The sequence below is a fragment of the Peromyscus leucopus genome, chromosome 9 (genome assembly GCF_004664715.2).
Source record: "Peromyscus leucopus breed LL Stock chromosome 9, UCI_PerLeu_2.1, whole genome shotgun sequence".
NCBI lineage: Eukaryota > Metazoa > Chordata > Mammalia > Rodentia > Cricetidae > Peromyscus > Peromyscus leucopus.
The window spans coordinates 54,117,631-54,261,809 of NC_051070.1; the positions used below are offsets into that span (position 1 = coordinate 54,117,631).

The window sequence follows — 144,179 nt, forward strand, 5'->3', positions numbered from 1 at the left end:
TCTCCTCCCACCATGTGGGTCCTGAGAACAAACTCAGGTCACCAGGCTTGGCAGCAAGCACCTCTACCTGCTGAGCCACCTTGTTGCCCCCCCCCCCCATCTCTTCCTTTCCCATTCTCCATCTCCCATTCCTCTTTACAGGATCCCGAGTGGAAGGGCTTGCAAGATAGTCTTTGAAAATGGCAGAAACTGGTCAGATTTCCTCTCACTAAAACCTCACGTTAGCAGAATGAAAGACCCCAGTTCACCTGGCCCTTCAGCCTCCACTCTTGCCGGAATGTTAGAAGTTCCTCTGATATTAAGAGATCTCACACCAGGTGCTTTCAGGGAGAATGTTTCCTTTTAAAAGAAGATTTCTTCTCTTTCCAACTGTGCTAATCCAATCCTCTCATTTCCTTTGTTCCCATCTCTAGAATTCCTACGGTCTTTTTAACCTCTTGGATTGGTTGTATTGATTGTCTTAGCTTCTCACCTTGAGTTTATTTATTCTTCCTGTTTTATTGACATGAGACTTTAGCTTTCTATTCTAATTCTCTCAGTTTAAATAATTCTGCTGGTATATTTTTAAAATTTCAAGGCCTCTTTCTGACTCTTCTTGCTTAATCAATATTCCATTCTTATTGTAGAGATCTGAATCAAGCCCCAAGCATTATCGTATCTGTTATTTTAAACATGTATAGTTTTTCCCCCTGGTGATACTATCTCTTAGGTTATAGGATGTCCTCAAAGCTCAGGTATTACAAAGGCTGATCAGAGGCTGTGTGTGGCTGGCTGGACCTTAGTGTATGCAGAATGCTCAGGTAATCTGGATCATGTGTTAGGAGCCAAACATCAACATCTGTAGCTCTTTTATGTAATATTTCCTTGGGCATCTCTTAGTTCTTAGAAAGGAACTCTTTGGTTTTCAGCCTCAGGTGAAGAGTTAGCTAGCTGAGGTTGAGCACTCCGTCTTCCAGGCTGTTCCTTGCTCTTGCTTCTGCCCACTGGTCCTGTTTCCAGAGCATCTTTGTTAAATCTGTCTAGGGAATGACTCTGATGCTGTCTGCCAAGTTTGGAGAGGGCACCATTTCATCGGTGTTGGCTGAGGAATATCGTCTTTGGGCTTGTCTGCTTCTTGCACAGACCCTCACAAATTCTTCTCTACCCTACTTCTCCTTTTCCTTCAGAATTTCCTGCTGTTGTAGTCTGGTGAGGGTTTCTGAGCATCCTTCTCTCTGATGTCAGAGAACGTCCCTCCCGTGCAGCCCTCTTGTAATTGGAGGAGATGTGGTGGGAAGGGTCCCAAGAACTTGTCCTGTGACAGGGAAGACAAAGGCAGGGCCTTGTCCAATTCTACGCTGCTCCCTGGTTGTTCTTGCTGTTTGCTGAAGACCCACATGACTCGTCCTTCACAGTCATCACAGTTTATCCTTCCCATGATGTTTTCTGTCGGTCTATGATCCTAAGCCTTGAGTTTGCCTGGGACATCCCATGACACCTACTGGGGCTGTCATTTTAGGTGCTTACCTCGTTTCCCTCCACACATTTAGAGATAGTGGTGATGGCACTGCATTTGTTCAGACCTTCCTGCCCTATGCGAAATCATCATGTACACACACACACACACACACACACACACACACACACACACACCCCTCTTAAGCCAACATGTGTCTGAATGTGAATGAAATATTGCAGGTGAGGCTATTAATATCACATGTGTATCGTTCTCTACGCTTCAGAAAAAAAACTCCTTTGGATGTTGTAGGAGAATACTATGTTGAGCTTTTTAACACCTGTAAATACAGGGGCTCAGAGAAGCAGAGGGCTGGGCTTTCCAGATTCTTCTTCTCACAAACTTTATCTGTTGCCCTTATAGCAAGCAGGTGGCTGGCAGGGCAGAGGATGTCTGGGCTGAGTGGGTCATCTGAGCTCCAAGGGGACCAGGTTGGCAGGCCCCAGGTGTTGCATCTCCTAGCTCACTTAGCTCTTACTTCCTCTCAGAAGAAAGTGAGATTGTTCAGTCATAAAAATACAAACATAGTCATAAAACATGTCTTTGTGGTGGAATAATGTTCCCAGGCCTAGGAATGTGTGCATGTATATGTAAGACGGGCTGCGGCAGGTGTCTCTTTTCTCCCTCAACCCCCAGCCAGGCCTGCCAGCCAGGTGTGATCTCCTGCTACCTTACAATATGATGGGAGTAGTGAATGGCCAGTGGCATCCGATACTCTCCATATCAGGCCTAGAAGCATTTCCCAGAAGGCTTTGCATTCCCTGGGTCAAAAGCTCATTTCCTCCCCTCCCCTCCAAAACCATGTGCAATTCAGCAGAAATTTAATCCCTGGGGCTCCAACTCTTCCACATTTACATCATTTCAAATAGCACTTCTGGGGAGACATGTGGTCCCTCGGAGGCACCTGAAGATGGTACCCATTTGGTAGCCTTCTCCTTTCTCAACCTGAAACAAAAACAAAACAAAAAAACGACAATGATGAGAGAGAGAGAGAGAGAGAGAGAGAGAGAGAGAGAGAGAGAGAGAGAGAGAGAGAGGAGACACACAGGAAGTCATAGTTTGGTTTCCAATGATTTTGGCGGTCTTTCCTTCCAATCAGGCCCTGATGAAATCTCCTCTCACAGAGTCTTTTGCTGTGGTCCTATCACTTTGTATGAGAAGCAGCTGGCAGTCTTGGGCTATGGCTGTGATGCTGAGTTCACCAGGCCAGGCTCCTTCTCAGAGCAGAGGACTCTTTGGAAGGGCCCAGGAGGTTATCTTCCAATTTTCCACTGGCCTGCCTTAGCTGAGGACACTTATGGCCAGATATGAAGTGTCTCTCTTTACACATTACACGTGATAATTAATAGAGAACCCCTATCACACTTTCCAAGAATGGATATTGCCAGCCATTGTCCTGAATCTGCATCAGTAACTCACTGGTACTCTCATTTACTGGCGGGAGGAACAAGGCTTCCGAGGATGAGGCAACCTGTTATCGAATATCCTACGGTTTTGGGAGCAGGAGGACGATTTGAGTCCAGCTGTCTAGTGTCCTTTAGCATGGCCCTAACCAGGCATGCTATACTGCTTCTATGGGGCTTGTGTGAGGGGATCTGGGACAGGTTTCAGGGCTCCCAACACCTATTTCTTTTTGGCCTTTACATGGTTGTTAATAAGTGTGTGGGCCTACTGTCTACAGCACTGAGTGTATTTTTGCCTAATTTTGGTGCTTTGGGAACTAACACTGGGTGATGTTATTGATTTAGTTTTTAGTGCACTTTTCCCCGTCATTCACTAGGTTTTTGTTCTGCTGTAATCTCTCCTCATATTCTTTTATTATTTTTCAGGAACTGAACTTTTTTTTTTTACATCTTAAATGTAGTTTATTGTTATTAGTGTGTACGTGTGTGTATGCCATAGCTCCCTTGTGTTCAGAGGAGAACTTACAGAAGCGGTTCTCTCTTTCTACCATGTGAGTCCTGGGGATTGAACTCGGGTCCTCAGGCTTGGAGGCAAGCACCTTTACCTGCTGAGCCATCTCGCTGGCCCCGGCTTTATCTTCTTTTTTGAAGCAGTTTTGGAGAAAGCTGGCACGTTCTAACTCACTATGAACTTAAACCAACCCGGAGGACCTCTTGTTGGGGAAACTGTTTTACCTCTCACTGTGAGATGGAGAAAGATTAGTAAAGAAGGGAAAAGCAAGGAAGTGACACCAAGTGGTATCACTTAGCTCCAGGGGTGGCTGGATTCTATCACACAACATTGCTTAAAAGCCTTTTGATCATTCTCTGGCCACTTTTTATAGACACGGAATGTGAAGTTTGGAGAGGTTTAACAAATTGCACCATGTCGTCATGGGATGGCTTTTGTTTCCTGGACTTTTCCCATTGCCTCAAGCACTAGATGGGGAAGCTTTGGGGGTGATGAGGGTCAGGAATTGGGGGCTATTCTGCATCCTTGAACCAGTTGTGGGACACTGACCTCTGCTGGAACCTTTAACACGTGAACACTGAAAGGAAGGATCATCTTGGTCTCTTCTCACATTTTCATGAGAAATTAATCGAACGTGCTTGTCAAGGACCTGCTGCATATGAAATAGTGGACGAAATGAAGAAGAAAAGATAGAAGCCATTGCTTGGCCAGTGTAGGTCACAAGCATCTGTGGACCAGGGAGCCATTTGCAATGAACAAAAACACCTAGGGATGGGAGAACTCAGGTCTAGCCAAGGAGCAGCTTGTCCTTAGGTATATCACACCCACCCATGGTTTGTGTTTCATTTTTAATAATATCTCTATGTTCATTCTATATCATTACTTTTGTCTCATTTTGAATTGTCCAATTTTGAATTTGATGTTGATTCTTTGATCAGCCCCACTCACGGAAATAGCTTCCAGACCTAGAGAAGTAGGTTAGTGACTGTTTTATTTACTTATCAATCATCATTCCTTTTGGTGGCCTTGCCCCTGTCTCCGGTTACCTTTTTCACTTAACTGGCTGGGAATCAGATAAAGGCAGATTGCCTTTGGAAGCCAGACAAGAGGCCTTTCTTTTAGAGGTTTACAGGTTTACTATCTTCACAAAGGGTTTTGCAGCCACTGAGGTGGGTTTTTTTTTTTTTTCAACAAAACAGAGGGTCAAGTGAAGAGGTCAGTGTCCTTGCTAGTGTCAAGAGAAGATGGCTTATACCTTCCCTGCACTTGGGAAGGGGGAGTGTTTTCATGATTGGTTTACCTTTCAATTCTTTATTGGAATTATACAACGCACAGCTTGAATGGCTTCATAGTGCACTGGAAGGCTCATATGCAAAACCACTCCCTGTAGAAAAGAAGCAATTTTATACTATTTTATAGTCCTCTTATTCTGCTTTTCTTATTATCAAAGTGTTTGGTGCAGAAAATTTGAAAAGTATTGATAAGTGCAAATATATATATATAGAGAGAGAGACTACAGAAAAAAAAAACACATGAATCTGGTCATCCAAAGAAGGCCATGATCATTTTTTAGTTTAATCCCTAGGTTTTGAAATATTTCATTAGAAATATCATATTGTTGCAGTATTTCCACATTGATTTATTTTCCTTGGCAATATGTCACAATGTCTTCTTATTGTATCACATTCTCCTACAATATGGTTATACTGGATGTCATGGAGGCATATCTCAAATTATTTGGGCATTTCATGTTTAGAGATTCTTGATTGATACACAATATTTTGTTCTAAACATATCTCTCCTAATCGTCCTTGTTGTTACATTCTGGTTATGAAAATTATGGACACTCAAAACTTATTTTGTATAACCAAAGACTCTAAGAGTCCAAAAATTTTAAGATTTTTTGATACTGGTTGTAAAGCTAACTCCAAGAAACTTGTGTTAGTCTGCACGTCTGACCTGTGAATCATAACTGGGACAAGTGTGGGTGATAAATTACTTAGAATTTTGCCAACTTGATACTGCCGTGTACATATTTAAATATCCTTGATTGTTGCTGAAATTGAACAGATTTGGTATTTGTACAACAGTCTTCCTGACTTCCTAACCCATAAATAGTTCTTTATTCCAGTTTGCATATATTTGCATATCCATGTATCCAAAGCGAGGGCTCTGGAGACACACTGGCTGAGGTCCAGGACAAGCTCTGACATTTTTGTTCAGCCTAGAATAGCATCACTTGGAGACGATATGAATATCAACTCCTTTTTTTTTTTTTTTGGACATCTTTGGATCTCATTCCCTGCATTTTTACATTGTAGAAGCTACATCTATGCTTGCGCCTTTGTGGGGATGCACTCTTGAGCCTTCTGCAGGCTGTTCTGTGCCATAAGATGTTGCAGGCGAACTAGCGTGAACAGGCCAGCTTGCCTACAGGTTTTTGGCTGGATTCATCCAAGGGTGACAGAGCTGGGATGGGAGAACATACTGTGAGGCTGCAGAGCTACCTGGGATGGTCCAGGGAGTTGGATTCAATTCTGTAATTAGTGGGGAATGGTGAAGGGTTTTGGTGAAGGAGTTAGATGATCCCAGACCAAAGTTAATTAAGACAGTTAATTTGTCAGTACCGAGTAGGAGGGAGCAAGGCTGGACAGAAAGACCCACAAGGTTGGCATGCATTGGAACACTGAGTCTGAACTTGCACAGTTGACTTGGAGAGAGGAAGATAATAAGAGACTGAGTTATGAGTCGAGCTGTTTCCAAGGAAAAGACGGGCCTTAGGGATGGGTGTTTAGGTATGGGAAGGCTTAGTAATTCTGCCATTATGTAACGTTCCTGTCCTGATGTCCTGAGTGAGATCTCACATGGTCTGTTCAGGAGAACTCAACTGCTGCCCAATAAAAAGCAAAGCCTCCTGCATTATTATGTTGTGTTTGATCTCTGGATATCGAAATATTCTGTTTTCACAAATGTATGCTAGAAATAGCAATGAAAAATTTCAATGATGACCTCTTTCCCTCTTTTCACATTAAAAAAAAAAAAAAAAGATGCCCTGGTCTGTCTGGGTTCTGCTGTTATGATAAAACACCATGACAAAAAGCAACTTAGAGGATGTAAAGGTTCATTTCATTTTACACTTCTGGGTAATAGGCCATCATTGAGAGAAGCCAAGGCATGAAGTCAAACAGGAGCCAACAGCAGGAACCATGGAGGGTAGCTGCTTACTGACTTGCTCCTCATAGTCTATTGAGCTTGCTTTCTTCTAGAACCCAGGATCATCTGCCCAGGAGTGACATTACCCATAGTGGGCTGAGCGCCCCCCACTATGTCAATCATTAATAAAAAATGTAGGGGTCCCTGCAAATGCTATAGCGGGCAGAGGAAAGATCCATGTGAGGTAAGAAGGAAATATAGTTCAACATGACTTGTTTAGCTGGTATTGGTTCAAACTTCCAGAATCTGACCCTGAGCAGTTTATTTCTGACATATTTAAGTACAGTACAACTTTGGAGAAAAGTTTCCTCATTGCAATTATCACAACCAAGCTTAAGGAATGACTATATTGAAATGTTTCTGCAAATTACAGCTCTTTTGCAAAGTACCTGTGACCTCTTCCCTAAGAATGGGTTCTATTGACTGAGAAAGACTATGTGGGAAACTGTGGCATTTGAATAAAGCCTGGCCCTACAGATAGCAAAAGATCACCAGGTTATTAACTGCATCCAATCCCGGCTTTCTGGGAGGAAAACAGGTATGAATCCTTTCCACTGAAGAGGAAATCTTGTGAGTTTAGTGTTCTTAGTTTCTCTAGTGATATCTGTGAGCACAAGGACCTCATGCCCTCTACAAAACATGCTCACAGATTTGCCTACAGGACAATCTGAGGAAGGCAATCAATTGGTCCAATACAGTCTCCACTTCTCAGATGACTCTAGCTTGTGTCAAGTTGACAAAACAACAACAACAAAAACAAAAACAAAAAACCCAAAAACAAACAAACAAACATAGCAACAACAAACCCAAACAAAAAACTCCATCTAATTAGCACAAAATATTTATTTTATTCTTTTATTTTTGTGTATTTGTGTATGTATGGCACACGTATGCAGGTGCACATAGAAGTTCAAAGAAAGTGTCAGATCTCCTGGAGCTTATAGGTGTTTGTGAGTTATAGGTGGTTGTGAGCCTCCTGATAGGTGCTGGGAACGAATCAAACTGGGGTCCTCTGGAAACAAGCACTCTTGACTGCTGAGCTATCTCACAAGACCCCTTCCCTATGCTTTCCCCTATGCTTCCAAAGCACTTACATTTTTATCGTGTTTCATGTTTTCATGCAAATCTGACTTAAGCATCATCACACAGTCAATGAGTATCATGGAACAGTGAATGCAGCACAGTCCTGGGAACTGCTGAGCTGGTTCTTTTTTTTTTTTTTTTTTTTTTTTTGGTTTTTCGAGACAGGGTTTCTCTGTGTAGCTTTGCACCTTTTCCTGGAACTCACTTGTAGCCCAGGCTGGCCTCGAACTCACAGAGATCCACCTGCCTCTGCCTCCCGAGTGCTGGGATTAAAGGTGTGCGCCACCACCACCCGGCTGAGCTGGTTCTAAGTAGAGGCAGGAAGTCATGTTTAGTACAGCAAGCTCAGCAAGCTATGGGGAGCAAGGTAGTGCCAATACATCCTAAAACCTGTTTACCGGTTTCTGTTTGGTAACTTCTTATGTGTTGTTGGTTGTTTGTACTCTTTGGCTTTTGGGGGGCCTGCCAATCAGCTCCCAAATCACACAGGAGCTCATTCCTACTTATAAATGCCCAGCCTTAGCTTGGCTTGTTTCTAGACGGCTTTTCTTAAGTTACTCTATCTACTTTTTGCCTCTGGGCTTTTACCTTTTTATATACCTTTCTTTACTTCTTACTCTGTGGCTTGCTGTGGGGCTGGGTGGTAGGCCCCTGGAGTCCTCTCTCCTTCTTCTGTTCTTTCCCCTTGATCTTCTTTTCACAGATTTCTCCTTCTATTTATTCTCTCTGCCTGCCAGCCCCACCTATCATTTCCTGCCAAGCTATTTGCCAGTCAGCTCTTTATTAGACCAATTAGGTATTTTAGACAGGCAAAGTCACACAGCTTCACAGAGTTAAACAAATATAACATAAAAGAATGCAACACATCTTTGCATCATGGAAATAAATGTTCCATAGCATAAGCAAACACAACACATCTTAAAATAATATTTCACCACACTTACCCATTACTTTCTCTGAAAATATGACCTCACTTATGAAAAAACACAAGGCAACAGGGACGAGACAGTTCAACCACTGAGCAATGTATAGACTAGATTGGCTTTACCCATTGTGGCTACTTGCTCTCATAACATTTTCTAAGATGGTTTAAACTAACCATTTATGCTAGAGATGGCTTTACATTGTGTATTCCAGCCTCTCCTGTCCACAAGAAAGCTGAACTTCAGAATTCCCCCTTTCAGTCTCACTTGTTCTCTGCAGAATAGACATATGTGAATGAATCGATTCTTTTTGGAACACTTTGATGTAACTGGTAAAATGACATTATAATTCATGTTGGTGTTTCTCTATATTCAGGCTACACATACATTATAATCCTCCAGATAATCTGTGGAACTTTGTAGATCAAAGACCACATGTCCATTCATAACCACCGGCATGTCTTCATATTCTCCAGAATCAACACACTCAGACAAAAAGTAGATATGTATACATATACATAGTTTGAATGTAAACAGAAGGAAGAAACTATGTTACACACTGTAAAGTACTATATAGTACATGAAGGACTCAACAGACCACAGAGACCTGAAGGACTCAACAGACCACAGAGATACTTGCATAGCCATGTTCTGTGCAACACTGTTCACAATAGCCAGGATAGAGAATCAGCCTAAGTGTGGTTTTCCGTAATAGTCTTTATCCATTGCAAAGAGTAGCTTCTTTGATCAGGGGTGAGAGCTGCACTTGTCTGCAGGTATAATGATAAGTATTTAGAATGTAGTTAGGAATTATGCTGGTTTATGTGGTACTAGTAGGCTATCCCTAAGATCCATGACCACACTAGTCCTGGGTCATTGGCTAGGTTTCCAGTACCAGGCACAATTTCCTTGTGTTGAGGTGGCCCTAAGTCAAATGAGACAACTGTTGGTTACTGCCAAGATACACATGCCTCTATTGCATGATTACATCTTTAGGAATATCTTGCCATTCTGGTCATTGTTGTGGTTCATAGGCATCACAGCTGTGTAGAACTATTTGTTACTTCCCTCCCTTGGCAGCTTACACAGCACTTTTGGTACTGTGAAAGGTATTCTTCAGGGAAGAAGTTTTTTTTTTTCTTTAGATTTATTTATTTATTGTGTATACAGTGTTCTGTCTGCATATATGGCAGCAGGCCAGAAGAGAGCACAAGATCTCATTACAGATGGCTGTGAGCTACCATGTGATTGCTGAGAATTGAACTCAGGACCTCTGTGAGAGCAGTCAGTGCTCTTAACCTCTGAGCCATCTCTGCAGCCCAGAGAAGAAGCTTTTAGGTCAGATCCAACTCAAATCCTCTGAGTCCTGCGTCTGAAGTACATGCCATCTTCAGCAATAGGGACTTTAACCTCTGGGGGGCAATGAAGGGCAACAGCAATAGGCTGAAATTTTCAACTGGACTATGGGAGTATTGGCTAAACATCTTCACGAACTATTCCTCCATTTCTTCAGGATTTACTACAAGAGTTACAGAGGAGCAGGACTTCGGCCACTCATGCAATTGTCTTGCTCTCCACATTCTTTAAGAGAAACTTGCTTCCTGCTTGGCCTATAAGCTCCAGAAAGGTATGTTAGCTTTATTACCAATACTGTGACCAACTATCTAAGAGAAACAGTTTAAAGGAAGAACAGAATTTAGGCTCACAGATTTGGAGGTTTCAGCCCGTAGTCACATGACCCTGTTTCTCTGGACCAGAACATCATTTTCTGAGTCAGAACATCATTGTGACAGGAGTCTATGGTAGAGGCTGGTCACCTCATGGTAGCCAGAAGTAGTGAGAGGGAGAACAGGACCGAGACTGGGTATAACTTTTAAGATCCCACCCCAGTGAGCAACTTCTCCCAGTTAGACTTGTTTTCCCATGTTTTTAGAACCTCCAGAAAATAATGCCACCATGTGGAGACCAAGAATCCAACCTAATAGGCCATGTGGGTAGTTTTGTATTCAAACTGGAACAGGAGGCAGAAGCTTTCTCTGCCCATTCATCTTCAGTGTATACAGTAGTCATTACAGAAGCTGCTAAGCCAAGTTGGGCTCTGGATAGTACATGTTTTTTAGATATCCATCTGTGACTGCATAAAGTCATTACTGACCCTGTTTCAGTAGGGGAGAAAGAGGGTGGAGGATGACCATGTACTTCAAGTTGCACAACCTTGTGGTCTATGAGAGCTCATCTAAATCCAACTCTTTCTTGGGACTTGAGATGCCTTTGTGTTCATTGTATAGTAACTGTTTATTGAGCATTTCCATTCTTGTTTGGCATGCACCAGGTGGTTATATATAAAATATTTAATGATATATACATATATAAGTATAGATAAATAGATCAGAAAAAATAGTAGATGGGAAGAAGGAGATTGTGCTGAGATACTAGTTCTATCCTCAAGAGGGTTATCCTGGAGTAGGAAGAACAGTATGGGAACAATTTATTCCAGTGTAGACTCCAGTCTAAAGAAATGCTGGAAAATATGAGGCTAATTCAGTTATTCGATTGTTACTATGGATGTCAAGTTTAATCAAGTCAACCAAGTTGGAGAAAATTAGGGTTTTCTGTTGCTCTCTGCGGAGCATGTCTTCTTCCCTGATGCTGACAATCCCGATGGCCATTCCTTGCAGTATCATTCTTCCTTTCACTATAGGGCTATGACTGGTAGGTTTTCTAACTCTCTGGCTGTTCCAGAACAGGCTATGTACCTTCAGGCACAGTCCAGCAGATGGCGCAAAACCAATGAGACAGTGCCCCGGTGGGCAGTCCAGTTGATCAACCCCAAACTAGACAGCTGATGGGGGAAGCCCTTTTGGTCCAGGAATTTACTACTTCTGAGTTCAGCCAAAATGGTATGAAAATGAATACTAGAGGAATGAATAAAAAAGTTCAGGGTAGTGTTAGGAATTAAAAACCCACGTGAACACACCTGCATGTTTGTAAAAATATTGCATATGTAGGTAAAACAGAGGTCTGGGAGATCTGCTGCCCTCACCCCAATATTCTCCTTTCTCTTGGATCTAGGCTAAATTTCTATGTCACAAAATTGAAAGACTCATAGAGAGGTAATAAATATGTCTCCTATTTATTTAGAAACTTTCATGTACTCATATATTATTTCACTTTATATAACCTCATGAACTTTGTATAACCTCATGAAAATATTGCTATGTTCATACAGATGAGGAACCCGAGGGTCAGAGACAGAAAAGGACTTCCTCAAGGCTACATACTTGGTTAAAGCAGCTAGACCAAACGGTGATGGCCAAGGGTTGAACCTCTCTCTATTGTTACTACATTGGGCTGAGTTCTTTCTTTCAGTGGTTAGGATCCAGTTTTTCAAACAGCAGATCAGAATAGGTAGAGGAAGTAGAAGAGGGGAAGAGGTCTTTGCAGAAATGAGATCAGGCACATCTAGAAAGACCAGCGACCCCACGGGTAGGATACAGTGTACTTCTCCAGGTATTCTTGCCATGAATGTGCAGTTTTATGTGCCATGTGTGAGTACAAGCATGTGTGTGTAAGAAAGAGGAAAAATAATACACACACACACACACACACACACATACACAAACACACACATACATATGTAGTGTGAACACTTATGCTTTTACTCAAATTGGTTGGCTTTATTCAAGAACAATCAAATGCATGAGAAAACTGAGTTTAAAGCAAGAAACAACAGGAAAACAGTAAAGAAAGCTCTTCCCTTGTTAAATCAAGGTTACAGCCATAGCCCCCAGAAGGCATATTGCCATGCCTGGAGGACGCTGCCCCATGCCCTTTCTCATTGGGTATTCTGAGATGTCCAACCTCTTCTCCCCTGGTGTCCACAGTCTGTGGCCAGCCCACCATTGTAGTACCCTGCCCTTTAAGAATCTTCACCTCCACAGAACCTGAGTTGTCGCAGTCCTCTAAGCCTGACAAGTGGCCAATGTGTCCCTCAGAATAGTCTGAACTAAATGAGCCACTACATGGAAAGGGACCTTTGGAGTGACGCAGAAGCCAGGCTTGGGTCTTATTCAAAGTTTTGACGTTTGGAATGAAGCAACAAGGAGGTACCAGGCACAGAAGTTGATTGTGCCCTTCTTCCCATATATATGCACAGCTAGCAGTGGATGCAGCCTTGAAACTCTGCCTCTACAGTGGCTGAAGTCACCTATTTTTGTTCCATTCTTTGTCATTGTTCTGGTCTAATGAGATACCCCTAGGATACCACAATCGAGACTGTAGCAAGAAACAAACTAAACAAACAACCCCCCCCCAACTTTCTTGGCTATCTTGCCTCTAGCCGTCTGATTTCACGCAAGATGTGACTATAAAAATATTTGTTACAAATCCCAGACTGGATTATTTCACTTTTCTGCTTGGAAGATGAAAAACCAATCCAAATGAAAGATGTGCTTTTTATTTTTATTTATGTGTATTTGTATATGTCTGTATGTGTGTATGCCATGTGTGTGGGTACCTGTGGAGACTAGAAGAGGGTATCAGATCCCCTGGAACTGGAATTACAGGCTGTTGTAAAATTAAAGTTCAAAAATATGTGTGCTTTGGTATTAGAGAATCCTGGGAAGGGGCTCCAGGGGCCATTCTACAAGTTACCTCTGCTTCTGCACCCGTAGAGAGGAACTTTATCCAAAGGAACCCTCCTCATCACATGGATAGACACAGTTCCTGATCAGTCACTTGTCAACATTCAGAATTATTCAAATAAGTCAACCTTCCTTCCCAGGGAACCAGTGACATCCCATTTTCTTGATAATGTGAAGTCTGTTTCTTACATTCCAGGATTGAGTGCCACCCCTAATGGCCCTGCATGGTGGAGGGTCCTGTCTTTCAGTTCGTGCATATGTGTGACCAACAAATTGTCATTGCTTTCAGATCTGCAGTGTTTGAAATTCTCGAAACCAATGGCAGGACACTTCCCTTATGAATAAGGCAAAAACTGGGCCAACAAAATTCTCCTTATTAAGATCTTGTTTTAAATTTCAAATCACAGTGTAACCTTTTATAGATATTTTAAAGTGAAAGAGGACAGGCAGAACAAACAACAACAAAACTCAACTTTTTTAAACATTGTTTTATTAAGATTTAATTCACATTAACTTTACCATTTTGAATAACACAAGGCAAATTTTAAGATTGCTCTCTCTCTTTCTCTCTCTCTCTGTGTGTGTGTGTGTGTGTGTGTGTGTGTGTGTGTGTGTGCATGCAAGTGTGCCCATGCCATGGCTTGTGTATAGAGGTCAAAAGACAAGTTTTGGGGTTAGTTCTCATCTTACACCTCATTTGAGGCAGGATATGTCTTGTTTTGCTACTACTGCATGCTCCAGGCCAGCTGGCCCCAGGGCTTCCAGGAGACTGGTTGATACCTTGATTTTATATGTCTAGGTTATAGAAATGTGTGACAAATTTTTCTATTGCTTATTCCTACTAGTCATGTAGCATTTTATGTGGTATCTTGAGTGGAGCAATATAGCTACAATTAAAAAATTAAATTTATCATCCCCCCTCTCTCATTGTGTGTGTGTGTGTGTGTGTGTGTGTGTGTGTGTGTGTGTGTGACATGAGCATTAGTGTCATGATGGACATGTGGAGGTTAGAGGACTTCTGGGAGTCTGGTTTCTCCTTCCAATGTGGATCAGGGGATGGAACTTTTACCAACTGAGCTATCTCAACAGCCCTAATTTTAGAACATTGCCATCATCCCATCATCCTATCATTCCATCATCTTCTCATCTCATCATCCCATCACCCCATCATCCATTTTCCCATGGGTAACCACTACTTATGTTTTGTTGTATGGGTTATCTATTCTAGACATTTCATTGGAATGAAATTTGTGCATCAAGTTGTGTTATGTGACAAACTTCTTTCACCTAACATAGTGTTTCAAGTGCATCTTCAATGTAGTGTGTGCCTGTAACTTATTTCCTTTTCTTGTTGGATGAAGTTCTGTAGGCAGAGTTTTCCTGTCCCAAAGTTGTTCTCAAACAAACACAATGAGGTTTATATTAATTATAAATGCTCAGCAGATAGCTCAGACTTATTACTAACTAGCTCTTACAACTTAAATTAACCCACTTCTACTAATCTACATTCTGCCATGTGGCTTGTGACTTTATCTGTCCTCCAGCATGTCCTGTTTTCTCTGTTGCTCCTGGTGACTCCTCTGACTCTGCCTTCTTCTTCCCAGAGTCCTCCGTTTCTGGCTGTCCCACCTATACTTCCTGCCTGGCTACCAGCCTGTTAACATTTTATTAACCAATGAGAGTAATACATATTCATAGTTTACAGAAGGATTATTCTACAACATTTTCCTCTTTTTGTCTAATTAAAAAGAAAAGTTTTTTTTAACATAGTGAAACTATATATAACAGAACAGTTATTAAGTAAGAATTATAGTCTCAATATCCAGTCCCTTTGTATTTGACAAAATTAGAGATAATATTTTATTATTTATCTATCTTTGTGACTCTAAAGTTTTGTACCTAATTTACTTTTTTATAATAACTAAAGAAAACTATAGCTACTTAGTCTTCAACTCCATCAAAGATTCCAGAAGGATGAAATGTTACCTAATTACATCAGGCTGCCTGGACACCTGATCACCCCAAATTCCTCTGTAATATTGGGACACCCAATTCTGGCCTACAGGCCTAGCATATCTGACAGATTACCCTGTGAAGCAGGAAATTTTGAAGGACTGTCCTACCTTGTCTTGATAAAATTCGGCAGTCACCTTTCTGGTGTCCTGCTGATCAGTTTGGACAGTAACTGTCAGCAGTTGAGACAAGGGCATTTCTTGCCCAGTGGCTAATTTTTGTCATAAAGAAAACAAACTCCATATTGATCTCCCCATTGAATCTTCAATGCCCACCAACTTCTCTGAAGTAGATTGGTGCTTCCAGGAGCAGATGTGTCTTACTGTCATGAAAGCCTTAGGTTATTAAATACAGTAAATGCCATATACTATAGGTCTTTGGAGTGTTTGAGACCGTCTATCCTCTATCTGTCTAAATACATCTGTGTATGATATGACCTTGAAAGCATACCTAACATGACTATAAGTTTGACTAAACATAACTATAAGTTTGATTATTATAGATGACTATTAATCTGTATTTCTTAACTATATATTACACTTTTTTTTTTTTTTTGTTTTTTTCGAGACAGGATTTCTCTGTGTAGCTTTGCGCCTTTCCTGGAGCTCACTTGGTAGCCCAGGCTGGCCTCGAACTCACAGAGATCTGCCTGGCTCTGCCTCCTGAGTGCTGGGATTAAAGGCGTGCGCCACCAACGCCCGGCTTATATATTACACTTTTAAATGAGCTGCATAAACACAATACCTTAAACAAAAGTAGAAATAGATATACACTATAACAAAATTAACTTTAAATTTGTATGAATGAATCAAAATCTATACCAATGTAAAAATTTAAGATCAATAGTTGTTTTATTGGATTAAAATAGATTCAACAATCTACCCTTTTATTCTATCATTTCTATATCCCCTTTTTCTTTTTAGAATGAGATCTGTGAATCTAATCTCCTTTGTTCAGTTTTTATCCTGACCATTACCAATAACAATTTGTAGCCAACTCCTTTAAATTATGACAATATCCATAAATTCTTTTGAGAATGTGGGCATAGTTTTCTAGACTACTTTCTGTTGATTGGGGGCACTGATAATCTTTAGGGGAAATCTTGAGAAAATCAGGATGATTGTTAAGTCTTGGCTGGAGTATTTTGTGAGGCTGGATCATCCCAGTCAGAAGCCTTGAAGATGTTTTGGATGTATAACTCAGAGGAAACTGCAATAGGGGCATTTTGAGATGTTGGATCACCTGGGCTCTCTGTTTTCATTGGTGTCTTGTCTCATTTGAAAATACATAAACTTTTAAAGGTAACATATATTTCTGTATTAATACAAGTATAAACTGTACATTGTACACAAGTCAGGAAAATATGATTTTTTTTTGTTTTATGTTTGAGCAGGTAATATATATGTTGCATATTTTGTAGGTTTAATAGGTTTATTTCTTTATGTTTATAGCCAGAATTTTCAGGGAGCCATCCTTGATCAAACCTGATTTTCTTTAACTCAGAATAAATCTTCAGCCTCTCATTTCCTGTGGAAATAAAATATAACCTCTCCCCCCCAAATAACATATCTTTTGACTTAAATTTTGTAGCCAAGATGTTTGTAATATACATAGGTTGGCTGAATCTAGCAGTTTTTATAATCCAGTGTCTTGTAACAGCCAAAAAATTTAAAGACAACATAATAACATACAGTATCCAGACTCTATATATATTTCCCTTCTTTACATGGCTTATTTCTTTTATATTGCTTTACTCCTTTTTCAAAGACTTTATTTTATTAGTTTAAAACTATATTTTAAAAATCTAAGACTGTATATACTCTTTCTCTTCTCTCTCTCCCATGCCTATGCATATTTTCAAACACACTCTGACCTGCTTAGAGGCTCTTTTAGTCTGAATCTGTTCTTACTATGTATTTGTATCATTTTCTGTTTGTGTGAGCAAACACCCCTCCACCCTCCCACCCCCCCTATAACTTACATCATGGCATGATGGCGGCTGGCTCCTCTGCCTTGGTTCCCTGAGCCTATCTTATGCTGTCTTATGGTTGAGGCACGTTTACCACCAGCTCTGGGAATCATGTTTACTGCCCCAACTCTAGGAAGTTTCTGGGTCCATGCCACCACTAAGTAGCATGTCTACTACAGCTCCTAAACACCATATAAGTGTTTGGTAGTAGGGCCTCTTAAAAGAACTGTCCGTTTTTGTCACTAGCACTGATCCAGGAAGCCATTTCTTCTTTTTTTCTTTTTTATAATTTAATTTAATTTTACATATCAGCCACATTCCCTTGTTCTCCCCCTCCCACCCCACCCCTGCCTTCCCCCCAACTCACCCCCATTCCCATCTACTCCAGGGCAAAGAATCCCCTGAGGATTGAGTTTAACCTGGTAGATTCAGTCCAGGCAGGTCTAGTCCCCTCCTCCCAGGCTGAGCCAAGTGTCCCTGTTTAAGCCTGAGGTTTCAAACAGCCAACTCATGCACTGAATACAAGACCTGGTCCCACTGCCTGGATGCCTCCCAAACAGATCAAGCTAATCAACTGTTTTACTTATCCATAGGGCCTGATCCAGTTGGGGGCTCCTCAGCTATTGGTTCATAGTTCATGTGTTTCCATTCATTTGGCTATTTGTCTCTATGCTTTATCCAACGTTGGTCTCAACAATTCTCGCTCATACAAACCCTCCTCTTTCTCGTCAATTGGACTTCTGGAGCTCCATCTGGGGTCTGGCCATGGATCTCTGCATCGGGTTCCCCCAGTCAATGAATGGGGATTCTAGCACTACAATTAGGGTGTTTGGCCATCCTATCACCCAGAGTAGATCAGTTCGGGCTGTCTCTTGACCATTGCTAGTAGTCTATTGTGGGGGTATCTTTGTGGATTTCTGTGGGCCTCTCTAGCACTTTGCTTCTTCCTATTCTCATGTGGTCTTCATTTATCATGGTCTTTTATTCCTTGTTCTCCCTCTCTGTTCTTGATCCAGCTGGGATCTCCCGCTCCCCTAAGCTCTCTTTCCCTCAACCCTTGCCCTTCATACCCTCACTCATGTCCATGTTGTTCATGTAGATCTCATCCCTTTCTCTGTCATTGGGTGATCCCTGTGTCTTTCTTGGGGTCCTGTTTTCTAGGTAGCCTCCGTGGAGTTGTGAGTAGCAGTTTAGTCATCTTTGTTTTACATCTAGTATCCTCCTGTGAGTGAGTACATACCATGTTTGTCTTTCTGAGTCTGGGTTACCTCACTCAGGATGATTTTTTTCTAGATCCATCCATTTCCCTGCAAACCTCCTGATGTCATTGTTTTTCTCTGCTGAGTAGTATTCCATTGTGTATATATGCCACATTTTATTTATCCATTCTTCAGTTGAAGGGCATCTAGGTTGTTTCCAGGTTCTGGCTATTACAAACAATGCTGATATGAACATAGCTGAGCAAGTGCCCAGGTGGTATGATTGAACATTCCTTGGGTATATGCACAAGAGTGGTATAGCTGGATCTTGGGGGAGACTGATTTCCAATTTTCTAAGAAAGCACCATATTGATTTCCAAAGTGGTTGTATAAGCTTGCATTCCCACCAGCAGAGGAGGAGAGTTCCCCTAGCTCCATGTCCTCTCCAGCATAAGGTGTCTTCAGTGTTTTTTGTTCTTAGCCATTCTGATAGGCATAAGGTGGTATCTCAGAGTTGTTTTGATTTGCATTTCCCTGATAATTAGGGATGTTGAGCAATTCCTTAAATGTCTTTCAGCCATTTGAGTTTCTTCTGTTGAGAATTCTCTGTTTAGTTCTATAGCCCATTTCTTAATTGGACTGTTGGGCATTTTGATGTCTAATTTCTTGAGTTCTTTATATATTCTGGATATCAGTCCTCTGTCAGATGTGGGGCTGGCAGAGATCTTTTCCCATTCTGTAGGCTGTTGTTTTGTCTTATGTACCTCGTCCTTTGCCTTACAGAAGCTTCTTAGTTTCAAGAGGTCCCATTTATTAACTGTTGCTCTCAGTATCTGTGCTACTGCAGTTATATTTAGGAAGTGATCTCCTATGCCAGTGCATTCAAGACTACTTCCTACTTTCTCTTCTAGCAGGTTCAGAGTAGCTGGATTTATGTTGAAGTCTTTGATCCACTTGGACCTAAGTTTTGTGCACGATGACAGATATGGATCTGTTTGTAGTCTTCTACACATTGATATCCAGTTATGCCAGCACCATTTGTTGAAGATGCTTTCTTTTTTTCATTGTACAGTTTTGACTTCTTTGTCAAAAATTATATGTTCATAGGTGTGCGGATTAATGTCAGGTCTTCAATTTGATTCCATTGGTCCACATGTTGGTTTTTATGCCAGTATCAAGCTGTTTTTATTACTGTAGCTGCATAGTAGAGCTTGAAGTCAGGGATCATGATGCCTCCAGAGGTTATTTTTTTGTACAGCATTTTTTGGTTATCCTGGCTTTTTTGTTTTTCCATATGAAGTTGAATATTACTTTCCAGGTCTGTGAAGAATTGTGTTGGTATTTTGATGGGGATTGCATTGAATCTGTAGATTGCTTTTGTTAAGATTGCCATTTTTACTATGTTAATCCTGACTATCCAAGAGCATGGGAGATCTTTCCATTTTCTGACATCTTATTCAATTTCTTTTTTTCAGGGACTTAAAGTTCTTGTCATATAGGTCCTTTACTTGCTTGGTTAGTGTTACCCCAAGGTATTTTATATCATTTGTGGCTATTTTAAAGGGTGATGTATCTCTGATTTCCTTCTCAGCCTGTTTGTCAATTGTATATAGGAGGGCTACTGATTTTTTTGAGTTGATCTTGTATCCTGCTATGTTGCTGAAGGTGTTTATAAGCTGTATCAGTTCCTTGGTTGAATCTTTGGGTCACTCAAGTATACTATCATGTCATCTGCAAATAGGGAAAGCTTGACTTCTTCCTTTCCAATTTGTATCCCCTTAATCTCCTTATGTTGTCTTATTGCTCTGGCTAGAACTTCAAGTACTATATTGAATAAGTATGGGGAGAGTGGACAGCCTTTCCTCGTTCCTGATTTTAGTGGAATTGCTTTGAGTTTCTCTCCATTTAATTTGATGTTGGCTGTTGGTTTGCTATATATTGCCTTTATTCTGTTTAGGTATATTCCCTGTATTCCTGATCGCTCCAAGACCTTTATCATGAAGGGGTGTTGGATTTGTCAAATGACTTTTCTGCATCTAGTGAGATGATCATGTGGTTTTTTTCTTTGAGTTTGTTTATATGGTGTATTTCATTGACGGACTTTCGTATGTTGAACCACCCTTCCATCCCTGGGATGAAGCCTACTTGATCATGGTGGATAATTGTTTTGATGTGTTCTTGGAGTCTGTTTGCCAGTATTTTATTGAGTATTTTTGCATCAATGTTCATGAGGGAGATCGGTCTGTAGTTCTCTTTCTTTGTTGTATCCTTGTTTGGTTTAGGAATCAGGGTAATTGTAGCCTCATAGAAGGACTTTGTAATGTTCCTTCTTTTCTATTATGTGGAACAATTTAAAGAGTATTAGTATTAACTCTTCTTTGAATATGTAGTAGAATTCTGTGCTGAAACCATCTGGTCCTGGGCTTTTTTAGGTTGGGAGACTTTTAATGACTGTTTCTATTTCCTTAGGGGTTATTGGACTATTTAAATAGTTTATCTGGTCTTGATTTAACTTAGTTATGTGGTACCTTTCCATAAAATTATCCATTTCTTTTAGATTTTCCAGTTTTGTGGAGTAGAGTTTTTTGAAATATGACCTGATGATTCTCTGGATTTCCTCAATGTCTGTTGTTATGTTCCCCTTTTCATTTCTGATTTTGTTAATTTGGATGCTCTCTCTCAGTTTTTGGTTAGTTTGGATAAAGGCTTGTCTATCTTGTTGATTTCTCAAAGAACCAACTCTTTGTTCCATTAATTTTTTATATTGTTCTCTTTGTTTCTATTTTTATTGATTTCAGCTCTCACTTTGATAATTTCTTGGCGTCTATTCTTCCTGGGAGACTTTGCTTCTTCTTGTTCTAGAGCTTTCAGGTGTGCTGTTAAGTCACTAGTGTGAGATTTCTCCATCTTCTTTATGTGGGCATTTAGTGCTATGAATTTCCCTCTTAGCACTGCTTTCATAGTGTCCTATAAGTTTGGGTATGTGGGATCCTGCCTGATGGTCAGAACCTGGGGCCAAGTTGGGCAGGTCTTCCCTGGAATGACTGGTACCCAGCAATGGGATCTAGGCTGAGCCCAGGCATTCACCTCTTATCCAGATGGGAAGTCCTGGAAGCCATTTCTTAAAGGAGCTGCCTCTGCTCGCTGTCAGCAAACAGAGCCCAACCAAGAAAATGCAGCTACCAAGAAGCCATGTTTGATTTCATTTTTTTGTGTGTCTAGAATATTTTTTAAAGCTTTGTCAGGTTTTATGTGGAAATTTCAGCCACACATTGGTATGCCATATGTAGGCAGAGTTTTCCCATTCTGCAGTCACTGAGGCTTATATTAATTATAAATGCTCTGTTGGTAGCTCAGGCTTTCTCACCTAGCTTCCTGCCTGGCTACCAGCCTGTCAGATTTTTATTAACCAGTGAGAATAATACATATTCATAGTATATAGACTTTTTAGTGTATTTCACTGACTGTATGCTCTTCTGGCAACTGCTTTGGAATACAACACCCTAGGCAGAGACTGTTTTTTCTTTCTCGTCTCCCAATTCTGCCACCACAGTAGCAGTATAGTCCTCTTTGATTAGCAATGAGTTTGCTTTATGGCCCCAGCTCCTGCTTTCCAAGCGCACACAGTTTTTTCCTCTAGTTGCATAGAATGGCTTCTGTGACCATGAGCATTCTAGACTCCCAGGGACTGACACAGTAGTAGATGTGAGAGACTTTCCCAGTAAATGTTACCTGCTGGAAGTACACATGCAAGCTTGGCACACATTTGCCAAATAAATTTGGCTGGTTCAGCAATTTCAGGGCAAATGCCCACACTGCTGTGTGGATGACTCAGCCTTGCTTCTCTGAAATTCTAGGGTTTGGGATTTGGGAGGTTGTAGACTTTTTTCTTGTTATTGTTCAACAGTGATGCTCATTGGCTTATATGTGATCTCCAGTACACTCCAGAATCATTATAGAAAAGGAGAAAGGACAAGAGGCATCTCTTGTGAGAATTTTAAATGTGATGATTACTCTCCCCTCCTCTCTCTCTACACACACTCTCTCTCTTCCTCCCTTCCCTCTCTCCCTCTCGTGTGTGTGTGTGTGTGTGTGTGTGTGTGTGTGTGTGAGTGATTCAGTTGAGGTTCCCTCTTCCTAAATGATTCTAGCTTGTGTCAAGTTGACATAAAACTAGCCAGCACAAACTGAATACATATGTATGCACTATGTCCATGCCTGGTGCCCAAAGAAGTCAGAAGAGAGCATTGGATCCTTTAGAAGTGCAGTTATGGTGGTTATGAACCATGATGTGGGTACTGAGAACCAAACCATGGTCCTCTGCAGCAGCAACAAGTGCTTTTACCCTCTTAGCCATCTCTCATAAGCCCCCATATCAACTTTTCAATAATAAGGGAAAAATTTAACAATAACTGATACACACACACACACACTCCCTGAAAAAACAGTATATATATATATATATATATATATATATATATATATATATACTTTTAAATTTTTCCAGAATGAGTACATACATTTCTTTCCTATAGAAACCAAGCCAGATGGGTAAAAAAGATTCAGAATAGTTCTGAGTGATGTTTGGTTGTTTTTTGTTGAAAGCTATTCACAGAAAGCTTCCTTTTGAGGCTTTCAAGTATGTTATCTTACCAAGTACTCAAAAATTTGTTTAAATTATTTATAATCATTTCCACTTTACAGATGAGCAAATGAAGGCTTGAACTGATTAGTGATTTCCCCAAAGTCAAGGTAGAGAGTTGGAATGACATTCTATCTAATATTCTTGCATTGCAAAACAGATGTGGTTTCTAACACTTAACATGAGCCAGAGGGAAAATGAGATCTCTTTTTCCAGAGGGAGGGAAGGGAGGCGAAGGAAGGAGGGAGGGAGGGAACACTTGCAAGCTGTGGCCTCAGGGTGAGCAGAGACGTTCTCTTAGCACAGAGTGGAAAATTTTGAGTTTTTGAGAGACATAAGCTCCAAGCCTGAACTTCCAAATATCTATGTGTAGATGTCAGGACAATAGAAAGAAGGTTGTGTCCCTGGCCATACATAGCACAGTGCTCTTAGCAATTTAAATGTGGCAGAATCCATGAAACCAATCTGATAGACTCTCACATTCCCTGCATGACTGTGTAAAAGGTGGGAAGTTCTCATCATGGTGGAAAAGAAAGATAAACTAAACTTTGAATGTTACAGCAACCTGTGCTTCTGCTGTCCAGGTTTTGTCCACTTACAGCCTTGGGTGCTGAGGTGACTCCAGCTTTAGAGCCTCACTTGTCTTCCAGTGTTCTTGCCTGCCTAGATGCAATCTCCTGAGAGAATCTCCCAACCTCTACTTCTGACCATAGACTATGGAGTCTCTGTCTACTGGGGGGGGGGGGTGAATTGTTAACAATGAGGTATGGTTTTAAAACAATTGTCTTAAGGAGTGCGGAGAGCACAGCGTCCCAGGTGAGCTGGAAAATAACGGAGTGCACCCGCTTCCTTGAAGCCCTGGTTTGGAGAAGGCCAAGTAGAGATGGTGAGGTGGTTCGTGTAACAAACCACTACCGGCCTAGGAGACTGAGGTTCCTACTCTGAATTCATGGTTACTGGGTGATATTACTGAGGGGGTGGACCGATCTCCTAGTGTTTGATGAGCAAATAGGTAAGATGGATGTGGGTTGGGGTGAAGGAGTATTATGGTACCTGCAACACAAAATAAGAAGGCCCTGAGCAGCAGCAGAAGGTGAGGTTGTGAATGACCGAAGGGTAAAACACGGATCCATGGAAGCTGCTCCACTGAAGACATCTCTTTGTTTGTGGGCTAGTGTTCTTGCTTTTATCAGCTGAGTGGTTTGTTGACCAAACATGACATCACAGACATTTCAGGTTCTCCTTGCTTGTTTTCATCTGCAAGATGAAGAGAGAGAGAGAGAGAGACCTGTTACCACCTTTTGTATTTCCTAGGATCATGGAATTCCGGAGTGTTCACTAGCTCAATGGTCACAATTGCAAGTGACTCATGTGGAATTTTGAACTCCTCGGGAGTAACAGTTCAACAGCTATTGGTGGCTGACAGAGAGAGAGAGAGAGAGAGAGAGAGAGAGAGAGAGAGAGAGAGAGAGAAAGAGAGAGAGAGAGAGAGAGGACCTCATTGTAGATCAAGTGAGTTGCTCATGAGGCATGAGGGCAGTTTTAGTGAAGCCAAGGCCTTTGCTGGTTGGGGTGTAATGTATACTGGGCTTCAGGTTGACCAAGGGTGGAAAAGCTTGACTTCCATTCTCAGCTCTGCTAAGAGTGTCATCTTTGATTAGTCACATTCTTGTCCCCTTACATAGAAGTTAATGATGCTAAGAATGAGGGCTGTAGCCTAGATAGACATGGCTACACAAATATGTAAAAATTTCATGTGTTTTCAAATTTTCTTGCAGCCGTTTTTATAAAAATCAAAAGAAATAAGTAAAATGGTAGCCTTGTATGCCTCCCCACACATCTCAAATTATTTGTGTGTATTAGGTGTTTAGATATTCCATCGACCTGGAAATGACTTATTAAGTGTATGTTGAGTGTACTTTTACTTGAAATGTTGGGGCTTAGAATAATATAGATGTTAGTGTTTTGGATCTTGGATTATCTGTCTATATGTAATATGACACCTTGGGGATGGAACCCAGGTTTAAACATGAAATTAATGTATATTTACTATGTACTTTCCATATAGCTTCATGTCAACTTTATACAATATTTTTAGTGTGTCCAAGTTTTGACTGAGACTCGCTACATGAGGTCAAATGTGGGATTATCTACTTACTGCAATCATGTAGGTGATCGAGAGGTTTTGGATTCCCAAGTGTTTTGTATTTCAGGTTTTTCAGATTAGGGATGGCCTCCATAAATTTTTACATTCTTTCCCGTACGAACTCTGGTCTGGAATGATGTTAAGCTTGTGATAAATCTTAAAGCGCACCTGTATGTTCAAGAGCTCAGTGGCTCTTCATTGCTGTGGTACCCCACACAGAAGCCCTAGATGGTGTCTGATGTTCACTGGGTTCTGACATCATATGATTCTATCACAGGCTACCCTGCAGACTGCTGCCATGTACTCAGTGATCCTACAGTTGTCCTCCCCATGCTCAAGGCCTCATGTGCCAATCTGGGCACTCATGAAGAAATAATTTGTGGCTAGGATTTCCTATTCTAGATAGGCACTAGGCCTTCCAGGAACCAAGCAATTAGCTCCACTACTTGCCTTGGGAAACTGCTTTGAGATCTTGTGTGAAAGGAGATAGTGACTACATATGCACAGTAATTGGTCCGTGAACATTTCTTCTTACGTAGGCACCTACGTAAGCTCCGCTGCAATACCCGTTTCTGCCCCAAGCCTTCAGAAGCCTAATTAATGATCTCTCATAAAACCCTGCAAGATGCTGCAGATGAAAGGTGGCCACTGCCAGACAAACATCCTCCCTCCCCAGCAGCATCTGATTGCACCCCTCCGCTGCTGCACCATTACCTCCCCGACTGACGTCACTTGCTGCAGTTAGCAGTCCTTCTGCCCCAGGAAAAGACGGGTGGGAGAGGCAGGCCCCACGAAGTGATTCATCAAAAAGAGCATCCCCAGATCTCTTGCTGTGGGGCCCTTGCCTGGTGGCAGGTTCTAGGAAGTCAGGTCCTGTATTCTGTAAATTGCACTTGGTGACTGTGCTCTGCTCATGCTGAAGTCAGCCCGTAGTGGATGAGTCAGAAGCAGCCGTGTGGGTTCTTTTGCTCTGAATGAAGCTGTTATTTTTCTTTGTTGAACTGAGTCAGTCTTGAAGAGGAGGTATGGAGTTCAGGTTCCAAGACCCCAAGCCTTTCAATTTGGCTATGTGAGTGGGGATTATTCAGATATCTGTTTATCCATCCATCCATCCATCCATCCATCCATCCATCCATCCATCCATCCGTGTATTCGTACATTTATGTCTCTCTCTCTCTCTCTCTCTCTCTCTCTCTATATATATATATATATATGTGTGTGTGTGTGTGTGTGTGTGTGTGTGTGTGTGTGTGTGTGTACATATACATATACATACACACATATATACATGTGTCTTTGCACACATACAAAATTTTCACTTCTGGAAGTTCCAGTCACAATCCTTTTGACTCCATGATGGAATAAAAGTAAGACGCATTCATGAGAAGTTATTCTTCTGGTTTTAGCTTTTTATACTATCCTAGGCTGAGCACAAGGGGATGCCTGTGGCACTTTTCTTATGATGCTAGGCAGTGACATCAAGCTGTAGCTCCAGCTTGTGAACATGAGGGAAACAACTGGTACATCAAACTGACCCATGTTGCTAAGTTATGATGTTTGCTAAGTCTGGTATGGTTGATGCATTTTGATTTATTATGTTTTTACTTACTTTGGAATTATTGGGATATAATACCGTTGTTAGTTGAGGAATGTATTTCCCCTTCCCGAATGTGTGTGTGTGTGTGTCTGTGTGATTTCCTCATTATTATAAAGTTTGAGAGAAATTATAATATGCCATTTGCAAATTGAAGAACAAGGAAAAAGGGTTGAGGAGGAGGTGGAAGTATAAATCCTACTTGGATTTCAAAGGCTGATGTCCAGGGTAAGGAGACAATGGACATCCTAAACCTAATAAAGATAATGCGATGACTCCTCCACCACACTTTTGTTCTGTTTGGGCCTCCATAGTTTAGGCCTAGATGCCCGCATCACTGTTGAGCTCCCTTATTTATTCTGTTGGTTCAGATGCTATTCTATTCTAGATATACCTCGTGCTCTGAGAACCACTTAGTCCATTGAGACTGACATAAAATAACCGTCACCCTGGCATCTCACACCAGTCCTGCCAGCACCACATCAGACCCTGGAGACATTTATTTCCTCTCTCATCTAATGGGCGGCTTTCTCATAGCTGGCATCTTATAATTTTGCCACAATCATTTTCTCAGTCCTGGAAGCCATAAAGCTTTCTTCTTCAGCCATTTCTATGTCATATTCCTCATTTAACAACTGGTTATCACATCTTAATGACCAGTGTGTGGGAGGCTGTGAGTGGTGCTTTTCTTTCAATGATTCTTTATTCTGCCTATCCCTTAAATCCTGACATCTCCCTGGATTCCATCTTTAGACTACAATCCTCCCCATTCATTCATAGAACATTCTCTTCACTCCGTAAGTTCTCCCTAGGGCTACTGCCTTGGAATGTGAAGGTTGTCAACTGCACAAGTTCAGGGAATGTGAGTGTGGAATTGAGTGGTGAGATGATGGCTTCTACTTTGCCTGAGAAGTGCTACCACTGCACTGCTAAGCAGAGTCCAGATCTGTGTCACCAGGGTCTCTCTCAGTCTTGAACACTAGACACAGTCTTGCTATCCTTCCATCCCGTCCCTCCTTTTCTTTTCTTAGCTCTCTTCTCTCTTTCCTTTTTTATTGAGGTAGCACATACATTTACACACAAAAAAGTATGTCAAGAGCACTGCCATCATCACTTTAGGCTGCCATAACAACATCATTGACAAGGTTGGTACTTTAAGTGATGCACATTTTTTTTATAAGTCTGGATATTGGGAACTATAAGATCAAGGTATTGGCTGATTCAGCTTGAGGTGAGTGCCCGTTTATTGGATTGCAGATGGCTGCCCTCCTTATATGGAGATGAGAAAGGAAGACTAAGGACCAACTTCATCCTAATGGCCTCAACTCCCAAAGGTCCCATCTTCAAGTGGCATCATTCTGGGGATTGGGGTTTTGACATGGGAAGAAGGGATGACATACACACACACACACACACACACACACACACACACACACACACACACAAACTTTCAGTCTACAGCCCAAACAATCTTACATGTATAGAACTCTGCATTTCCTGTGCATGTATTTGTGTGTATTCTTGATCCTGCTCAAGAGAGAGACTGTGTCTAGAACATTATTAAGTCCTCTTTATTTCTTTTCTGAGGTTGCCATCTCTGGGAGGTAACCATTTTTCTGCCTTTTAAAAAAATCTTTTTATTGATTCTTTGTGGATGTCATATCATGCATCCCGATCCCACTCATCTCCCTGTCCCCTTGCTTCTGCCCTTTGCCTTTGCAAGTTCCCCCTAAAACAAAACAAAATTTAAAAATAAAACTAGAAAACAACAGAAAAAAAAAAAGAAAAAAAGAAAAAATTTCTGCACAGAAGCTGTAGTGTGGCCCATTGAGTCACACAGTTTACACTTTATTCCATATATCTTTACTTTTAAGTATTTACTGCAATGAGTCATTGGTCAGGTTCAAGGCTTCTGACTTCTGCTAAACTATCAATACTGGGTCCTTACTGGGCCCTGTGTCATGGAGGTCCTACAGCTTTGGATCTGCAGGTCTGGCCCCTTCACATGCTCCAGCAGATCATAGATGAGGTGAATGTTGGAGTGGACTAACTCACAGCCTTGGTTTTTGGTCTGGGTGGCAGCTGGGTTGGTCAGCCCACACCAGCTTTCCCTCATCATCACCACCTGAGTGAGATCTCAAGCACTACCCTGGCTAGCTCACCCAATTCAGCAGGCAGCAAGGAGTGGGGCCAGTTGATCTTCTCTCATGCCCTTGGGTTTGACTCACCTGCACTCACACCATTAGGGCCCACTTTACTGTTTTGCCCAGGAGAGGTGCAGGGCTGGCTCTCCTGATTGCTGCAGTTGGTGAGGGGCAGGGCCACATCTTCCATTCTCAAGCCCCAAGGCTGGCTCTCCTGCCTGCCACAGGTGGCAAGGGGCAAGGTGGGGAGGGCATCTTTCCCTCACCCATGCTACCACACAGCAGATGGGGGGAGCAGCTCTCCTGTGCCCCCACCAACAGGGTCAGTTCTACTGTGCTGCCCTGGGTAAGGTGCCAGTGAGGGGACAGTGCTAATTCTCCCACTCTCAGGACCTCATGGCCAGTTCTCACACCTGCCACAGGCAGTGAGGGGAGGGAGAGGAGGGAAGTCATCTCTTCCTCACCCACTCCACACTGCATGGCAGACGAGGGGTAGGGCCAGATAGCCTGTGCACATGTGTGGGGCCAGGTCGCCTGCATTCCCTGTCAACAGGGTCAGCTCTCCTGTGCTGCCTGAGCAACGTGTAGGACCTGCTCTCCTGAGTGCGGCAGCTGGGTAAGGACAGGGTCAGCTTTCCCACTCTTGTGACCTCGGGACCAGCTTTTCCCACCTGCAGTAGGTGGCAAAGGAGGCATCTCTCCCTTGCCCACACTACCACATGGCAGACAGTGGGACTTACCCTCCCACTTTCACAACTTCAGGGAAGGCTCCCCTGTAACTACCCTGTAGCTGGAGGGCTTCTCTCCAGGTCCCACCAAGCCCCCACAGTCCCACAACCCACGTATAAAATAATCACTCAGATGCTTATTTTACTTATAAACTGTATGGCTGTGGCAGGCTTCTTGTTATCTACTTCTTTTATCTTAAATAAACCCATTTCTATTCATCTATAAGTTGCCACGTGGCTCGTGGCTTACCAGTACCTTACATCTCACTTGTCATGGCGGCGGCTGGCAGGTTTCTCCCTCTCAGCCGTCTACTTCCCCCAATTCTCTTTTCTTTGTCCCGCCTATACTTCCTGCCTGGCTACTGGCCAATCAGTGTTTTATTTATTACCCAATCAGAGCAACACATGTAACATACAGAACATCCCACAGCACCACCTCCCAGCCTCCAACAGGAACAGCTTTACTGTGCTGCCCAGATGAGGTGCAGGACCTGCTTTCCTGAGTTCAACAGTTAGTGAGGAGCAGAGCCAACACTGTTCAGTCCTATCCTCACTGCTTTTGGTGATAACAGGAGCCACAGACATTAACACATACCCTGGCTGTGGCAGGGCCATGGACCCAGACATGGCCCTGGCCATAGCTTGGGCTCATATGACATCTTGGCCCCTGCTGGCAGTGCATGTCACTCAGGTCTATATGGCCTTGGCAGTGGCACAACCCTCAGAAACAGTGACCACAGGTAGTGGCCCAGATCCTGGGCATCCATGTGGCCTTTGGTGGCAACATGGGCCAGGGACCCAGACATGGTCCTTAATAGCAGCCAGGGTCTGGATGTCATCATAGTCCTAGTTGATGTTGTAGGTTGCCCAGATCAGCAAGGTCCCAGTGGTGGTATGGTCCTTGAAAGCCAACATGTCCCCAGAAGGCAGCCCAGACCCCAGATATCTGCTTGGTCTTTGATGATAGCAGGAGCCATCAATGTAGACCCTGGCTGCTGCAGGACAGGACACCCAGGTCTGTTTGGTCCCAGTGGCAACTTCACCTTTAAAGACCAACATGGCCTCAGATGTCAGCTCAGACTGTGGACCTCTGTACATCCCTCAGTGGCAAGAGGAGTCACAAATGTCAACTGAGAGCCTGGTTTCAGCAGGACCAAGGACCCAGACATGGCCCCTGGCAGCAGTCTGGGCCCAGAGGTCTCTATGGTCCTGAGTGGCAGTGTAGGCCTCTTAGATAAGCATGGCCCCTGTCAGGGCACACCTTTGGGACACCAACATGGCAGGTGGTGGTCCAGACTCCAGACATCCTCAGGGACCTCAGTGGTAATAAGATCTATGGGCATCAACACAGACCACCCCTCAGTGGCTGTGTTAGGGCCACAGACTAAGACATGGCACTGGGCAGCAGCCCAGGCCACACTAATATGGCTTTTTTGTGTTTTGCTATCCCTCCCCACATTCCCTCTGCTTCTCTTTCTTCCCATCGCCACCCCATTTAGTCCTTCCTTTTCTGTTATTTCCTTTCACCCTTTATATCACCCCATTCTCTGTCCCTTCGTTGTATTCATTTTGTTTGGCTGGTTTTTGTTTTGTTTTGAGACAGGGTTTCTCTGGTTCTGGAATTCTCTATGTAGATCAGATTGAACTCACAGAGTTCCTCCTGCCTCTACCACCTGAGTGCTGGGATTAAAGGCATACTCCACTATGTCTGACTTGGTTGGCTGTTTTTATTATGAAAAAGTAGCAGAGACATTTATCCTTGTATCTTGTATCAGTGTTTAGGCCTGCATTTCTAGTGGGAAATTCCTTTTTGTGCATCCTAATAGGGAACCCAATGTCATGTATCCACCACAATAACACATGCCATTTGTTTTTTGTAAATGGGGATTGAACCCAGTGCCTTATTCATGCCAGGCAAGCACTATAGCACTGAACTATATCCCAGCTTATTCCCTTTACTTTGAATTGTGAAAAAGGGTCCCTTTATGATAAAAATAATTGTTTTTATTAAGAAATTTTTTATTCATTTTATATACCAATCACAGATCCCCCTCTTCCCACCTCCTTCCCTTCCAGCCTCTTTCCCCAACCCACCCCCCCATTCCCTCCTACAAGAAGGTAAGGCCTCACATGGGGAGTTAATGGCCATAAAGAGTTACTGGGGATATTTAAATGAGAAATATATATGAAATTCCCAGTATTGTGCTCAAATAAATAAAAAAAGTTATTCAGTCTAGAATATAGGTGACAGAATGGAGAGCAAGAAAATACTTGGGTTAAAGGTTTAAGTGGGAATACAGATTTAGGGAGAGAAGAGAATGAGGGTGGTCTAGACAGAGTGAAGGAGGCATGAAAAAGCCTTTGGAAATCACTAGTTTGTAGGCTAATTTAAAAATTACACACACACACACACACACACACACACACACACACACACACACAAGTTTGAACAGAAATGCTTTGCATGAATTAATGACATGGGTAATTTAAGGAAAAATCTCAGTGCCAGGCATGGAATACCTCTCTATGAGTTATTGGTTAAGGAGCCCCCAGGGGCACCCAAAACAACATAGGCTATTGCCACTACTCTTGGTTTTCTACTCTAACTAGATGGTAAAACCATATTGCTGAAGACACCACTCAGTTTGGACACAGAATACTGAGAAATCAATTTAGAATGAGCATACATTAATTTTTTGGAACTACAGAACAGGCTTTGGTAGTGACTTAATGAAATCTGCAGTATGGGAAACATGACCCAAGCGTTTTGTCATCCTGAATCATAAGAATTATATCTTTAACTCGTTGAACCTTAATATAAATAAATAGAGGGGACACTCCTATATGTATCCTTCATCCCAAGCAAATGTCAGACTTACAATACCATGCAATGGGTACAGAGTTTACGTTTCGTAAGATAGAGATCACATTCTATGATCCTCCCCAAAGCTCTGCCCCAGTATTAAAAACATCAAGACATCAGAAAAAGAAGGAAACAAAATTCTGGGAGTTGGGGACATAGAATTAAGAGTCTCCCATTATGGAAAACAGCACTAGGACCTGGGAACACAATGAATGGAAAAATGTATGGAGTCAGAAAAGAGATGTATGCTGTTGTCTTGGAATTCTATACAGTGAAGATGAATCCCAGATGGGAACGCCAGTCCCATTCATCTTTGACACAGTAGGTATGGCCCTTGCAGCTTGCCTGCAACAGCACACACTTCCCTTGCCATTTAAGAGGCAAAATTTCCACTTCTTACACTCATCATGGTCAGTTTAGCCTAACATGAAACGGTTATTGTAAGAGAGTGTTGCAGCTCTGGGGGAAAGGTATCCTGACTCCTGGGGTGGGGAGATCAGGTGACACCTTGAGCTGCTAGGACACCTCTGGCTGCTGGAGCTGCAATGGGACAGCTCAGCTCTGGATGGAAAGGTATCCTGACTGCTCAGGGGAGTCAGGCGATACCTGGAGTTAGGGTGCGGTGGGGGATGGTCTCCCTGCAGGATATAGCTGTCCTGCTCCTCTCCTGGAGAGCCGCTATAACTGAGCTTTGCTCCACCCCAACTTAAGGGGGCTTCCCAGCAGATCTCTGCTTCTTCTCTGGCCCAAGATGTTGCTTCTTTTGCTTCACTCTGCTAAAGGGCAAACCCCTGCAGAAATGTAACAATCTCCTCTGGCTCCCGCAATAAGTTGTTATTTTTCCTGCTCCACCTTGCTGAATCCCCTAAGGGACATCTCAGCAAGGTTCTTCTGTTCTGTTCTTCCTTGCTCAGCCCCACTAAGGGAAAGTCTCTGAAGTTTTTTTTTTTTCTGCCCAGTCCCCTAAGAGACATCTTAGCAAGGTTCTTCTCTTCCTGTGCCTGAGAATGAAGATCTTCACACCCAAGTCTCTTTAGAGAAAAATAGTTATTTGGGAAGGAGGAGTCCAGGTGAGTGGCTCCTCTACCAGGGTGGGAAAGAACAGCCCACAACTGAACAGGCAGGTGGTTTATATAGGATTTCTTAGGGGCAGAGTTTCTCCAGGAAGAAGACTTTCTGTCCTGAGGTTGGTTAGTTTTTTCTTTTCAGGGATTGGTTAGTTTTGTTGGTCAGGGGCAGAAGTGGCTCTGATTTCAGAGCCAAACTGTGTTTCTTTCACTGGCCTTTCTTAGCTTTTAGATTCTAATTCTAAGGCAGGGCATATTTCTTTCACTGGTTGTGATTCTAGGGACAAAGAGTGTTTCTTTGGCACTGGTATTAGAGTCAGGGCATGTTTCTTTGGTTCTGGGTTCAGGAATAAAGTGTTTCTTTCACTGGGTCAGGTCCCAGATCCAGGCTGTGTTTCTTTCGCTGGTTCTGGGCTCCAGGGTCAGGGTGCTCAGGGATTGGTCGGTTTCCTGTTCTGTGATTGGTTGGTTTCACTGATCAGTTGGTCAGGGGCAGAAATGGTTCTGATTTCATAGCCAAACTGTGTTTCTTTCACTGGCCTTTCTTAGCTTTTTGGCTCTAATTCTAAGGCCAGGCTCTGAATTTAGGGACAAAGTATGTTTCTTTGGCACTAATTTCAGAGTTAGGTCATGTTTCTTTGGTTTTGGGTTCAGGGACAAAGTGTTTCTTTCCCTGGTTCTGGGCTCCAGAGTCAGGATGGGTTTCTTTAGCTAGCCTCTTTTCCCTATAGTTATAGTAATTACACATTTAAAAAGTGAGAACAATAAGGAAATAAGCTTAGCTCTACACTGACAAGGTTGCCAACACACTTAGGGGTCACATTCTAAAGACTATCTACAGGGAAAGGAAAACACAATCTCTTTTTCTCCACATGTCCCATTTCTCAGCCACTTGCTTTTCTGTAAGTGCAACGAATAGACTATTGGGGTGACACAGAGGAGAGTCCTCTAGTGGCCAAGTGGACCTGCTGAGGCTCTGAGATAGCCATGGATCATCTGAATGTCAACAGTGGTCAGGGAGGTAGGGTTCTCTTGAGCAGAGGCTGTCTGCAGGGACCCTCAGGACAATGAGAAAGAACCACTCCTCAACAAGACAATGAACAGAAAATGGGGTGAGGAATTACGCTGACCTCTGTGCCTCCTCCCCCTTCTTCAATTTCATGGTATTAATGTTATCATCCTCATTAGCTACTTTATTGTTAATTCATTGGATACATTTATGCTTATATGGTGTAGGATGCTCTACTAGGTTGAACGACATAAACATGAGCATAACATGGCAACTCTTATGTTATTAATGCTTTTGGAACATGATGATGACTCATTCTTGAGAAGTGTTGGCTTGAAGATAAGCAAACCAAACTGAAGGCTTTGGGTAGTGGCTTATTGCTCAAAGATCAAAAAAGGAGAATGGGTGGTGAGAGAGACACTTGACTTGATCCTGGCAGAATGACTACAAATTAGGGTTGAATCCCAGGTGCGTGCCTTAACAGCATATGGTCATGGCTGGGCACCCTTCGAGCTTCCTTTATGACTCAGATATATAATACACTGACTTCTTAGGACTGAGATCAAGATGAGGTGATACACTGAGAAAGCAGAGGAGAGGACAGGAAATGAGAACACTATCTTTATTTACCAGCCATTCTTCCAAGGATTCCACCCTCCCTTGCTTCACCATCCCCACCCCCACCCCACTTATTTCATGCTTGAGCCAAGGGTAAAGCAGAGAACAGGCAATCTCCCCACAGTCTGCAATAGGGTACAACATGGCTCTTCTGGTGTTGTAAGAGTAGCTATCATATGTCTTTGTGTTTTGAGGCCAGATCTTCCATGAAAAGAAGGTTGAAGAAGGCAGACCCTGTAAAGAATCTTCCTGAGTTGCCTCCCGTGAGTTGGCCCCTGTGTTTCATCATTCATCCTTCGTTATCACCCTCCTATGAATGGAGAAAAACTGGTAGAGAGGGGACAAGACTGTTAGGTTGTTCACTTCGCACTGGTGTTCCCACAAAGAACATCATTAGTATTGGGGGACGTCTTTATGTCTAGATTAAATTCTAGTGTTTGGAGGAGCTTTATTTGATAAGTAACATGCAATTAAAAACAATAACCCCCAACCAAGAATATTGTTTTAGACCTACTGGGATGGTGGTGCAATATACATGCTCTGTCAGCCTTTAGCCTGTATGAACAATTGCCCCTTCCTTAATGCATCATGTCTGCTAAGGTTATTCCTCTGGGACTTTCAACTCGGGCTGTTCAGCTGCAGTTGTAGATAAGCTCAGGGTGAGAAGGTCAAGTCCCCCATAGCCCTGTCCCTTTTCAGGCTCCCAACAGCCACTCAGGCTATCCCAGATGTTTCAAATTCCAAGAATATTTTCATTGATTAAATATTCTATTTTTTGCTTGTTTCTCCATTCTAGACCTTGAAAATGTCATTTGTACTTTTATTACTTGATATCAGGGCTATTTCTGGAAGGTGTGGGGTTCAGGGAAGAAAAAAAAAACATTTTTTTTATTTGTGTGTGCAATTTTTCTCCTCTAGAGTTCTCTTCTTTTCACAAGGTGAGTGCTAAAATTACTTTAAGCACAGCTGAGGGTCCTGGAGACTCGCAGAGCACCAATGCTTGAAGGATTCTGCTGAAATGTTTCTTGAGTGATGGGTGAAGAAATGCTGATGGGTTCTCTGCCGTACATAAAGGATTTGCCACCTTGCTTTGAGAAATGGGTATATCTTGCTTAGCAGTGAAGAGCTTCGTGTGTGAAGGGTGGGGTGGACTATAGGGTTCAAGCCCTAATGTCCTGGGGAAAGAACTGAGCTTTTGAAAATCATCCAGAAATCTGTGTTTGCAACTCTACCTCACTTCTGTGACCTGGTCTGCAGATCACTGCCTTTAAGCTATGCTTGGGTTAGCCATCAGAGCCCAGTGTGACAGATGGCGTGGGTTTTGGGTTAGGAGACTTGAGATAAGATGGAGTTCAGCCATTTTCCAATTCCAGACATCTAGATAAGTTACTTAACCCCTCAGAACTTTTATTTATTTATTTTGTTTTTTCAAGACCGGGTTTCTCTGTGTAGTTTTGGTGCCTGTCTTGGAGCTCGCTCTGTAGACCAGTCTGGCCTCGAACTCATAGAGATCCACCTGGTTCTGCCTCCCGAGTGCTGGGATTAAAGGCATGTGCCACCACTGCCCAGCAAAGAAAAATTTTTATTCATTTTACGTACCAAAGCTCCCCCTCTTCCCTCCTTTGCCCCCCTCCAGCCTCCCCATTCTAACCCACCTCTCCATTCCCCCCTACAAGAAGGTAAGGCCTCCCATGGGGAGATACATTTAGTAGAGGCAGGTCCAAGCCCCTCCCCTTACTCCAAAGCTGTGCCAGGTATCCTATCATCAAAGTGGGCTCCAAAAGGCCTGCAAATGCACCAGGGATGGACTCTGATTCTCCTGCCAGTGCCACCCCCCATGCTCCCACCCCCTACCCCTGGGCAGGTCATGCTACACAACTGCCATGATATGCAGAGGGCCTAGTCCAGTCCCATGCAGGCTCCACAGCTGTTGGTCTAAAGTTCATGAGTTCCCACTAGCTTGGTTCAGTTGTCTCTGTAGATTTCCCATCGTGATCTTGATACCCCCTGCTCACAGAATCCCTCTTCTCTCTCCTCAACTGGATTCTTGGAGCTTGTCTCCTCCCTCCCTCCCTTCCTTTTTTTTTTCTTATCCACTAATTCCATTTAGGTCCACCCACATGCATATAGGTATGGGACCATCCACTGGAGTGTGGGCGACCTATCAGAGGCCATATTTTTAAAGAAAATTTAATCTCCCTCCCTCAGCAGCTATCAGTTTCCAAAACTCCACAGATAGGAGTTAGGGGCCTCATGAGCCCCTCCCCCATCTACACTGACTTGATCTTGGGCTGTGAACTCATGAGTGCAAAGGTCGTACCATGTTGAGAGGACAGCATTGCACACACTTTCTCTCTGTCCTCCAGCTCCTACATTCTTTCTACCTCTTCTTTGTGACATTCCCCAATCTTTGCATAGGACTGTAAGAGTGGAGTTGATATAGAGCTCGGGCATTCCATTGTATGAAACGTCATTCATTTAGCAGATGTTTATTGAGTGCTTACTGTACAACACGGGCTTGGCTAAACAATGAGACACAGGAAACAGTAATAAATTGTTTCTGTTATGAAGGAACTTCCTGTCCTAGGAAGAGACACCAAGCCTTGAACGAGAATGCTGAGACCGTGTGAACTGAATGTGATGTCAACCCAATGGGCAGTCTGATTTTTCTCTCTGACCCTTTTACTCCTGACTAGTGAAATCTAACAGTGTCAAAATTTACCTGTTCTAGTAGATTTTGTGATAGCCTTCCAAAATTCGTATCTATTCAGAGCCTCAGAATGTGCCTTTATTTTAAAATAGCATCTGTGCATTTCTAATCTAGATGAGATCATTTTGAGTCAGGGTGGGTCCTAATAAATGGACAGGCTCCCCACCAGAGACTGGAATGAGGGTACCACAAACTAAGGTGGCCCTTGGGTTTCCAGCAGCCACCAGAATCCAAGGGAGAGGCATGGTACAGATTTTTCCTCTGAGTCCCCAGAGGGAGTCAGCCCTGCCGAAACCTTAGACCCACAGTTTCCAGAAGTGAGGGAACACATTTCTGTTTCTATAAGCTACTCAAGGGGTGGAGGTTTGGCACGCAGCTTATGAGATGGAGATAATTGTTTTCTGGAAACTGTGTTGTTGTCCATCTCCTTAGGTTGCCATGAAATCACACAGCTGTTCTTGGTATTTGAAGACTACCAATTACAGATAAAAACCAATAAATGAGCAAGAGATGATCCTGTAGCTGAAGTTATCCTGTTCCTGCCTGGCCTCCACGGCCCTCAGACCCAAGCAAACACACAGACACTTATATTATTTACAAACTATATGGCCTAATGGCTCAGGCTTCTTGCTAGCTAGCTGTTCTTATATCACAAATTAACCCATTTCTATTAATCTATAAGGTGCCATATGGCTTGTGGCTTACCGGTATCTTAACATGTTATTTCTTATCACAGCAGCTGGCAGCGTCTCCCTGCCTCAGCCTTCCACTTCCCAGAATTCTCCTCCCTCTTTGTCCCGCCTATACTTCCTGCTTGGCTACTGGCCAATCAGCATTTTATTTTTCATCCATAGCATGATCCTAGATGTAGCATGAATCTTAAAAGTTCTTATTAATAAAATCAAACCCGAGGCCAGTTATTGGGATGAACACTGGATGATCAGAGAAACAGAACAAACCACAGCTAACCTCACCTGGCCAACTTCTCAGCTGGTCTTGTTTCCTCAGACTGGAAGCTTCTGTGTCCTCATCCCAATGGCTCTCAGCTGAACTGCTGCTCGAAAGCCTGAAGCTTAGCCAGCTAAAAGCTTAACAAGCCAAAATGCTTCTAGTTTCTGGTCTTCACACCTTATATATCTTTCCTTTCTACCATCACTCCCTGGGATTAAAGGCTGGCTTTCTGGGATTAAAGGCGTGTGTCACCATGCCTGGTTCTTTCCAATGTGGCCTTGAACTCACAGAGATCCAGATGGATTTCTGCCTCTGGAATGCTAGGATTAAAGGTGTGAGTGCCACCATTTTCTAGCCTCTGTATCTAGTGGCTGTCTGTTCTCTGACCCCAGATAAATTTATTAGGGTACACAATATTTTGGTGAACACAATACCACCATACCTAGATGTGTTTCTGTTGCTCTTATCAAATACCACGACCTAAGCAGTTTAAGGAAGACAGAGCTTATTTTGGCTTGTGGTTCCAAGGGATAAATTCCATCATGGCGGGGAAGGCATGGCATATGGTGGGAGGAGCAGCAAGTGGGCCAATCCATTTTTATCCACACAGGAAGCCCAGAGTGGGTCAAGACTATAAACGCTCAAAGCCCATCCCAGGTCCCCAGTGATAAACTTCCTAAAGGCTCCATAACTGACCCAATCAGTGTTACCACTGGGGGAGCAAGTGCTCACATACAGGGGCCTGCGGGGGACATTTCCCATGCAAGCCATCTCAGAGGTGGTCTAGAAATGATGCCAATACTTGGTAGTTTCTGATCGGGCTAACCTGGCTGGTCCTTATCACTTCAGTGCTGGCGAACTTTCTCTTGGTCAGAGTTGTCTTCACCACAGTCCTTTAAGGCTATCTCCCTCCACTTTAACTACGTTGATATTCTTTCCTGAAAAACATTCCCCCCACCCCACTTTTGACGCTTCATAGTGGATAACCACGGGGATTTGTTGACTCGTTTCACAATTACCATTCTTCAGTCCCACATCTCTGACACAAGCGAGTGAAAGGGCAGTGGCTGGATAAACGCAGGGGCCTTTTTCCAGTTGGACTGATAAGCCTGGTGCCCTCGTCTGTTGTGCTGATAGAAAATCTGAAGTAGGTAAGCACTGGGGTTTGTCCAACACAAGAAAATTGCTGGCCAGTGCTGGAAATTAGATGAATCAAAATCCCTGCTGTCCACTTCCCACTGCATGAGGCAGAGACCAACTGACCACTGTCCATTGGTGCCAGTGTTGTGGGAGGCAGAGGCTAGGGGGCTCTCCGTCAGGCTGGTTTATCTGGGAACATTTAAAAAAGCATCCTGCCTCTCTGCCCTTCCCCCAGCCTCATTACGAAGCAGATGCCAGATGGTGACTTGTGGATTGTGTTTCAGTTTCTCCCTTCACTCAGAAATTTTATGACCTTGGTTTCATATCCACAGGGAAAAAGTGTTTCAAAAGAAGCTTGAAAAATTAGTGAGGGATTGAATGTCCCCCCCCCAGTAGCCCTCTGGAATACATTCAGGACTAAAAGTATCTGTTTAATCTGTTCGTTTTGCTAGGTCTATGGAAGCTACTGGATATATCATCCAAAAAGAAAAAGTAAGTTAATTTAGCAAAATAAATAAATAGATAAAATGACTCCATGGATCCTCCCTCATTTTCTTCACCATTTCCAAACACGGTGGGCTGTGACATTTTTGCTAGAAGGAGAACCCAGGAGCATTTGTGTGCCAAATGCCTATTACTATTCTGTGTTACAAGTCGGAGCCGCCATCACCCCACATGCTGAAGAAGAGGCCAGCTATACCCCAAATCACCTCATGAGTCTGAAGCCCCCATTTCTGCCTCCAACAGTGTGTCTGTGGGGAAGAACACTTTACTGAGTGGCTTTGTTATTGAGGACAAGTTACTTCACCTCCGTGGCCTCAGTTTCCCCGTGTGTCAGATGGTGGCCTCTGCTCATGTCTGGAAGCCTCTGCTCATTATTATTACTGGAAGCTCATGAAGCAGTACTCATCACATGGTATTCCATAGTTGACAACCATAAACACTGTGTTTTAAAACGGTTCTAGTCTTTTGAGTATATTTCTATGAAGTCTGGGACAAATGAACTTTGAAGGGAGGGGAAACTTCCTTTAGGCTCAAATTTATTAATTTACTGATGAGGTAAGATTTCTTTGAGTTATTTCAGTCATGCTTAGTTGTGGTTTGCTGACTTATTCGAGTGTGGACTTGCTGCAGTCTGGGAACCTGACCAGATGAAGGTCTTCCTATTTCTACCTAGTCTCAGGTATGGTTGTGCAGGACTGGGAGCAGGAAGGAGGAAGAGGCAAGGAGGCCACAGAGACCAAAGGCGATCTATAAAGGCAGAGGAGAACAGTTCACATTAGACAAACAGGGACATCTCACGGCACCGTCTCGCCCAGAAAGACAAAGAATCTTTGCTCTGTGATAATCATCTCAACTTTTTTTCCTGCTGTTTCAGAGGCTGCTCAGCTTGCTGTCTTCTGTCTTCTGCTTACTTCTGATGGGACAAGGCATTGTTTCCCTTCCCATTGAATATAAATCATGCTTTGTGCCTCTCTGTGGGAAGTGTGTGGGGGGGGGACTGTAGCCATATGACCCATGTCTGTATTTCCTTCTCTCCCTTTTCTTGAAGATTTATTTTATTTTCTACTTATGTGCATTCGTGTATGCATGTCTCTCTGTGTATATGCACGTGTATGTGATCAAAGAAGCCAGAAGAGGACATTGGATTCCCTGGAGCTGGAGTTAGCAGGTTGTTATGAGCTGTCTGTCTGACATGGGTGCTAGGAACAGAACTGTAGTCCTGGGCTTAACCATTGAAACATCTCTCTAGTATCCCTTTCTTATCTCTTGATATCATTCAAATGAAACCCATTTGTATAAGTCATAGGATCTTTAATTATTAAAAACTTGGTCAGTGGGAAAGATGGAAGGGGGTATATTAACAGTGAAAACATGAAGACTTGGAAATGAATCCATCTTCAGGCATATGACTGTTCAATGGGGCTGCTGGGCAGCTGTGCTGGACTGGGAAGGATTCAGCATTTATAATCAGAAAATTTGAACTATGTTTCAGCTCTGCTTTCTACTACTGTAATTATATTGGACAACATCTGCCTCTCAGTGTCCTCGTCTATAAATGGGGATGATAATGCCTACACTACTGGATAGACTAGTTACAATGCTCCAATGAGTTTAATGTCTGTGCAAGTACCCTGTAAATCACAGTGTCAAATAAATATTATTATCACATTATGACCCAATTATAACCCAATAAAATGAGGCTTCATGCCTATCGGTTTATACTCAGTGTTTATCTGATCTCATTCTCCAAGGAACCTGGGGTCAGCAAAGGTCTACATATAGGAGAGTGTCCACAAAGCTGGAACTGTCATCTATGGGAGCATTTTGTCATTTCTAAATGGATCTGCTCAGCTGAAGCAGTTTCATTTGTTTTCAAAACCTCAAGTCATCTGGAAAATGACAGAGTTGGAGCTGCTGGGAAGGCAAAACCACTGAAGAAGGCATTGCGGGAGAGCCTGTGGCAGGCTGGTCCTGCTGAGTTGGGGGAGTCAACTAGAAGAGCATTTTTGTGTTCAATCCCCGAATGCTTGAGGAGGAAGTTAATTTGCTTAAGGTTGTTCAGAGATTTTCTGATGCACAGGGGGTAAAGAAAAAATATAAATAGGAGATGGAAAATTAAGCTTCTTTAGAGTCCCTGTGTACTGTGTGAGCAAGAAGGAGATTCACAGGTCAAGGAGAGTGGTATGTCCCTCCCTAGACTCAGTTCGTTGGTCTCCTTGGCAGGAAGTACAGAATTTGTCTTGCTAATAGAGTTTTGAAATATTTCAGCCTGTATGTGGGCTCTTGTAGGAAAGACACATTGAGAGGCTTTCCTTCATTACATGATAATAATGGATTTGTGTTCAGACAATGAGGATGTCTTTCATAGTGTGCACTATAGATGAAGTAATTTTGACAGGACTTTAAAGAAAGCTTCATACTACTTTCCATCTCAGGGCTATGTATTTAGGAACCACAGATATTCTCAATCTCTACAAACTTGGGCTAGATCCACAACATGCCCAACATAATAATTGCTTAATTTATTTACCAAGTTCTATGTTTTATTCATGCATTCTCTATGCATGAGTTTTTTCATATAATCATCACAACAATTATAATAGAGGTATTATTATTCTAGTTTTAGAGGAAAAAGCTAGAATTGGCCAAATTTTTATAACAAACTAAAAAAAACACACATCACAGATGTCTGAGCCAGGGTTTGATTGCAAGTCTGTGTACACATGACTTCATGTGGCTCCAAGTGAGCAAAGATTTGCTAAGGACTCCTTAGTCATCAGGGCACTACTGAAGATGCCATGATGTCTGTCTCCAGCCTTCAATAGGAATTTCACCTCATAGGGGAAAAAATGAACACTAATAGCTAATAGCATAACCCTGAGCAGGGTCAGTGTCTTAAGAAGGGCTCATGTTCAACCAATGTTATAAACAGATAACTGGACAATTGGAGCAGCTGCTGGATGAAACCATGAGTTCAGCTATCACAGCCAAGAGACTCAAGGCTAATGAAGGCAAGGACGACAGTGCATCATGGAAGGAAGGAAAAGACCAGATCTGCCTTGCTCAAGGCACCCAGCTTCATATTAAACCTTCATGAGCTCATCTGAGCAGAATGGAATTTTCCGATATAACATCTTTATGCCATTACTTTTTACTGATTTTATTAAAACATAGAGAACAGTGCTAAGCAATGGAAAATCTTTTAGAGAGCCAGACATCAACTACATATTTTATAAAGACGATAGTAGTCAACTGGGGGTATCCACAGAAGGGATTGAAAAGGGACCCACTGAGTTTTAAAGAACAATCAGGTTCAAATTTGCCAAAGAGAAGGGGAACTTAGTCTGTTTCTATCTAAAAATTTTTGATTAGAAAAATAATCTGTTTGCATAAAAATGTAACTGAAAGCCTATCTGATGCCTCAAGCTAAAACAAACAAACAACAAATCCAAAACCAAACCAGAAATGGGAAATGCATTAGGCGCTCCAGGAAGAGAGTAAGGAAGGTGTAGAATAGGAGATGATAGCATTTGGGAAAGAAGACTGGGAAGCACAATGTGAACAGAAGTAGGATATGACAACTGTCTTGACGCGAGTCACAAGTAAACAGGGATGAGAGTTGATGAGGACCATGAGTTTGTGAGACTAGGTGGTCTGAAGAACCATTAACTACAACAGGGACTTCAGAGGTGGACTAAGTCAGGATGTGGGGACTCAGAGGGGATTTAGCTTGTGTCCTGCTCACCAACATATTAAAATCCTGGAGGTTTGTATTTTCATCCTCTTGAGGTTAATTCTGCTGGTTTAGAGATGAGGATGCTCCTAACTATGAAACACCCTCAAGTAATGTCAGGACCAGGGCTATTGCTCTCTCATCCCCAGTAAATGCCAGGGCCATGACTACTGACCTCTCAACACCGTTAGGCAAGTGTGGTTCTTTCAATGTCTTTGCTCTGCCCATTTTGACATTTGGGGATGTACTAGCATTCACACAGATATTTAAGTCATCCAAGATGGTGGCAGAGGCAGCACTGACCAACAAATTATCCTACAGAAGAGAGATTCCACAGGGCAAAGAAGAAAGGGCTGGAAGGAGGTCTGAAACAATAGATATACAAGGATGATGTACTGTAGAGGACGGGTGGCTAGGCCATTCCAATGTTTCTATGATGGAGAGCATGGGATGATACCCTGGGTGAAGCCAGCCCCAATCCCCTCAAGAGTAAATAGTTGCAGTACCCTGAAAGGTGATTTAGTAGAGTAGCCTTATCTTTGAGCACCGTGTTCCAAGCACTTTATGCTTATGACTTGTTTACTGCTGCTGTAGTTTTATGGGGGAGGTATTAGTACTGTCGCTCTGGGAGCTGCTTCAAGACTTTTGGCCCATGGGGGAACTGGGCTCAACTTCCAACTCTACATTAGTGATAGCTGGCCCTTAGAGTGGAAATTCTGAATTTTTTTTTTTTGCACCCTCCCTCCATGTTTTTTTGGCTCGATCAGGTTTAGCCGAGAAGACTGAACTTACAGAGGCAAGTGATTAATAAAGAGTTTGTCAGTAAGAATTGCTGTGAGGTGGTTGGATGTGTTGTCTGTTGCCTTGAGCCTAGAGAAGCTCTGAAGACCATGCATGAGTCTCTGGCTCCGGTTTTCATGTTACCTGCAGCCAGCTGCTAAAATATCCCCCCGGCAGCATGGTGACAGGATCTGCGCCTGACTTCTTCTCTTTTGAGTGATTAGAAGAGAGCTCTTCTCTGGCACCACTTGCCTGACATATGCAGCCTGACTGACAGCAGAGTGGCTGTGGCAACTTGGAGTTCCTGGAAATAGCCCTTTCATAGTTGGAGACATGTTTAAATAATAAAAATAGGCTGCCATCCCTGGTTTATGGGTGAAGGAGCTATTTATAGATATGCAAAAAAATCCCCAATGTGATAACTTACATTATTGTACAAGGACAATGGAAAATTCTCGAGAAGGCAGATAACATAAAAGGATTTTAAAATTAACTTCTTCATGTTTTACGCATCAAGATCTTAAGTAGGCTTTTTGAAATGGTAGCCGTGTAATTTGGATTCCTTCTCCACCTCTTTTAAAAACTAAAGCAGCATTTCAATAATTACCCAGGGCCACACACTGTCCTACTGGCCCTTCTTACCTAAAACCCTATTTATTTTGCTTATAAAATTCTGGTTCAAGTTCGTCAGGATGGTCCTAGGCTTTCCAGTTCACACAGTCTGTGTCAGTCTTCATGTAAGTAGCTCAGAGGTGGCTTCAGCTCCCCGCCCTGCCCCCCCCATCCCCAGGCACCAAAGTCTGTAATGCCCATGGTTGTCTTCTCTGCCTGTGCCAATCACTGCTCTTCAGTGCCCTTGCCTTTGTGCCATTGGACTTCCTGTTAGCTCATTTTTCTTAAGTCTTTATTTGAATGTACATCCCAATCTCATGTACTGGTTCAAAGATGTCTTAGGTTATTCGAGTCTATGATGACCTCTTTTCTTCCTGTCTTCTCCACACCTGTAATTTTTTAAAATTCTTCTCTTATCTATTATATCCTGGCAGCAGTTTCCCCTCATTTCTCTTTCCCCCAGTTTCCCTCCCCCACCTCCCCTCTCCCCCAGATCCACCCTCCCTCTGTCTCTTCTTAGAAAAGAGCAGGCCTTCAAGGGACATCAACCAAACATGGCATAATATGCCATTAAAACCAGGCACATACTATCAAATCAAGGCTGGATGAAGCAACTCAGTAGGAGGAAAAGGGTCCCATAAGTAGGCAAAAGAGTCATCAAATGCCCCCTACTCCCACTGTTAGGACTCCCACAAGAACAACAAACTACTCAGCCATAACATGTAGGTAGAGGACCTAGGTCAGATTCCTATAGGCTTCCTGATCTCTATGAACCCCCATGAATCCTGGTCAATGATTCTGTGGGCCATGTTCTCCTGGTGTTCCTGACTCCACTGGTTCCTCTAATCCTTCCTCTCCCTCCTCTGAAGGACTTCCTCAGAGCTCTGTCTAATGTTTGGCTGTGGGACTCTGCATCTGCTTCCATCAGTTCCTAGATGAAGTCTCTCTGGTCTCTTTGATGAGGAGTCTGCTAGGCTCTGGTCCAGAATATTCTGCATGCAGGACAAGCTGTAGTTTGAACATTTTGTGACTGGGTTAGTATCCCAATCTCTCCACTTGAGGCCTTGCCTGGTTGCAGAAGATCGTTAGTTCAGGCTCTGTGTACCCCATTACGAGAAGTCTTTGCTAGAGTTACTCATATATTCCACAGAGTTTCTGTTGCACTAGGTTTCCACCTTGTGCCTAAAATACTCCCCCACTCCAGTTCCAGTCATTTCTCCCAGTATTTATCCCCAGCTCACTTGATCTATCCTGTTCCCATCCTGTTTAAAACATGCATCCACAAACATAATCTATCATCTATCTATCCATTCATCCATCTCTGTATCTACCTATCAACCATCTTATACCTATATCTACCTACCTATTTATTTATACATCACCTATCATCTATCTATATATCTATGCACCATTTATCTATCCACCGTTTATCGTCAATTGTTTGATAATTTTGAGACAAAGACTGGCAGAGAAAATGTGATTACCAAAAATGTTAGGTGCCAGGCATGGTGGCATACATCTGCACTATCAACACTCTGGAGGCTGAGACAAGAGGATGGTGAGTTTGAAGCCAACCTGGGTTACACAATGAGTTTCAGGCCAACCTGTACTGCATAGTGAGACCCAGTCTCAAGAAAAGTGTTCTAGCCGGGCGCTGGTGGCACACGCCTTTAATCCCAGCACTTGGGAGGCAGAGGCAGGCAGATCTCTGTGTGTTCGAGGCCAGCCTGGGCTACCAAGTGAGTTCCAGGAAAGGTGCAAAGCTACACAGAGAAACCCTGTCTCGAAAAACCAAAAAAAAAAAAAAAAAAAAAAAAGAAAAAAGAAAAGTGTTCTAATATTTAAGGTCTGTGAGAGCAGATCTTACCATGTCGTCTACCCAAAAATGAGTAATCTATTGTTTGGCATGGCTTGCATCTTGGATCTCAGACTGAAGAACACTTTAGGGTTACCTGGGGCATTTGTCTTGTCACTCCAAATAGTGGGTAAGTAGATAGCACAAGGAAGTAAAAACAAAAGCAAAAGCAAAAAACAAAAAACAAGAAGGAAGAGGGAATATAGAAGGTGTGAGTGTGTAAAGGAGAGGAGTTGAAAGAAAGAAGGAAAGAATTGGCAGCAATAAAATCAGATCATTGGATCAGATCTTAATGGACATTTATTGACCTTCCCTTATTTTATAAGACCACAGAGACAGGGAGACACAGGGAGCTGCAGTGACTAATACTCTGTTAATTTCCATAATGGTGTCAGTTGTCTCCCCCCTCCTTTGATGTACATGCACACGTGTGTTATGAATGCGCGTGTGTGCGTGCGTGCGTGCGTGCGTGCGTGCGTATGTGCATGCGTCTGTGTGTGTGTGTGTGTGTGTGTGTGTGTGTGTGTGTGTGTGTGTGCGTGCGCGCGCGCTCTTCTCTATGTACACTGCTGTACATAGGATGCTTTGGAAGTCTGTCTGTTAGGAAAGCCCATTGACATACTGTTATGCTTTTCACATTGATGGACACAACTTAAGATGTAAGACGGGTGAACATACAGTTAACTGGAGAAGAGAGTTTGGCAATGCAGATACATTTGGGAACTTTGTCCCCGGGAATAGTTAAACAAAAGCTGGTGTTTAAATGCGTAGGCAGCCATTCTGTGAGCTGGGAAGCTGGACTGTAGGGATCTGTCTCTTTCCCCAAAGTTTACAGAAAGTGAAGCTTTTATTGTATTTCAATTAGTTAACAAATGCGAACCACCAGCCCTTGCTGGTCTGAGTCTCTGGAGGTGGGGGTTGGGGTAGGCTCCAGGTGGACAGGGTGCCCTTGCAGAGTCTCTGCCTCACTGGCCGCCTCCTGGTGCAGGGATTGATAGGCAGCTGTTCTCCAGATGCGGCTCTCCCCAGAAGCAGCTGCATCTCAGCAGGGGCCCTTCCATCAACGTGACAACCTGCTGAGGGCTTTGGATCACTTCCAGATGTGAGGCATGTTGAGGCTATAAAACAAAATCATTAGCATTATCTCCGTTCTTGGCCCGAGAGTCTCAGCTGTGAATGTTTCTTGTACAGATTTAGGGCTTTAATTATTCTCATTTTTCTTCCTGGGTAGCTTCCTTTAGACAGCATGGGATCTTCTCTCGGAGTTGGTTTTCCTAAAAAGAAAGATAGAAGAGTCATGAGTAATGTTCCCGGCTATGGCAGGCAAGAAGGCAAAGATTAGAGCGTGGCCTCTCCCCAGCTGCAGTTAGATGCCTGTCTGTGAGCTAAACAGAGTAGCCCAAAGATGGCTTGTGCTGTATCACAGGCTTGCTTTTGCTAAATTCACTTGAAACCAGTTTCTTCTCCCCCCCCCCCTTCTACCTCCCCCTGCCTTGTCAACCCAGCTCTTATCTATCATATCTTCTAGGGAGGGCCTAGTTATGTCGTCCTCCCTGGGACCTGCCCGTTATACAAGAAGGATGATACAGATTTTAGGGGAGGGTGTTACTAGAAGCTTACATATTTCTTTATCAGAAATGACAAAGGACTTCATATTGAAGGTAAAGAACATTCATAAGATGGAGCTTGAAGGTCTGTGAAAATAATAAATGAAAAAGTAGATAAAATAATGACTTTGGGTGACCTTGCCTGTGTAGACTATCTTACTGTTTTGTAGCTTAGACTTATTCATTCATTCATTCATTCATTCATTCGTTCGTTTGTTTATCCATTCATTTATTTTTGCCTTGTAAATACATTGTTTCAGTGCACAGCTTCAGTATCATACTGGGTTTCCATGGTAGGACTAGAAATTCTCCCCAAGCTACATGCTTGTTCTCATAGTTTACAGCATCTGCGGACAGCATCCTATGCCAGTAGCTGCTGAGAGGCATTTGTTCACACCAGGAGCCCAAGAGCTGGCCAGAGAAGAAAGTCTTGTGCATACTCTCATCTGCACTTCCTCTACATGCTTTGAGCTCAACATTTAGAAGGTGCCTGTCACCTTCCCAGCTTATAGAATGCTATTCAGGGGCACCTGCTGGGGATCTTGAGAAGCAGACCTTTCTGGAGGTTAGAGGTGGTAAGCTCATCTTCAATAGGTTCCAGTTTGTTTGAATTAAGTTGCCAAATCTGGATAGAGTGCTAATCTTCAAATCAAAAATATCTTCTTTGTGCAACCACCTGGAAGAGGAGGTGCAGTAAGATCCCATTTAAAACATGCATCCACAAACATGATCTATCATCTATCTCTGTATTCATCCATCTGTTTCTACCTATCAACCAGCTTATATATCTATCTACCTATTTATATATCACCTATCATCTATCTATATATCTATGTATCATTTATCTACCTATCCACCATCTATCATCAATTATTTATCTGTATCTATTTATTATCTATCTTTTTTTCTGTTATCAATCTACCTTTTATCTATCTATCATCTATCTATCTATCTATCTAAATTTATCTGTCATGATTTTTCTACTGTTATCTATGAATGATCTATATATCTATTTATTGTCAATCAAAATATACTGAAAAGATTATAAGACACAAAGCTGACTGATTTGGGTTAGGTGATAACCTTTATTTTCATATATTTGTTTTTCTTTTACAGACAATAATTACCTTTATAATCAGAATATCTCTACAGTTGTGAAAAATTTCTGTGAAGTATACAAGCCCCAAAATTATGCTGGGACTTGGACATTATTGTATCATAAATCATAAAAGGTTTTATTAATAAAAACAAACCTGAAGCTAGGTATTTGGGTGAATGCTGGAAGATCAGAGAAACAGAACAAGTCACAGCTACCTCACCTTGCCAATTCCTCAGCTGATCCGGTTTCCTCAGACTGGAAGCCTCTGCCTCATCCAGAATGAATCTCAGCTAAACTGCTGCTAAAAGCCTAAAAGCTTAACCTGCTCTAGTTCCTAGTTTTCATGCCTTATATAACTTTCTGCTTTCTGACATCACTTCCTGGGATTAAGGGCATATGTCACATGCCTGGCTGTTTCCAGTGTGGCTTTGAACTCACCGAGATCCAGATGGGTCTCTGCCTCCAGAAGGCTAGGATTAAAGGTGTGAGTGCCACCATTTTCTGGCTTCTATGTCTGTCTAGTGGCTGTTCTGTTCTCTGACCCCAGATGAATTTATTGGGGTGTACAATATATTGGCCACACATGATTGGTACCAACGGTCTTTTTTCTCCAACTCCACTGAAACCTTACTGACTTGGGAAATAGCCATGCATACCCTGCAGTCTAGTTTAGGCAGGAGCATTCTGGGAATAAAGAACTGTCGTTGCAACATGGTTGTTGCTGACAGGTTTCTCTCACACTTGCAATGTTGTAATGTCTTGTTTGGGCTACTTCTTTGGCCAATTTGGCTTACAAAACTCTGAACTCTTTTAAGATCTTTGCCTTGCATGCATGTTAATTATATATATCAACAAAAAGGAAAGAAATGTGGGGGCTGGAGAGATGAATGTTAAAGACATTAAAAGTACTTGCAGCTCCTGCAGAGGACCTGGGTTCCATTCCCAGCATCATTTTGAGCCAACATCATGCCTCAAAACAGCCTGTAACTTTAGTTCCAGGAGAAGTGGATGCCCTTTTCTGGCTTCTGTAGGAACTGCACATATGTGATGCACATATATACATGAAGGCTCATATATATATAATAAGAAAGAGAAACAAAAATTAAAAATTAATGTAAGATGAAATACACTCTTCAGATCTTTGTTATTTCTTTTGAGATTATTACTTATACAAATCAAGTGACCTAGTCAGGAGGATGCCTGATGGGAGGATAACTGATCTTTAGTGATATTCGTAGAAGCAGTCTCTCACCCCTTGAAACAGCAGTCCTAGAAAGGTGTCTTTTTAGGGGAGTCATTTGGTGTTATGGTACAAACATGTGATGATGGCAGCGCCTGTTGATCATCACACAGGCCAGACTGCTCACACACATCTGAATCCCATGTGTGACCCATGGCAGGGTCTGCCTCATTACTGAGCCATAGCAAATAGATGAACACAAATGAAAAGATTAGTGCACAGTATAAACTGGACTCTGATGAGATGCCAGGTGAGCTGCCTATATAAGCGATCACACGCCTAAGGCAGAAGAAAGTTGAACGGGACGGTGTTCCTAAGAAAGGTTGCTTATGAGCCTAGAAGTGTGCCGGATCCTGAGGTGATGTGTGTGTGTTAATGAGAAGAATCCTGTGTATGCTAGTTCTTCTAGTAGAACATCGAGCACATTCATCCTGGGGAGTTCATTCAATGATTTTTGTGATTTCTTGCTTTCAGTAGAAACTGAATTATTGTCTTTCCCTTTGTTCTCTGGCATTGGGAAGAGAGGGGTTTGGATTCCAGTTCCACGGCTCCATGTGTTATAGTTATCAAGGTTGTAGACGATGCCTTCTTAGACTGAAGGACCTTACCAATTTCTGAAAGTTGCAGATGAACTGATGTACAATGTATAATGAAGAAAGAAGACAGTGGCTGGAGTTTTAGACCAAATGATGGAGGGATGAAGTTCCCATCTGTTGAACATAAGGAAACCAGCAAGTTCATAATGTTTTGGAATAGGAAGATTGAAGGTTTAATTTCCAAATAGGGATGCTGAGTGGCCAGTTAGATATACCAGCCTGAAATATAGAAGACAGATTTGGGAGGGAGGTAGAAACTGAAATCACTAACACAGAGATGGCCTTTAGAATGAGAGGAAATGATAGAGCCATGGACTCAGGTAGTCCCAACACTCTCGGAAGCTGGCTTAGTAACTGATGTTCCTTGTATCCACCTCCAGCCATGCACTGGGGTCCAGTGAGTTACATTCACAGACTGATACTTTCATCAGCACTACTGCAATATTCTGGGCCCACATTGGCTTCTCCTGTGGATGGCTGCACCCTGTGGAGGCCTTAGAGACTTGAGGTCTCAGAGACAGATGGAATGGTACTGGTGTTTTTGTGAATACAAAAGAGTTCACCAAAGAAGTGCAGATTGAATCCCCAAATTTAGCTACTGAAAACTTTCAATTCTACCTCTACAACATCCATGGGACAAGCACCATGATTATCTTAGGACTGTCCCTTCGCTGACCCTTTGGCCATGTGCATCTGTTTGTACTTTATTCTTGAAATGATTTCTCTCGCAAGAGGTTCTCCATGCCTCATTGGAACAGAGGCTAGGCAAGTCTAATGCATCGGTTCGCCAGATAGGCAATGCTTCTAGCAGTAGGCTTTAGGCTTTTGTAGCAAACTAACGTTAGACTCTGCTTTCAGTGCGAGTATCTCATGTATTAGTTACCGAAGCCCAGGGTTACAGTATGCTATCCATGGAATTTACTGTAAAATTAGAGAAACTAGCATCTTGTGGTGTGTGACGAGTGTGTTTTCTGAGACCTTATTTGATCATTAGCTTCAAGGAAGCCAAGCTTCAGTTGGCTCCAGCGAAAACAAGGACCCATGGAGCAGGTGATGACATTTGATATTCAGGTGACATTATGCAGATGTCTAGACAGTCACAACCTTTTTACACAGAGAGTGATGCTTATAGAAACATGAGAATGGAGCAGGCTCAGCCATAGTTTCATCTGTTCATGCTCTATTATATTCATACTTCCTTTGTATTTTGGTCAAAATTTTAAAATATATTACTTTTGTATATGCTATGACAACATATGTATTTACTTTATGAATGTATGTTTACAGTTTATGTGTTTAGTATATGTATGCATGTATGTATTTAATGTTTGCATGCATGTATGTACTTATGCATTCTGTTGCTAAGTGCATGCTCACCAAAGATTGTTATAGCAGTCAGTGTTTGCTGACTGATAGCTGTCTAGCTAGTGTTAACCAGTGTTAAACACAAGCTAGGTATTTACAGAGTTCTGCAGATGGTGTTGATATGAGTGTCACTCATAGAATTAGGTATCAATATTGCTATGTGTCTACAGATATAGTAGCTCACATTGTGTAGAGTGGTTTTATAGACTTAGCAACTTGGAAAGTTGAAACAGCCTTCTGAAGTAGATGGCAGCAGATGTCATATTCACTACTTTTGTTTGAAAGTAAACAGTGAGCATGGCCCCAGGAACACACTGAGAAACATCACACAATCTTCAGAACCCGGGCCTCTGCACACCTCTGCATTCTCCAGTGATCATTTCTTGTTTTCAAGGTTATTCTATCCTTTAAATATTGTCTAAACACTCTAGGATTTCTCATTAGAAGTAAGAACATTTTTTTGCACCTATTTTTCTATCCCATATTTGTGTTTGTGTGTATGTGTGTGTGCACATTCATGGGAAGGGCAGAATTCAGTCTTGGGTGTTATTCTTCAGGAATTGTTCATCTTGTTTTCTTATCCAGCCTCTCACAGGGACCTGGGGCTAACTGACTAGACCAGGCTGCTGGTCTAGGACTTCGGGCTTGGTTTCTCCAGCATGCTACCATACCTGAATTTTTGGGGTGCTAGGATCAAGCTTGTATAGCAAGCACTTCACTGACTAAGGCATCTCCCAAACCCTCCAGCTTTTGTTTGTTTGTTTGTTTTAAGTAAGGATGTTCCCTCCTCATTCTTAGTTCACATGTTTGGGAGGGAATTTCTTATCTAAATGGGAAAATGATGATGTGAATTTATAAACCGATGTGTAGGGTGAAGGAGGGGTGTTAGGTGGGTGATGACAGGTGCATGAGGGATGCGAAGTTGTGAGCAGGTGCGGGAGCCAGTATGGTGGAGCAAGGCGCTGTCAGCCTGAGTCACATTTCCTCTCACAGGGTGATTTAGTGTGGGACATTTGACACAGCAGGAAATGGGGAGCAGATGGTGTCAGAGCAGATGGAACACCTGTAGAAATCTTAGACTTGGACAGAACTGTGGATTCGACATCTTCATTTGCTTTGCTACCTAGAATGGTGAACTTTTTTTTTTTTTTTCCCTAATTGCACATCGAGCTTCCAGATGGAAGAAATGGCTCTTTGCCTTATTTCCTCCTGCAGCCTCTGACATGGTGCTCTGAACAATGTATGTGTTTAGAACCCTTTGTTAGTTGATTGATTCCTGATGTTCCTTGTGGTCAAGGAGACATAGTTTATTGCTCCACAAGCTTCAGTTAAATTAAAAAAAATTCAGGGACCCCAGTAAGTAACATGCTAATAGTCATGATTTCCCTGCAGTCTTAAAATGTCAAAACACTGTGGTAGTGTTATAGGGATCTGTAAATAGATTCCTTTGGGGGGGGGCAAACTTTAACAAAAAAAATAGAATAAATGGCTTAGAAAGTTTGTCTAAGCTGGGACATTTCAGGAAGAGTTTGCTCATCTTGAAATAACCATATAAACCTGGTCTCTTCCCTTTAAAGAATCACCTTACCTTATGGCCGATCTTTCTACAGGTTTCTGAATGGATCATTTTCTGGCAGTAGAATTCAGTATCTGAAAGATTAAACTGCAAGTGCAACAGAAGTAAGAACTGAATATGAAGAGAGACACTTGGGGCAGACCACAGGTACAGCCTCACCTTCTTCTTCTTCAGCATCTCTTTGCTATTGACTTTCAGCCTTTCTCATCATGTTTGGAGTCCCATTCTCCATTCTAAGCCCGGGGGATTTAATCTTGCCTGTGGGACATGAGCTAATGTGATACATGCAAAGACTTGAAAGGGCTTTGTCAGCGAGCCTTTGCCATTTCCTTACTCCACAGCGGTGGTTCTCCACCTTCCTAATTCTGTGACCCTTTAATACAGTTCCTCATGTTGTGGGGACCCAACCATAAAATTATTTTCATTGCTGCCTCATAACTGTAATTTTGTTACTGTTATGAATTGTAATGCAAATATCTGTGTTTCCTTATGGTCTTAGGTGACCCTGTGAAAGAGTTATTTGATCCCACAGGGGTTGAGCCCTACAGATTGAGAATTGCTGCTCTGTAGTCTCCAGTTGCCGTGTGAGCTGCAGCTCATTGACCACATGAGAATCAGGTGGCCCAGTGCCTCTGTTGTCCTAGTTAGCAGCCAGATAAACCCAGAAAGAGAGTCACCTTAGCTTATTGGTAATTGGCAAAGACAGCTAAGTGAGCTTAACAGAGACTGGCAAAGGAACCCTGCCAAGCCTAACTCAGATTACCACTCTGTGGAATCAGGAGCTAGCTAAATGCTTGATGTTTTAGATACTAGGTATTGGGGTCATTATACAGTAAAAGCCAACTAAAATAGTTTGAATGAAAGTCCTAGAATAGGCAGATATGTTGACGTAATAAATCGAATATGTAGGTATTTATTTATTCAATCTTCCCATTCCACAACAAAAGAAAGTGAATTCAGAGTGGCAAATAACTTGGCTAATATGGGCAACCTGAGTTAAAAATTGTAACAAGTCAGATGAAATAAACTAATATTTCCTTCAAAATTACTACTTGTCTTCCTAAGAATACTATAATCCCCTGAAAACCATGTTTATGAGCTGCTGAAAAGGCTCAGTAGGTAAAAGTGCTTGCTCTCTAGAGTGATAACTTTAGTTCAATCCCCGGTACCCACATGATAGTAAGGCAAGGACTCTTGCAAGTTGTCCTCTGACTTCTACATGTGTCATGCATGCAAATACTCACACATGTACACACATGCACACACTAAATGTACACACACACAAACAAACAATAAATGTATATATATGTACATGCAAATAAATAAATGTATGCACACAAACAATAAATGTAATTCAATTTTTTTTTAAAGAAAAGGAAACAGATTGTATTTCCATTACTACTTTCTATATCAATAGGATATATAAAAGTATTTTATGTGTTTTCTATTACAAATGACCTTTTTGATCACTAGTTCATGGCTAGAGCACACAGGAACATGCCAGAAAGGCTGTAACCCTTTGTTTCCCTTGCTCAGCTGTTCAGCTCTCCTTGGAGGTATGTATTATCTAACATACCCTGCAGTGTTTGTATGCTTGTTTTGTCTTGCACACTATCAAAAGATTTTTATGTGTTTGATATAGATGATGGTAAGTAGCACACAGGGCTTGTTTCCAAAAATCATAGAAAAGAAGCAGAAGAAACAGAGGGGACAATAAACACATCTCATCCCGTGCCTTCCTCTCAGCCATCTGGTATACCACCTACAAAGCCACAGCATTTTTTTTTTTTAAGATAAAATCAGGTAGAAGATAATCAAAGCCGATCAAAATCTTCAAGGTGATATCTTCTAGCAGATTGTTGTTCATATCTGCCTTAATCAAATCAAAAGAAAACAAGAGAAATGTGAAACTGTGGGAGACTCTCTGGATATTAGCCAAGATCCACATCCTTAAATGTTTTTCCTGGATCAGAAACAATGGAAATGGATCTCCCAAGTGTAAGATTCTGAGGGATTTCTTTGGTTTAATACCCCATGGAGAGCTGTGCAAAGACAGGAAACAACAAAGGAAGAAGGTTGAGACCTGAGAACAAGTTGGGGGTAGTAAAAGATGGGTGTCTGTGTCAGTTGAAGATGTAGTAGAGACATTAAGGATGAAGTGTGAAAGGAAGGTTGGATGTAGTTGAAAGGAGGCTATCATTCCAGGGAGGTACAATATGTTTCTGCAAAGACAGGGGGTAGAATCCAGACTGCTGGAATTAGGAAATCAAGGGAGACAGAAGGGAAGAAGGGACCTGTCTAGAGACTAAAGGCCATAAGTGTGCAAAGTTTTTTCTTTTTCTCCTATAGAGAGAAAAATGAATAGCAGGAGAGGAGAGATGAAAACATTGGAAGATGGATGCTTTTGCAATGGCTTTATTTTTATTTGTGTGTATGTATGTCTGTGTCTGTGTATGATGCAAATGTGTGGGCGCCATGGAAGCCAGAACAGGGCTTTGGACCTCTTGGAGCAGAAGTTACAGGCAGCTGTGTATTGCTCAAAATTGGTGCTGGGAACTGAACAGGAGTCCTTTAGAAGAACAACACATACCTTTGTTCACTGAACCATCTCTCCAGCCTTTTAGGAAAGTTTAAATATAGAGGAATTCAGAGCATGTTTAAAAATGGAAAGAAGTAAAAAAGTAAGGTTCAATGAAAGAAAGATCATGGGAAAGAAATTTTGGTTAATGAGGAATAATTCAGCCATTTCAGTAACATCTTGAGTATAGTATATTATTTTTTCAAAGAGCTTCAATGCAGTTCACATCACAGGTGAATCTTGTTATAAACACATGCCCAAGCTATATTAATTTTTATATAAAATAAAAATGAAATTATTATTATGTTAAAAATTATTTTCTTCTGTCAACAAGACAAGGATTTTTTTTATAAGACTGTTGTAGAATATTAGTTGAAGATGTGTTACATTTGTTTTTGCTGTGGAATATTTGTTTAGTGATGAAAAGATGTGTTACATTCTTTTATGTTGCATTTGTTTAACTCTGTGAAGTTTATGACACCTGATTGGTCTAATGAAGAGTTGAATGGCCAGTAGCAAGGCAGGAGAAAGGGTAGGTGGGGCTGGCAGACAGAGAGAATAAATAGGAGGAGAAATCTGGGAAGAAAATATTGAAGAGCAAGAAGAGGAAGAGAGGAGGATGTTGGGGTAAGACACCCAGCTACACAGCAAGCCATGGAGTAAGAAGTAAAGAAAGGTATATGGAATAGAAAAAGATAAAAGCCAGAGGCAAAAGGTGGAAGGGGTAATTTAAGAATTACCCTTTAAGAATTTCTGGCTAGAAACAAGCCAAGCTAAAGCCAGGCATTTATAATAAATAAAGTCTCTGTGTGTGATTATTTGGGGGCTGGGTGGTGGGCTCCCCAAAGAGTAAAAAAGAAAAGAAAGAGCAACATAAAAAACTAACATCTTACAATAGTAAAAAACGAAAACAAAATTGAATTGTTGTTTTCTTTCTTTCCCTTTCTCCCTTTTCCTCATTTTTCCCCCTAAGTACATGGTCCTCTAGTGGTCACCTCTTTTGTATATACCTGATATCTTTCAGCATTGGTCCAGCTTTTTGCCAGAGACCACAGAAAGCTACTTTCTGCCCTTATTCTGTTATTTTCTTTCAACACAACTTGGTAAACTTGCTTTCTCCATGTTCTGTTTCTTCCAAAGTTTTTCTGTCAGAAGTTCATAGATAGGCTCCTTACAAAGGCACACTTCACATACATTATTTTTTTCTACTTTGTAGCAATATGAAATTTCCTCAGTTGTGGGGTATATCTGATAACATACACCATCCCTACTCCATCCAGCTCTTCCTTGTTCAGTCTCCACTGGGACCAAGCTTTGTCTACCACCACCCACTATCACATCTTTATTTTGCATAATGAATAATGGGATTTGGGTCCCAGTGCTATTTCCACAGGGACCATTGATGATGCTTCATGACAGCAGAGCTAGAGTTCTGGAGAACAAGTCCCTGTCAACATCTCCCCATATCTGCTCATTCTGGTCTTTCCCTTGTATCTTACATTAAGGTCCTCAAGTCCTTGCAGGTTTAACCCACAGCACAGCATGTGAAATCTCACCCAAGGAGAAGACTCTAGGACAGAGCCAAAAGATCTGGGATGTGGGGGTGGGGATGGAGGTGGGGTGGATGGTTTGCTTTCCGCATTCTTCACACTCTAAACACCCTCCCTTAAAGATTTTGCTATATTTTGTTTCACTTTTCCACACAAAGTACTTCTGATGGTACTTTCTTTTGTGTTATCAGTATAATTGGAGTTGTAAGAAATTCCTTATATAAAATATATAGACACTTAGCTATGCATCATGTATGAAATATGTAGCTGTAAGAAGGTGTGAATAGCTTCAGGAAGAACATGAGACTTGATCTGACCCTTGATGGAGGACTTCTTAGGTAGTGTATAACTTGAGGAGGGGAGAGGGCTCACTGTCATTTTCTATTCCACCCAGTGAATTACCACTGTGCCTGCTTGCTCCCAAAATGCTGCTTTTGGAGGTGACTTTTAGTTTCCATGCAAAGGATTCAAGCCACCTTTTGGACAGTGACTCCACTCCACCTTCACTGTCTCACATGTACCCCTTCTCTGACGTAGTGGCCAAAGGTCCATTAAGGTTGGGTCAAATCTCTATGTTCTGTCTCTGGCAACTTTTGATGGTTAACTCTCCTGAATAACTGGAAGAGGTTAAAAAACAAACCAACCAACAAACAAACATCACCCCTCCCCCAGCCCACCTACCCCCAACTCTCTTCATTGAAGGTTCATTCCAGTACCCAACTTGCCTGTCGGTCCCAGTCCCTTCCCACACGCTTCCTGCAACTGCCAGCCTGCTATCTGCATAGCTCAACTTGGTGTCCACTTTGATAAGGGCTGGAGCATAAACAGAACAGCTTCAGTTTTCTGGCTCTGATTTCTCCCTGTGGCTTCTGCATTCCTGTTGATAATTAGAGGAAGCTTTCTTGCCCTGCTGAAGGCTATATAAAATAAGTTAATAAGCAATGAAGCAGCTGGCAGGGAGCCAGAAGCTTGCCGCTGCTGGTGTCCTGCCTACTCTGTGTTACAGCCACTGGGGGTTGGGGAGCTTGGCTCTCAGAGGCTGCCTTTTGAGTTGGTTAACTGGGAGAGCAAAATTGGCATTGCAGGAGAAATTTGCATACTGTAGAGAATGCACTGGAAGAGTGCTTGTAGGGCTCTGGCCTTTGAATAATAGAGACCACTGGTTTCTCTTCCTATCTTTCTTCTTGCATGCCTCTCATTTCAAGCTTGAGATTACTTAATTTTCCTTACCATTTTTGGTACCATACGGCTCCATCCCATTTTATTGAGTTTAAAACAAATTCTGTGTGGGTTTGACTGCCAAGTTGTAAGTGCAACCCAAGCATTCGTTTCTTCTCCCCCATTTCAATGTTTTACCTGAACATAACATTAAAAACCAAAGCTTGGAGAGAGGGCTGTGTATTTTAAGGCCACTGCATGCTTGCTTGTCTTAAGTGGGCATGTAGATACAGAGCCCTAGACACCCATATCTAGTCATCCCTCGGTATCCATGGAGATCCTTTCCAGTATACATAGCTCAGTGGCTATTAAATCTCTTGGGTAGTTAAGTTCCATATATAAAATGCAGTTGTATTAAGTGCTTTTCTGTTGCTGTTATAAATACTGTGATCAAAAGTAGCTTAAGGGAGAAAAGAGTTTATTTTTGGTTTAAGGTTCCAGAGGGATAAACTCCATCATGGTGGGAAGGCATGGCATGGTGGCTTGGGCAGGAAGCTGGCTGATCACATTTTCTCCACACACAGAAGCAGAGAGAAGGAAGTGGGTTTGGCTATAAACCTTCAAAGTCCACCCCCCCAGTGACAAGCTTCCTCCAGCAAGCTGTACCTCCTAAAGATTCCCTTACCCATAAATACACCACTAATGGAGGACCCAATGCTCAAATACACGAGCCTTTGGGGGGACATTTCTCATACAATCTACCATAGTTGTGTTTGGATACAGCCAATGAACATTTTTCAGTATACTCTGTATCCCTTTTCATAGAGTTGTATGCAATGGTGTAGGCTTGTAACCCAGCTCTTGGGAGGCAGATGCAGGCAGATATTAGTGTGTTCGAGGTCCACAGAGTAAGTTCTAGTTCAGCCAAGAATATATAGTAGGGAGGCTTAGTTCAACCCTCAACATCTCAGAACCTGTGAGGATGAGGGATAATGCTTTTGCCTTTTGTTTTATCTAGACTCTCTACTGACTAGGTGGCTTTTTCTTACTTGGTCCACTATTTGTGATGTTAGTGTTTTTACAAAAATGCATGCACATTCACACTTAGAAGCAATGCATTTCCAGTTGTCTGGGTAGCCCTCGATCTAATCACACTGATATTTAAAATTACCCACCACACCTATGTTCTTCCTAAATGACTGGGGCCCATTTTCGAATTTCTCATTCTTCAAAGCCTCGCAAAAGCCCCCTATAATGGTATTAGGCCCCATCACAGCCAAGAAAACTTTGATGAAATGTTTGTGCTTGGAGGAGTGGGGAGGTGGTAAGGCTGCTTTGATTGGTTACAAATGGCTTGGTGGAATTCAGACTGCTTTTTGGAACAAAGAAAGAGAATGGTTGAGGTCACTGTTCAGGTCATTTGAGTTAAAAATAAAATAATTGCCCTTGTTGACTTCTCTGTCAAAGAAAAAAGTGATATTTGATTATGGATGGGCCAACATGTCTGTTTCAATGAATGTTCAAGACACATACTTGCTTTTATGAGCTGCCCACACTAAAAAAGGCACAATAATACTATCCTGGAAGGGTAGTTCCAGGAGCAACCCACAGCAACCCTTCTGAGCTCCCAGAGCCTCAGATCTACTGGCATCTACATACAACCTTAGCAAAATTACCTCTTTCATCCCTAACTGTTCCTCTGATTCTGGAGTTGGTTTGGTAATTACCTGAAGCCCATCCCTGGCTTCTGTCCTTGATACTGAGTTTCTGGTTTCATACCTTTTTTCTTTCTCCTTTTTTGTCTTGGAAACTTACTTCATAGCTCTATTTGAAACTTTATCAGTTGCATTTTTCCCTTCCTAAGCCTTGTTGCATTATCCCATATTGGCCACATATTCTTTCCCAGCATCCTTCTTAGTTGATTCAGAATTCCTCCTTGGTATTATACTCTAAGTTGGCTCCTGACTTCAGAATCATATAAGGTGATTCACTCTGAAATTTGACTGAAGGGCAAGTGATGAAACAGTTGCCACCACACAGCTATTTGCTGACTCACCCTAAGATTCCCAAAGATATAATTACAATACCTACCATTACAATTAATTAACCTCATTCTAGACCAGGGTTGCCACAATATACAACCGCAGGGCACTGTTCTCATAAAATATAACATGCATGGTACCTTCTGAGTTGTGCTGTTGTGAGGACTTGAATTAAAACTTTGGCCATGTGGATCAACTCTTCCTTCCACTCTAGCATGCAAAACTAGATTTGAGTAAAGTCTGAAAATACTGGCGCATTTAATTATTGCAGGAACTTTAGGATCAGTCTTGTTAGAGTTAGCTGATCTATTCCTGTCTTCTGTGTCTATATTCTAGTTATAGGAGAAAGAACCATCTTTGGTCTGGTCATACAAAACATTATGAAAACATAAAGTGAATTATGAATTATTTGTGCTCACTGTACTTTCTGCCACAACTCTATCCCTAGTTTTCCTGACATTCTTCTTAACTCATATCATTTCCTACTACTTAGGGTCTTTGTTCTATTCTGAGTTAGCCAATCCCTATCCCAATACACACTGCACATAGTTTCCTCTTCTTTTTTTTTAATCAAACTTTATTTCTAGGCAGGTTTGACTCATTGAATTTCTTTGCTGTTAGTCCTTGGCAAGTCCACTGGTTGGCTAAAGACTCTCATGTACCCTCTGGGATTCTTTCATTATTAGAATACCGGGAGAGAGAGGACCTTTTGTCATCAGGAAGACCAGGGGGTGAGTAAGTCAGAAGTGTGTCCTTCCTGCATAGATAGATTGTATGATGTGGGGAACTTACTACTTCCCTTTGTTTCTTCACTGTGACCGAAAGGGAGTGGGACAAGCAGTCCCAGTTACCTGACTGATCACTGAATGTGCTAGACATGGTGTGCAAGTCTTTGAGAGGCTATGATCTGTTAGGTTCTATGCTAGGACAATAGTAGTAAAAGAGGGAAATTGGGTCTGATGTCTTATGAAGGGAGCCAGATCTTTCACAACCAATCACAAATTATTTCACTATAGTTCCTTTGAAGTGTCTTGAGAGAGAATTTTAATCATTTTGATAGGTGATCAAAGGGGAAGCAGCTGATCTTGAGGGTCAGAAAAGTCTTCGTTGAACTGGAGTTGAGATTTGGATAAGGAGTGAGAAGTAGTCGACAATGTGAGTTGAGGGTGCTGAAGGATCTGGGAAACAGAGAGGAGCTGGCATTAGATCTCTAGGTAGAGCCCAAGGTATGTAAAGATTTAAGGCATGGGAGAAAAAAAATCTGTATAAAAGGAGCAGAAAGAAGTTTAGAGTGACAAGAGCTTGGGAATGCAGCTATAGAGATGAACAGAAGTCAGATCTCATTTAGTCTTCTAGATCATGCAGAAGCTGTTGCATGGAGAATGGGATGCAAGGGTGGACAGAGTGCCTCCAGGGGGAACTGTTAGGAAGTGTGACAACTCCAGCCACAGACCACCACAACTTAGTCTGAATCATTGTAGAGGAGATGGGTTGGTTTTTTAAAGTAACGACTGAACACATATGGAGAGGAAGAGCTGATAGGAGATTGGTTGAAAAGGTGAATGATAGATTCAAGTACAATTATAGAATAACTGGTTTGCAGAAATATAGTGACGATGCCATTTGCTTGACTACATAACAAAGAGGAAATCTTGAATTCAAGTTAGGAAGCTGATTTTAGATACCCAAGAGACATTTGAGAATAAACACAGTTGTATAGACAACCCCAGAGATCAGGAAAGATGTGTGAGCTGCAGCTATGAGTTTTAGGATTGCTGCAGTATGTGATAGGAGAGAGGGGAGAGGCTGAAGGGAACCTAGCAAAGCACATATAGGACACATTAGTTACATTTCTGTTGCTGTGATGAAACATCAAGACAAAGTCAGCTTATAGAAGGCAGAGTTTATTTGGGCTCATGATTCTAGAAGGATAAGAGTCCATCGTGACAGGGAGACATGGCACTAGGCGGGCATGAAAGCAGGAGAAGGAATCTGGGTGCTCACATCTTGAAACATAAGCGCAGACAAGAGTACAAACTGGAAGTGGTATGAGGCTTCATACTCTTAAAGTCTACTTCCAGTGACATACTTCCTGCAGCAAATCCACACCTCCTAACCCCCGAAAACAGAAGCAAACGTTCAAATACTAGAGGCTCTGGAAGACATTCTCATTCAATCCACCAAGGAGGAACTACCACATTTCAAGATTAGGAGGAAGACAAACAATGAGCCATTAACACAAATGGAAGAAGACTGAAAGGCAGGAGGAAGGTCAGGGCCGTGTTTGGAAAACAAAAAGGGTATTAGGATCAATTTGCCAATACTCCTATACATCAGGTGTGTTTTAGGTATTTTCTACACTGTCAAAAAAATGCTGTCATCTGAAAATACAATAAAGTATATACACATGTACTCATCAGGTTTTTACAGTCTTCTGGAGGCAAAAGCTACTTCATTTAAGTTTTTAAAGTTTGGTCCTACATCGTGCTTTTATTAAAGAAATTTACACTGATGTAAGGCAAGAATTGCTCCTGAGTTTTTGTTATGTTGCCCAGGATGACAGTTGGTGAGGATTCATGATGAGTGCCTACTCTCCAGCATCTCCCAAATGCGTCCACATTTGTGTTGTCCAAGGCAGAAACCTTTCTTCACAAGAGACTTAAACACACTCAGCAGATGAGACTGGCTGCTTCAGCTATGTCTTTATTGCAGAACAAACGGTGCTCTTGGGTAGGAAGAGCAACATCGCCCGAGAGCCCAGGAAAGGCTCAGTGGTGACACCCAAGTTCCAGTTTGCTTCCCAAGGTTGGGTCAGGACTGCATGGTGAGAAAGATACCACTGCTAAAGAGCAGACATTGCCTAAAAGTGGGGAGAGAGGCATATGCGGAATATACTTAGGAGATTTTAATAAAGTAAAAATGTGGTACTTGATTGCTTTTTGAAGGCACTGTCATATTTTAAAATCTTTAAAAATTTTATTTTATTTTACCCGACACAATTACACTCATTTATGTGGACACAGCATGACATTTCAGTATTTGTAAACAGAATGTAATATTCAAACTAAGATAATTAGCACTTTGACTACCTCAACCATTTAGCATTGTGTTGAGAAAATGAAAAATCCCCTCTTCCAGCTATCTTGAAGTACAAAGTAAGTCACTAACTGTAGTCAACCCAGACTAGAAGTGCTCTTTCCCATGTAATTGCATCCTTAAACCCCTTGAGCAACAGCTTCCTGTCTTTCCTCACGCCCTTCCCTGCTCTTAGTAACCACTGTTCCACTCTCTGCTTCTGTGAGGCCAAGTGTCTTTATAGAGAACATACAGAGTCATTCTGTACCAGGCGTACAGACTCCAAATTCTAACAGATTCTTTAAATACCTTGAGAGTTAGAATATATATATATATATATATATATATATATATATATATATATATATATATATATATACACACGTATACATATATCTTCTTAAATTAGATGAAATATTTTCTTTTGCATTTTAGCGGTATTTGGCTTTGTGTTTTTTTTTTTTTTAAATCTCAGGTTGGCTAACTTTGACAATCAAGCCCTGGAGGAGGCTTTCTCTGAAATGTGATCCAGTTACACCCACATCTCATTTCTTTTTTTTATCCCACCCCACCCAAAGAGATCACAGTGTGTGTTTCCCCTAATGAATTACAGATAACAGGTTTGGTGATGGCTGAGAATCCAGGTGAGTAGTTCTTTGAAGCATATAAGCCCTTTGATAACACCATTTCTGTATTCATTCAGACTTAATAGGCTATAAAAGAGGGAACCATGACAGCACATATATGCTATCCCTTGGTGTGCATGGGAGAGTTGGGCCAGAACTCCATGGAATCTGAAATCCATGGTGCCGTAAGTCCCTTAAGTAACATGGGTCAGCATTGGGATGTATCTGACTATTCTGAAGATGCACAGATAGCAGATTACCCTAATGCTGCTCCATCTAACCCCCTTTCCCATCTCTTTATTGTGCAGTGCACAATAAAGTGATGTGTACCAGTTCTGTAACCCTCCTAAACACTTTAAATCATCTCCAGATGACCCTAGTACAGTATAAATGCTCTGGATATAGTCAGTGCTCCCTTGATTGGGGAGTGTCACAATCCAAACAGATGCATGGGATTCTCTGGGTATTTTTGACCAGTAGTTTGTTGAATCTGCAAACAATGAATCTGAGGACATGGGGGTTCATTTGTACGCTGAGATCCTAAGTAGATAAGAGGTCTCTTGTATTATTCATCTGAGAGATGAGCTTGTTCATAATGTGGCAGATGTCTGGCTTTCCTGAGTATATGACACTGAATATCATTTTATGAGTTTGTGATCCTCAGACAACTGTGACTATTCTGAAGATGAACAGCCCCAGGTGGCTTCACCCTCATGCTGATCAATGTAACTTCCCTCCCCCACTTCCTTATTGTGCAGAGCACAGCCTGTGCTGTATTATGGCAGGTAGAGGAGATTGATGCCTTGACTGTCCTCTTCTGGTATAGGTTGCTTCTGGCAGCCTCAGCTAATCCTACTGCATAACCTTGTATGACATGACTGAATAAAGATTTCAGGGTTGAAATTAATGCTCTCTGAGAGTTGGGAAGGGGTTATTCTATTAGCATCTAGCTTATATCTCTGTTATCTAATACCTAGGCATTAAAAGTAGAAGCATTGAAAGTAGAAGGCTGCTGTGTTTGACTCCTGAGTCTTTGTGTATGATCTGTTTTACCTTTTTAGACACTTTTTGCATCTTCTCTTTTGTCTAATCATATAGAACTTTCTGACTTCCGAGTTATCCTCTCCCATCTACTTCTTTATTTTGGTGAAAGAAGAATCTTGCACAGAACCTTGGTAGATCACTTTGCTGACACAGTACATGTCCCCAAATGTCTTTATTTTAGTTTCTCATGCGCTAGTTTGCCTAGGTATAGAATTCTCCCTAGATAATAATTATCTTCTCAAAATTTTCAAGAGACTTGGTTCCTTGTCTCAGAGCTTCCCGAGTTGCTGTTGACAAGGCTTATTGTTCTGATTTCTACCCTTAAATGCAAGTTCTATTTTCTTTTTACCTTGGGAGTTCTGAAATTTTATAGTGATATACCAAGAATGAATATTTAAAGAATATTTGTTATGTTAGTCATTAGTGAGCTATTTGTTTTAGAAACTTGTGATTTGTAGTTTAGGGAAATGGCTCGTGTTGCTAATAAACTACTTCTCTTTCTAGCTATCTATTAAATTTTAAACATTTTATTATTAATTAATTAATTAATTAATTTATGTGTCTGTGTGTGTCGGTGTGTGCACACGCATGCTGCAGAGCACATGTGGAGATTGAAGGACAATTGGCAGGAGTCAGTTGTCTCCTCCTACCACGTGGGCCACAGGACTAGACCTCAGGTCCTCAGGCTTGGCAGCAAGTTCCTTTACCCGCTGAGCAATCTCACTAGCCTGACACCATTTGGGGGGTAGGGATTGAATGTGCTGATACTATTCTTCAAATTTCATTTCTTAAGTCTCAGAGGTTTTAAATCTGGGTTTTCTTTACTCTGCAAAATGTTTTATCTCCTCTTTTAGCTTCCTTATATGGAGTACTTTATTGAACTCTCGTATTTTTAATTTCTAAGAACTCTTCTTGTTCCTGGAATGTTCTTTTTTAAAAATAGCATCATGTTCTGCCTCATGGATTCGGTGTCTTTTCTTATCTCTGTGAGCACTTGGATGATCAGTGCATTTTTCTTCTTGAATCATCTGATTTGCTTCACAGGCTTTTCTTGTTTGTTTTGGATTCCATTCATTTTTCAGAACTTGTCCAATATTGGACAACCCCTGGCAGCAATTCACGTTTGAGAGTGAAACTCTGAAGGGGAACAGTGTGCAAGGATGCCCAACCAGCAAGGTCACTCGCGAGTGACAGTGCAAGACTGTTGCATCAGACTGTTAGATTATCCAGGAATCCTGGCATCTTTGGGATGAAGGAGACCGGGGGACTGCTGTTCTTTAGGGAACGGGTAAAAAGATGGCGTTGGGAACCTCACTGCTCAGTTTTTATACTTTTCCACACCCTGGCACTGAACCTTCAACTGTGGGCATCCTCCCAGATGACTCAGGACACATTCAATCTTCTCACAGACAGGAGCAAGGAGGATGGCGTTTTCCTACTTTTCATGATAGTTGTTATAAGTATTTCAGGGCACAGGGAACCCTGCAGAAGAGGAGGCAGAAAGAGCAAAAGAGCCAGATGGGCCTAAGGACCAAGAAAATAGGGCCCTCTAAATCCACATGATCAAAGCTCATATGAACTCACAGAGACTGAGACATCATGCCCTGGACCTGCACGGGTCTGCAACAGATCCTCTGCATATATGTTATGGATTCCAGTTGAATGTCTTCATGTGATTCCTGAGTGTGAGAATGAGCGGGTCTCTGATTCTTATATCTTCTCCTGGGCTCCTTTTCTTTTGTTTGCTTTGTCCAATTCTGATGTGTTTGTTTTTGTTTTATCTTATTCCAAATTTCTTATTATATTTTATTTATTGAGGTTTCTTAAAGAGGAATTTGGACATAGGCACACAGGGAGAATGCCCGTGAGGTAGTAGAAGTGGAGACTTGCTGTCACCAGCCAATGAACACCGAGGATATTTGACTCACCAGAAGCTGGAACAGACAAGGAAGAGTCACTCCTGGGCATTCTGGAGAAAACATGGCCTCTCTCTGCCATCCTGATTTCTAACTTCTAACTTTTAGAAATGTGAGAGGATAAATTTCTGCTGTGTTATGCAAAAACAAACAAACAAACAAAAACTGAAAACCAAAACCAAAAAAAGAATAAATAAATAAAGACAAAACAAAACAAAACCCCACCAAACTAGACATAAAATTCAAGAGAGAAATCTTGTAATTTTTCCAATAAATGTTTTTTTAATCATGAATACAAATTTGTTACAAATGTTTGAACTTTGATGCCATTATACCTTCAAAGTAGACCCCAAAGGAATTGCAAAATGCATAAATATTGGACTAAAATATTGAGCATCTTTCTGTTGTTGGGTGGAGAAATATTTTCACCTTATTTTTTAAAGTAAGTTTATTTTCCAGGTTTTCCCTGGAGTATGTATTACATAGTGGGCACACCCTCCCCTCCCCCATTTTTCTGTTTGTACCTTCCCTGTAGCCCCAACCTCACTTCTGCTTTAATTTCATAGATAAACACATGATTTCATGTACGCATATAAAGTCTAGGATGCCACAAGAGAAAGAAAATGGAGTTCTTTCTGAGACTGTCTTAACTAATGTGATTATCTTCATTGCATAAATAGCCCTACAAGTGATATAACAACTGGCTGAAAAAAAATTTCATGGTGTATATAAACCATATTGCCTTTATCCCATCAACCCTGTCATTGACACCTAGGCTGATTCCATAATTTAGTCGTTGTGAACAGTGCTGTAATGAACACAATGAGTGAGTCTCTTTATGATGAGCTGATTTGGAGTCCTTTGTTGACCTTGTCATTAATAGAGTTAAAAAAAAGTTAATAGAGTTAAAGTTTTTTTTAACTCTATTAAAAAATATCATTAAAAGTGATATTTATTTTTAATTCTCCATAAGTAACTCATGCCATGGCACCTCATCAGACTCCTGTGACCCCTGCCTTCTCCAGACATGGCATCATTGCATCCATTGTGAAAGTGACCTTGAAGATAACTGCTGTTGTCTTGGCTGGAGCAGACAGTGCCTTTGCCTGTGGAGTTTGTCAATCCCTATCTCTGTCTCCTGGAGCCTTTTGGGAGTCACCAGCAGGTGGTATCCCCTAGGCTCTGTTTGGATTGCAAAGCAAATGAAACCTGTGGTCTATTGGATGGGTCACATGTACATGCTACCTATTCACTCTGTCTGTGGTCTGAGGAGGCCTGCCACCAACAAAGCCCTGAGGCCTGTCCAGCCTTGCTTGCCCCAATTTTGACTCATTCTCCTACAAAGCATCCTCTCTAGTTTCTCATCTGCCCAGTCCCTGCTCTTCTCACACTTTTGATTATCCTGTAGCGGCTTGCTCACCTTCTCTGTTAGAAATACCACTTTGCCATCAACATATATTTAAAAAATCTTCAGTCTCTACATATTTTTTTTCTTAACACCTTTTCTCACCTTTGCTAAATTTCCCCACATTTTTAAAACTCACAAGCTCTTTTTGCAATACTACATAATTCCTTTTACTAGTCCCATTGTTTTTTGGGAGGGATTTGGATTTGTTTGGTGAATTTTGCACAATATATGATAAGGCAATGCTTTTTTTTATTAAGAAAAAAATTTTCATTCATTATACACACTTATCAAAGATCCCCTCTATCCCCTTTTCTAACCCCCACAACCAACCCCCCACTTTCCCCAACAAGAAGGCAAGGCCTTCCATGAGGAAGCACATCTAGTAGAGGCAAGTCCAAGCCCTTCCCCCTGCCTCAAGGCTTCATGAAGTGTCCCATCATAGGTAGTGGGCTCCAAAATGCCGCCTCATGCATCAGGGATGGATTATGATTCTACCACCAAGGGGCCCCTCAAGCAAATCAAGTTACACAATTGTCTCACCATGCAGAAGGCCTAGTGTAGTCCTATGCAGGCTTCATAGCCATTGATCCAACTTTCATGAGTTCCAACTAGTTTGGTTTGGTCATCTCTGAAGGTTTCCCCATCATGATCCTGATGCACTTGCTCATAGAATCCCCCCTCCCTCTCTCTGACTGGACTCCTGGAACTCTGCTTGGTGCTTGGCTGTGGATCTCTGCATCTGACTCTATCAGTCAATGGAGAAAAGCTCTGTGATGACAGTTAGTGTATTCACTGATCTGATCACTGGGGCAAGCCAGTTCAGTTCAGGCACCCTCTCCACTATTGCTAGTAGTCCAAGCTGGGGTCATCCTTGGGGATTCCTGGCAACTTCCCTAGCACTGGGTTTCTCTCTATCCCCATGATGTCTTCCTCCATCATGTTCTCTCCATGGCTTTCCCACTCCACCCCAGTTCCAGCTTGACCATCCCATTCCCTTAAGTTCTCTTCCCCTATTCCCTTACTCTCCATTGCCTACTCCTCATGCCTACCTTAGTCATGGAGATCTCATCTATTTCCCATTTCCAGGGTAGTCTCTCTTTGGGTCTTCCTTGTTAGCTAGCTTCTCTGGAGTTGAGGGTTGTTGTCTGGTTATCCTTTGCTTTACATCTAGTATCCACTTATGAGTGAGTACATACCATGTTTGTCCTTCTGAGTCTGGGTTACCTCACTCAGGATGTTTTCTAGTTCCATCCATTTAAGGCAATGCTTTCAAGCAAGATATTTTGCCTATGTCAGCATGCTGTTAAAGTTCATATTGCAAATCTCATTAAAATATAACCTTTGATTTTGAATTTTTAAACCAAGCAAAGTAAACATTAAAATTGTATGTATAATATAGGTTATTCATTAATATATATACATATTTTAACCTTTTATCATATGTATATTTCAGCTTTTTCTATACTTAAAAGGGCATGGGTCTTTAATTTATAATTAATTAATACATAATGCTAAGCAAAATTTGCTAGCAGGTATTCAAGGAATGGATAATTAAGACATACCTATTTTGAAAACTAATTTAAATTTAATTTAATGGTACCCCATACTAAAAGCAGCCTATGGTCTGATGTAGCAGGAATCTTAAAAGTTCTTATTAATAAAATCAAACCTGAGGCCAGTTATTGGGGTCCATGCTGGTAGATCAGAGAGACAGAACAAGCCACAGCTATCTCACCTCGCCGGATCCTCAGCTGGTCTTGTCTCCTCAGACTGGAGGCCTCTGAGTCCTCATCCGGAATGAGTCTCAGCTGAATTACTGCTCAAAAGCCTGAATGCTTAACCAGCCAAAATCTGAACCAGCCAAATCTTCTAGTTTCTGGTCCTCACGCCTTATATATCTTTTTGCTTTCTACCACCACTCCCTGGGATTAAAGGCTGGCTTTCTGGGATTAAAGGCGTGTGTCACCATGCTTGGCTATTTCTAATGTGGCCTTGAACTCACAGAGATCCAGAGGGATTTCTGTCTCTGGAATGCTAGGATTAAAGGTGTGAGTGCCACCATTTTCTAGCCTTTGTATCTAGTGGCTGTCTGTTCTCTGACCCCAGATAAATTTATTAGAGTACACAATATTTTGGGGAACACAATACCACCACATCTCCTCTCTTTTTGTCTAAAATTAAAAAAACTTATAACTAATACAAGAAAAACTATCCAATAAGCATATACAATATATACAGCCAAAAATTACATTAATGATGTCTAGTCCATTAACATTTGACAGATTCAGATAAAAACTCCATTATATATATTAACAATGTCCAGCCCAGTAACATCTGATAAACTCAGACCAAAAAATTTTCATTACTTATCTTATTTAAAACAAGTAGTTCCTTTTTAAAAGTAGATTCCATAATCTCCCTTTTTATCTTATCTATATTTTCTCTTTTTTCTTTTCATAATAGATTCATTAGTCTACCTTTTGTCATTTTTATATCTTCCCCTTTTTCTTCAGTGTAGATTCAATGATCCACCTATTTATCCTATTATTTCTTTATCTTTTTTCTCAGAGTAGATTTGATGATCTATCTCATATCTATATTCTCTTTTACTTTTTGCTTTCTAGGGGTGAAGATATCTTTAGGGAATCTTGAAAAGAAAATTTTGGGGTTAATCATCAAGTCCTGTATCATTTGTCCAGTCTCTGCATAATAGGAAAGTTCAGGGCTTGTTTCAAGTCCTTGTTTGAGTAGTCTGTCAGGCTGGATCATCTCAACTAGTCCTCTCCAAATTGTTCTGACCAGTTTGTAGTCCAAAGTCGATTTTCCCATGGTGTTAATCGGCTTAATAGCTTTATCATAGTCCATGTGGAATCATCATTGTAGGATCCTGTCATCTTTTTGAAGATTTCAAAGTCACTATTAGGCGTGGTCATGGTTTCCTGCAGACTTTTTTTTTTTTTTTGCCTCCTCTGTGGTTTGGACCAATCACAGTCTGATAAATGTCTGTCTCTCGGAACCATGAACATTCTTCCCTAGTACAGGAAATCTTCACAGCAATTTCTCCCCACCATTTGTCTTGCCAAACTTTTCCAAACTGACCTTTGCCGATGCTTTCTTGTAACACGATGGTCCTGGCAATTCTTCTCTGAACCAGCAGAAGTAAACCTTTCGTTCCAGGTAGCAGCATCACCGCAGTCACCAACACGATGAGAAGGAGCTGGCAACGTGGAGCAGTAGCCACTGCTTCCATGGTCCCACCACTGTTTGTAGCTCAGTCCGGGCCAAAGCTTCTCCCAAGCCTCCTAGTCTGGCCTCAAAGTCGGGATCCTACTGCCTCTGTCTCCTTCAGCAAATCCTACTGGTGTGCGCCACCACAACCGGCTGAGTGTAGCTTGGGCCTGAGCTGGGGCTAACAAGGCCACAGGCAAACAGCTTTTTCATGAATTCGTAACACGAACGTTGGGCGCCAGATGTAGCAGGAATCTTAAAAGTTCTTATTAATAAAATCAAACCTGAGGCCAGTTATTGGGGTCCATGCTGGTAGATCAGAGAGACAGAACAAGCCACAGCTATCTCACCTCGCCGGATCCTCAGCTGGTCTTGTCTCCTCAGACTGGAGGCCTCTGAGTCCTCATCCGGAATGAGTCTCAGCTGAATTACTGCTCAAAAGCCTGAATGCTTAACCAGCCAAAATCTGAACCAGCCAAATCTTCTAGTTTCTGGTCCTCACGCCTTATATATCTTTTTGCTTTCTACCACCACTCCCTGGGATTAAAGGCTGGCTTTCTGGGATTAAAGGCGTGTGTCACCATGCTTGGCTATTTCCAATGTGGCCTTGAACTCACAGAGATCCAGAGGGATTTCTGTCTCTGGAATGCTAGGATTAAAGGTGTGAGTGCCACCATTTTCTAGCCTTTGTATCTAGTGGCTGTCTGTTCTCTGACCCCAGATAAATTTATTAGAGTACACAATATTTTGGGGAACACAATACCACCACAGTCTGATGTTGGAATTACTCCACTCTTAACTTTAACTGTAACCCAGCTCTTCTAGTGATGCTCTCCCCTCATAGTTCCCCATCTCACAGGCCATGGAAAAGCCATTCACATCTACTTCATTCCTACCTTTTGAAAACCTGACATTATTATTATCCTAATTTCAGAAATTCACTTATATTATTTGAAGCTATTGTTACCTGGATCACAGGCCATTTCCATCCTCAACAGGATCTTGACTATGATGGGTGAGTTGTCCTCCAGACTGTTGGGGTGGGATATCCCATATGTCAGAAAATATTAGCTGGACCAGGTACAATAGAAGATAACATTTGAAGTGTCTTCTAAATGTGTAGAGAACCATTTTGATGTGGTAATCACATCAAATTTAGTGTGATGGTTAACACTGACAGTATCTAGGATCATTTAAGAGTCAAACCTTTAGGCATGTTTGTGAGGGAGTTTCTGGATTGAGTTAGTTAAAGTGGAAAAATTCACTCTAAATGTGAGCAGCATTTTTCATTTGGGCTGGGGTAATGGGTTCAAAAAAATAGAGAAAGAGAGCTGAGCATTCCCGCCTCTCTCTGCTTCCTGACTAGAGATGAAGTGTGACCAGCTCCCATATACTCCTGCTGTGATAGACAGTACCCTGAGACAGTGACACCAAATAAATCTTCCCTTCTGTAAGTGGCTTTTGTCTGGTGGTTCATCACAATATCAGAAAGAAGTAAAGAAAAAAACTGGATAATGTTGTTATTTCTGGTTTACAGGTGAAGGATTGTTGTAGAAGACATAGAGTCCTTGGTCCAAGAAAGGTGGCTGGAAAGGGTCGTTCTGGGTTTCTGTGTAGTCCAGAAGCCATACGTGGTCAAAGTGCTGTGCTGACACCTCAATTGCCCGTCTTGTGATCGTCTGATTGTCTCCTTGAGGACTACAATTACTCCTGAGATAACTGTCAGCGCACTCCCGTAGCCCCGTTTTGTCATCTGCTTCTCTAATCTCCTACCAGGGAATCTGAGAATCATGAGAGGAAAGTAGCAGCCCTCTAAGTGGATCGTGCTGTGACAGAATCATCTGGGCTTTTCTGTAAGAGCCGTTCTTGTGGATTATATCAGAAAACATTTCTTTCCCAAAGTGACTGCTCAAAACTTGTACAATCTCAGGACCTTCACCTCAACCCAATCATATTTACTCTTAGTCAATAATTTTGAATTCTGCCCCTTGATAAAATTGCGCTGGGCAGTTTTACAGTACCTTTCTTTTTTGCCTGTACACTGACAAGTGGGGTTTTATCTGAAACCACTTTGGTCTCTTTCTCTATAGCCCAAGAAAGGATGCCTCTGTTTCAGAGTAGTCCTTATTTTGGGCACAATACTACGTATTTACTGAATCTGAGAGAAGGGACACGGAATGCATTTATTACTCTTCCTGGTGTACCTCCTGTGTCCTCATCTCCATCACCACCTTCATATTCTCTGTCAGCTAAGGTCCAAGTAGGAAGCAGCTGATATATTTAAAAATCTCCTGAAGAAGTTGGAAAAAGGGATTAGTAAAGTTCTGAGTAAGGAAACAACATAATAAACATGCCAAGCTGAATAGCAAGGGGTGGGAGTGGTAACTCCTCCTAAGCAAAGGAGTTCCATTCCATTGGCAACATCAACTTAATAGGAGAGCTTGTCTAAGCTGACTCTGAAGGTTGCTGAGAAATGAATCATCCCACTCCATTCATTTCTCACTAATGTCCTGGGAGAACTTCTTCACTGTCCAAATGCAGTAAGAAACCAGAAGACAAAAGTCTCTTTGATATCATTTTACATCATGGAGAACAGCTTCCTCGAAAAGGTGTGATGGGGAAGGACTCAAAGTTGGTTGATCTAGGGACACAGGACACAAATATTGTATGCAATCATGTTTTTCTGGATAGTCTTTAATTTTCATTGAAACAAGAATCTTGAAGAAAAATGCCAATTATCACTATTTTATGTTTAAATGTTTGGAATGTGTTTAATTGTTTGGAATAAATTTCAAACAAAACATATTACCAGAGAAGAGCAGGATTTCTATAATTTTTTGTATGATTGTAAATGGCTGTTCACATATGTAACACACACACACACACACACACACACACACACACACACACACACACTGACATTCAAGTGATTGACTAGCTTCATTTTAAATATACCATTCTCTATTTGCTTGTATTTATGTTGCCTTATGATTTTAGAGGCTTCTTTTGTTAAAAAAAAAAAAAAGAGTAAAAGAAGAGAAAAGCAACAAAAATACTCAGGATCTCTGCTGTGGGATGTTCTGGATGCTGTGAATGTTGCTCTGATTGGTTGATAAATAGAATGCTGATTGGCCAGTAGCCAGGCAGGAAGTATAGGTGTGATAAGCAGACAAGGAGAACTCTGGGAAGAGGAAGGCTGAGATGAGGAGATGCCAGTCTGCCATCCAGGGAGCAGCATGTAATGGCACACAGGTAAAGCCACAGAAAACGTGGCAACATATAGATGAACAGAAATGGGCTGCGTTTAAATGTAAGAGCTAGTCAGTAGGAAGCCTGAGCTAATGGCTGAGCAGCTTTAATTAATATAAGCCTCTATGTGTTTACTTGGGTCTGAGCGACTTTTAACTGGGTGGGACATAGAAAAACTTCAGCTACAAATGGTGTACTAGTTTGTGTGTATTTATTTGGGTCTGAGTGGCTGTGGGACTGGTGGGTGAGAGAGATTTGTCCTGCCTGAGAGCTGGGCAGGACCAGGAAAACTTTTAGCTACAGATCTCCACTATTACCAGAAAACCTAAATGAACATTAAGCAAGCTATAGATTGTTACACATTGTGAAAAAAAAGTGTAGTTTCAGAGGTAAGGAAGCATGTTCTTCTGCCACACTTAGCTGTGGTAAAGCTGAGGTCCTTCATGGTGTACTTTATATGACCAGGGAAGAGCCAAAGGAAACTCCATTTTTAGTATGCTGGCACCAACTTTGCAGATATTGTGTATAAGACATCATGTATAAGAATGGGTGATAACTCTTAGACTCACCACATTCCTTCATCAGAGCCTGCTTGTCTCTTTGCTGGAATATTCCGGAAGGGATATATCTGGGGCTTTTTCCCCCCACAGTTTTAAGTAGAAGGAGGGGAGCACTTCTTTCTCAAATTGATCAAAGCAAGTCCTGGCTTTGGCAACACTGGGTTTGGGGATACCTGGCTCAGAATTGCTGAAGCCCAGTGTCCTTGTTGGATCTGTCTGGACATGCACCTCTGTCTTATATTTGGGTAGCATGCATGGCCATGTATTATTTTGTCAGTGTTTTGTTCTGAAACCATGAACCGTTGCCCCTGGGCACCACAAGCAGATCTGGGAGTAAACTGACAGTTGGCCTGGAATGAGAATAGCACACAACTGTTCTTTTGTTCTGGGGTCAGGCAGACAATTCTCAAGACAATTCCACCATGTTTAGAAAACTCAAGTTATTGTACTTCCTTTCCAGCCGCTATATATTCCCTTTCAGTTTTCTACTCCACTTTAGAATTCTCCTGAAAATGTCTCCTGTTGTCAGGCATGAAAAAGGCAGGCATTTGTCTGGTCACTATCACTTGGTGCCTGGGCATCAGTCCCAGTTTACAGGTAAGGTCAGTTGAGGAATGACTTCGTGACTAAGTAGATTTCAATTATGTGACAATTCCTGTAGAACCCACTGCTATAAGAAATTATACCTTCCCTTTGGGTATGTTGCTAGGTAAGCAGTGGATTTGGAGCTATTCTGAATACACAGTGATTGGAAAACTGCAAAGGGCGAGCATGTACTTTTCAATAGGCTCACTCATTCCTGTATTATTAGAAACTGGATATTGCCTCTGCATTTGAATTTTAATAAGTCTGTTTTCAAATAAGGCTTTTATTCCATATCATTATTTTATAGCCATCCTTGTGTTCATTGTCTCCACTGATATTTACTAAGGGCCTTTGAAGAGCTGGATTTTGTTTCAGATTCTGAGATTACAATGAAGAATAATAGGCAAAGTGCCTAAGTTCACAGAGCTTATGTTTGAATGTAGCAGATGTGCATGTAACAGAGCAGCATTAGAGATAAGGCTTATGAAGAGAAGTTAAAGCATTATGAGTGAATATGGTTGCATTTATCCAGGCCAGTCAGGGGTTCCTGTGAGAAGGAAACTTTTCATAGAGATCTGAGTTCTGTAGAGGAAGTAAACAAAGAGATCATTCAAGAAGAGTGTCATAACAACTAACTCTTCAATCTGTGTGTCAATGCATGTATATGGTGGCCTGGTTAGAGGAAGTGATACACAGTTACATGGCAAGGCTATATACTTCCTTGTTTTTCTTTTCTCAGAATTTATAGCAATGTTTCACTGCACTGATATCTGAATAACTATAGCCTGATAGCTATCAGTCCAGGATGCTACAAATGTATTTACAGGATCGATTGGTTCCTGTTCCACAAAGTTACAAAAACTGGAAGAAGGAATTAAGGACTAACAAGCTTCATTCCCTAAGAACCAGGAGACTGTTATTCACTTGGTTAAATGGCTAATGTGGTCAAGTTTGATTGGCTACCATGGTGAGTGTCCATGGACCACTTGTGGTCATGACTCTCATAGAAGCAGAAGGTGCTTTGGAGTCTTTACTTAGGTCTGTGAACTCTTCCACAGGCCCTACCTTTGCATGGTTGGCATTCTGTGAAGGCCCTGAGAAACACATTCAACAGTAAGGGTGGGGTGATGTAGCCATGTCTGGAGGCGTCAAACAGGCTAGTTTGTCTGGAATGGAGACTTTGAAGAGAAGAACCAGAGAAAGTTTTAAGAATGCAGGTTAAATGGTGGAGGCTCTTAAATACTGTGCTTTCAGTGAGTTTTTATAGATGAGTAAGCATTCATTACCTCATGTTTAAGATGAGATAATCACACACATCTCTAAAGGTGAGCATGAGGTGATATCATTCATATAAAATGTTGGGCATTAGGTTGCACACATATTAAATGCTTAATAAAGAATAACGGCTACTATGATGATGTAGCCTGTTTTTAAGTATGACTAATGTGGCAACCACAGTACATAGCGTTAGTTGGAAGAGGGAGGCAATGGGATAGGAGGTCCAGTTATAAGATCATTTTAATGGTTTAGAAATAAAGATAGTGATAATGAGCCTGGGAGGGAAGGAAGAGACCTATGAGAAATCACATGAAGGAAAAATTAGAAAGACTAGATGTTGCAGGAAATTTGATCACATTCTGACACTCCAAGACTGTTAATAAAGTTAACCTTGAATCAGGTGGCAGAGTCAGTGACTAGCTGACCAGAACTGGCCATAGAGAAGCTAGGAATAAGGATAGGGAAGATGGACAGGAAGGAGAAGGGAGGGACTTGGAATTCACTTGCTCCCTTTGATCTGGAAAGTGTAGAGAGAGGGGCAGTCACTACTCTGCTGCTTCTTCGTTCCATCGGGTATTTACCCTGATATTTGACTCCTGAATTTTATTAATATTAGAACAATTTAGATAAACACTTCAACCTGAAGATTGTTGGGCATGTGCTGCAGAGACGGGGAACATGCAGTGAGCTTTAAATCTGGATGATGGCGAGAAAGATGGTCAGACCTTCAAAGCATGGAAACATACTGATCCAAATGACATTATGCTGCCGGATGGTGGGCTGTGAGAGAGGCCCTGGATGAGAGTTAGACTCGAGGAAAGAAGTTCAAGGAGAAGAAGCTAAGAGTGGGAAGATGAAAACAGCCCAGTCTAGAGTAGCATTTCCAGTAACAATACCTGAACACCATAAGATGCAGTAGCAAGATGCTCCACCCAATCACCTGTATAGCATAGACTCTAATCTATATGGTTCTCAAATTGTGGGATGCATGCAACCTCTTTGGAGACTTGAATGACCCTTTCACGGAGGTAGCATATCAAATATATCCCGCACATCAGGTATTTATGTTATAATTCATAACAGTAGCAAAATTATAGCTATGGAGTAGCAGTGAAATAATTTTATGGTTGGGGGTCATCATAATGTGAGGACCTATGTTAAAGGGTCTCAGCATTAGGAAGGTTGAGAACCACTGACTAGAGTCTAGGAGTTCAAGCATTCTTCCTTGCTTTGTCCCTTCTTTCTTATTTCCTCTTTTTTCTCCTCTTCCAGTCCTGCTGTCCTTTCTCTTCCTTCCTTCCTTCCTTCCTTCCTTCCTTCCTTCCTTCCTTCCTTCCTTCCTCCCTCCCTCCCTCCCTCCCTCCCTTCCTTCTTCCTCCCTCCCTCCCTCCTCCCTTCCTTCCTTCCTTTTTCCTTCCTTCCTTCCTTCTTCCTGCCTGCCTGCCTGCCTGCCTCTCAGTCCTTCCTATTTCCTTCCTTCTTTCTCTCCCGTCCCCACTTCCTTTGCGCTCTCCTTGTTAAGGAGTTGATTAGACCCTATGAGTAGATCTAGATGTATAAAGGTAAATAAATTGAAATAAATAAATGGAACCCATGACTCAAGCTGTCCTGTATTAAAGACAAGTTAGAAAAGGCTGGCTTGGAAATGTGGGAGTGAGTTCAACAAATGCAGTTTGCTTATTCTGGGTTGGGAGAAGACTAAATACTGACTTTGGTTTTTCTCTCTGAAGATCTATGACATGCTAAGTAAAGTATATAGATGGATTTGAAAATTCTTTTTTCTACATATGATCTAAATGACTTTTGTTCTAGTCTTTCTTCTTAGGATAAGACCCATATATTCTTGTATTGATTTTGAGTTTTATCTCAAGAATGTTGAATTTGGACTGGGGAGATGGCTTAGTGTGTCAGAGCACTTGTTGTACTGGTGACCAGAGTTTGAATCCCCAGAATCCATGTAAAAGCCAACCATAGTGGCAGACACAGTAGCACAAGGGTCTGGAATCCCAGCATGCCTACAGGAATAGGCAATGACATCAGAAGCTCCAGAAAGCCTGATAGTGACAGAGACCTTGTCTCAAACAAGGTTGACCTCACACATGTGCTGTGGCATGCACACTCCCCACCCCCACACATAAACACACGCACATACTCATGAATCACCACCCCCTCCTCTCTCTCATACACACACACACACAAACACACACACACACACACACACACACACACACACACATACACACATACACACACACCCCACACACAAATATCAGAAAAAAACCAAGAAAATAATGGTATGGAGACTTGAATAGTATGAAATTATTTCATAGTTAGAATGGTATTACAGAACATTATACTCTTAATTTCTGAAGTGAATGGCCTCAATACAGCTCTTCTTTCATATTCACCCATTAAAATCTTTGCTCCTAAAGTGGCATGGCCATCTTGCCATTGTTGGAAATACTAATGCCAGAACTACTGAGTCAGAGTTTCTGGGGGCTGGACCCAGCCATCTTCACAGTCATAAATTGTCTCTTTGATTCTGAGGTCAGCTAAAGCTTAAAGTTGCTGCTAGTTTCCTAGCCTGGAGCCTAACATCGAGAGTAGTTGACAGTAAATACATGTTGGGTCAAATTAGGAGTACCTGAAGCTTTTCTCCCTTCTGTCCAGGAAGTGGTAGCAGGCTCACAGAACACTGTACTCCATGAGGTCTCTTAGGAAGCTGAGCAAGCACAGCTTGAGTCATGGGTTCCATTTATTTATTTCCATTTATTTACCTTTATACATCCAGGTCTACTCATAGGCTAATCAACCCCTTAACAAGGAGAGCACAAAGGGAGTGGGGATGGGGAGAGAAAGAAGGAAGGAAATAGGAAGGACCCAAAGACAGGAAGAATGGAGGGAAAGAAGGAAGAACGGAGGAGGAAGGGAGAGAGGGAGGACAGCGGGGCTGGAAGAGAGGGGGGGGGGGAAGGTAAGAAAGAAGGAACAAAGAAAAGGAGGATGCTTGAACTCCTGGACTGTAGCCAGGGGTTCTCAACCTTCCTAATGCTGCAATCCTTTAATACAGTTCTTCATTGTGCCCCTTTTCCTTACCAGGCTGACTTTCCTTTTTAACTGTGTCCCAGCAGTTATCATTCAGCCTCCTCCTCTGTGTGGGGCTTGGGTTAGAAGAGTTTGAGGGGAGCAGTATTCTGTGTTTATGATGATGTAGGGAACAATAGCAGCAGAAGGGAATTGTGGGGGTTGTAGTCACTCCGTGATAGCTTCAGTTTCTCAGCATCACTTGGCTCAGAGAAAGAATACTTTTTTTCTTTATTTAATTTATTCTTCTCTCATATATTACATCCCAACTTCAGTTTCCTTTCCCTGCTCTCATCCCAGTCCCCCCCACCCCTACCCCATCCACTTCTCTATTTCCTTTAGAAAAGGGCAGGCCTCCAAGGGATATCAACCAAACATGGCATATCAAGTTGTAATAAGTCTAGGTGCCTCCCTTTGTATTAAGGATGGACAAGGACACCTGGTATATGGAAAAGGGTCCCCAAAACAGGCAAAAGAGTCAGGGATAGCCCCTGCTCCCACAGTTAGGGGTCTCACAAGAAGATCAAGCTATACAATAATAACATGTATGCAGAGGGCCTAGGTTAGTCCCATGCAGGCTTCCTGATTGTCAAGAACAGCTTTTTTCTTTAGATTTTTTTTTGTTTTAGATCTCTCTCTCTCTCTCTCTCTCTCTCTCTCTCTCTCTCTCTGTGTGTGTGTGTGTGTGTAAATACTACATTTGTGTGGGTACTCATGGAGTTCAGAAGAGGACATCAGATCCTTTGGAACTGGAGTTACAGGGAGTTGTGGGTATCAGGAAATGAGTTTATGTCAATTTGTGTCCTCTTGAAGAGCAGCAAGCACTCTTTTTTTTTTTTTTTTTTTTTTTGGTTTTTCGAGACAGGGTTTCTCTGTGTAGCTTTGCGCCTTTCCTGGAACTCACTTGGTAGCCCAGGCTGGCCTCGAACTCACAGAGATCCGCCTGGCTCTGCCTCCCGAGTGCTGGGATTAAAGGCGTGCACCACCACCGCCCGGCTAAGCACTCTTAAATGCTGCTAAATTCTTAAATACCTTTCCCTGACCTTCTCTTATAAAATCATAGTATTTGATCCTGCTGACGAATGATACTTTCTTGGGACTTCCTCTTTCTTTACTTCTACTCTGAGCTCTGAACTTAGTCCTTTGTGAGTTATTTTCCTATTCCTGATTCTTCTTCTTCCCTATTCCATCCCTTCTTCTCTCCCTTTTCCCTTCTCTCCCTGCCCCCCTCCTCCCCTCCCCTCCCCTCCCCTCCCTTCCTCTCCTCTCCACTTCCCTACTCTCTTCTCTCCCCTCTTTCCTGTCCTCTTTCCTCTTCTGCCTTCTCTCTCTTAGTTTTCACCTCCACCGCCTTTCTCCTTCTTTTCCTGCCTTGGTAATGTTAATCTTTTACATGGCTCCAAGCAGTCTTTCTAAAAGGACTTCTCCCACACTTACCTGTCAAGCACAGCCTTTCATCAGAGTGCTACATCTCTAAAGCTAGCTGTTCTCATGTCAAGAAGCCTGCACAAGCATCTTTTGGTCCTTAAACTTCACTTTTCCAAACCACAGTTCTGCTTCTTCACCCCATCCAACTTCCATTTCTGTTGAGGATGCCACAATCTTTCCAGTCCTAAATTCAATGCTAGAATGATTTTTTAGTACACAGAGTCAATGTCAGAGCAGGATTAAGGAGACACAAAGGCTGTTGCTTCTCCTTCACATACCCCCTGCTCTTCTACCTCATCTCTTTACTACCTTTCACTTGGGCGATCACCACCACCTCCTGCTTTTTTCTCTGTGTGAGACAGGAGGACTCAGAGAGACTGCCCCAAGCCTTTCTGTTCTCATTTTCAAATCCCCAAATCATTATTGAAAATGAGAGAAAATGATCTGCTCTGCAGTTGTGTGTGATGAAGCTCTCCGTGGCAGCTTGTTCAGCGTGGGCTGGGGAGAGGAAACAAATGGAGGTCATTTTGCCTTCTGGGAGGTTATTTTTTAATATCCAAGAATTTTGTTGCCTGCTCATTCCCCTTGCTTCTTGCTTTAGAAACCCCTCACAGCTAAATCCATTGAGAGCTTTCACAAAACATAAATTTCACAAAAAATGCATAATTTATTCATAAGCAAGCCCCTTGGATCTTCAGTCAAGACAAAGATATCAATCAGGACACAGATACTGATGCCTTAGACACGTTCTGACCTGTGTGGTTCTTTGGTTTTGCATGTCACATGAAAATAGCAATTGAGATTTCTGCAAAGATAAGAGGGGTGCCGATTGTGTTGGCATTTTCTGAACGTCAAGGGCGACCTTAGAGAAGGATCACCAGCAAGAAGGCAGGATTCCAGGGTTCTCTTAAGTATTTTCCACTCATTGTTTGCTCCATCTGGCAAGTCTTCTTTAACTGGTGAGGACAAAGACCTGGGGATGATTAGTGATGCCCTCAAAGTTGCATTTCTTCAAGAGCTAGAGATGTTGACTCAGTCTCTTCAACATCCAAAGCCAGTTTTCTCTGCAAGGTTCTAGAATTACAGATATCACTGTGGAACAGGCATTCTTTGGAACAATGAGGCTTCTCTGTGTAGAAGGTCAGCAGGGTTCCATGGAAATTCCATTGCTTCTCTTTAGGCTGGCCCTCTCTTCACTCTCAGCCCTGGTGAGCAGCCATCTCATCTCTATTCTGTACTTTGGTGTTTTCTATGCAACCTGTAGCTTTATGGTTTCTTCTTTCACTGAGAAACATATGTTTGCAGCGATCCTTATGGGGTGTCAATGGTTTGTTCCTTACACTTCTAAAGAATATTTCACCATTTTTCTATTTGCTTATCTTATCAGTTGTGGGGTTGAGGACATCTAAGTTGTTTCTAGTCATCATAAATAATCACATAATACTTCTTGGGCAACTTTTTCTGTCATTTTTCCCTTCATTTTTCAATGCTTTCTTTTTTTAATTAAGAAAAATTTTTATTCATTTTACATACCAACCACAGATCCCCCTCTTCCCTCCTCCCATCCTTCCAGCCTTTCCCTACCCCTCCCACTCCCCATTCCCTCTTACAGGAAGGTAAGGACTCCCATGGGGAGTCAGCAGAGCCTGGTACATTCAGTAGAGGCAGGTCCAAGACCCTCCCCCGCCTCAAGGCTATGCAAGGTGTCTCACCATAGGTAGAGGGCTCCAAAAAGTTGGGCAAATATTTATTTGCATTTCTTTTGTGTGGTACGGCCAGAATTATGGCTGGATGCAAATTCCTCAATAGTTCTCTCTCTTTAATGTCAGAATGTTAGCTGAATTCTTCATAAAGACATCTGGTTTACCTGCCACACACAAGCAGAAATGGAGTTTTGTTTCTTGGCACCGTTGTCTTTTCCCATATTGCTGGTTAAGCTGGTTACTCTGAAGCCTTAGCTCTTTGGTGGGTTCATGCAAAATTATAAATTTTCACTTTGTTTAGCTTTTACTGCTGCTATAACTGGGAAAACAATCCTTTAAAAAAACCTTTATATGTCTCAGGTTGAAAATCTCCAAGCTATGGTTCTCTTTTCCCATTAATTCAAAACAAAAACCACATTGAATATAAGCAAATATAAACAACACTTTTTAATAGATCCCAATGACTCAAAATGCTGGTGCAGTTTTCTTTCATGATTGCTGATATATGGGTTTATGAAAACATGGGAAATTTCTTTGTATTTTTTTTTCTTAATCTGTGAACACAGAAATGTGTCTTTTAGGTGTGTAAGACTCCAGTCAGGTAGAAAATGAAGACTAGCTAATATGGTACCTCCATCCTGCTTATTTTCCCATGAAACTCAGAGGTTCTTCAAAAACATGAATCCCTTCTTCCTTATCTGATGACCCCACTGCCTATTGGTCAGAGAGAAGTGGCATCAGGCAGCATTGCCAATGTTGCCCCCATGCCCTTTGGTGGCCTTAACCTTCAGTTTTAGTTTAAATAACTTGTTTTCTTTTGATATAAAGTTAATCTGCTTCTCAAAACTAAATAAATTTTCTGTAAAATGCAGATGCAATTGCCAACTTTGAGAAAGAAAACAAAAAATTCCATTGAATTGGTACAGAACCCACACCATTAAATTAATAATTATTAGATGTAGTGGAGGTCCCTGCAGCCTTGGTGTTGTGCTGTAGGGGAAGAGATGGATTTGTAGACCTCAGAGTGAGGTTCTGCTTGCCAGAGGCTGTCTGACCAGAACCTTCAACTGAGGACATAGGGGATAAGAGGAAAGGGAACATATTAAACTCAAAGTTATTGAATAGGATAGTAGTGAGATACATTTCAAAGTAAAAATGACAGCACCTTTCAAGGAACTCAAAGAATCATGCTGTCAAATGTAACATGAATCTTAAATGGTCCTATTAATAAAAAAAAAAACAAAAACAAACAAAAAAAAAAAACCCAGAGCCAGATATTAGAGTGAATACTGAGAGATCAGAGGAATGTAACAAGCTACAGCCAACCCCACCTTACCAACTCCTCAGCCTCCAGAGCGTGAGTTCCTGTTTTCTCACATCTTATATTCCTTTCTGTGTCCTGCCATATTATTTCCAGGGATTAGAGGAGTGTGTCTTTCCCAAGCCAAAACATGAGCTCTCAAGTGCTGGGATTTAAGGTGTGTGCCACCACTGCCTGGCTCTGTTCCCAGTGTGGCTTGAACTCACAGAGATCCAGACAGATCTTTGCCTCCTGAGTGATAGGATTAAAGGCATATGATACCACTACCTAACCTCTATATAGTGGCTGGCTCTGTCCTCTGAAACCCAGATAAGCTTTATTAGGGTGCACAAGTAAAATATCACCACAGTCAAAGACAGTTCCAATGAATTCACTCAGGTTTCTCTTTGAAGGGCAGAGAATTACTGATAATCGTACTCAGAAAGAACTGGGAATGGAAGAGAATGTGGTTGAAGTTTATCAGGATCAGAATCAAACTGGGGGCAGATGTCATTTGATGGCTAGATAGTTCATTTTATTTTTTTCCTTTTCCTCAACCCTTTTTTGTTTTTAAAAATAGTTATTTTGTAATGTGTTCAATGTGATTATTGAATACTGGCACTCCATCTCTTTAGAATATCTGGCAATCTGAAGTCTAGTGTTCAATATTCATTATTGGTTGTTTTGATTGTTCTGATTTTTGGTGATCAGACCTCAATCCCCTTAATATAATGTTGCCCTTCTTCTGTGTTGTTGTTGTTGTTATGTGTGCACAGAGAGACCGCCCTTTTCAGGACCGTGTATTTTCAGTTTTATGATGATAAGAAGATCGATCGGCATGAGCTTTCCATGATCTTCCAATTAGCCCTGAAGTTCCAGCATGTGGTTGCTTCACTCCTGGACTGTGATTTTCAATGGGAGATGGAAGGTTTTCAGGGAACTGAACTGTGGGAAAATGACCTTTTCTCAGCTTGAAGCTACTTTTAAAATCTGAGGGTCTGGACCGAAAGAAGAGGATCGTGTTTGTAGTGAAGATGGGGGGCACAATGAGGGTAGCAGCAGACTCTAAAGGTGGCTTTGCTGGAGAGAAAAAAAAGAGTCACAGAGTAAGATGGTGTGCCTGGGAGATCCCAGGAAAGCTGTAATTCATCAGCAGTTGATAATAAAGTCACTCATGCAGACACATACACAACCAACACGGCTCCTTTTGATTTTGTTTATACTTTTTGGCCTGGGACATGGGTTTTCAAGGGACTTCATGAAAAGAAACAATATTTGTAAAAACTGTAAAAAATTAATAATTGTTGACATCCTTGATAATCTTTTTTTCAAGTTTAATTTTATGGAATTAATATTATGATTCCAGTCCTTTCATTATACCTTTTCTATGTCTCTATATGGTTTTTAAAATATTTTAATTATTATTTTTTTTTCTTTTTGCCTAGCAAGATGATGTAGTGGGTAAAAGTGCTTACCATGCAGGCCTGGCAGCCTGAATTTGATCCCTGGAAACCACACAAATGTGGAAGGAGAGAACCCATTTCATAAGGTCGTCTTCTGACCTCCATAGGTCCATAGGTGTACCATGATGCTTTCTATTTCTCACTCCCTCTCTCTACCCCAAAGCTCTAATAATAATAATGATTAAATTTTTTAAGCTAAGGTGAGTTTTTATTTTTTACTTATTTATTTTTTCAAGGTTTCTTTCTTCATTTCTTTTTAGATTTTTTTTTTAAGGTGAGCTTTTAGTAGGCAAGTTGGAGGCTTGCAATTTAAAAGTGGTTGGAATTTAAATGTGATTTTTTTTAAATACATCTACCATTTAGTAGATGCTGACAAACTAACTTGGAGTATTTAGAACATTAAAATAATTAAATTTATTCATTTATTTTACATCCTGACCACAGTTTCCCCTCCCTCCCTTCCTCCCATTCCTTTCCCCCACCTCCCTCCTGTACCCCCTAATCCACCCCTCCTGTTTCTGTTCAGAAAGGCCCAAGCCTCCCATGGGTGTCAATAAAGCAAGTTGAGGTAGGACTAAGCTCCTCCTCTTGCATTAAGGTTGAGCAAGGCAACCCAGTATGAGGAATAGGTTTCCCAAAGCCAGTCAAATCATTAGAATATTTTTTTACTAATTAAAACAACTTGATATATATTTTTACACTGTTTTCTGTTGTTCCATTTATTTTTGTTCTATTTTCTTATTTTACTTTCATCTGTTCATTTGATTCAGCATTGTATATGACTTCATTTTATCTTTATTATTGGATGTTCTGTGAAACACCTTATTTTATTTCTTCAGTAATTGTTGCAGGGTTTACACTTATACATCTTCAACTTAGCATCACAATCCACCATTTGGTGATGTGATTGCAAAGCATATTCTCATCTTTTTCATTCTGTCTTTATTTGTACTACACTGTGTACATTCAGTTTTGATATTGTGCTCAGAGGGTCATTTGCACCACAGAATTTGGAAAGGTTTTCTAGTTAGGGACCCTAGCAATGCCAAGATAGTCTCAGGACCCATGTGCTTACCCAAGAACATGGAATAAGGTTGAATGAAAAATAAATACAGTAGGGTAAGAAGTGTGTGGCAAAAACCTAGGGACCAGAACCAGTGAGTGACAGAGAGGTCAGCATGGCTGGAAATCATCAGAAGATTGAGCAGAAGACTAGAGCTCAGGGAAGGGCTTCTCAGGAAGGAGGAGTGCAGGAACTGAACAGATGTGAATAAGATAGTGAGACTAGGGTATGTTCAGGTCAGAGGAAAATGGGCTGAGCTGGAAGGAGTCACAGGAAGAAGAGAATTTCTGAGAGCTTGGCATAATAGTTCTGTAACATTTGCTGCAGAGAGCTGTCTCTTTATTTCACAGACCAGGCTTTTACAGCCACGTCCCTTTGTGTCCCTCTGTTCCACTCCGCATTTTTGAGGTAATGGTGAGCTTTGCACAGCTTTCCTAAGGAAAGTGTCAATTTAATAAATATAACATCTAATCATGCTTTGTTGATGAATTACTGAGATGGGGAACGCAGAGCTGGGAGACGGAGATTTAATAAGGGAGGGAGAAAGTAATAACACATCTTGCAGCAAACAGCACTTTTGGTCTAGAAGGAATTCTACTTGCAAAGGAGGAGCAACTGTTTTCTGAGCTGCAGTCTCCCTCCTGCGCAGTCCATCTTCCTCAGGACATATAGATTTCGCGCCTGTGAATTTACCTCTAATTATCTCCGTGTCACAACCTGTGTTGCCGCATAAGCCTTAATTACCACACTAATGACCCACTCAGTGACCTCACTCGACGGTTGTGGGCAGCTAGATGTGGGGATCCTCTGGGTGGCTGGATTCCCTCCTCCACTGTTTTGCGGCTTTGACCAGGAGGACAATTTTCAGGGGCATATGGTGATGATCATCCCTCAGGCAGTCGTTTATTGCCCCTCTGTAGTCAACAACATGCAGACAAAAGCTCTGTGTTGTTCCTAGAATTGAAGTATGACTGTCACTCCCTCTGTCCCAATCCCTACCAGTATTCACACTGCCGTAGCCAGTGTGGCTCCCGTTGTTCCCAATACCATGCCCATCACTGATTGGTAAGCTCCACTCCAGGCTGAGTGTTTGGGTGCCCCATGCTCAGTCCTCCCAGAATCCCGTGTCATCTCCTTCATTCTACTTGAGGACACTCATTAGCAAATAGGACATACAGCTTGCCCAGGGGTTTGATGATTAACCCACAGAGAGAAGCCTATGTCTGCCTACCTCTAAAGTGAGCATGCTTTCCATACAGACAGCTTTCCAAACACACTGTCCTTTAAAATAATTCACATTCAAAGCCCCCCCCCCCAGACCTACAGTGCCTCAGTGTGTAAGCCTGCTGCTGACATGCTCACAGATGTCTTTCTGACCATCTAACTATTGATATCTCTTTTTCCCCTGCTTAATCCCAGGTAAACGTCTTATCTTGTGGACCCTCAACCCCACCCCTGCAGGTGTCACTCAGTGAGCACCAATCTTCAGCAAATGTCTAAGTTGTGCTTAGCGCGGTTTCCAATGTCAGCTCATTTTTGTATGAAAATGAAATAATCGTAAATCTGGCAATTCACTGGTTTAATGTTCTTAGATGCGGTGGCAGATGTCAGCTCTGTCTAGATAGAGTCCTCTTGGGGGAAGATGTGAAGGTGCTAGTGCTTTGTTTAAACCTAGATATGATGAAGTGCTTCCACACCTCCCAAACTGCCAATAGACCCTACTCTTAGCCTGTGTGAGTTTACGCTGAGGCATAACAGCCCGTCATGACCGCCGCCAGCTGGACTGTTGTCGCCTTTACCCAGCCTAGCTCCAGTTGACACTTCAAACCAGATCAGACCCCCCCCCCACACACACACACAAATTTCTTGGCTTTCTCTTTGAGTTCAATGAATTTGGGATTAATTTTTCAATCCTATGAGAATTTCATTCGTGGATATAATGAAATTTGATCATCTCCTCCTTCACTTCCCCTCACTCTCCCCTGTACCTGCCCCCCTCCACTGCCCCCACACCCACCCTCCAACTTCATTGTGTTTGGAGGTTTTATTCTGCTCCTGTCAAATCAGTGGCACTACTGGCTAGTCTTCTCATTCCTTGAGGCAGGGTTACAAGTTTGGCTTCTGTGATCATGCACGAGTGTGTGTGTGTGTGTGTGTGTGTGTGTGTATGCTCATGCGCAGCCTTGTGATATTTGTGTGTGTGCACATGCATTGGAGGATGAAGGTTGATGTCATGTGTCTTCTTTAATATTGAATTTCTATTGTATTTAATTTTCTTTATTATTTTTATACTGGTGTTTGGGATTTAAATTCAGGTTCACATTCTTACTCATTGAGAGGTTTCCCCAGCCCCCGTTTTATCTTTTGAGACAGGTGTTTACTTAACCCAGAGCTTACCAATTGGCTAGACTGGCTGGCCCATGAGCTCTGGGCTGCACCTGGCTCTGACCCGCTCCGTCAGTGCTAGAACTACAGATGTTTGCTACCATACTCAGCTTTTATGTGAGTGCTGGGGATCTGGCTCAGGTCCTCCTGCTTGCTGGGCAAGAGCTTACTGCCTCAGTCATCTGCCCTGCTCTGCAAGCTTGGCTTTATCCAAGCAATAAACAATGAAGCTTGACTAATTTTAACCAATCATAGGTCAATTTACTGTCCTTGACAGTTAATGACATTGGCATTTAGTGCAATATTGAATAATAAGCCATGAAGGGATGTCTGGTGAATGATTATTATAAAAGCATTTTTTTTTTCTCATTGGGAATACTCATGGTAAGGGAAGCCTTTCTCTGTCTTCTGTCCTCAGTGTTGTGCCTTTTGGGATGGAAGGAGATGCTGCAGCAAATCTTGCAGTATTGCAAAGCAAGCCTGCAGGTGAAGACAAAGATAACCCAAGCCCCATGTGGTGTTTCTAAGTGACTGGGCTAATAAAGCGCAAAGCTCAATGGTAACACCTTAGGAGATCATATCAGGCGTGCAACTGCTCAGTGTTTACAAGCTGCTGAATTTTGAGAGTGGTCAGTTCTTTTTTTTTTTTTTTTTTTAATTTCTTCCTTACTCTCTTTTTATTTTTATAGTAGCTTTGTTACAAGTTTCAAAACAGAAAGATAACAGGGGAAGAGACTCTTGGAGGTGGGGAAATATTTTTTAATTGTTAGGCTATAAAGATCAGCAACCTTATATTGTTATTGCCATGTTGAGTTCATTTACAGCACATGAATTATTAGTAGATGTAATCTCATTTTTTTCTGGGCTTTATTATTCTCATGAGGATGAAAATCCATGAGAAATGATGATGAAATTCTCTGCTGACTTCAAAAGAGCATGAGACTAAGCACAATGACTAGACTGATTACCTTTTTCCCAGAGTTTTTCCTTTCTTTTTCAAGAGACAAAGATATAGAGTTGCTATTTATTATCCTTTGTGATAAAACTCCACATCCAAACTTGAGTTCCACTGGAAAGTGTAAACAAGAATGACATTTTTTTTTTTCTGAGACAGGGTTTCTCTATGTAGCTGTGGCTGTCTTGGAACTTGTTCTGTAGACCAGGCTGTACTAAAACTCAGAGAACTGCCCACTTCTGCCTCCCAAGTGCTGGGATTAAAGGTGTGCACTACCATGATTGGCTGACACTTGATGTCTTAATAAATGATTTTGCCAGATTCAGCAAGCATGTCTGAGATTGCATATAAAATAACAATGGCTAGGGGCTGGAGAGAGGGCTTAATGTTTAAAAGCATATGCTGCTCTTGAAGATGACCTGGTTTTGGATGTCAGAGTCCACAGCTGGTGGTTTACAACTGCCTGTAACTCTAGCTACAGAGGAAGCTGGTCCTTTTTCTGGAGTCCACAGGCACCTGCACCCACATGTGCACACCCCTCCCCCCAAATACATGTAATTAAAAATAAATCTTTAAAAACAAACAAAAATTACCAAGTGTACTTTATCCTTCTGCACAGGACATTCCTTCCAATTATCTTCTTGTCCTCCATTAAGGTCTCAGGGTCTGACTCCTTTTGGGGAAAATTAGAGAAAGACCCCAAGACCACACCTTCCCTCTTGTTCCTGGAACTTTGTCTGTTTTGTTCCTATCCTGTCAGATGCCATAATCTGCTGACAAACTGGAAAAGAATCAGATAAATTGCATGAGCATCTCTGTACTAGCCCTAAGACCCGAGTAGTTTGGACTCAGGGACATATTTGGTGGGCTGGATAGCCACAGTCACACTAGGTAAATTTGTTTTCTTATTTTCTGTTTAATAAAAGTCTAATTGATTTGTTTTCTTCCTTCCTTCCTTCCTTCCTTCCTTCCTTCCTTCCTTCCTTCCTTCCCTCCCTCCCTCCCTCCCTCCCTCCCTCCCTCCCTTCCTTCCATTCTCCTTTCATATTTTTGCATACACCACAGCATGTCTGCTGTATGTTAACAACGAACAAAAAGAATCACTGTAAACTCAAACTTGTCTTGTTTCCTTCTCAGTATGAAACTTCATACTGTTTGCTCATCATAGATTGTGAGGCTCTGGCCCTTCAACTGATAATGCTCAGGCATTGCTAGCGAAGCTAGGGTCTGGATCCCCGGAGCTGGGTAAAGCTCTGTGCTCCACATGGACATATGGCATTGTACTTGTTATGCTTAAACGTCTCCCAGCTGTGTTTATTAGCCTTGTTGCATATCAACTTGTTATGGATAGCTGTGCCAGGGACTGTTGAGATGAGTGCAAGATACAGAGCAAATGTGCAGATGCCATGTGCGGGTCTGCGGGTGATGGCGCAGCAGGGACACGACTTTCTTGCTGCCTGTTTCTGAGCTAACTGATGACTTTGGAAATGGTACCAGATCCATATTTCTCTCGGGCCTCCCCACCATTGATTTAGAACCTATGGTCAAGGGTTGACTTGGTGAGATTAAATTACGCCTTCTAGAGAAGGAAGTCGGCGTCGCGGCGCTTGAGAGATTTTTATGTCACACCCACACTCTGGACAGCCCACATTAAAGTCAGTTCCGTATTGTTGGGTTTCTCTTGTTGACTGTCCCAGCCTCTGCTGGCTGCAAGGGTCCCAGTGTCAATGTCAGACTGGAACAGTAGGACGTGTGTTCTTAAGGACCGTACAAGCTTGCTTACCTGTCAGGCAAAGCGAAATTTAGAAAGTAAAGGAGAGATGAGGATTAAGGAAGAGGGAAGGCAGTGTATAGGCAGGTATGGTGCCTGCTACATCTTGATCGGAGGGCATCAGGAAGTGGACTGTCACTGGGTATGGCTTGAGCATATATGAGACCTTGAAGTCTGCCTCCACAGTGACACACTTCCTCCAACAAGGCCACACCCCCTAGTAGTGCCACTCCCTTTGGGGGCCATTTTCTTTCAAACTACCACACTCTACTCCCTGCTCCCTAAAGGTTTGTAGCCATATCATAATTCAAATATGCATTCAGTCTAACTTCAAAAGTCCCATAATCTATAATAGTCTCAAACTTATTTAAAAGTCTAAAGTTCAAAGTCTCTTCTGAGATTCATGAAATCTCTTAACTGTAATCCCCTGTAAAATCAAAATAAAAAAAGCAGATCATATACTTTCAACATATAATGGCACAGGATGTGCATTACCATTCAAGATGTAGGGAAAGAGTTAAAGGTTTAAATCTCCCAGTTGTATGTAATGCCACCGATGTAATAAGTCAAATCAGGATGAATTAGTAAGTCCAGGTTTAATTTGAACAGAGCATTCCTGGGTGGCTCCACGAGAAGAGGAGAAGCCATGAGGGGGAACCACGATGGGCAGTCTTGGGCAGGACCTTAAATACCCTTTGGGTGTGGGGCCTCTGTGTGGTGGGCTTTCTCAGGGGTGGGGTTTAGAGGGGGCCGGCTGAGGGTAGGGTTGAAGTGGAGCTTCCACCAGAACATTCCAGACACTTTGGGTATATATGGATCCCGAGGGGCAGAGGTGGAGCTTCCACCAGAGCCAGGAGCATAGCAAGGGAATACTGGACCAAAGCAAGGCTGAAAACCAGCTGGGCAAACTCCAAACTCTGCATCTCCATGTTTGATGTCAAAATGCTCTTCAGATCTCCAGCCTATGGTTATTTTAAGAAATTTCTTTAAATCAAGGAGAGGGAAGCATGTTTTTACCCATCTTACTACACACAAGTACACAATTACTTGCATACTTTATACAGCTCTCCATATCTTTGCCTAATCAGTTTTAGAGTGATTTATTTATACTGTGTGGCATAGACTGGGTGAAATAAATAGCCAGAGAGAGGATCTCATTTACTTGTTCAAATAATATAGCAACTTCTTTATATATGCTTTCAAAAATTAAATTGTATATGTGAGAGCACACACATGCATATAGTTGCATATGGAAGTCAGAGGACAATTTCCAGGAGCTGGTTCTTTCCTCCTGCTTCCTCAAGGCAGAATTTTTCATTTCTGCTACTTGATTCCAAGCTCCATGGTAGCTGCCCTTCAAGTTCCTATGAGAGTCTTCTGTCTTGTACTCTTATCTCACCACAGGGTGTGACCAACTACAAGCATCTCTTTTTGCATGGGTACTGGAAATTGAATTCAGATTATCAAGCTTGCCTGGCTGGCACTTTTACCCACTGATACATGTCTGTGACTCCTAAGACAGAAATTTCTAACAAGTGATAGAGAAATGAAGAATGGACTTCTGGAATGATAGATCGCAGGGAATTCAATAAAAATACGGCCAAAGCAGCAACAACAATCATTTCAGAAATTTGACACCATCCAAACTCATACAACAAACTGAAAACTATGTATCTAAAGGAAAATTCTGGAACTCAGTAAGATGGAGTCTTTGAGATTTATAGCTGGAGTTGTTTTTGTTCCTCCTCTATTCTAGTTCAGCAAAGTGAAAGCTAGACATGGGCATCATTGCACAAAATGGAAAGCTCTGATTGCTTTTGGAACATTGTCAAAAATATCATCTCCACAGCACATGCAATATTTTGTCTGAACTTGAAAAACCCCAGGGAAGCTTTTTTTCTCAGAGTGTAGTGTGTGTGTGTGTGTGTGTGTGTGTGTGTGTGTGTGTGTAGAAAACTACCTCCAGGCATTACTGCAGCAATAGCAAACAGTCTTCAGTATCTCAGCTGCCTGGAGCTGTGATTTCAGTTGGGCAAACCAGAACCTGGCTGGGTAATTGAAGGGGAAATGCTGGAACACTGGACAGCTACAGGGGCTTTGAGAAATTCCAACATGTTCCCGGAGATCTAAGAGGCTTAACTTGTGCAAACTTGAGCAAATGGGCAGGGAAGACCTGAGAAAGGAGAAGACTGACCTTGAGCAAGTGGAAAGACAAAGGAAAAGATCTTGGAAGTCATCTGAGGTTTGGAGGATGACCATATGCTATGGCGAGATAGTTACACATTGGAGAAGCACCATCCTAGTTTGTATTATTTAGCATGTAATGCTCTTGGTTCTTGTGCATCACTGGAGTATTACACAGTGCTTGCAAATGCCAGTAAGGGAATAAATTCCTTGGCCACAGTATGTAGATCACAGAGAAGATGAGACAGAACTCAGGTCTAAGTAGATATGAAGAAACAAGATCAATTAGCTGCCTTGGCAGGAATGAGGATATTTGAATGGAATACTTGTAACTCCTCCCACACACTTGGGCTATCAGACTATTAAGATAATGTACTCAAAGGAATTGGAATTTTCCCAATAATCTCCTGCTGGGAAAAGACACCGTCTACAGGCTCTGGTGCCAGCCAAGGAGGAGCTTGTTTCCTGGAGAGCTTTCACACAGTTCTGATAATGTACCAGACTATCTTGCAAGAGGGATTGGGGCCAAGACAATGATGATGGGCAGGACAATAAATACCTTGACCAGAATTGCTTAATCATTTATAACTTTAGCCCTCTATTTGAACCTAAAGTTCATGTCAGGATCCGAAAGGTAGACTTGGAGAACAGACACAGAAACCCTTTGTTTCATTCCCAAATGTGGCCACACTGAATTGAGCACATCTCCCTTTTCCATTTTTCACTATATCTTTCTGTCTTTAATTGGCTGATTGAGGATGGTCAATCCTAGATGGAGAGGGCTGCCAGACACCAGATTGTACCTCTAACAACAACTCCAGTAACAATCGGATATAGGTGAGAAGATCAGAGAAATAAGTGTTTCTGTAACCTGTTTGGCAGGGATAAATATATTCCAGAACCATTTTTATTTTTCACTTTGATCATCAGACTATTAAAGAAGTGGACTCCTCTGCAACCCAAATTAGAATATCAGAGAAAAAGCCTAATAGACTGGCCAGCCAGATGAGAAACTTGTCTTCATGAAAGATTTACAACTTGTTAGACCACCTTGCAGAAGAGACAATGATGGACCAGTGGCAGGTAGGAGCACACCTTGACCAGAACTTCTTAGCTATGTGTATCTCTGGTCCTCTACATAAACCTTAATCTTTCTTCAGAACCCTGAAGAACCTCAAGAGGAGAGGGTACTCTGTATCTCTTTGTCTCTGCCACATTAAAAAAAAATCTCCTTTATCTGTTTTCTATTATTAATTTGGCTGTTTTGATGGCTTATTGAGGACAGGTGGTTTAATCTGGCTTAGGACACTCTGGTTTAGGACACGGCTGTGACCCTAAGTCTGGTAACAGAGAAAGGAACCAGAGAGAGTTCTCCAGTTGCCAATGAACCAAATCTGTGTGAACCAGATTGTGAGGCATTGACATTTAGGATCATGTACAATCTACCATGGGTCTCACTGTTGAAGATAATAGACTCACACTCCCCAGCCATCAGCTGCCAATTTCTCCTGAGTTAGGTGTGAGGTCTTGGACCCTTCCCTCTGCATGCTGGAGTGTTGACTAGCTTGATATTGTTCAGGGCTTGTGCCTGATTTTGACTGCAAAGGCCTTGTTATATCCAGAAGAAATTATTTCAGAGCAATATTCCCTGGCCTCTGGCTTTTACACTTTGATGCCTTACAACTGGGCAATGGGAAGAGAAAAAGTGACTAGGGAGTGCTCAGCCACAGATGAGGCATTTATACCACACTTCCAAAAAAGAACATCTCAGAAGAAAGTCACGAATTTGTTTTTTTTTGCCGTACCTAATTTATTTCATCCAACATAACAAGGATTCCCTTTTCTTCACATCCTGGTTAACTAGTACTACCTTTTGTCTTTTTGATAATCTCTCTCTCTCTCTCTCTCTCTCTCTCTCTCTCTCTCTCTCTCTCTCTCTCTCTCTCTGTATACAATGCATGTATACATGTGTGATCAAGTACATGTGCCCAAGTGCACTGTGTGGAGGTCAGAGGAGGACACAGGGTGTCCTTCTCTATCACTCTTCACCTTATACGGTTGAGGCAGGGAAAGAGGTAGTCTAACTGCAGATCTTCGTCTCTCCCCAGCTTCCCAATCCAATCCCAAAGTCCCATCCCTAACTCTGCAGCAAGCAGACCTCCTGCTGCAGCCTCCCTTGCAGCCTTTCCCTCCATCTCCAGTGGATCATGCAGATCTTCTCCTCCATACTTCCTCCCCATTCATTTTGTTTTCCAGCCCCCAACTCCAGAAAACTTCCTTTAGGCACCAGAGAAGCAAGTAGGCCAGCAAAGTAGGTAGGCTAGCTTTAGGCATTCATTCTTGCTCCTTTTCTCCATAGCCAATTCCTCAGTCTCATCTCCAGCTCTGTAGCAGTCTGCCTGTTGTAGTCTCTCCTCCCTCTCTGCCACCATTCCCCGGGGATGAAGCAGATCCTGGTAGAGTATTCTGGTTTCTCCTTCCTGTGGACCCCTTCAACCTCCAGTTCCTAAGTGTCAACTCTTTAGGCCTAGAAACACATTTTACTCAGAACCCCCAGTAGCCAAAACTTTCAATATCCCAAAAGAACTTACTACCAGGCAACACACACAGCCACCATATTCTCCTAAAAGGGAAACAGAAACCAAGGAGCAAAATATCCACCCAACAAAGACAAGACCAGATATCAGCATGTAGAATTATAATCTTCCCCAACCCAGATGCCTAGACACCAGCATAAACACAATAAAAACAGCCAGGACAATATGTTTCCACTAGAGCCCACCAACCCTACCACAGTCCTGAGTATTCTAGCATAGATGAAGCACTAGATCTTATAAATATGATAGAGGTCCTTAAAGAGGAAATGAACAGATCCCTTAAAGAAATCTCTGAAAACACAAACAAACAGTGGAAGGAAATGAATACAACAGTTTAAGATCTGAAAGTGGAAATAGAATCAATAAAGAAAACACATGGAAGAGAAAATCTCAGGCATTGAAGGCAAGATATAAGAAATAGATAGTCAAAGAAATATTAAATCTAAAAAAATGTGGCACAAAATATCCAGGAAATCTGAAATTATAAAAAGACCAAATCTAAGACTAATAGGAATAGAAGAAGGAGAAGATCCAGGTCAAAAGCACAGAAAATATTTTCAAAGAAGAAAATTTCTCTAACCTCTAAAAGGAGATGCCTATTAAGGTACATGAAGCTTACAGAACAGTAAGAAGACTACACCATAAAGGAAATTCCCCTTGACACATAACAATCAAAACACTAAATATACATAACAAAGAAAGAATATTAAAAGCTGTAAGGGAAAAAGACCAAGTAACATGCAAATTCAGACCTATTAGAATAACATCTGACTTCTCAATGGAGATTTTAAAAGCCAGAAGGGCCTGGATAGATGTCCAAATGACCACAGATACCAGCCCAGACAATACTTAGCACAACTTTCAATCACCATAGATGGAAAAAATGAGACATTCCATGATAAACCAAATTTAAGCAGTATCTATCTACAAATCCAGCCCTACAGAAAGTATGAAACTCCAATCTGTAGAAGTTATCTACACCCAAGAAAACACAAGGGATAAATAATTCCAGAGCAGCAAATCAAAAGAGGGTAAACATACACACTACCCTTACTACCTCCACAATGACAACAACAAAAAATGCAAGAATCAACAAACACCACTCATTGGTACTTCTCAACATCAATGGTCTTAATTTCCTAGTAAAAAGACACAGACTAAGATAAAGGATGTGAAAATAGGATCCATCCTGTTGCATTCAAGAAACACCTTAACATCAACAATAGATATCACCTCAGGATAAACAGACAGAAAAAGATATTCCAAGCAAATGGACCTAAGAAGTAAGCTGGTGTTGCCATTTTAATATCTGACAAAATAGACTGGAAACCGACACTGGTCACAAGAAATGGGGAAGGATATTACATAGTCATCAAAGGAAAAATCCACCAAGAGGACATTGCAATTCATAACATTTATGCACTAAACCCAGGGGCACCTAAGTTTGTGAAAGAAACACTACTCCAGCTTAAATCACATATTGACCCTCATATGCTGGTAGTAGGATCACCAATAGACAGGTCACCTAGACAAAAACTAAACAGAGAAGTCCTGGAGATAACTGATGTTATAAACCAAGTGGACCTAATAGATATTTACAGACATTTCACCCAAAAACAAAATAATACAGTTCTTCTCAGCACTTCATGGAACTTTCTTAAAAATTGACCACATTCTTGGACACAAAGTAAGTCTCAACAACAGACACAAAAAATACAATAAAATAATACCCTGTACTCTATCTGACTACCTCGGATTAAGGCTGGATATCAAAATGACAAAAAGCTTACAAACTTGTGGAAACTGAGCAACTCTCTACTGAGTGAAAAAATGGTGAAGGCAGACATTAAGACATTAAAGACTTCAAAAAATTGAGTGAAAATGAATGCACAGCATACCCAGACTTATGAAACATGAGAAGGTGGTTCTAACAGGTAATATCACAGTGCTAAGTGCTTACATAAAAAAAAAAATGGTGAGATCTCATACTAGCAACTTAGTAATACACCTGACAGATCTAGAACAAATAGAAGAAATCACACCCAAAAGGAATGGATAATAACCAAAGAAATAATTATCCAAAATAATCAAACTGAGGGCTGAAATACCTAAAATAGAAACAACAACAACAACAAAACAATACAAAGAATTGATGAGACAGAGAGTTGGGAAAATTAGTTAGATCCACAAACCCTTATCCAAATTAAGTAAAAGGCAGAGAGAGAATATACAAATTTTAAAAATTAGAAATTAAGAAGGGGACATAACAACAGACACCAATGAAATCCAGAGAATTATAAAGACATACTTTAAAAACTTGTACTCCACCAGATTGGAAAAAATAAAAGAAATGGATAATTTTCTCAATACATACCACTTACTAAAGTTAAATAGAGATCATATAAGCAATTTAAAAAGACCTATAATCTGCAGTGAAATAGAAGTAGTTATTAAAAGTCTCCCAACCAAAAGAGGCCTTGGGCCAGATGGTTTTAGTGAAGAACTCTACCAGACTTTCAAAGAAGAGTTAATGACAATACTTCTCAAATTATTCCACAAAATAGAAACAGAAGGAACATTGCCCAATTCATTTTACAAGACCACAGTTACCCTGATACCCAAACCCCATAAAGCTCCAACAAAGAAAGAGAATTACAGACCAGTTTTTCTTATAAACAAAGATGCAAAAATTCTCAATAAAATACCTGTGAACCAATTCTAAGAACATATCAAAAAGACCATCCACCCTAATCCAAATAGGCTTCATCCCAGAGATGCGGGGATGGTTCAATATATGAAAATCAATAAATTTAATCCACCATATAAACTAACTGAAAGAAAAAAGCACATGATCAACTCATTAGATGAAGAAAAGGCCTTTGACAAAATCCAACACTGCTTTATGATAAAAGTCCTGGAGAAATTAGGGATATAAGAGACATACCTCAACATAATAAAGGCAGTTTACAATAAGTTCATAGCCAACATTAATTTAAATGGAGAGAAACTCAAAGCAATTCCACCAAAATCAGGAATAAGACAAGGTTTCCACTCTCTCCATACTGATAAAATAGAGTACGTGAAGTCTTAGCTAGCGATGTAAGACAACTGAAGAAGATCAAGGGGATACAAATAGAAGTCAAAGTATCTGTATTTGGAGATGATAGGATAATATACATAAGTGACCCTAAAAATTATACTGGGAAACTCCTATTGCTGATAATGACTTTCTACAAAGTAGCTGGATACAAAATTAAGTCACAAAAATTAGTAGCCCTCCTATATACAAATGACAGATAGATTGAGAAAGGTATCAGGCAAACAATATCTTTCACAATAACCTTAAATATTGTGGTAATTTGAATGAAAATACCCCCCCATAGGCTCTAGTGAATGGTACAATCAGGAAGTATGACTTTGTTGGTGTAGATGGCCTTGTTGGAGGAAGTGTGTCACTGGGGGTGCTTTGAGGTTTCAGATGATCAATCCAGGCTCAGCGTCTCTCTCTCTCTTCCTTCTGCTTACTGATCTAGTTGTAGAGCTCTCACTTACCTCTCCAGTACCATGTCTACTTGCTTGCTGCCAGGCTTCCTGCCACAATGATAATGGACTAAACCTCTGTAAGCCACCCCCAATTAAACATTTTTCCTTCATTGCTGTTGTTATGGTGTCTCATCACAGCAATAAAACTCTAACTAAGACAAATAATATATAATGTCTTGGGGTAACTCTAACCAAGCAAGTAATAGACTTGCATGATAAAAATTACAATGTATTGAAAAAAAAAATTGAAGAAGGTATCAGATGATGGAAAGATCTTGATGCTCATTGATTGGTAGGATTAATATTGTAAAAATGGCTATCCAACCAGAAGCAATCTACAGATTCAGTGCAATAAGTGCAATCTTTATGAAAATTCTAATACAATTCTTCACAGATCTTAAAAGGACAATTTTCAGCTTCATACAGAGACATACACATAAAACAAAAACCAAAAATCAAAAACGCAGGATAGCTAAAACATTCCCAAATAATAAAATAACTGTGGAAGGTGTCAGTATCCTGGGTCCCAAGTTGCACTACAGAACTATAGCAATTAAACAGTGGTATAGGCACAAAACAGACACCTAGATCGATGGGATCAAACCAAAGACCCAGACACAAATCACACACCTATGGACTGCTGTAAGATAATGCTTTTGTACACTGGTTTAATAAAACGCTGATTGGCCAGTAGCTGGGCAGAAAGTATAGGCAGGATAAGCAGACAAGGAGAATTCTGGGAAGAGGAAGGCTGAGTCAGGAGACACCAGCTTGCTATCCAGGGAGCAACATGTAATGGCACACAGGTAAAGCCACGGGACATATGGCAACATGTAGATCAACAGAAACGGGCCGAGTTTAAGTGTATGAGCTAGTCAGTCGTAAGTCTGAGCTAATGGCTGAGCAGTTTTAATTAATATAAGCCTCGGTGTATTTACTTGGGTCTGAGTAGCCGCAGACCAGGCAGGACACAGGAAAACTTTCAGCAACAATGGACACTGATTTTTAATAAAGAAACCAGTAATACACACGAAAATGACAGAGTCTGCAACAAATGGTACTTGTCTAACTGGGTGATAGCATGTAGAAAGATCCAAATATATTCATACTTATCACCCTGCATAAAATGCAAGTCTAAGGGGATTAAAGACCTCAACATAAAATCAGATACACTGAACCTGATAGAAGAGAAAGTGGGGATATCCTTGAATCCATTCCTTTTTTCTTATTTATTATATTATTATTGCTAATTTTATATTAATATATATATTTTTTTCTTCTCTTTTTACCTTACCGGTCCTTTAGGTATATATTATGGCTTCCAGTTTGGTGTTTTTATGGGATTCTGGAGTGCGCCAATGGGTGGGTCTCTCCTTTGCCTCTTCTTTTCCTTGTATTTGTTTTGTCCAATTCCAATGTCTTAGTTTTTGTTTTATTTTATTATTATCTCACAGAAGTCTATTTTCTAATGGTAGACAGAAAAGGGGTGGATCTGGATGGGAGGAGAAGTGGGGAGGGTATGGGAGGAGTAGAGAGTGGGAAAACCATAATCAGGAAATCGTATGTGAGGGAAAAAAAACTATTTGCAATTAAAAGAAAAGAAAATAAGTTATGTTCTTAAAAAATGGTGGTTTATGTGCATTTTTGTTACGTATTTCAAATATAATGAGTCTTGTCTTACTTAATTGTACAAATAGGTTAAATTAGCAAATATTAGAATCATTGCTTTTAATCTTAAATAAGTGAAGAACATAACTTTAAAAGCATTTCATTATTATGTCTTTTTTTTTTATACCAACACAAGTTGGATTTGTAATAGACAGTAAATTGGCATAGCATCTAATGCACAAAACCCTCGGTCACAGCATCTAGTACACAGAACCTTTTATTTTCCCAGCCTGCTGCTTATAGGAAGATTGTCATGCACCAATACACAGTTCCTTCCCTTCCTTCTCCCATAGTCAGTCAAGCTGGAGCTGTGCTATCTGGATTGTAAAGTCACTGCAGGGAGATTGCTGTTCAGAGACAGTGTAGTCAGCTGGATTTGCGGCCAGAGGAGGAAGAAAGACAGACTGAAGAGATAAATCTAGTTCTTTTGGAGCTCAGAAGCTAACAAGAACACTTGGAAGGAAGCCATTTTGTTCACAACAAGTGCTTTAGGTCTTCCATGCATGTGCTTGTGCAGAAGGGTCAACATTGGGCTGAGACTCACACCTCTGATGGATGATGCTTTGATGGCCTCATCCTGCCAGGCCCTGCCATCTCCTTTTCCCCAAAGTTCTGCTTCAGGCCCGCCTCTCACTGTTGACGGGGCAGTGTTAGGTTTTATCTCGTAGAAGAAGTGAAGTTTCATGACCAATGGGCAGGTTTATTTCCACTTCAGTTGATACTTAATGTCAAACCCCAAATTCTTTGGGAGATTGTGTTTCAAACAGAAGCTCTTGAATGATTGATTAGTTACATACCTGAGCAGTCATAAGGAAAGTCAGGAGCACACAGATATCCAATGGCATCAGTTGATTTATGCGAATTGTGTACATGGGCAGGTGAAGGAGTGAGTTAAAAGGAAGGTGGGATCTAGAAAGTCAGCTGAGAATCAGGATTAGTGAAAAACCTAGCCAGTTTGAAATGGTTTGTCTTTTTCGCTTCTTAGAAAATTCATACTCCACAGTGTTATGAACACTTAAGGCAAGATTTATCCTCTTAAAAAGCACATTTTATTTTTTGGAGACAAGAAACAGGGTCTCATATATTCCAGGTCCACTGTGTAGCTGAGGAAGACGTTGAACCTCTGAATCTCCTGAGTGTTGGGATTACAGCACATGCTTCCATATATACTTATATGGTGCTGAAGTACAAACCCAGGGCTTCATGGATATGAGGCAAACATTCCATGAAGTGAGCTACACTCCATCCGCTCTTAATTGTTGTGAATAACCTTTTTGTACACTGTGAAGATGTGTTACTCTGACTGATTTAACAAAAAGCTGAATGGACAATAGCTAGGCAAGATTTCCAGGCACAGAGGATGGTAGGAAGAAGAAGGGCAGAGATGCCAGAAGATGCAGAGCAAGCAGGATGGGCACTATGGAGATGAGGTAATAAAGCCATGAGACAGAAAGTAAATTAATATAAATGGGTTAATTTAAGTTATAAGAGCTAGTTAGAATCAAGCATAAGCTAAGGTCGAGCTTTCATAATTGATAAGTCTCCCTGTCATTATCAGGAAGCTGCTAGTCCTGATGAAAACTCCGCCTATACTTAATGAATTCTTAAATGTATAATTCAGTATTCTTGTTGTCATTGTTTTGGGAACATGGTCTCACTATGTAGCCCAGGATGTTCTGAAACTCACTATGTAGACCAGGCAGGCCTCAAACTCACAGACACCTGTCTCCGTCTCCTAAGTGCTGGGATTAAAGGCATGTGCCACCACACTTGGCATTAATGCAGTATTCTTGACTGTAGGTAGAGTGTAGTCTGGAAAGTTTTAAAATTTATTACTTTCTCTAGTAACACTTCACTTACTCCCTACCCTACCATGCCTCTGGCAACCATCATTCCATCCTTTGCCTCTGTGAATTCCTTGCTTTCAGCTTTCTCATACCAGTAGAACCATGAAGTACTCATCTTTTGACGACTGGTTAATTTCACTATTCATCAACCAGTTAGTAAGGCCTGGCTGAGCTCCAGGCAGTGTACTTGGTACCGTGTGACATTATAATATTTATAAAGTGTAGCCCTTTTTTCCCCAATTAGCTTTCATTTTAATGCAAAGAATAAGGATGAGATTTATCTCAATAATTACATAACTCTGCACAGTATTTATTTTTCATAAAAAGTATTAAAAGTCATTTGTAATTTCCATAAGAAGGGTTATTAAGATAATATTTTTCACTAAAATGAAAATCTATCTTATAATTCCTCTTGCTTTGTTAGAGATAAACTTTAAAGAAGAACAAAAACATATCAATAAAAATTAGGATGTGATAGTCTCTCCCTTCTTGCCACTGCTCCTGCGTCAATTATTTCCATCAATTCTTTTCCTTGTGATGAACCATGATCTGAAAAGATCAGTAAATTTTTTCAGAAAGAAATTTTTGGAAGATATTAGTTTGCCAGTCTGTACAATATGATGAAATATTGGGCTAATCTCTGTTCCTCCCAGAGAGTGAGCTGTCTCTTTGGCAGTCTATCAACTCTCTACACTACCTTCCCAGTGGTAGTTAGAGACAGGTAACTAGACCACACCCATGTAACCATAACTGCAGTATATCACTGCCGTTGTTCTAGTTTACTATTATTACTATCTAGTTTACTATTATTATATTAAAATATTAATTTTAATATATTTTTATTAACTTCAAGAATTTCATGTATGCAATATATTGTATTTTAATCAATTTTAAGCCCCCCTAATTCCTCTCCCTTAATCTTCCCACATCTACTTCCACCTCCTCCCAAATTTATGTCCTCCTTTTTCTGTGTGTGTGTGTGTGTGTGTGTGTGTGTGTGTGTGTGTGTGTGTGTGTGTGTTTGTGTGTGTGTGTTTAATAACCTGCTGTTTGCCATTTGTGCTGGCCGGACACCTGTAGATGTGTGGTCATCCATTGGAACATGGTATATCTACCAGAAGCCACACCCTTAAAACAAACTGACTCTCCCTCCTCCAGAGCCCTCAGCTGTCAACCGCTTCTCAGCTAGGAGTGGAGACTCATGAACTCCTCTTAGACTATGTCAGAATGTCGGCTACCCTGATCTTGTGCTCCTGTTGTGTAGGCCACCACAAGTGCTAAGAGTTCATGAGTGCAACCGTCTCGGTCCTGTCGTGTTTAGAAGACACTGCTTTCTCCTGATCCTCCCTGGCCTCTGAGTCTTATAATTTTCCATTCTCTCTTCTTCAATGGCCCCTGACCTCTGGGGGTGAGTTTGTATAATATAAATGTCCTATTTATAGCTAAAAAGGACACAGACACATACTTTCTCTACTTCGACCAGTTGTGGGTTTCTCTGTGAACTGCTGTTCACTGCAAACAGAAACTTCTCTGATGAGGCCTGAAAGTTGCACTAATCTATGGGTATAGAGCTAGGAATTTAGAGGGAAGTTTAATAATCTTTCCATTTAGCAGAATAGTTATAATAGTTGCACCTGAAGGGCCTGTGAGCTCCCTAAACATGGGTTCTTGGCCAGATTTACAAAACTAGGTCTACCTTTCCTGCAGTAGAGCTGGTCTTAAATCTAACCAAAAAGTGATTGGTTGCTACCAGAACATCCATGGCATTATTGTACCTATAGGCATATCTTGTTATACCAGTCTTTATTGTAGTTCATAGGGTTCACAGATTCATAAAATTATTGCTGACTTTTCTTTCCTCCAGCAGACTGAATAACATCTTTTGGTGCAATGAAAGCCAGCCAGTGTGGTGAAACCTTCTTGATTAAGTACCAACTTGATCACTCCATATCCCATGAACAAAATGTGTAGTGTCTTCAGCAATAAGATCTTACCATCAGGTTCTGGTGAACAACTATCTGTGGGACACTCCTGGCCAACAAATGAAAGGCAGCTATCCTACACCTAGCACTCAAGTTTTTATCTCATGTGTCATGTAACTCCAATTAAATTATCTTTCCATATATATGTATGTTTATGTATATAGGTGTATGTATATGTACATGTATATACTTATGTTTGCATATGAATACACATTGAACTTATATATATTCATATATATGAAGCTTATAAAATAGTAGGTTTCCATATGGGATTTTCAAACATTCTTAGTATTAGTTATCCCTCCTCTATCCATCCTCCACACTACTCTCCGTCTCTCTCCCCACTTAAACCTCTCTCCCCATTTTGTATTATTCATAGTTTCAGGAATCTATTGTAGATTTTTTGTGGCATGTCTTCTGTAGAGAAGAGGACTCCTCTATACAAAACATTGTCACACCCATTATGTTGCTTTGTTTGCACAAGGTCAGTAGAGGACTTAGGACCTCATTGTATAAATGTAGAACTTGAGCCAAGAAGTGAATGCCTTCCTTGTAAGTCTAGACCTATAGAGAGCAGTGACCTGCTTTTGTAGTATTGACTGCCTCACAGACATATATGTCACCCATTTGGTTTGATTCTCAAATACACTGTGTACATTTTAAGGTCAAAATAATTATTTCATTATTTTTATATTACTATCTAAAATGTGTGTAATATCTTCAGATAAGGAACAGCACCATAAATTGAATAGCAAGTCAGATACACACATACATCTTGACTTGTATATACACTGAGTTTACCTGTTCATATCTTTTTCTGTCTTCCAAGTAGGCCAACTGGACTCTCAAACACTGATTTATAGGAGCACTTATTCATAGTTGACCTACTTTGAAAAAGTTTGAAACAGAGTCCCACGTGGGCCCTGAACTTGAACTCTTCTTGCCTTAGCCTCACAAGTAGCTGAGATCACAGATACATTTGTTTCTTAATCTTAAGTTGTTCAGACAGACATTTGTTTTCCCTCTCAGACTTTTGTTCCCACTTCGTTTAGAGTGTCTTTTGTTGCTAAGAAACCTTAAATTTTCCTCAGGTTCAACTTACTGTCTTGTTTCTGATCTTTTGGGTTTCTGCTGGCTTAGAAATGTGTTCAGTGATAAGAGAAACCTTAGTACTGAGTTGAACACATGTCTTTATGTAGGTATATCACAGGACGTGGAGTCAAGCGGTTAGGCTGGTGGCTTGATTTCACGGGCAGGCCCAAATTCTAATCAAGTTATGTGCCCCACCAGGCTTAGCACGTGGGCTATCCTGTGTATGTTTGTTGTGGATAGTCTCTGGAGTCTTAGAGTCTCTTAGCTTTGATTTGAGGAGAACAAAGAGAACGTGAAAGGCCGTAGATGAGGCGGCACTAGTAGACTGGGTCTGACTCATTGATTGGACTCATGTCCCATGAAAGCAGAAAGAATGAAATGAATGTTGGCCTTCTATCACCTCTGTAATAAACAGGAAAGAGGAAAGGGTCTTCTAATAATCATAGATGTTTCATTTAGGGAGACATGGGGCAGACTGCTTGCAAAGTGGAGCAACTCTTTTGCATTCTCACACAATCTCAAACTTAGACTCCAGCAACTCATTGAAGAGGCTCATTTAAGGCAGTTACACCATGGAGCACCACTGCTAGCATTTCAGGGCACTTGTCAGGTTTTGGCTTCAGAACCTTCTGCTGTAGGTAAACAGTGCACATACGCCTTTGTGAGTATGTCTGACTGCCTAGAAGTTGAGGGGGTAGCTTTCCTTCCAACTTCAACTCTCCAGTGGGTCCAAGGAAAGTCATTGCTTTTTCATTTGTCCTTATGTTCTTATTACAAAAAGAGAACTGAGCAGTACCAGCGAGGTTGCTCAGTGGTTAAGAGCACTGGCTGCTCTTGCAGAGGACCTGGGTTCAGTTCCCAGCACCCATATGGCAGTTCATAACTATGTGTAATTCGATGGATCCAACGCTGTTTTATGACTTCCATGGGCACCAGACACATATGTGGTACATTTACATACATGTAGACAAAACAATTATATGCAGAAAATAAACTAAAGCAATAAATCTGAAAAAGGAAGACGGAGGTCTCCCAAGGTCTGTACTTGTTAAAATGAGTCTTGGACTCTCATTGTGAGTCAATTCTTTTGATTCTTAGTACAACCATGAAGGGTATGAGCTATGTACTTTTATAATTTCTAAGAGAGTCTCTCATTTAAAAAAATTAACTCATATAATACAATTTCCGAAATAATTAATTTCCAGTTGTCCTGATGACACTTTGAACATTAAGTGTTCTTGATTTTTGTTACATTTCCAAATGAAAGTTTCTTGCTTTTCTAATTTTTCATTTAAATTATTGTCTCCATCTGCTTAGAAAATTAATCCTTTCTTCAATTTTATTAAAAAGTAAAAAAATAAAGTTTTCTACATGTCTCCTCCTTTTTTGAAACAGATGTTTAATGAAAAAAGAATATGAATTCTCATTTTTCAGAGTATTATCAGTATAAAAACTTCATATTTTTTCTTTTATTTTTACCTATCCTGAAAAAGGTAGGCAAATCTGGTCTAACTTAATCTAACAGGAGTTCTATTAGTTTTGACCTGGTGACACACACCTTTAATCCCTCAGGAGTCAGAGACAATTGCTGTTATTTCAAAGCCAACCTGGTCTACACAGTGAGTTCTAGTCCAACCAGGGGTACACAGTAAAGCTTTGTCTCAAAGAAAAAAAGGAAAGAAAAAGAAAGAAAAGAAAATAATTCTATCAGTTATTATGTAATTCATTGTCAGCAGGCCCAAAGTTTGCCTTTACTTTACTTGAATATAGACTTTGGCCATGGAATATAAAGGGAGTACAATTTTCAAGCAGAAATCTGTCTTGTCACCAAAGCACTTTCTTCAAACATTTGAGGTGACAACTTTTTATTCTTGTTATGAAATAGTCATGTTAACCTCCTAGCATATTCAAAGGTTAGTAAAGATCCTGGTCTAGGGTAAGCTAAGTGTATTCTAGGAAGAGGAATTTTTCTCTGATACTTCTTAAAGAACTTGGAAGCATCAACTTTTGTCCCAAACAGCTATGCTAAAAACCAATCACTCTGAATTTTGGGTTGAAAAGACATTATGCTTGTTGTTTATTCCCCAGTGAATATTGAACTCATGCCTATGATTAAGTATGAGATGGAACAGAACAGTGTAGAGTAGGAGATACTAATATTCATATCCCCATCCTTCATCTATCCATCTTTTATTTTTCATCTTTCATCTTCTCATCCTTCATCTCCCTAGACTTCATGCTCCCATCCTCATTTCCCACTAAGAACAATAGCAACATTAACTGACAGCTTTCCATAAATGAAAGTGGTCTTGAGAAAGCATGTTCCACTTTTCAGGTTCCAGCTCAGTGTTCATACTACATGTTTCTGGGCTTCAAATGTGACTCTACTGCTGCTTCAGGTTAGTCCTATCCTGGGCTCTTGAGTCCTAGATATCTTGCAAAGACCTTCACCAGAGGCCCTGACTCTGTCACTGCTCTATAAATATTGATTCCTTAAGTATCTGAGTCATTGTCACAGTGAACTCTACTGAATCTCAGGTCCTGGACTTATAGTCAGGACCCAGTTATTATCATACTGTGAGTGTCCTGTCTTAGACCCTATAATCATGACATTATCAACTGGCCTTCTGTCCTCTCTGACTTAGAGCTTGCCCTTCAGAAGTGTGTGTGTGTGTGTGTGTGTGTGTGTGTGTGTGTGTGTGTTGTGAAAATGTAAGTTAAGGAGCAACATTGTCTGTGTCTTAGTTTTAAGGACAGCAGTGCTCTTCATGTGCCCCATTCTAGAACCTGCTTTTGAGAGTGCTTTCCAAGCACCCATGCCTCTTCCATGGTACCAATATGTGCTGGAGCTGGAGACTAGTATGAATGAAATGAAAACTGTAACTGAGTGTCAACTACACATTTATCAATGAGAAACAATTTATAAACTTTAATAGTAATAGAGGTTCCCTGAAAATGCAGTTAGTAAAGGAAAAAATTAGGAAAAGAAAGAAAAGGAATATTAAAAAAAATACTTTCAAAAGATAAAGAGAAAGGGACAGAAATTTACTGAAGTGAATAATGTCTGAAAAACTAGTTAAATCTGGAGAAGGAAGTATAGAGAGATTTAGTCACATGCAACTCAAAGAAGGTATCACCAAGAAGTGATAAATAATAAAAAATCAACAGTGAATCTTGACTAGATAGAGAAGGAAGACTCACCATATGTAAGGTAACATTTATACATGTTTTTGTGGATTTCTTAACATGAGAGAGAGAGAGAGAGAGAGAGAGAGAGAAATAACATTCAAAGTGATAAAAAAGACACTATAAACTAAGAATGTCAACTATGATTATTTTACTAGGAAAACCATGACAGTTGTTTTTCAAGCTGAATTGCAGCATTTGCTAACATGAACACATATGAATGTATAAAGCTCACCAGCAAAAGCAAAAATACAGCAAATTTGTAACATGCTGATATGGTGTCTGAGTCATTCACTCTTCTAACATAAAGACTGGAAACAAAAACAAATGCTGAAACAATTGTAGATATACTAGTTTGTTAGTGGACATACAAAATGTGACAAGATATATACTGTGACATGAAAACATGATGTGTGGGTTAAGGGGAAGAAACATACAGTGCTTTTGTGTGCAGTAAAAAGTGTTGCCAGTTTAAAATAGATTGTAATGACTGCAAGATGGAGTCTGTGAGTTAATGGGAAGCACAAGGAAAAACATTAAGCTGTAGGATATGCAAAAAGCAAGTGAAGTGAAGCATACTGCCACAAAATATAAATAAACCCACAGCATTCATGAAGGAAAACAGCAGAAGAATAAAGGAGGGAAGGGGGATATACAAAATAGAAAAAAAATGATCAAAATGGAAATGCTGAGTTTTTAACTATCAGTGATTATTTTATTTTGCATTTAAATAATTAAGTGTTCCAATCAAAAGGGCCAATAATGCTCAGTGATGAGAGTACGGATAATCTCTCCAATAAATGGCACTTAAAAATTATCTATGTATAAATTATAAAGTTGTACCCATACCATCACATACAAATTATACTAAAAATTTATTGAAAATGTAAGTGTTAAGACCTGAAATCATAAAACTCCTGGAAGAAAACACACAAGAAAATCTTTATTACACTATTCTTGGCAATGATCTTTTGGATAGAATACCAAAGGCAAGGACAACACAACAAAGTTTCTACTCAGCAAAGGAGACATTTAGTGAAACGAGAAGGAAGCTTGCAAACTGTATATAAGTAAGAGGTTATATACAAAACATATGGAGATCTGCGTGGCGGCGGTGCACACCTTTAATCCCAGCACTCGGGAGGCAGAGCCAGGCGGATCTCTGTGAGTTTGAGGCCAGGCTGGTCTGCAGAGCAAGATCTAGGACAGAAACCGAAAACTACATGGAGAAACCCTGTCTCAAAAAACGAAAAAAAAAAAAAAAAAAAAAACCAAAAAAAACAACCAAACAAAAACATATGAAGAACTTCTGCAACTGAATAGGATCAAATAGGACAAAGGAACAAAGACATTTTTCCAGGGAAGGCACAGAAATGGCTCTCCTGTATATAAAAAGATACCCAACACTACCAGTTATGAGAGAAACACAAAAGAGAACTTCTATGAGACAAAACCTTACATCCATTTTGATGGCCATTATTTAAGAAAAATATTCTTACTCAGAATGTGAAGGATATGTGATCCCTATAGGTTGTTACCAGGACTGCATACAAAGCAATATGATAGTTCTTTACCAATTATAGTTAGAAGTACCCTATGACTCAGCAATCCTTCTTCTGGTGATTTGTCCTAAAATGGTCAATACTACAATCGCAAAGGCATAGCTATACTTTCACAATATCGCAACCTTATTGACACTAACCAAGATACAAAACAAATGCAGTACTCTCCCACGGTGGTGGTGGTGGTGGTGGTGGTGGTAGTGGTGGTGGTGGTGGTGGTGGTGATGGTGGTCGTGGTCATGGTGGTGGTGGTGGTGGTGGTGGTGGTGGTGGTGGTCCGGGATCAGGCTAAGTGGCCTAAGCCCAAACCAGAAAAATATAATGCAATTCTCACTTGTCTGTTGAACAAAACTCATAGAAACAGATAGTAGAAGGGTAGTTATTAGGGAGTAGGGAGGAGGGGTGTAATAGCAGAGTTCGGTCACAGGGTGCAAATCATAATTATAAGATGAATGATTCTGCAGATCTAATGATGCCCAGCACAATGACTGAAGTTACACAATATGCCAGAAACTTTCTCACAGAGTTGACCTTAAACACATGGAGGTGTTAATTGCTTAATTTTGGAAATAACAATGCCTACATATGTTGAGACATCACGCTTTACATCTTTAATACATATATTATATAATTTTATTTGTTAATTATACTTCAATAAGATAAAATAAAAGATTGTAATTAAAAGTCTAAGATTAGCCAACTTCACTTCTCTGTTTTTTTTTTCTGGTCCATACCCTTCTCATCTGCTGTAATCATATAGGTTTCTTTTTATTTCCATGGTCTATTCCCATGGAAATTGGAAAGTGGGTAGATGAAAGAGTGCTTTTTATTTTTAATCCTGTGCTCTCAGATTTCAATCTTGATTCTTCAACCATTTCTCCTTTTCAGCTTTTAATGGAGCCTACCTCAATCCATTTTGTGCTCTTGTAACAAAATGCCCAAGACTGGATACTTTATAAAGAAAAAAAAATGTTTGGGTCATATTTAGTAGGCTGGAAAGTCTAAGTTCATGTTACTGCATCTGGTATGGGTGTCATTCATCACAGAGACAAGTGTAGTGAATGTCTTATGTAGAAGCAACCAAACATGTAGGATGGTTTTGCTTTATAACAGCCTTGTGTTATAGTAAATAAAACATCTCCAAGAGACCTAATCCACTCCACTGAAATGACCATTAATCCATCTCAGCTAACTGGTTTACCTCTTATTAGGCTCCATCTTGTAAAAGTTCTACCACCCTTTGATACTGTCACATTGGGCACCATATTTCCAGCATGTATGCTATTAGTGGGAAAACTAAATCCAGACCATAGCAGAGCTTCTCAGTGTATCTAATGTATATGAGATTTTCAATTGCTTAATTTTACATGTCCATCAAACAGCATCACCAATGCTAGTTAGAAATTATAATCCAGAAACCAACAGATTGCAGTTTGCTTACATCATACTGGCAATTGGCACATGTTTTGTGAACAGGTTCTCTCTTCTGAGATCACCATATACATGGAGACAATATCTAAGCAGAATTTGAATATGTGATCATCATTACTAGAAATGCAGGTATTGAGGTGTTTGCTATGAATGTTAAGGATTTATACTTCTTTGCACGTATCTTAATCACCTTGAAATATCTTTCACAGAGCTAGAGACCTGATATTTCCAATCTTGCCATTTCAAAGACTCTAAAATTTGGAGAATGTGCTAGGATGCAAATTTGCTGAGCCATTGTCAGTCTAGAAAGCTAGCTGTCAGGGGAAATAAGAAATAGCTGCACACAACCAAATGCAGAGAGGAATTTGGCAATATATTTTGGTTGCCTGCCCAACATTTAATATTACTGGAGGGCACGTCTGCTTTTAATGAAAAATAGATTTGCGAAGTGAGAGAAAAATTTTATTTGCTCCTTTATAAAAAATTAAGGCTATGGATAAAGGCTGTGACTGCAGCACTATGTATTTTTCAAAATGATGTAGACTTGCACTCAAATTAACACATTCCATGACATGAGGAAATGTAGCCTTATTTTATTCTAGTTCACCCTTTTTGAGACTGCCCTTGGGTAAAACAGTGAATATCTCCATATTGCGTTGGAGGAATTAAGAACGTAGACTGTCTACAGAGTCAGGAAAACCTGTAAGTCAGTCCTTCTGACCCTAGATACTTTCCTGGAAAACAAAGTTAGCTTTATCTTTTTTTAATAGGATTGTTGAGAGGATTAAACGAGATGACATAGGCAGAATACCCAGCACCATGTGCCCAAGTGGAAGCCCACTGAATGGCACAAGAATGAGTCCTTTTCATCAATTTGTATCTTGTCCCCAAGACAAGTAATGAAAAGAAGGAAGTGAAAGGAAGATGGTTGACTGCAGTGACCGCCAACAGTGTGTTGGTGTTAGATGGCCGTTAAAGCAGGGGATCTGGACCCATATCTCCCTTCAGGATGCCTTAATCTTTCCACAAAGCAAAAAGCAAAGCCCCAAGCTTTGTGTGAAATGTAGATCAGCCACCAAAACATTTTCATAGAACCAACCTGCCGAGAATACGCAGTTTCTGTGGTTCAAATCAGAGGAGATCTCAATTCTAATCCAATAACTAAACCAACTTCACTGCCCAGACCACAGGGATTTTTGCTGTGATGAGTAGTGTGTGTCTGTCCTGCACCCCCTACTGCATCATCCTTCTGTGCAATGTGCCAGCATAAGGTACGGACATGAAAGGGTACAGCTACTGTGAAACTGTCTGATAAACCTGGTCTATGGCATTGCTCCCATCCTCCATGTTTTTTCCTTGGTTCAAAGTTTTGCCTTGGATTAGGCTCAGAGGGCAAGAGTTTTCAGACACTGAATTGTTTATCTTATTTCAGGAATTCGTATAAACTCAGATGACATTTTGCTGCATTTTCACTCCATTTCCAAAATGCCCAAGTCCATTCGACATGGCTACTATCTTGCCTCCACTTGCTGTGGCATCTCTTGCCACCTTCCTTTTGCCCTCGGAAGCTGGACACTTCTCCACTACTGTCCTTTGATGTTTTCCCACCATCTCTTGCATCCAGTCCTTTATAGACTTTTTCGTCCCTCTGGAAAATTGCCTATATTGCTTCTCTACTTTGCTGTGTGGACTCCTCTTTATGCTCTTAGCTTGCAGGTCACATCCTTTAGGAGCTTCTTTCTGACCTTCTAGTCAGTGCTGGGCATCCTCCCTGAGTAGTGCTTGTATGTGTGCACTAGAAGACCTAGCAGCTGGGGCTGCAATCGGTCTGTTGTCTGAAGAGCAGATCCACATTGTTACTGTATTCCCATGGTTGTAAATGTTTGTTTAAACAATCCTTACATTTATTTCTTCATTATTAAACACAGTGCCTGGCATATAGAAGAAACTCATCAAACTCTTGCTAAATTACTACATGTTAGCTATATCTTAAAGTATAGAGTTTGTGAAAGAACTGTTGACTTGATTATAACATTTTCCCATTGTCTGTTAGGTGTAAGAAATTTGAAGCAAATACTAAGGATTTTCACAGCATGGTCTGTTTAATAGTGGTGGAGGAACTTTGGTTTATAATGCATGCAGTAAGAAATGGAAGAGCTTACACATTGAGCCCTAGGTTTGGAGTGTTTACATTTACTCTTCCCGGTGGCACTTATCAACATTTCATCTCAGTAATCTGTTTTTTTTACATGATCTATAAAATCAGAATGATGGTATATCATTATAAGATTTGTCTTTTTGAAGATTTATTTTATTATTCTTTGTGAATTGTGTGGGTATATGCATGTGTATCTGTGTGTGACTATGTGCACTTGAGTGTACATGCTCTCAGAGGCCAGAAGAGGGCATTGGATGCCTTGGAGCTGGAGGTAGAGCTGATTGCAAGCTTCCCAACATGGGTGCTGAGAACTGAAATAGGGTCATATGTAAGAGCTTTGCATTCCCCTAATTGATGAGCCATCACACCAATCACTAATCATGGGGTTTTATGACAATTGAATGACATACTTTACACATAATTGGTACATTAAATACTGTGGGTTCTGGAGGGGGTGAGTAGGAAACAACTTAACTGTTTTTCTCTCCACTGTTCTTGTGAAGTTGCTCTGTTGAGTCCTTCTTTTCTTTCCTCTGGATAATCTCAAGAAGACAACCAAAGGTTTTCTGATCTTGAATAAAAATATATAGTTTCACTTTTGGATGTTGTAGAGTCCAGGTCATTTTAATTTACAAATGATGGTGTGGAAACAAATGGTGGTGTGGGTGTGGGAAAAGGAGAGCCCTTACACTGTTGATGGGTGTGCAAGCTAGTGAAATCATTTTGGATCCTCAAAAGTTAGAATTAGACTCTATGATCCAGCTATACCACTCCTGGGCCATATATACAAATGACTCTATATCTTACCACAGAGATACTTGCACATGCATGTTTATTGCTGTTCAGTTCACAGTTGCTAAGAAATGGAATCAGTTGTGATGTCTGTCAAGTAATGAAAATGTGGTACTTATACACAATGAAATTTTACTTAGCTATAAAAAAAGGTAAAACCATGACATTTGCAGATAAATAGTTGAAACTGGAAAACACTATAATAAGGGAGGTAACCCAGATCCAGAATTACAAACATTATGTGTTCTCTCAAACATGCAAATCTCAGTTTTGAATTGTTAGCTCTGTGTGTTTACCTGTGGTCCCTATGGAAGCCAGGAAATTAGAAAGGGACCATTAAGAGAGGGAGGTGGTAAAATGCAAGTAGAGAAGAGGAATATTGGAGATGGAAAGGCTCTGATTTATTTAATCTGAATTTCTTTCTCAGTGTGCCCAGCTTGTGATAACCTCAGGCTGGAGAATCATGATCAAAGAACAGGTTAGGGAGAACACTCTCCATTTTCTCTTGGGTCATTCACTCCACTGTCACTCACTATGCCCTCTCAGCTGCTACACAGTGGAGCCTGGGGACAGGAGCACAGGGAAGGGTGGAGAAATTTTCTCAGCTAGCCTCACTTTCCCATGGTTGCCTTGCTGATATCATAAAGGGAGATCCAGGTCATTCTTCTTTGGGGCTTTTTTTTTTTTTTTTTTTTTTTTTTTTTGCTTGTGTTTCTCAGAGGATCTTGAGGGTGTCCCATCTGCTACCGTCTATGGGGTGACAGATCCACACTTGTTGCTTAAGCATGTCCTCAGACCATTTCTATCAGTTTTAAACAAAACCTGGGTTTTCCTTGGTCTTCCAAATCTAACTGTTGGTCAGGATATATTTTTAGTTGATTTGCCTCATTTGCTCAAAGCATATAGCTTTTTATCTTTGAATCTAGCAAGTCTCTAAGTGCAAATTGCTCTTAATCTCTTTTCCATAAGCAGAGCTGGGATTTGAAGACCTTGTACCACACAGTAGGTAAAGAGGGGGGCATTTTCTACTTTGTGTGTTTCTATGTGTGTGCAGTTGCATATACGTTTGTAGACACACATGTATATGTGTACATATGCCCAAGGAAGCCAGAGGTCATTCCTCAGGCATCATCCATCTTTCTTATGATACAGGGTTTTTCACTTATCTGGAGCTGACTAACTAGACTAGGCTGGCTGTCCAGTGAGCCATGGGATCTGATCCTGGGATTATAAGCACACAACTATTCTTAATTTTTAAAAATACAAAAGTGTCTCAGAAATTGAAATCAGGACTCTGTTCTCATAAGGCAAATACTTTACTGGCTGAGCCATTCCTTAGCCCCATTTTTAACTTTTGACACAGGATTCGCAACATAGATAATAGTTTTATTGTTGAAACCCACCATGTCTCCTCTGTCATGCCAAGCTACTCTAAGAAACTTCTCGCCTTCAGGCTTTGCGGGGGAGTGCTTGGGGCATAAATCAAGTCCAAGGTTTCAAATGAGACGCAAACTTAGAGAGTACCTTCAGGGTTTATGTAAGCAGGAGAGTCCAGCATCATGAGATATTCTTGCAAAAGAAATACATATGCCCCGGAATGCCCTTACCAGTCATCAGGCCTCCCTGGTTGTTTGTGCCCACAGGGGCAGCCCGTGTTTCCTAAGCCTGTTTGCAGAACCTCTTGTAGACAGTGCAGCATCCCCTTGGAATATTCGGTTTTCTTCACCCTTTAATTTCAGGCTTGGTGTATCAGCCAACGTCAACACAATGGGAAAGCACCCTCTTTCACATCCTGCTGTCTTGTACATTTTAGGAATAACATGGTTAATTAATGAGTAGTTCTGGCAATTAGCTCATTATTAAAGCTCAGCAGAGGTGTCAGCATCAATTCTGTCATCCTGAGTCATTCTAACTTTCCAGAAGGGTAGGAAGACTTAAGAGGTAGGTATTAAGGAAAATGCAAGATGAAAGAGAACTCTGTCTACCTTCATAAACCACCCAGTCACTTCCTTCTCCTGCTAGAGAAGCAGAGGGGAAGAATTTCCCTTTTCTCAAACACAGTCTTTGTCCTTGACCTGGGGGTTGACCTATCCTTCCAGCCATCAGTCTGCTCATACTTTCTACTTACTTGTAAGAAACAGTACTGCTTCACCCTGTTTGGAAACATTTTCAAATGTTTCCATTTGTCAGAGATGATCTTCTCTTGTGCATACAGCATACCATGGTAGCCATCTTTATTTTGAGACTTACTCTACATTTATTTATTTATTTATTTATTTATTTATTTATTTATTTATTTATTTATTTATGTAACTTCTTTAAGAACCATAACTTACCATTGTGCTACAGCAAACTAGCGTTAATTTTTAAATTATTTATTTTTTTTAAATTTATTTATTTATTTATTTATTTTTTATGAATACAGAAGAGGGAGCCAGATCTCATTACAGATGGTTGTGAACCACCATGTGGGTGCTGGGAATTGAACTTAGGACCTCTGGAAGAGCAGTCAGTGCTCTTAACCTCTGAGCCATCTCTCCAGCCCTAATTTTTAAATTATTGTCATAATTGTTACACAATTTGCAAGTAAATGGACAAACCTGTAACACACTGTACTTTGAGAGTCCAGGCCCAGAAAGACAAAGGTGACAAGTCCTTCCTTCTACACCGTTCCTGGCTTTGAAACTTTAGCCATGTATGTTTAACCTGCAGTAGCCATGGAAGCCATGGAAATCAGAAAGGTGGCATCGGGGGCAGGGCTGTGTTCTGGAAGGGAGGGATAGCAGAGTCGAGGTAAAACGAAAGCAGAGAGGTGCACATGTGGCGTGTGGAGTCAAACGTTGACCCTTGAGGCTTGGCTCTCTCCTTTCCCTGCGAGTTCCAGGAGTCAAACTTCCAGTGAGGTTTGCACAACAAGCGATGTTACCAGCTGAGACATGTCACTGCCCTGACCCAGCGTTCTTTGGAAACTGAGACTGTAATATAATGTTGGTGGATATTTTCTGCGTAAACTGAAGTCCTCCATTAGATGCATTTTCTTGATGTGCTAACTTTCTTCTCGCCTGATTGTCAGTTGTTTCAACCTGCCATACCGTTCCATTCTACATACCCTGACATGCTAACCCAAGGTGGACAGCCACACCTTTCAGTAGCCAGAGCCAGGAGAGCCCTTAGAAGATATGTCTGTTAGGGTGAGATATTTTCTACTATTAACACATACTTTTGAATGGAATTTATGCCATGACTTTCAATAGATCGTTGGAAATAATAAATCCAATATTTATGATAAACTGAAACACTGCAGTTTAAAAAGCATTGTTATATTCATTGTCTCAGTTCTTGATACATGCTACAAGGCAGGATCACTACATTATTTAGAAAAACTGGAGCTCAGCATTGAAAACTGCACATAAGGAGTAAATCATTTGTAGATCATTATTCAAACTGCTTATGCTGACTCAGAGTCCCATGCTCTTCACTTTTGCTAAAGTCATGTAAGTTATGCAGTTAATACCAATAGAAAGATGTTCACATGATTCCACTGGGGACAGATTTACTGCATAAGTCTATTTATAGGTACCAATATTACATAGCTAATATTCACTGCAAGAAATTATACTGAAGTAGTTTTAAATTTATGCCAAATTTGCCTATTTATATAGCACTTTGTATTTATAAAAATGGTTCAGTTGTCTCAACTAATTCTCACAGTAATCCAAATATGAGGCTCATTTTCTATTATTATCTAAACCACTCATGAATATTCTAAAAATAGACATAAATTCAAGCATGCATTTAATGACATTGCATAATACAGAAACCTGGTACAAGGTTCTGAGAAAGTGAACCTGTAGATCACAATGTCCTCTATTGCTTTGGAAAGGGGATATCTTCTAGTGTTAAAGCCTGATTTATCCAGTTTCTTACTGATTAACTGTGATTCTATCATAGTCTTTAGAACCAGGCTTAGAGCTGTAGAGGGATAATAAAGCTTATCCTTCACCATCAGATGTCACACATTAGAGATGAAAATATATACTGCATATATTATGCAAATGTCACATAGGAAAGGAGAGAAAACTGAAGAAGCACTTTTTAAAGTACAGTACTGTGGTGATACTGTGTTCCCCAAAATATTGTACACCCTAATGAACTCATCTGGGGTCAGAGAACAGAACAACCACTAGATATAGAGGCCAGAAAATGGTGGCACACATGCCTTTAATCCTAGCATTCCAAAGGTGGAGATCTGTCTGGATCTTTGTAAGTTAAAAGCCACAGTGTAAACAGCCAGGCATGGTGCCACACGCCTTTAATCCCAAGGAAGTGATGGCAGGAAGCAGAAAGGTATATAAGGTGTGAGGACCAGGAACGAGAGCTGGTTAAACTTTTAGGCTTTTGAGTAGCAGTTCAGCTGAGATTCATTCTGGATGAGGACTCAGAGGCTTCCAATCTGAGGAAACAGGATCAGCTGAGGAATTGGTGAGGTGAGGCTGTGGCTTGTTCTGCTTCTCTGATCTTCCAGCATTCACCCCAATAACTGGCCTTGGGTTTGTTTTTTATTAATAAGACTCTTTAAGATTCATGCTACACAGTACAATGAAAGTAATATCCCTCCAGGAAATTAGGCAAGAAGAAAAGGACCTGGATGATGGAAGAGAAAAATGACATGAGAGAATCTTCTAGTGTTAGAAAGGATAAGATGAAAGGAAAGAGTACATTAGCAAAAGTTGATTTTTGAGAATAACTGGTTGGCTTGTAGAAAGTACAACAAGAACTGGAAGAAGATGGGCCTAGACATCTAAGATAGGACAATACAAGGCCTTGAGCATCAGGCTTTGGTGGATTTTACACACAGAAATTGGGATTGGTCGAAGGGTTTTGGTTCAAAGGGTGTGACAAGAGGACAGTTCATGGATACTAGGGGAGGGGTGCCATTTTTCTCCAGCACTGCAGCCGTGCTGAGTTGACCGTATTCATGTAAATAATCCCCAACTCAGTGGGTGGGGGAAATAAAATTCAAAGTGGCAGGAGACTTTAGAAAACAAGGGTTTCAGTGGGAGGGAGAAGGGGATGGAAGAGAGCGATTAGGTAGGTAGAAAGAAGGACAAAAATTCAATCTATACATGCATAAAATTGTCTATGAAAAAGTGCAGAAGAAATATCTATTAGAGTGATCATAATTATGTGTTTGATAACCTTAGTCTTCTTAAAAGTGGCCCAATGGTTCTTATTTTCTTTGAGGGAAATAAAAACTTGTTAACATGCCTGAGAAGATCCTAAGTGTTTTACTCTTTTTGATCTGGCCATCCTTTCATGCATTCCGACACATACAAGTTCTAAGATGCCATACGTGTTGCTTTTTATTCTGCCAGAAAACTGTTTTCCCTGGTTTCTTACCAAACTAATTTCATGAATACTTGCACATGTTATTACTTCCAGGAGATCTTTTGTGTCACCCTAGAAAACAATACCCATACCCTGACCTGTGTCCCTAACACAGTGAATATATCCTGTTGTGGTGCTTGTTGCATTTTATTCTAACTATTTGTCTGTTTTGTGTATATACAGTTGTTTAGTGGTTTTGTGTATATAGTTGAGACAGACTTTTTCTAAGTAACCTAGGATTGCCTCAAACTCACAGTGATCTTTCTGCCTCAGTTTCCAGGAGTTGAGATTCATAGGTACATTTCCAACCCTGCCCAGCTCTAATTATGTACCTTCCCAATTATATGTAAACTTGCTGGGAACAGGGTCAGAGCCTGCCTTAGATAGGCGTATGCCCCCAACACAGTGCTGGGCTTATGAAATTTAATTTCAAAATATTTGTGGAGTTACTGTGCACATATGTACCATGTAGAAATGAAATCCTGGAGCAATGGTGAGGATGTCCATGGTATTTTTATAACTAAAGACCAACGTGAAATTACAAAGAAATACTTTCACCAGTTATTTGGCACAGGCTTCCATTTATAATTTAGATTGTGTAAGGTTTTTTTTTTTTTATTTATGTCTGTGTGTGCATATGTGTGAGTGTGAAGGAGTAAAATCATATACTTCTGTCCATGGTGCTAAATGTGGATCTTTCACTCTTGAGAACTACTGTTTCTCTGGGTGTTGGAGGATGAGAAATTATAACTTTTCTGTTCTGTACAACTCTGCATCTATGTGCATTTTCATCTTCCTCCTCCTCAACATCATCACTATCATCACCATACCATCATCACTATCACCATCATCCCTGTCATAATCATCCCCATCATAATCATCACTCCCAACATTTTTAGTCATCATTACCACCATCTCCATTATCCCCATAATTATCATTATCAATACTTCAATCACCATCACCACTATCATCATCATCATCATCACTATTATCATCACTATTGTTACCATAATCATTTCTATCTCACCACCACCACCACCACCACTACCATCATCATCATCATCATCATCATCATCACCATCCTATCATTGTCCCTCTTACTCAATGAACACTGACAACATGCCATTCTAGGCCCTAAATTTTATCTGTATCGTGCCAGTTGTTATACATTACTGTATACACAGTAGTATAAGAAGTTCCCTATTCTATGCAACATTAAAGATAAAGAGATGTCAGGCTAGAGATGTTATATAGTTTGTTCAAGATTACACACAAATCATTTAGAAAGCTACAAAGGAGAGACAGCCAGCCATGATTTCTAACATTGCTTCTAAACCCTGGGCCACATGGCTGACCTCAATGCAATAATTCTTAAGCTCGATTCTAGGACTTTCTGATCTGTCTGGCACTTCTAGCAACCTTCAGTCCCTCCCTCTATGGAATGATCCTGACATTCTTTGACATTTCTACCAAGCTCCATAGCTATTATGTGAATGCCTCATACTCTTGGAGGTTAACAAAAGGCATTGGATTCCTTGACTGAAGTTATGGATGATTGTGAACCATCATGTGGGTGCTGGGCATTGAACCTGGATGCTCTGCAAGAACAAGTGCTCTTAACCAAGTGAGCTTCCCAGCTCAAGCATCATAGCTCTTAAAGCATACCTTTTCACCTCTGATTTTTGTGTGATGCCAAACATCCATAGGAAAAGGTATAGATAGATGGAGAGTTAGCCTTAAGTACTTCCTGGCACTTAGCTAGAGCTAAGATCAAAAGAGAGCATATATTCTCAAGATAATTGAGATAGATCTTGGTGGGAAAAGAATCAAGATCCTCAAGTGGGACTGGAGAATGGACTGGTACTGAGCCTGGGATTTCCAAAAGGGGTAGGACCAGTGCCCATATAGACCATAGTTAAAGAAACGAGAACCGTAGTTTATTTAATTACAGTGGTTATAAATGAGGCTGCAGTAGTGCTGTGTTTGCCTTTTGATTCCATCTGAGATCCTGGCCCAGGTGATGCTGTTGTCTATCTTCAGGGTTGGTCTTCCATCCTCCATTTTACCTCTCTGAAAATGTGCTTATAGGCAATGTGTCTAGATGATTCTAAATGCTGTGAGTTTGACATAAAGATAAAGCTACCTGATAGCAATGGGAGGACAGCATCAGAGTGCCATGGGAAATGGACAATAGCTGAGTGTGAGGTCAGTCAACAGTTCTGCACTCACCCGTGTGAGCAGACTCTAACTGACTTGAAAGGGGCACGAGGTTCCGTAAGATGCAGTAACAGGGACATCTGTATTGGTACCGTCACTTTATATCACCTCTAATATCTAGCTGATACACATTACAATTTGCAACACGATTCTCAAATTCACTCAGAAGGCACTATGATAAAATGAAATGAGAAAATATGGCAAAAAAGCAGTTTTCTTTGATGCTGTGATCCTTTTCGACACGAGTGCTGTCACTCTCTCTCTCTGAGTTTCTTAAGTAGCCAGAATTCTTAGGACAACCACAACAACAAAAATCCCAGCCCAACCACTATCTGATGCCTGGAAGTGGTTTTCCTTAACACGATGCCAGGGCACATTTTTGTCCTGTGAGCTGTATCTGTGCTAACCTCAGATGCAGGATCAAACACTTTACATGTGTTGGCTCAGGGAAGTGCCCATCTCCTCAAATGCTTGGTTTAGTAAAAGCTAGTGTTTGAACTCAGCGGTGGATTCATCTGGTCAATGATAGCTTAGGTTAACATAGACAATGGATGAGTTCAAGAATTCTGAACTCTTCCAGATAGTCCACGTCTACTTTGAAAAAATGATGCTGAGAAATAAATCAGGGTTGTCTGTAGAGTGACTATGTGGCCCCAAATATTACTTAGTTCATGGTCAATATCTCTTTAAGGAATTGTTAATACTTATACAGTAGAACTCTGACATTTGATGGTAATGGAAATCTTGGGGTTTTCTATTCATTTTTTTCCTTCTTTGTAATCACATAATCAGGAGAAAGCATGTCACAGATGTCAAAATGTTTACTTTTCACTACATAGATTGTTTTTCATACTGGTAAAAAGTCAGAGAAACTTTCTTTGAACAAAGAGCCAGTTTCTAGAGGATGCCTATCCTTTGTTGAAGGATAAAAGTCTCTAGATTACAGTCTGTATCTCTGTGCAACAAGTTGCCCTGCAGTATTGAAAGTTACCCATAAACCAATAGAATGACTCAAGGGAAAATCTGACCACAAGTGGCTCTTTTCCCAATCTCCACAGAGGTCCATCACCCATAGGTAGTCACAGTTACAGTGACACACAGTGGGAATAAAAGTATCCCAGCCACCCTCAGACTATACATTTTCCCCGTTTACACAAATGACTTCCTCAATATCAGGATAAGCACCTCCCTAGAAATGCATGGTTATATAAAAGATCATGAGGTTATTTATATCTTTAGAAAGAGCTTCTAGATGCTAAGACTTGATATTGTGATTCTACAAGCCTGGAACCATTATGATAGTGTGTTATATTACCTAGACACAGGCTAGGGAGATGGATCGGGGGTAAATTACTTGCTGCACAATCCTCAAGGGTCTGTGTTTGATCCCCAGAACCCATCATGCAAAAGCATCAGCTCTGGGAGAAAAGGGAGGGATGGAGACAAGGAGATGCCAAAGACTCACTGAAACAGAGAGCTCCAGGTCTAAAAAAAAAAAAAAAAAAAAAAAAAAAAAAAAAAAAAAAAAAAAAAAGATGGAGAGCAATTGAGGAAGATACTTCTCTAACCTCTGCCTGTGCCCATATATACCTCACTCCCACACATATACATTGTCTAGACTCCTTTGTGATGGGTTTATTTTTAAACATGGAGAAGCAAATTACTACTTCACAGTCAGGAAAAAATTTCCCAAATGCATTGATACTTGCAAAACTACAATCAGGTAAGAAGGTAGTTGACAGACAGTATCATTGGGATTGTAACTGTCGTTACAGCCTCCTGTGTATTAACCTCTTTTTCTTTCTTTATATTCTTTTGTTCCTGATGTAAATGGTTTTGAATATCACGCTCTCCTAACGTGCTGTGCTGTATGCACCACAGGACCAAAGCAATGCTTGTGATCTGGAATGTCTAAATTCATCAGCCAAAATAAACACTTCTCTGCATAAGTTAGTATCTTAGGAATTCCATTATGTTAAAGGAAAACTAGTGAGTACAGCTAGATATCTGAAATCAGAGAAAGTACAGGTTAACAGAACATTTTGTATACTCTACCTTAAGCCATTTTAGTAGTAGATACTAACCATAAGAGGAATAGAAATGAACAGTTGCTTAGGGAAGGTGGAAATGTTCATAGAATAGAGGGCTGGTTCTAAATGTTATCTACTTCTGTCAGCAAAGAATCATGACAAATGTATGCTTTAATTCTGACTATGGTAGCCATGCAAGGCAACATATCTAACATGGGCCACAGGACAGTTACATATGTATGCTATTGCTCACATTTTAAGTGGGTAGCAGCCTTATTTTCCAGGAACTCAGAGGACTAGAGCAACTTTGAGGAGGGAGTAACTAAGAGTTCATGATAGAGGTGCAAGCTTTGCACAGGAAGGTGCTGATGAGAGACCCTGGGAGTGGGGGATGTCTAAGCAATATTCAATCCCTCTGGAAATTAGGAGGCACTGTAAGACGAATTGCTAAGCAGTCTTATTAAAAAAAAAAAACAACAAAACCTGGAGCCAGAAATTGAGTTAAAACTGAGAGATCAGAGGAATAGGACAAGCCACAGCCAACCTCACCTTACTAGCCCTCAGTCTCCAGGGCTATATGCCTTTATATATACCTTTATATATATACACACACATATATATACCTTTATATATACACACATGTATACCTTTATATATACATACACACACACACACACACACACATATATATCCATGCCTATATGCCTTTCTGTTCTGCCATCTCATTTCCTCTCTCTGCCTAGCTACATCACTTCCTGTCTGGAGGTACAGACCTCCAGACCTCTATGGTTAGTGCAGGGATTAAAGACATGTACCACCATGCCTGGCTCTGTCCCCAGTGTGGCCTTGAACCCACAGAGATCCGGATGGATTTCTGCCTCCCAAATGCTAGCTTTAAAGGTGTGTGCTACCATTGCCTGACTATGATTACTATAGTGGCTGGCTTTTTCCTCTGATCCTCAGATAAGTTTTATTGGGATACACAGATTAAATATCACCACAAGGCATGGAAGAGGTTTTGAAAGCTAGATAATGACTCTACAGCAGAAATCTAGTCAGATGAATTGAATGGACATAATATGAATAAAGCTTTGATTGTGCTGTGGATAATATTCTGTATATCAGGAGCAAAACTAGTTATTAAGTTCCACTTGCTGCTCAAGCTGAAATTTCTAAAGCATTATTGAAAGAAAGGCTTTATTGTAAAAGGCTTTATGACTTAGAATGAATGGTTGTCAAATGTCTTCTTATCAATTATATGCCATTGTCTGTACCTGTCTTCCATTTCAACTTTCAAAATGAGTAAAGGATTGAACAATGAATTTCAGATACCTGCACATGCCCAAATCTTTACATCATCCATACCATGATAGAATACAGGTTTTAGAGTTTCTGTTAAAGTCTGTTAATGCTTTAATTCTATGAATTTCATTTTCAGTAATTCTAGATTGTTATTAGTTCATCTAGTGCCTGTATGTTTGTGTGTGTGTGTGTGTTTGTTGAATTGTGCTTTTTCTATGGTTGTATACATGTGAGTGCAAAGGTGCATGTCCCCATGCATGTACATAGGAGGACAGAGAAAGACATGGGACATGAGTGTCTTCCTTTATCACTCTCTTTCTATTCACCCGAGTCAGGATCTCTCACCGAAGCAAAAGCTTACTTCTTTTTTTTTTTTTTTAAGTTTTATTTATTTATTATGTATACAGTATTCTGCTTACGCACCAGAAGAGGGCACCAGATCAAATTACAGATGGTTGTGAGCCACCATGTGGTTGCTGGGAATTGAACTCAGGATCTCAGGAAGAACAGCCAGTGCTCTTAACCTCTGAGCCACCTCTCCAGGCCCAAAAGCTTACTTCTTAAGTTAGCCTGGCTGGCCAGCTGGCTCTGGGGATGTACCTGTCTTCTCTCTCCAACACCAAGTTTACAAACACAAACAGCAGTGTTCAGCATTTTACATAGGAAGCTTCATGCTCTCATAGCTAGTGCTCTCACCCACTACGCCTTTTCCTTGATCAACTTAGCTCTTCTTTGTCAAGGATATTTTGCCTTCCCAGTGAAATCGGAATACTTGCATACACTTTAGAATTGTTCTCCTAAATTCTACCCAACAAAGCCCTTTAGGGTTTCTGTTGGGATTATGTTAGACCCAATCTTTAAAATCCAAATCAACTGATTAACAATAAAGAGTTTTTCATTCTACAATCACAGTATGTCTTTAGTTTATATCTTTTAAGATTTCTTCAGCAAATGGTTTGTGTTTTCATTGGGAGGAGTTAATTTTTTTTTTATTATCACATTTACTCATTAGGATTTCACATTTTCACACTATTCATTGTGTTTAAATTGTAGGTTTGGAAATTCAAACTGCTTATTACTAACATGTAAAACAAAACAGGATTGTAAAAGTATCAGTATAAAATTCAAACTTGATTTCTATGGAGCTGTTATTCATTTATATAGCCCAATTCAGAGTTATGTTGTCTGCAAATAACAACACTTTTACTGCTACAGTTTATTTATTTTCTTGCCTTTTGCATATGTTGAGATCTCTGTTGCAATGACAAATTATGAACAGATACAGCTTCCTTCTTCCTTCTTCATCATATTGGTAAGGATTATGGATAGTCTTTTACTGTTGTTTGTGATAGGAGTTGCAGATTTTTTTAAGAAGATAACTTTACCAATTGGAGAAAGTTCCCCTGTGTTTTTTAGTTTGCTGATGATTTCTCTCATGGATAAATATAGAATCTGTGGAATGCTTTTCCTACACCTATGGAGATAACTCGAGGATTTTTCATATTTCATTCAACAATGTGGTAAGTTACATTGGTTTTTGAATATTGAGTAAGCTATGTATTCCTGGGGTATATATACCTCAATTGGTTGAGAGGCACAGGTATTTCTATATTGTGCAGTATCATCTTGTTAGTATTTGTTGAGGACTTTTTGCACATGCTTTCATGTCATGGGGGTTATTGATTTGCAATTTGTTATCCTCTGTGGAATATTTCTGTTTTGTTTTAGATTAAGTCCTGATGGCCTCTCCCACAGTGAGTCGGGAAGTATTCTCTCTTCTGGAAAAGGTTTTAGAACTGGCACATTTTCTTTATTAATTTGAAGATTTAGCCAGTGAAAACATGTGTCTCTCTAGGTGCTGGTTTAGTGTCGCTAATTTAAAAGAAGTTGGAATAATTTGGGATACGAGCCTTTGGGCATCATCTGGGAATATTCTTGATTATATTAATTGAGGTAGGAAGACCTGCCTGATGTGGGTAGCACCATTCCCTAGGCAGTGGATCCTGGACTATCTAAGCATAGAGAAAGTGAGCCAAGTGCTGGCATGCACACTGTCATTGCTCTTTTCTTCTGTTTTTGGATGTAATGTGCCCAGCTGCTTCAAGTTACTGCAGCTGTGACTTTGCCACCATGATGGGCTGGACTTTGAACTGTGAGCCAAAATAAACCCTTTCTTCCTTAAGTTGCTTTGGTTAGGGTATTTTATCACAGCAACAGGAAAAGTACTAAGACAGGTATCATTTTGAGTGAGTAAAATTAACTGCTGATGCTACTGTATTCTCACTCTAGTTTAGTTTAGGCTGAAAAGCCAATCAGGATCGGGACCATAAACATGAAGGTGAGCCTGTCAGCAGCTTAATTTTGATGCTCATGAAAAAAGGGAAAACCAATAGAGCCCTACCCAAGCTTCTAATTCTCTCCATACTCATTGTCCCTTTTCGTTTTTTATTTGCTTTCGATTGCATTTTGCTAGTTACAATTTTCTCTGAAAAAAGGTCCTTTCATTTGTCCTACAAAAGGACTAAACCAATGGATATCACTAAGGTTATGACCTAAATGATGTGCTCACTCCTTCTCGCTCCCTCTTTCTGTCTCCCTCTTTCTCTATGCATTAATCTAGAGCTAGAAGAGATATCTATCAGTTCTCTCTCTCTCCATATATATGTCTATATAATAAATTTTTTCATATAACTTTAAAGTTTATTCTATATATTAAAAATAAATATATCTTCATATACAAATATATGTACAAACATACATGTCATTAGAATTATATATGTTATTTTTATTTTATAAAAACATCTTTTAAGTCAGACTAGTCGAATAGCAGGACTTTGATAGTACCAATCTTTGATATCATCAGTCATTTCCTGCTCTTAGCCTTCTGGGTAGATATCAGTCACTTATTTCTTCCTTTAATGAATTGACTATTGGCTTTTAGAAATAGATTCAGGATTTAAAGGTGAAAGGATCTGTTGCTGAAGTTTTGCTACCGATAAGCATAAAGGGTTTGAGTGCTCTCGGTTACTAGACCAGATGGGCCTCCTTATTCTAATGAAAACAGCTGACGCTTTTGTCAGATGACCAGCACATTCTTGTTGCCTAATCCTGGACCATTCTCTGTATGGAGCTGATAGATGCTTGTCCCAGATAAGAGCTGTTCTCGGTTGCTTTGAATTGTTGATCTCTTTGTGGATAGGGGCAGTCTTTCTTCCTAGTACATGTGTCCTGGTTTCACCCACGACTCGTCCTAACTTTTCCCCCTCCTTTCTTGGCTGGAAGATGCTAGCATGCCATGTAGTCTAAATGAGAGTTGTGTTATGAAAAGTTTTAGTGATTAAATTTCATTTCTAGGTTGGACAAAAAAAGCAGAAGAGGAGCAAACCATTTTATAATAGTAAAATTTATATCCATCATGCACACATCTATCATATCATACCTTGTCATATCATGTAATATGTCATATCAATTTATCTACACATCTAGCTAAGACTTTTGGTTTTCTGATTATTGCCTTTCTTTTTTCAGATGGTGGAATAAGATATAATGGATTAATTATAGCTCTCTCAATGAAGTATGCATATGATCATAAGTAAGAGTTTTATTATAGGTCTTAGATCTGTGCAATAATGGAAATTCATGGAGGGTTCTATGCCTCTGTGATCTTTGAAGCCGAGTTGAGCCTGAACTCATTCTAAGTCACAGACTGAGAGATATGAGGTGGATACATGCAGGAATAGCAAAACTAGGACCAGGAAAAATGAACCCATGACAATAATCCAAAATTCTTGCTTGTTTTTTACCTCCTCAAACTCTCCCTATGGGTAACCTGCAGAAAGGCTGGCACTCTTTGCCATGATGGTGCTCATGCTTTTGTTTCAGGACTCAGAGCTGCAAAGAAAGACCTAGAATCATCTAGAGTTCAGGAGGTAAGATGCTGCTTTATCAATGCTACGAACAGTGGGTGGATAATAACATATTTAGGCAACGCAGGGCTATCACAACAGCCTTCATAGGGTAACATGGCCTGCAGTCCACTGTAGCTCTGTTTGTACTTTCCAATCTCTTGCAAATATTGGTCAACTCTTGTCCAGAACCATGGTAGGAGATGATTCTGGGAAGTATAATGCATGGTTAGCTAAGTTGACATGGTAAAATGATACCACAGCTTGTTGGTTGTTAAATTGTTACCTGTTCACATTTTTAAAGTATAGATAACTCTTCAACAATAATGATAAGTAGCTCAGTGGTAAAGCTCATATTTACTATGTGTGAAACCCTGGATTCAGTCCCAATAATACCACATAAATAGAGATAACAGTGAAATCTTGCTTTTGTTTGTGACACAACTAGCCCATGTACAAATGAAAACACATCAAGTTTCTACTCCAAAGGGGATACAACTTTGTTTTTCTAATTTCAGTGTCGATTCTTTTTATGAGAACCACTCCATGTAGATGAATGGTCTTGTTAAATAAGAAACACAGAGAATGCAGAGATGAAAGCCCAAGAGGTCAGAGCTAAAAACCTTACCCTTCACTGCTGCTGTTGTCCTTTTCAGCCAAGAGAGCTCCTTCCTGTTTGTTTGTCCTTTTTATTGACTTTCTATTCTGCCTACTCATTGGTTGTAAACCCAACCACATGACTTCCTCGTCACTGCCTGTCTGTACAGGCTTCCAGGTCTTCTATAGTTGGTATTGAGATTAAAGGCGGGTCTCCATGCTGGCTGTATCCTTGAACATACAGAGATCCACCTAGCTCTGCCTCCCAAGAGCTGGGATTAAAGGCATGTGCCACCACCGCCCAGTTTCTGCTATGGCTTGCTATTAGCTCTGACCCCCAGGCAACTTTATTTATTAACATACAAATAAAATCACATTTCAGTACAATTAAAATATCACCATAACTCCATTTTTATATCTCAGAGTTTTTATTCTGAGTCGTAGATGAATTATTAAGAACACATCTAGTGTTATATATTAGGTAATGATGTTGAAACATAGCCATGCTGTGAATATTATAGTCAGGAATGGACTGCATATATTATTGTATAGATATTTAGGAGCCATAGTTTGAAGAATCACTCTCATCCTGACACCTTGATACCCACATCCATGAATTTGGGTAATAGGAGAAATAGCACGATGCAGCATTTTCTTCTTTCCCTCTTGTTTTGGAGTTATGTTTGACTAGATCGTTTTGTTACTAAAGAAAATGTGCTTCCACCAAAAGGCATAATAGTTCTATGAAATAGAAAAGTTGACATGCCACCTGGCCACTTTGAGTTCCTTATCCCAGGGAGACAACACAGAAAGAAGGAAGTTAAGAGTCTTCTGGTGACAAATTCTGACTCAAGACAAATCTGAGTGAAATTATCCCAACACTGTAAGGTATTAACATAGATGAGCCACCACAAATACGTCTCCAAAAGCTGTTTGTTTCATCATTCTGCAAGACTTTCCTATTGATGGAGATGTGAGACCAGTGAGCTCTCAGGTGTGGACCCACTGACACACTTACATATTGTAAAATGAGTGTTTTCTAGAGCCAGATTATAGGAGGTCATGATGGTGCATAAGACATTTTGTGACTCATGGGTGATGGTGTAGTGAGGTCTGGAAGGTAAATCTATGCCCAGAACAAGTATTTCCTTGTTTATGCTGTCCTCATCCACTTAGGCTGCCATTCTTTGAATAGGAGGAAGAAATGTAATCAGACTGGTAGAGGGTTAATCCTCGCTATGAATCAGATAATAGGAGTTATTGCTGGTTTCTTATGCTGGGAGCTGAGCACTGCCACTTGGCAATGCTTGGCAGGTAGACATTCACAGTGTTAAAGCATATTGTGACTAATGCCATGCTCCCATAACTACTATTGCAGCTCTGATCAAGGATAGTGAGGGCTGGGAAAGAAAGAAGGTGGGTGGTGTCCATTGGAAGGATGTTTTTATCTACATGATTATTATCATTATTATTCCTCCTCTGCTGAGGGAAATCCTCAGTGAGCATATGTCGTATAAATATATTTTATTTCCTTTCCATTTTGGTATGTTTGTCCTATATACCTCTTCTCAAGGCACACTGGTAGTTGATTTGGTTGTTTTAAAACATGATTTACATATTTTCATTTTATGTGCATGAGTACTTTCCTGCATTTATGTAGGGGTGCTATGTGTATGTACTGCCCATGGAGACCATAAGAGAGCATTAACTCCTTGGAACTGGAGGTAGAGACAATTGTCAGCTATTACATGGGTGCTGTGAGCCAACCCTGGATTCCTCTGAAAGAGTAGCAAGTGCTCTCTTTTATTTCCCTCCAACTTTGTTAACTTGTTCATTTGGAAATACTAATTTTTTTAATTGAAAATAAAGTTTTTTCCATACAGTGTATTCTGATCATGATTTTCCCTCCCTTACTTCCTTCCAGGTCCTCCCCATCCTTCCAACTCCATGCATTCTTTCTCACTGTCTTAAAAAAACAAACAGGCAAACAAAACAGACAAACAGGGATAAAACAAAATGAACACACTAACAAAAAGGAAAAAACAAAGGAGTGTATAAAACACACATGCGCGTGGGCACACACACACACACACATACACACACAAACACAAACACATCATAAAAACAAAAAATTTCAGGAAGCATTTCTCTAGCTCCCTGATAGTTGATTTTCAAATCATGTTCTAAGTCCATGATTGATGGCCTTGATTGAAATACCTCTTCTATCCATATGACTTTCAGATGTGGTTAAATTTCCCCCTTATAATTCTTTTGTCTGTCTATGAAATGTTATTTTTGTCTTTGTAGGTCCAGCCATCCCAATATATGAGGGAAACTAGATTCAATTTGGGCTGTATTGAATCTATAGACCAGGCTGAAGAATATTAATGTGTTAATACCATTGAACCTTCCCAATTCATGAACCTGTTATATGTTTCTAAATATTTAGATGTGTGGTTTTTACTTCTCCCTCCCTTTACATTTTGTGTGGATAGTTTTTATCACTTCATCTTTAATTCATTGATTCTTCCCCATGATTAATACATTCAAAACTCTAGTAAAAAAATAACACTCAAGAATCTCTCAGACAGAATCAAAGAAGCTATTTATCAAAACCTCTAACCTAATTAATGAATCATTTTCATTGTCATATCAATAGGATGGATGCAGCCATTTTTCTTGAATGTCTACTGAGAACTTTGTCTTTTTCTTGGAAACGAAGCCTAGGGAACTGTGACATTCTTTAAGATTGTGTTTTTAAGGAGTTTTCTCTTCTTTGTGCCTATCTACACCCAACCTCCAGGAATTCCTCACTGTTGCATTTGTACCAGTTTTTTTTTCTGTTGCTGTGATAAAATGATATGACTAAAAGCAACTTAAGGAAGTTTATTTTGGGTATGGTTCCAGAGAGAGACTCCATATTGCTGTGTAGTCAGAAGTTTTTCTGTGTCCTGCAGCCACTTGGTCCCAAATAAACACACAGAAGCTTATATTAATTACAAAATGTTTGATCTATAGCTCAGGCTTATTACTAACTAGCTCTTTTGACTTAAATTAACCTATTTCTATTGATCTATGTATCATCATGTGCCTTGTGACTTTACCTGAATTCCATTACATCTTGCCTCTCAGGCAGCAGCTGGCAGTATCTCCCTGACTCAACCCCCCTTCTCCCCGTGTCTTTGCTTGGATTTCCCATCTGGCTATAACCTATCTTGCCATAGGCTAAGGCAGCTTCTTTATTAACCAACGGTAGCAACACATATTCACAGCATACAGAAGCACCATCCCACAGCATTGCTGGGGGAAGCATGGCAGCATGCAGCAAGAGCAGGAGCTCAGAGTTCAATCTCCAACCACATGCAGAAATCAGAGAGTGAGCTGGAAGTGAGGCAAGGCTGTAGATTTTCAAAGTCTGTCACAAGTGATGCACTTCCTACAACATGGCTGTAACTCCTAAAGATCCTGTAACACTCTGAAGAGCACCATCTGTGGTCCAACAGTTCAAATACCTGAGACTACAGGGACCATTTCTTATTGACACTACCACATCACTTTAAGTGTCTCTCACAATCGAAGGCTTTTGCTCAGACTAAGCAAATATCACCTGTCTAGAGATGCCTATTTTCAAGATTTTCCAGGGCACCCTGACATGAAGCCATCCTCAAGCCTTTTGCTTTTTGTAGGTTCAAGGCAGAAAATGTCCAGAGTTGTTGCATGACCTGGGTGGGACTGAAGGTCCTGGTCATAGAAATTTGTTTATTCAAGGTTTTATTCACTGTAATATTGGGAAGCAATGCTGAGAAAGCACATTTTGTTTCCTAAAGAATATATTATTATACTAAAGAATCAACCAATGGACAGCATATTCTTTTTTTCTTTTACTGGATATTTTACTTGGTTTCATGATTTTACTAAAAAGACACTGCTTAATTCCATAGGCATTGGTTTTCCTTGAACTGCAGAACCTATATATCCAGAATGTTTTCCAAGCTGCTAAAAAGAAAAATCCCAAATCCTCTCTATCCTTTAATTGTTCAGTTGTTCTGGAAAAAAACATAGCTCTGGAAAAGGATGGCAAATTTAGGAGAATGAAGTCAAGTGCCTTTTCCGTAGAATTTATTTTTTTATTTTGTAAAAGTTAAATTTACTAGAGAAGTAAAAGGGACATAAGCCAGAACTAAAATCTAAAAACTGATCAAAGTTATGATGGGAACACTTTCCCTATGTGGCAAAGCATACATCTGTGTCTTTATTAAATAAAATTACTGCCCAGCAGATCATAAAATTGTATGATATAATTTCCCCGCACTACAGAACTTCCTATGACTCACAGACAACTTTGTGTTTAACCAGCACTTTTTTTCTGATATAAACCAGGAGCCAAATTAGTTATTAAGTTTCCAAGAATATGAACAAGATTGTCTTTGCTCTTACTTGCTTTCCTTAAAACCATGAATTCATTTTATGTTATTCTTCTTTCCTTGATAATTTTGATTAAAAAAAAAACCAAAGCAATTGGCAGGCATCGTATTCTTCCCTCCTCTGCATATGGCATGAAAAAATGCCCCACCACATGTCTCTAAGTCATTCATTTCCCCATCTCTGGACACTGATAGTATCATCGATGCAGCAGGAAACAAACCAAGCTAAGGCCAGGCATTTGTAATTAAGAATAAGCATCCATGTGTGGTTTATTTGGGAGCTGGGTGGTGGGCCCCCTAAAAGAGCAAAACAAACAACACTGAAGTTTTCTTAATGACTCCATCTCCATCACATACTACAATTACCTGCCATCTTTAGAGCCAATCGACAGTCTTAATTATTCCTGGTGATTATAACAGGCTTATCTGTCTTGCAATATTTTCTTGTATATTATGAGAAGCAGCATCTAACAAATGCATCTAATGATCTAAATGTCTAGAAAATTAACCCTACAATAGAGAAGTCAATGAACTTTTCTATAAAGGGCCAAAACGTAGGTACTTTCTACCTTTCACATGGTGTAAGGTACAAATTCTTTGCCCTACAGTGGCCAGTAGATAAAAGTCAGACACGACATGTGAGTGAATAAGAACATTTGTGTTGTTCCAGTAAATTTCACTGAATTCAAATTCCATAACATTTTTAAGTATCACAAAGTATTCTTTTTGTTGTTGTTGTCACCTTTTAGCCATTTAAAAATATAAACTGTAAATCTTACTCTTACTCCATGGCTAACTGTGTAGCTGGGTGGCTGGCCCCTGGAGTCTTCCTCCTTCTCTCTTGTTTCTTCTTCCTCTCCCAGATTTCTCTTTCTATTAATTCTCTCTGCCTTCCATTCCCACTTCTCCTTTCTCCTGCCCAGCCAATGGCTGTTCAGTTCTTTATTAGACCATTAGGTGTTTTACACAGGCACAGTAGCACAGCTTCACAGACTTAAACAAATACAACATAAACAAAAGTATCACACCTTAAAATAATATTCCCCAACACTTTAGGTTTTCTTTATGCTTTTCTACAATGTGTGGTAGACAGACCCCAGGGAGTGGGGTGCTAAGCATAGGCTAAGAATAGGAAATAGACATTTTTTCTGGTTAGTTCACTCTAATACTCAGTTGCAAATTTTACACTTTAAACTTAATGATTCTACCAGGTAGACATAAAAATGTTAAATTTTCTTAAAATACAGAATCTAATCAACTGGTTCTATGTGATGGTGGTGGAGGAGGAACTAGATAAATCTGGATTGAATCCAGTTTCAAAGCTGTTGTTATGATCATCTAGAAATTTTTTCCCCACTGTTATACACTATTGCTTGAGATTGGTTTAAATTACATTTTGGGGGATATCTGCCTAATTCTTTCATTGTTAGGCTGTTTTTCACACTAATAATCTTCCTGCAAGTTAGTTTTCTAGGTTTTTAAAATTTATTTTAGTGTTTGTGTGCTTGTGTGTGTGTGTGTGTGTGTGTAAACGTGTGAGTGCGGGTGTGTGTATATGTGTGTGCTTGTGTGTGTGTGCACCATGGTGCCCATGTGGATGTCAGAGGACAACATATGGGTGTTGGTTCTTTCCTTTTCCCATGTGGGCCACAGTGGTCAGACCACTCATCAGACTTGGAGGCAAGCCCCCTAATGCTGGCCACACTGGTCTCAGCTTCTGTGCTTTGCAGGATATATCAATGGGTTGAGCCAGCCTCGATGGCTTTACTGCATTACACAGTTCCCTGGGGGTAGAGATGGAAAATGGAGACTTGAAAAATTCAAGAGCCAGCAAGATAGTTCAGCTGGTAATGTTGCTCACTGCCAAGCCTGATAGACTGAATCTGGGTCATGTATCCTGGCATGTGTACGCTTATACTTGCACATATGTGTTTTTATACACACACACACACACACACACACACACACACACACACACACACACACACAAATAAAACAAATTAATATATTTTGCTCCTCATGCCCTCTGGCTCAATTTGCTATGTTGAATTGAATACCCAGGAATTTCCATTTGAAGATCAACAAGGTTAAAGTTCAAGAAGGATTTCATAAGATGTGATATAATGTATTTGTGAATGTCAAGAAAAATGACCACAAGGTTTGGAAACTTCTGTGAATATCTGTGGAATGAGTGAGGCTAAGCAATTCTCTCTGCACACTGTTACAAAATTATTGCAAATTCCTCTTGCTGCAAATAGATGTAAACACTCTGCCACTTTCTGTTTATTCAGTAAGCCTCAGACCCCACTGACATCCTTTGTATCTCTACACTCCAGACCCAGTGGGACAGATTTCCTTGTTTATGCTTATTGATTATAATAGAAGTTCCATGATCTGTAAGTGTGGGTTTCTGTGTCTAGTTCTTGAATGAAGGATGGACCATTACACAGGATTTGCACACAATGTAAGGCATGTGCCGAAAATGCCACAGACCTTATATTTATTTCTCATTTAAGGTCAGAGGCAGTTCAAGTGAAATTCAAAGATGTTTCATAATCTTCTTTGAAAAATGGTCCACTCTGTGTTTGCCACCTCTCCTCACATCCTTGCCCTCATCCCCACTCTGTGTGGGGTGATTTCTCACCTCACCCTTTTTTTACACTTTCACTTTTATGTCCTTACTTATTTATTAATTCTGGGCTGCTGCTACTAGCTGAAATTGTGCTCTTATTATTTTTATGCCTAAAAAAATAACACAGCATGCAAGGAAAGTTATCCATAGAGATGAATCAGTGTTTGCAGAAACTTTGGTAAAGATAGAAATGCCTCACCTATTGGCATGGGAGCTGGGGACAAAGGTAGTGTAGACCATATAGACCTTGAAAGAAGAAAAGAGAATTTCAAAATTCTTTCTTCTTACAAGCTTCCAGGGAGACTTTCTTTGCAAAAAACCCACATCTGAATTTTTATTTTTCATAGCCCAGACATGTGGCATGTAGGAATCTGGTCTCAGCTAAACATGGATGCTTATGATTAAAATATATAGATAAGACTTTGGGATATGTCACCAAAAAGGCAGTTTGTCTGGCAATATATCAACTTTAATTCTCTCCATTGTGGATTGTTATCTTAAAATGTTGGTTTAAACCACAATAGACTTTGTGGTTTATATGCATACTGTATTTTAAAAAGGTTCGGCTCAATTGGACGATGCTTTATTGGGGCATAGAACCCCTAATAAATCTCAGTATGGTGAAAATAAGTGACTGTGGGGTGTTCAGCTCCAGCTGGCACATTTACAGTGACACCTCTTTACCCAAGGTTCAGAGAATACAGCTGAAGGAGGTGTGGAAAGGATATAAGAGCCAGAGGATTGGGGTGCCTACTCGTGATTAGTGTGCGCTAGACATGACAGGGAAGCAGCACCCCCAAAATCTCAACAATATGGTCGCCTAAGCAAGACTGGCATAGTGACACCGCTGGTTGACATGCTCTTGTGGACGGGAGAAATACTACAAGTCCCCACCCCTAAGTGAAGAACAATGGATCATCAATAGCTGCTGGGAGAGCAAGCATCGATTTTCTTTAGAGATGGGCCTCTTTATAGGTGATCTAGTTTCTAGTGGTCCGTCCTAAATACATGTATATAAGAACAATACTAATGAATGGGCTCAAAGGGTGTGTGTGTGTGTGTGTGTGTGTGTGTGTGTGTGTGTGTGTGTGTGAACAACAATGATTAAGAACAGGTCATGAATTTCAGAGTAGTGGTGGACATGGAAGGAGCTGGAAGAGGAAAAGAAGGGGTAGAAATGATGTAAATACAGTACTCGTGCATAAAATTCTCCAAAACTATGAATAAAAGAAAATCTCAGTACACTTTTCCCTTCAAGTATTGTAGTTCTGAAAAATTAGATAAAAACCAATGTCTAGTGCAGTCTTTGAGAAGAAATGAAGTCCTAGAAAATAGACTCTGTAAAGGTCAGGGTGGCAAGGAATCTTATTTCTAATGTTTAAATAGCTAATTGGTATAATTTTTTTTCAAGATGTACAAGTATAAAGTGTCTAGCTGGCTAGCCATGCAGGGTTAGTTTGGCAGTTTTGACTATAAACCTGCCCTCTAATTATTGAACTGAGAAGAACCAGCCATTATATAAGCAGACAAGGAATAGAACCTTATTTCATAGAAGAAAAAAAAATGTTTCTAAAGGATGCTGGTTCTAGAAATTTTAATGATTTCTCCCTCCAAAAAAAAATTGAGGAAGTCACAGGTTTATACCATTTGACAAATCATTTGATACAGATGATTTATTAGCATAAATAAACTAGGAACAGAGAGATGTAGATGAACAGCACTAGAACATACTTGACTTTTACACAATAAACACCAACACTAACAGATTCCTGAGGGTAAATTATAGAAGGGCTTGAGTAACCAGCACTGGCTTGATGATCAGAACTTTGAGGGGAGAGCTACTGATGTGAATGTTGGAGATGTGGTTGGCCAGCTTGTGGTGCTGTGAGATGATACTGAAGTGGAGATAGCATGGAAGAGGATAGTAGAGGACAATAGATAAAAAAAAAAAATCAGAACACAGTGATCTTATGCTACTCAGTTGGCACCGTGGCCGCCAGCATCTTCTTCACGGGTACCCATTGCAAATGAATAATCTTAGGTCTCACAATAACTAATGTTAGAGAAACAGTAAAGGGCCATCAATGGAAACTATTTTCTGGTCAAGAAAGTATACTCTTTGGCTTTGGTGGCAATCCTAACATTCTAGTCGGATATGATCAACAAATAACCTGGCTAAGGGACCACCCCTCAAGAATGTGGACAATCTGTAGAAACTGGGATTCACTTTAAGTTATGCCAAAAAGACAGACAACATGATTATTCCTTAAATGGGATACCCCCAGGAATCTGTTAGAGTTGGTGCTTATTGTATGAAAATGGTGTGTTTTTTAGTGGTCTTCATCTACATCTGTTCCTAGCTTACTTATGCCAAATATATATTATCTGAATCACAATGACTTGGCAAAATAAACAGATCAAATGGTATGAACATCATGTCTTCCTCAATATTTTGGAGGGAATTTGTTTTTTTAGAACCAGCATCCTTTAGAACCATTTGTTTTCTTCTATGAAGTACTTCCCAGAACTCCTAGGTTGGTCTCTGTAGGTTTGAGTGGCATAGAGTCTTGACTTAGTAAGGTGTAATTTTTCCCTTTTTTTGTCCTTTCTTTCTAAATATGATTTTCTTGGTACTTTGGGCATCATTACTCTTTCTATGAAGCCCTCCTTCCATGACATGCGGCTGCCTGTTGCCATGTTACTGCTCCCTGTTTTCACTATCTCCTCCATGTTTCTTCTTGGGCAGCTTCTGAGATCTACAGCTTGCCCACCCTGGGAGGTTTTCCTTTTAAACTCTAATAAAATTATGTTTGAGATTCTGAGTTCATTCTGCAATTATTTTATTAGCAAGACTAAGAATCTCAAGAAGGACCCTGATTGCCCAGATAGGTTTCACAGACACAGCTACACCCTGCATTTTAATTAAGTGTTTGTGTACTTCTTAGTAACATTAAAGCTTAATAAGTACCATCCATTGCAAAACTTGGGTCTCAACTCTGAGATGATGATTGGTTGTACATTAGAAGGATGAGGAGGTTGATGATGGAGTCATTTAAAAATACTTTCACACTACAGTCTCTCACTGAGAAATTCTGGCTTAATTGGTTAGAGATGAGGCTAGATGGATGCTCCAAAAGAGATAATTTGATTTTTGTTGTTGT

The 144,179-nt window shown here is 40.7% G+C and overlaps 1 protein-coding gene across 1 annotated transcript; it reads left to right on the top strand.

The window, feature by feature from the left end:
- Positions 1–84,958: 84,958 nt before the first annotated feature.
- Positions 84,959–87,610, top strand: LOC114702679 (small ubiquitin-related modifier 1-like). The gene is given in 5 exon segments (XM_037208272.1): positions 84,959–85,048; positions 85,453–85,456; positions 86,602–86,637; positions 86,640–86,742; positions 87,198–87,610. Coding segments are annotated over 5 exon segments (408 nt in total). The 3' UTR covers positions 87,373–87,610.
- Positions 87,611–144,179: the final 56,569 nt, after the last annotated feature.